This window comes from Pinus tabuliformis, chromosome 2_2, assembly GCF_031772625.1.
Source record: "Pinus tabuliformis cultivar Carrire ecotype Pingquan chromosome 2_2, CPIR1, whole genome shotgun sequence".
Lineage (NCBI taxonomy): Eukaryota > Viridiplantae > Streptophyta > Pinopsida > Pinales > Pinaceae > Pinus > Pinus tabuliformis.
Genome location: NC_142300.1, coordinates 881,607,262 through 881,751,440, shown reverse-complemented (window position 1 = coordinate 881,751,440; position 144,179 = coordinate 881,607,262). Strand labels below are relative to the sequence as shown.

Genomic DNA, 144,179 nt, shown 5'->3' with positions numbered 1-144,179 from the left:
CAAAACAACCATCATAAGCCTTTCTGCTTAAAACACCCTGCGCAAGCCAAATATTCCATTACACAGAGAATATGAGAAAAACAAACTAAAAGGTAGACTTGAGGAAATATTACAATCACACTTATTCCTGTATCGGGTCCATAGTGAAATCTCAATCGACGCTTTAGATTTTCGGAGGTCCTTTATACATTAATACCATGGCATCGCCGATGGCCGATGACCAATCCTCCACTGGATGATATATTATATTAAGCCATGTTATAATGTTTAATCGGGTCCACATGCTTTATCGCAATTGGCGCTTGTAGTCGGACAACCCTCTGTGTAGCATTGCGATGGGCGGATGCGATATGGTATTAAACCATAGTAAATATGCTCATCGGGTCCACAACCTTATCGCAATCGGCGCTTTCATGTGGCAAGGATTTACGGCTTGTGATATAGCGACGGACGCGATATTACAATTAAGCGAAGTTGTGATGTCGCATCGGGTCCGCAACGTTCATCGCAATCAGTGCTTGGATGTGGCAAGGCTTCATAACATATACAATTGTGATGGATGCGATAATATATTAACTTATATGAGGTGCCGGACTCGATATGACTCACCGCTCTCGTGTATAAAGTTACCAGTCTGCAATCCGCCTTCGATAGTGTATTTTCCATATTGCATAGTTTTTCCCGCCAATAGTGTTAAGTCTATATATATGGGCTTTCTGTCTGCCGATAGTATAAAAGCATGCATTCATGGGTTTTCTGTCTGCCGATAGCATAAATATATATAAGTTTGCGCCTCCTATAGTGTTAAAAACACATATGTATGATATATGCTCCTTCGCCAGTATCTGCATGCATATAATTCTTTTGTGGCCCAATAGCTCCCGATAATATAAATGCACCCATTGCTCCTTTGATGGCTCTGTCTGCATCCTTATAGCTCTGCTTGTTCCTCTGTTGCTCCGATGGCTATTTGCTTCCTCTGTTAGCTTTGTTTGCTTTTGTACTTTGGCATATATATATGACATATACATATGTGGCTCTGTCTGCTCCTCTTGGCTCCTCTGATAGATCTATTTGCTCCTCTTGGCTCCTCCAATAGCTATTTGCTCCCCTTGGCTCCTCCGATAGCTCTGTTTTCTCCTTGAATATTGCCATAATGACAATATGTGTCCAACAAAATGTATTAATTTAAAGAAAATGTTAAACAATGGAAATGAGATTCTTAAGGTTAGTTTTGATATATTTTGAGGTTTTAGATAAATTTAAGAATTATTAAATTTTGGGTATTAAACTTTTGAAACTTTGTCACGTGGAAGGATTAGACATTTTATCAACTTTGTTGAGAAAAACTTCAATGAAAAGAGGTTTGTTTTGAATAATCTTTATTTGTCACCACATGTGTTATCTTATAATTTTGTAAGGACAGTTGAATTGGTTTTCTCATGAGATGAGTGATATGACTTGATATAATATATGTTATGTTTTAGGTTATTTAAATAATTGTTATACATATATGAATTTGTTAGGTAAATATTATAAGTATTTTGGATAAGTTTTATCTTATGTCATATGTATGATTATGTTTTTCTTAGAAAAGTCTAATTGATTTTTCTTTGAGTGCAAAAAAAACTTAAGCAATCTCTATGGCTCGATATTTTTCAATTAAGTTTATAATGAGCATGTTACTTATTTTGAGGAATGTTAGAAATCATTGAGTCATCCCATAAGGGTTGTGAATATAGAATCAATATAGTCTTTTTAAAATGTATATGATTCTTGAGAGAATATATAATATTATTGTGTATAATTTTATATAAGACTATATGAATACCAATGATAAACATGGTTTAGTATGTGGCACCTTGTTACAATAACATTTTCATTTCTTAAAATTGAATTTCATTAATACTAATGTTATGAGACATGACACTTGTGGGGTGTTCTCACCTATCAACATTTAGCATACCATCTACACTACTAGATGTATACATATTTGGAGTCACTTTTGATCACACAATACTTAGAAATATACTCCTATTAAGATTATTACATATTGTAATAAAGTTGATTTTGTATTGTAATAAAAGTCATTTCCTAGAATAAACTTGATTAGTATATTTTCTTATTAAGGTTATAAAAAAGAGTCTTAACATCCACATTCACTTAAAATATTTCAATTTCTATCTTAATTTTACATCAACTTTATATAGAGAGAAAGTAATTGAAAGTAAAATTTTTCTAATTATGCCAAAAGACATGTCTATTTCAGAATAGGCCTTCCAAAATTGTAATATAAGTATTAGTAAATATTAGGTGGGTGATAGAGAATTAAGCTCCATGGAATATGCTGGAATATTCATAGTAATATTTGTAGATCAAGGGTTAAGATTTATTTCCATTATTTCCAAGTTAGTTATGCTCTTTTAATTAATTTATCTCAAATTAGTTAATTAAAGAAAATGCCATATCAACAATTTTTATATTGGGTATTGGTGTTGATAAGTCATGAAATTGGCCCATGACACTGTAAGAAAAGATATTTACAAGTTAAGAATTTCCATGGTAAGATGGGGTGAATCTCCATGGTTAAGAATATTGCTTAACTCACACATTAATTATGTCTATAATAATAATAATTTAAAATTTAATTAAATTCAATTATTTTTTTTTTAATTTAGGAAATGTGAGATGTGTCATGGGATAAGTGTTTTGATGCTTATCATGGATTGATGTCTATTGGCATTTACCAACCATTTAATTTATACTTGCACTAGTTTAGTTTGTAATTGCTTTAGTTCACTACTCAATATCCAATTAACACATTGAACCTAAAAATAATATTGATATTATACTCCAGTACGAAGGAATGCACACACGCACACACACACACACACACACACACACACACACACACACACACACACAAACACAAACACACACATATAGAGAGAGATAGATGTTTGCTCCTTTCCAATATGAGGAAAATGTATATTTAAAGATATATGAATAAAGATTCAACTCCCCCCTACATCATCAACATCATTCATTAACCTAGGTTTTTTGAATGACTTGTAATCTTACCTTAGGTTTTCTTGGATTATCGCAACCAAACAAACTTAATGTGGCTTTTTCTTGTAACATCACATCAAGTGGCTTCTTCTAAAAAACACACACCATCCTCTCTCACAAAAATCAGAAGTGGTTATTCAACACCACTTATTCCTTCATGACAAATGGTTATTCAACACCACTTCTTCCTTCATGATGAATGGTTATTCAACACCACTGCCTCATCAATGGGGGATATACATGCCTCATCACACATTACATTGACTTAGATACATTCAATTTCTATTCAGACCTATCTAGCCCTTTCCTTTTCAAATAAAATACAAGCATTCCTTATCAAATAAATTTAAGTACCTTTAAAATTTTAGGGATGTTTTTTTTATCATGGATTAACTTCATCTATATTTTAGTTCTGAACACATTGTATTTTATTTAGCTTGTTTCATGTCCTTGCTTGTATCTTCATCTTTCTTCCTCTTCTTATGCTTCTCTTGACTTCTTTTCTAGTTACTTCTCTTCTACTGCTTCATTCTACTACATCAATTTTATTCATTTATGTAACATCCCCATCCACCTCATAGCCCATACTAAGAGTAGAAGAAGGTATCATTAACATTGACCTGACCTCCAATGTCCTATCATGAAAATGGGGTCTTACAATTTTGACATTTTTCAAACTCCTAAAAAATTAAAATAAATATTATCATTTCATTTAGCTCTTTGAGAGATTTCCAACGATATATTTTTTTTTTCAAAAATTGACATCTGGATCACGAGATATGGTTGTTTGAAGTTGGAACATTAAACTCTTGCAATGTCAACATTGTGCTGCCATGTGGCACCCACGTAAACCCCATGTGGCAGCCCTCCACTCTTCCAGGGAGGTCAAAATCACTAGGCTGGCCCATGTGGTATTGCCACATCATCATCGTGTGGTCCCTACTAGTCCACTGCCTTAGCCTTGCAAGTTAATACTTTACATTATAACTCAACCCATTATATGTATGTATGTATGTATGCATGTATATGTTAATTTTTAGGGCTAGATTGTTCTTTGTCATAGATAATTGAAATTTTAAGATTTTTTAACATTTTCACATTACATTCACCCCATAACATCATATCATCAATAGAAATTATGTAGAGGGAACAATAACATCAACAATGCAGTGGAATAGTAAGGAACAACAAAAGAAAAGCATACATAATAGAGACACTAAGATCTAGGTCATAGAGTGGGGAAAAAACTACAAGGGGTAAACCCAACCAAATTATTTTTCTTAGATATTCATCAAATGTTCACCTGAGATACAATGTACAAATATCATGAGTTAAGTGACTATCATCATTAATCACATCAATAAACATGTATATCAAGAAAGTGAGCACATGCCCCCATATCACATTGTCATAAGATCATAATGTACATTATTGTCATTGTAATATAGGATCTATCATCACAATAATATCATCTTTAATGAGACAAGCAATATATCAGAGCCATACACCAAAGGTCACTTGACATATCAAGGTCACTGTCATATACATATAGATCATGGTCATGCATTGAGGTCATCGTCATATACATTGAGTTTACTGTCATATCAAGGTGTATGCTAATGTGATTAATGATGATAGGGGGGTACCCACATGAGGTACAGAGAGGGGTGGGGGGTCCTAAATCGGTGTTCCACCCCTCTTGAAACCATGCCACCTCCCATTTCTTTGGGGCAATACGAACATGTCCCTGTTATTTAACAAGAGGTATTTTCATCTTGTGCCCCATCAAACTTTCCCTCAGCTCATTGTGCTCTCTTCACAGATTTTTTGAGGTCCTGAGACCTTGAGACCCAAGACGATGTCATCTTGATTCTTATGCATCCATGTGGCCTCCTTTAGGAGCACTACGTGCCACTCGTTTTTCGCCCCCTTGACCTGTAACAATCATGCTTGTATTTGGCTTACACTTGCCACGTTAATATTTATTTTTGTATTGAATTTAAAAATTTAAATGAGTTGAGTAGGGACATATATTTCAAGGGAGTAAGGGACGTCAATTACTTGGGAAATTCAATTTACTTGGTGAACGAAGAAATTGGAATGTTGGGACAACCATTGAAGGCTAGTTGTTGAGATTTAATGAAATTGGTATGGAGTTTTAATGAGAGTTGGTGTTGTAAAATTTAAAATTAAAAGCAAGGGACATAGCCCATACTTTATATAAATGCACAGGAAAAAAAAACAAGGACAAAAATGTAATGGACAGTAGCTACATGTGCAAGAAGAGAGAGCGAAAGTCTTCATGGAAAATAACACAAGAGGATCACACACAAACAAGAAGTTGTGGAGGAAAATTTTGGAGAAGATAGCATACTCGGGCAAGAAAAATATGTGTGCACAAGAGTTTAGTTACACACAAGAGACCATATGCTCAACATGGTATCAGGGAGTTTTTTATCATTATTATGGGGTAGTGCAAAGGAGGCATGTAGAGGGAGTATTGTAGAGTTTGCAAGAAGACCCTTTGTCGCATGCACAAAAAAGACCCCAGTGAGACTCACTAGTGGTGAGCTACACACATATAGAAAACAAAGAAGATGCTTTGTGGTGCACAATAGAGGAAAATAATGTGTCTGAGCTTAGTAAGAAGACAATGAAATTTACAACAGTATGGAGGACATTGGCCTCCTTCATCACTCTCAGAAGACTACCATACCTTCGATTGAGAATTAGGAGTATGGGAGGAATTTTTATCGAGGTGAGGTTAAATCTTAGGACACCTCAAGGGGTTGGAGGGTGTATATGGCATTCTCTAGAGTCCCTTAATAGCCCTTGGAATTCTAGTAAAGGAAATTATGGAGTCTCCTTTGCTTATTTATCTAGTTTTTGCAGTGAGTTCTTGATTCCCTTCACTGGGTAGAACCATTGTTTTTCATGATGCCAGAGTGGAGGTGAAGCCTTTCAATTCCCTAGAGAGTGGGGATATTTGATAATTGGATGGCAGAGGAAACATGCCTCTAGATTCCTTATGCATTAGTTGATTGTTGAGATGTTGTTGGGTGGAGGTGGGAGGACCTATAGAGTTCCTTTGTTCGGTTGGAAGTTGGTGTTTATTCCCTTGAGAAAGACCATCTTAATCCATGGAATATAGCTCGGGGGTGGCAATTACAAGTAGCTCAGCTGAGACTTGTCTATGTTTCGGTGGAGAGTTGTAGTACAAAACTCAATTGCCCATCTTCAATGCAAATCCAAGATAAATTCTTCTTATGCAAAATCATGTGTGGAACTCATGTTAAAGTGTGAATTAATGATATGTTGAATGGTTGCTTAACAATCCTTGGTTTATGTGTGTACACATGCTAAATTATTAGTTATAAATCATATGATGATGTATTTGATATGAATGAATATCTTCATTGTTGAGAAATCTAGGGCATTAGCATTATATGATTTCTCTTCTATTAGTGACTGCTTGTGAATTCTTTTTACTTCTTTAAATTAGGATCTTCTTATTGTTAGATTATTAGTGTTATTATTCATCAAACATTAAGCAATGCATGAACATAAATAGACAAGAGACACATCATGTAGGTTGTAAGACAAGGCCAAAACCTCTCACTCTTTGAGAGGAAAACCCGCACAAATTCTTCTTATAAAGATTCCAATTAACGAATACCAAGACCAATACCCTTGAGCTAGTATCCTCTCTAAGACCAATACCCTTGACCTAGTATCCTCTCCAAGACCAAGACACAAGTCCTCTTCCATATTCTTGTTTACTCTTTCTCTGTTCCTTCTACTTCAAATATCACACCGTATGTGATGACACCCAATTGTGATCACTGCATTTTTCAAGGAAACCAAACTTTCTCCTTCAGCAGTAACACCAAATCTTGAACCAAATTCACTACCCATTTTTGGTACCATTAAGATCTTATTTCTTGTCACAGTTAGGAGCCCTTGGAAGTGTGATTCAAACTTGCTTCTATTCTTACTGTAATGTATCCATCTGAAACTGAGAAAGAGATTTGAACTTCTGTTGATTGAGACACTCCCTTACAATCCCTTCCTTTCCTTTCTCATTGTCCCTTCCCTTTCTATCTGAACTTGAGATCCTAACTCGAAACTTCTTCATTTTCAATATGACCTGAATCTTAGAAGGATCTGAATTCCCTTACCTCTCACTAAACTGTAGCCTTCACCGAAATCCGGCCTTCACTGAAATGGTTATGCGAATAAGAGATAACCCGAACTTGTCTTCCATCACAGTCATTTGAAAAACTCAGAGAAGGATGTCCGAATTTATGTTTTTGTGGAATGGGCCAAGGTTGCTATTTATAGTGGTTTGTTCATCATATTAAGCTGACCTATACTTATGAATAGGTGTGTCCCCATAATGGGAAGTCAACTTGAGTTTTTCATCTTATCTTGAAGCCAACGTGAAGAGAGAGCTTCGTGCTTGTTGTTGGAGGGATATATAGACGCATATACAATTGACACATGCTCAAGAAGAACTCTTCATACATGACATTGACCCTTTGACTCAATGATAAATCCTAAGGCTCTCAATGGGAGCCACTAGAAAATAAAATCTTTTTCTCATGAAACCCATGAAGCAAGGCATTACAAAAATAATTTTATTCTCTTCTTTTCATCATTTACAAAGATCATTATTACATGTCATTATGAAGACCGAACCTAGTTACATTTTACAACACTTCCTCTTAACTAGGGAGGTATTCATAATGGTACTTGGTCATACTCAATCTGAAGAATTTCTCATAAGAAGAATCACATTGGTAACCCATTTGTTTAGAATCATATCAACCATCATTGTTGCATAGCAAGGCCTTGATTAAAAACTCTATCTATCCATAATATCTAAGGTGAATGTTGGCGAGACCAATGATTTATAGACACTCTCATCATTGTCTCTCTCAGAACATACCATAGTCGGGTAAGCAGGGTGTGTTCCATGAAGACTATTCTTATATTGGACTCCTCATCCCTCAAATAATATCAGTCCTCTGTGACTACTCTTCTCTCATATGCCCTATCTCATCCTCAAAGAGTATCAGATGCCAAATTATTACCCAATCCTCTCATTCTGACTTCCCAGGTGAATACCAGAATGATGTTTCTATATCTCCCTCTCAATTAGGGAGGACATATCAATTTCATTAAAGAGATTTACACATTCATACACAAGGAATATACCTAAGCTCCCTCTTGGGTTAGGAATTTCCAAGTTTCTTCCAAGTAAGAAACTTTCCAAGCTCCCTCTCAAAATAGGGGCCTTCAGAAACTCCTCAAGTGGATATGATGGGACTACAAGCTACTTGAATAACTCCTTTCTTCAATGTCATGAATTTGTTGTTTGTTGTGGAGTCTTTATCTTTAAGGACTTCTTCATTGGTAACATACCATCCATCACTTTCATCCATCAATCATGTCATAATTCCTTTCATCGGAAAGTGATCCATTAGTATTCATCTAGAATTGCTTCATGTTATGCTACCATTATCAGGATTTCTTTTCTGGAAGGTTCTTGCATCCTACTATATGGTTCTTCATGGAAGACATTCATAGTTATTCCCTTTGGTAGCCCTGCATAAGCCCATCTAGATACTAGTTTATAAATAATGAATACTTAAATAATAATTACCTTTGTGATGGTATTTCATCATGACATGTTCTTTTAGGCATCAACATCCTGCACATATGTTGACACATCTCATAAAGATATGTCTTGTCAATGGTCTCCATATTTTTCCAAACTTTCATTAGAGTCTTCATATCTCTCCGGGAGATATCATAGTCAAATATTCTTGGTCCTTCAGATGTTGATTTCCTTTACCATAGTTACAAAAATTCATAATCTCTTCCTTTCTTTCTTCACACATTTCTTTCCTAGGAGCTTCCAATCAAAGTTCCTCAATTGTAGACAGCCACCTCATACTTCATATGAGGACATACCCTTCGTAGGAGGAGATTCCTTTCCTTTGATCATGCTTCTCAAGATAGAGCAGTAATCCGAGTTACCTGCAACCATACAACATGAATTTATAAAATTGAATATAAGCATACATACCTCATTTACCTTTAGGTCATTTAGGCTTCTTTCAAGAACTTCCTTGATTGAAAATATCTTCAACCCCTTGATCTGCCTTAACTCTCAAGTCATCATACCAGTATTCCATGAATTCCACAAGTTGGAGTTCTTGATGAAACACTTGCTTTCTCTCTAGATCGATGAATCCTCCGATGAGGATTCCATCAGAGAATATTGAGGATCTCACATATCCAACAGATGTTTCCTTTTGACTGATGTATGATGAGACTTGTCCTAGATGAATTATTTATTTGATATTTCAATGAGGTCAACAAGAACTATATCCTCCATATTTAACTATCATACATCATTCATGTTTCTTATGGTGATGTCACGAGCTCTTACTTATAATGTTTTTCCTCTTCCATGAACTTCCTTCTTTAAACTTTCTCCACTTCTTCGTTGAAATGGACTTATTCTCTATATTTCTTGTTATTTCCCTTCTTGCATTTAGGACAATATTTCCTGTAATGCTCATAGCATTGAATCTTAGGTATGTCCTTTCTTTCTTCTCGAAAAAATGTCTGAATCCTTTCATTTGATCCTTCAACACTTTTTCCCTCAACCTGTCATATTCTATCTTGCATAGAAACCGCAAGTTGTTGAATGGGATAAATTTATTATCCTCATAGACGTTTGTTACCTTTTTCATGAGTTAGTGCATTTAGAACAATGAATATTATCTCTCTCAGATCTTGTAATTGAGATGTTATGAAGATAACCCTTCATCCTTTGATACCTTCAATTTTCTGTAGATCAGATCTAAGTGATATGACATTTCTTTATCACATATTCAGAGAATCGTTCTACCAGTTTATCATATATCTCTTAGATGTCTCCAATCCTTCTATATAGGATGAGGGATCTTTGATTGATTTCATAAGAATCCCTTGAGCCCTTTGATCCCTTTCCATGTATTTAGAGGAGACATTTTCATTGATATGTTCAATGACTTCACTTTCTTTGAGGACTATGTATTTCCTCTGTTTTCCATTCAAGGAATTTCGATGACCCAACCAACTTATAGATCTCCTTGAAAAATTAAGTAATTTTACCAAATTTGATTATAGAACGAAATTACTTACTTGAAAAATGAAGATGAAATCTTCAACTTGATCACTTTGATGGTGGATGAAGAAGATGTATTAGTGCTCCTTTTGGATGATATTCTTCCAAATGAAAATCCCTTCTTCAATAAAGGAGATTGCTCCTTTTGTGATGTCAACACCTTTAGATCTAGCTTCCTTTATTGATGGTGATTGATGAGGATGTTTTGATGCTTCCTTGGATGATCTTCTTCAAGAATAAGGAGGGGATCCTTGCTGCAATGATAGGGAGCTTAGCTTATAGTTTTAAAGATGATGATAATGCCTTCTTGTATTCAAGATACTTTGACTTATTTGGCAATGCAGATCATAAATAATTCTAGGATTTCAAATTTCTCCAAGATGATGTGATCTTCGTCTTTAAAGTACTTTGAGCTACCTTGCTTTGCATATAACTTGATGAGGGTATTTGTGGTATTTTGATGATGACTATATGAGCCAACACTTTTGTTGATGTAGAATTCTAGTTGCCTTGATGTGTAGATCTATTTTCCTTGAGTAGGAATAAGAACTTGGCCTTTATTGATAATCCCAAGACTTCTTCTGAAGTATACCTTCTTCTTTGATGTAGGGTTTGATTATTCAATGTAGATATTTAAACTTTCGCTTTGATATTTTTCGACTTGCTTTATGCCATTCTTTTGATTCTATCCTTGAGTGTCCCTTGATGAGATGCCCTTCCTTGACTTTGACACCTTAGCTACGATACCTTGTTGAGAAATCTAGGGCATTAGCATTAGGTGATTTCTCTTCTATTAGTGACTGCTTGTGAATGCTTTTTACTTCTTCAGATTAAGATATTCTTCTTGTTATATTATTAATGTTCTTCTTCATTAAACAGTAACCAATGCATGAACATAAATAGACAAGCGACACATCATGTAGGCTATCATCCAGGGCCAAAACCTCTCACTCTTTGAGAGGAAAACCTACACAAGTTCTTCTTATAGAGATTCCAATTGATGAATACCAAGACCAAGACACAAGTCCTCTTCCATCCTCTCATTTACTCTTTCTCGGTTCCTTCTACTTCAGATTTCATACCATATGTGATGACACCCAACTGTGATCATTGTGTTTGTCAAGGAAACCAAACTATCTCATGTAGCAGTAACACCAAATCCTGAACCAAAGTCACTGCCCCTCTTTGGTGTCATCAAGATCTTCTTTCTTGTCACAGTAATGAGCCCTTGACATTTTGTTTTGAACTTTCTTCTCTTCTTACTATAATGTACCCATCTGAAACTCAGAAAGAGATCTGAACTTTTGTTGACTGAGATCAACCCTTACAGTCCCTTCCTTTCCTTTCTCGTTGTCCCTTCGCTTTCTATTTGAACTTGAAATCCTAACTTAACACTTCTTCACAGTCATTGTAACCTGAATGTTAGAAGGATCTGAATTCCCATACCTCTCACTAAACTGTATCCTTCACTGAAATATGGCCTTCACTAAAATGGTTATGAAAATCAAAGATAACCCAAACTTGTGTTCTATCACAGTCATCTGAAAAACTCGGAGAAGGATCTGGATTTCTATTTTTGTTGATTGAGCTGAGGTTTCTATTTATCATGGTTTTCCCATCATATTAAGCCGACCTATACTTATGAATAGGTGTGTCTCCATAATGGGAATCTTATCTTAAAGCCGATGTGAAGAGAGAGCTTTGTGCTTGTCGTTGGAGGGATATATAGATTCATATACAATTGACACATGCTCAAGAGATCTCTTCATACATGAAATTGATCCTTTGACTAAATGATAAATCCTAAGGCTCTCAATGGGAGCCGCTAACAAATAAAATATCTTGCTCATGAAACCCATGAAGCAAGGCATTACACACATAATTTTATTCTCCTATTTTCATCATTTACAAAGATCATAATTACATGTCATTATGAAGACCGAACCTAGTTACATTTTACAACATTCATGAGGTTAATGGGCATACACAAATATATTGTTGCGGGGATTTATTTAACTATGATAGTGTTGGAGTTTCCCTACTTGAAGTGATTGTACAGTAGCGAATGTACATGAATGATTTGCAATCTTGTTGGTTGCTAAACTAGTTGGCATGGTGTTAGTGTGCTTATTCATCTTGCAAGATTGAAGGGAACAAGGCATGTTGTCATTCCTTGTAATTGTTGTCATGAGAAAGCTAGCAACAAAGTTCCCGCACGGGATTTCATAATGATTTTTAGAAAATTAACTAAGCTAATATTTAGGTGTTAAAAGCCCGTTTGAATTTGATTGATTGCATGCATGATTAATATATGTATCACATCATGATTTCAAATGAAACATAGCACTGATGATTAAGAATATTTTATTGTTGATTGATGAACTAACCAATTGTGTTGGCTGATATACACATATTTAGTAATTGTGCATACAGATGGGATAATTCTTGTAACCTAATTTGGATTAATATTGATGTGCTAACATGGCCTATTTTACTGTAGCTAGATTAATATGGTAGCTTCATGAGAACAATTTCATGGTCGTGATTATTTTTATTTGATTATGATATTATGCACCTAACAATTGTGTGTGGATGACAACAAATCACAAGCAACAATGGATTGTAAAGAATTAAAGGATGAGGATAAGAATGGTTCAATATAGCTCCAATAGGTCACAATATGGATACAAAGAGGCAATAATGGATGAGGAAGAAAAATTAGTGGGAAACAGGGGAGGAGCAAACTCTCTTAGTCGATTGGATACCTTGAGAAGCTTGAAGGCAGAGATAAGAAGATTCAAGGAAAATAATGAAGGGTTGGTAAAGGATGAAGAGAGGTAAGCTAAGGTGAATGAAATCATACTGCAAAGCTTCTCAAACTTACAGATACAGAAGAAACGTGAGTTGGGGGCCAACTATAGAGAAAAGTTGAGCCTTTCGGAATCAGAAGAGAGAATAAATGGGGAAGATGGTAGCAGGTCTAGGAAGAGGCACATAAAGGAAAGTGAAGATATTGTGAATGTAAATACACCATTAAGCACCCCAAAAGGAAGAACGAACACTTATGGGCATCATTCTGGTAGGAATTATAGTTCTGCCACTTGGAGGCAGCATTCTCATTATGATCATGCTTATTTCAATTATTCTCATCATTATCATTAAAGAAAGAGGGGAAGATACTATATGCTTGAAGAATTCAAGAAAGCCAAACCACTTACATTTAATGGGGAGGTGAAAAAATTTGAAGATGCAGAAGCTTGGTTGCTTAGGATGAAGAAGTTCTTCAAAATTCATGACTATTATGAGAACATGAAGGCAAAGACAATCACCTATTGTCTGAAAGGAAGAGAAGAAATATAATGGGAGGATTTGAAAAATGTTAAAGGCATAAGAGAAGAAATACTAAATTAGAATGAGTTTGAAAATATCTTGAATGAAAAATATTTATCAGAAAAATATTATGATAGCAAGGGAAAGGATTTTTATGAGAGGAAATTGGGAGAACTATTAGATGAAGAGTATATTACCATATTTCTTAAGCCATTGAGATATGTTCCATATATCAAGGATGATAAGGCAAAACTTCAATGATTTATTGATGAGTTTCTTATGCCATTTAGCGACCGCATTGAGTTTTATGAACCATAGTCTTTGGATTATGCTATGAATAAATTTAAACAATGTTATGAGCAAGCAAAAAGGAGGCCTAGTTTCAATAGTGATTGGAAGTTAAAGGAAGTAGGAAAGACAAGTATAAATGGCCCAAAAAATATCATTGATAAGAAAGAAAGTGCAGCCTTAGCTAGTGAAGGTCATGGAAATGGAACAATCCCCATCCATCTCATAGCCCACACTAAGGATAGAAGAAAGTATAATATCATTGATAACAAAGAAAGTGCAGCCTTAGCTAGTGAAGGTCATGGAAATGGAACAATCCCCATCCATCTCATAGCCCACACTTAGGATAGAAGAAAGTATCAATGAAATTGACCCAACCTCCAAAGTCATGTCATGGAAATGGGGTCTTACAATTTCCTAATTTTTCAAACTCCTAAAAACTTGAAATAAAAATCACCATTGTGTTTGGCTCATTGAGAACTTTCTGACGATATTTTTTTTATAATTTGACATTCAAATCACAATATATGACCATTTGAAGTCGCTCCATTAAACTCTTGCCACGCCATAATTACGCTGCCGTGTGGCAGCCATCCACTCTTGTGGGGAGGTCCTCCTCGTGATGTCAAGAGGGGTAGGGGGTCCTCAGTTGTAGTTCCATTATAGTTTTCATGCTCTCTAATCAACGACAGACCTTCCACCAAGTGAAATTGACAGTGTGAGAGGGGGGGTACCCCCATGAGGTACGGAGAGAGGTGGGATCCTCAATCAATGTTTCACCCCTCCTGGAACCATGCCACCTCTCATTTCTCCAGTGTTAGATGGAAATGTCCACATTAGTTAATGGGAGGGCTTTGTGTGTTGGCCCTTATCAACCTTTCCCTCTGCTCAATATGTTCTCTCCACAAACCTTCCAAGGTCTTGAGACCCTGAGACATGAGATGACATCATCCCAACATCAATGCATCCATGTGGCATCCTCCAGGAGAACCATGTGTCACTAATTTTTAGGCCCCTTGACCCTCTAATAAGTTCAATTATGGTTTCCACATTGCATGCCACCATGGTGACATGTCAATCCAGGTCCACATCACCGCGCAACTTAGCGTGGGTCCCACTTGTCCCGACATTTCGTGCAAATTAAACTTTCCCTTTGTAAATATTTTTGCCCCTTTTGGAATTTTTTAGCCTTGATGCCTCAGGCCTAAGATGGGGATTCCTTTATGTTAACTGTTAAGGAATCTGTCCGTCTCTTGGCTTATCACACTCATGCACACATCATGGGCTCCCCAACATTCGAGACCTCGAGGTCTCAAGATAAGGGTTTTGTAACCACCTCCTCCCACATTTACCCAAGTTAATTGGTTTGCTAGGGTAAACATGTGACAAGAGGCTGCTATGATCTAATTGAACTCACCATGTACAGTTAAGGAAGTGGAACCGACAAAACACAACCAATCCGACCTTCTACACATGTTACGGAAACTTCAAGAGCCAACCAACCCTTCTAGGTGACCAACTGTTGAGGTAACTTGACATTTTACTGAACTAAAGCCTCAGTCGCTCCCATGACATGGGAATCTATGTGAGTGGGACCCTCTAGTTACTCCAACAACAAGGACATGCTAGCACTTTGGGACTTTTTCAGCTAATTCTGAGCATATGACCCCAGATTCTGTGCACAACTTTCAGGGCTAGATCTCAGGCCACTGCCCAAAACTTCATTAAAATTATAGAAATGAAACATAAAATCAAAACAATGATACTAATACAAACACTTGAACAAAGACTTGATTAGACCCCTACTAGCCATGACAAACATTTCATCAAACATGTCACAAGTATGCAATCTACAGGTCATATCAACATATTTGAACATAAGGGTATCATACTTATATGAGAATTTCTAAGAAGCATTAATGCCTTAGCAAATTAGTTTCATTATCATCTATTAGGTTATATGCTCATTGTTCATTCATTTTCAAATCAAAACACGATGGGAGCCATACATCAAGTTTTTCATAAAACATGCTCATAACCAACATATAACCAACATAAATAACAAGAATGTATTAGCCATAAAAATGACATATAGTAAAGTATATTTACCCATCAATACAAGAGGAAATAATATCTTATTAACATATTCAAAATGAAATGAAGTCTAAGACTTCCATGTACCATGTGACAATAAATTGGCTGAACCAAATCTGTTATTCAACCAGCTCACAAAATAGAAGAAGAGATAGATCGACGAATTCAAAATTAGCCTCTTTGAGGGGGATACCTCATTTACATTACACAAATGAACAATTATTAGATGATTTAAATGACAAAACCTCCATGTTATATATAGGAGTCTACGGGGTCAGAATATAATTAGAACTGACATAACAATAATAATATAAGTGCACAACAATAACAATAGTGGGCTTCTATGGGGCACAATAATAACAATATGGGGACTACATGGGAACAACATTAAAAATAATGGGGCTACACTAACAATAACAATGAGGGAATACACTAGTATTATAGGGACCTAACATGCCCCTCTCCTTCAAAAAGGTGTTGTCCTTAATGCTTGAGTAGTTCTGGATACTTTTGTATAAAATTATCATCCTCCCATGTGGAATCTTTAGCGAGTAAGTTCTTCCACTTGATGAGATATTTTGAAATTGATCGATTTCATAGTTGTCGAGTTCTTGTTTCCGTGAATTCTTCAAGTTCCAATATGATTTTTCCTTCCTCGTCAAGTTTTGGCAATATTGTTTGAATTGGGATCTTGTCACCTATAACCTTCTTTAAGCATGAAACATGGAACACTGGGTGCACTCAAGAAGATGCAGGAAGCTCCAATTTGTATGCCATAGTACCAATATTTGCAACACTTTTTAAGGACCATAATACTTGGGTGATAATTTATTATCCTTCTTAGGTTGCTTGAGGGACATTTGCTCATATGGTTGTAGTCGGAAAAATACCCAGTCACCTACATTAAAACTTCTTTCGTTGCAATGTTGATTTGCCTATTGTTTCATTATATTTTGTTCCAAAGTGAGGTTATCCTTTAAGAGTTGGAGAACTTGTTGTTGATGCTCGATGTGATCTTCCACTACTTGAGCCTTATATTTTTCTCTTAAAGATGATGTGATGGATGATGTATGATATCCATAAAGTGCCATAAATGGGGTCATTTTTGCTATAGTATGGAAGGAAGTGTTATACCACCAATCAACTAGAGGTAACCACTTGACCCATTGTGTTTGTTTATTAGATACAAAGCAACGAAGATATCCTTCCAAACATATTTTCACTACCTAAGTTTTCCCATCAGATTGAGGATGATAAGATGAGTTATGAACTAATTGAGTACCTAGACAAGAAAATAATTTCGTCCAAAAATTTCCTGTGAAAATGGGAACTTTGTCGCTTACAATAATCTATGGGTTTCCATGTAGGTTTTGAATTTTTTTCATAAATGAAATAACAATTGTACTAGATTTAAATGGATGAGATAATGCACAAAAGTGCGCATACTTGGTAATTCTATCAACTACCACCATGATGACACTTTTTCCTTCGGACTTGGGTAAACCTGTGATAAAATCCATTTAAAACTCCTCCCAACGTTGACTTGGAATGGATAAATGTTGTAATAGACTCGGGGTATTAATTGTATCGACTTTATTTTGTTGGAAAACCAAGCGTTCCGCCACAAACTTTTGAATATCAAAGTTAAGGCCATTCCAAAAAAAAATCCTTCTTAACCTCGCAGTAAGTTTTTAAAAATCTTGAGTACCCTCCTAAGGTAGAGGTGTGTAATTCCAAAAGAATATTTCGTTTAGATTGGGAATTCTTACAAAGGTATAAGAGATCTGTGTACCATAATGAATCATGTTTCTAGCTAAATGTATCAAATGTACAGGGATCTTGCTGCAACTTTTGAATGAGTGCCAACAATTCTTCATCATTCTTGCATTTGTATAGTGTAGGTATGCCTTTATCCTTAGCAAAGGGTGCATATTCTACCTTAATAAGTATAAAAATCATTACATGCATTTTCACTTGAGGTTATACATTTTTCCCTAATAGGGTGTGCATTTTCTACAATGCCTTGATTTCATGTAATTTCATAAGGATAATGTGCATAATGTTCATAATTAATCTAAAGATATGAACTTTAACTAACATTATGATTTCTAGAAGGTATCATGACCTATTTTCATGTAATTTCATAAGATTAGTATCAAGTTATCAACACGATGAATGAATTTTTCTTCACAGGAAAAACATTTTTCAATATGGCCTATTTTCATACATTTTATGTATGCATTTTTATACATTCTTTTTCATTTACAAGACAATTCATTATAAGCCATGCCATACTGTTAAAATTGGCAACCAGGGCCAAACTCCATGTGGGTCACCTCATTTATGGAAGCTGATATTTTTCCTAGATTTCTCTTGTCGAGAGGTGTGAGATTGATCTAAAGATCATTTGATTCTGACAAGTATTTATGGAGATATGAATTTATTTGTAATTACTTGAAAAATTGTCAAGGTCGGCTAGCAACTAAATGTGTGGCACAAATAATATAAATACAAGTGAGATTGATTCATTTCAAATCATCTCATCATCTCTCATTCTTCTCTCTCTCCTTGTATGATTGAGTATACACAAAGAAGAGGATCTCTCACACATGGGAAGCAAGAAGATGCAAGCTGAAAGAGGATGCAAGAAAGAGGACACAGAAATTGTTGATTGCGTTGACCAAGTTTGACTGAGGCAGCAGAAGGCATCTTTGACCTGCGTTGACTCATCAAGGGTACAGTTTTGGTGTGACTGCCTCTCCTAGGCAGGCCACATATTTTGGCACAGAAACCAAGGCAATCTAACCTCTGGTTTGACCAGCATTGACTGCCCTAGTTTTGGGCAGCAGTTTGACTGTGTTTTTGGCGCTGTTCAAGGGTTGTTTCTTCAGGCTGTTCGAGGGATAGTTGACTAGAAATTGACCAAGCATATTGGAGGTCAATTTCAACTCGTTTGGCCAAGTTTGACTTTGCTGATCTAGGGTTTGTTGCTGCTGATATAAATTTATAGAATTTTGATTTTGTACTATTTCTCTCTGGTGAACTATTGAAGATAGAAGAAGATATGATCAAAGGGTTTCCCCGCATTGGGGTTTGTCCCTGGCTAGCCGCCACATCTTGTGTTTCTTTTCTTAGCTTGTTTTCTTTTGATCGTTTAATGTTCTATCTGCACTTTACTTAAAGTATATGTGATTGCTAATCTATGGCTAATAACAAGAAAAGAAGTAAACTGCTCTAAGCATAGAACATACCATAATTTAACATGGTATTAGAGCTAAGGTGAGGACAAAGCCCAAGCAAGAGAAAGAGCAAGAGCAATCACTGAAGAGAAGGTTGGCAAGGCTATCCTAAAAACTTCATGGGGTCCTCAACACTCTTCCCCACCGAAGACGAGCTCCATGAGAAGTCTAACTATCATGGATGGAAGATGTCTCTCGATCTGACTTTAGAAGATCAGGAAGTGTTGGACCATGTGAGAGGAAATATTGTTGTGCCTCCATCAAATGCATTCACTGTTGTCAAAAGCAAGTGGTCCAAGGGAGAATCAAAGCAAGGAAGATCATTCGGGACTCTATTAACAAGCGCTTGGTGGCCTATGTTTCTGAGCTGACAACCTCCAAGGAAATCTACGATAGAATGGTGAGTTTATTTAAAGCTAATGATGCAAATCAAGTTATGTTCCTTAGAAATAAGTTGATGGAAATTAAGAAGTAAAAAGATGAGAGTATGCAAGCATATTTCTTAAGGATTGCTGAGATCAAGAATGATCTCCTATCTATTGGGGAAGTAGTTCTTGACAAGGAAATGACTATCACAACCCTTGGAGGACTTCCACCTAAATGGTATATATTCAGGACTACTCTTCTCAACAACAATGTCATCCCAGGATTTGAGGAATTGATGGCTAGATGTATTCAAGAAGAGACAAGGATGGAAGAGCAAGAAATGCCCATACTTAAAGGTCATCCCTCTTCCTTTTCGTCTCATGCTAAAAGAAGAAACAATTCTGGGGATAAATCGAAAGGAAAGGCTGGACCAAAGGGTGGAAGAAAAGGTCGATGTTACAATTGCAACAAAAAATGGGCAACTATGCGAGGGAGTGCCCTGATAAAAGGGACTCACACCATGACTATGAAAAAAATCATTCTCAAGGCAATCAAAGGAATGGCACATCCAATGGCAGAGGTAAAAGAAATGTCGAAAATCAAGGAAGAGGACAACCTTTCAAGAAGGCAAGAAACTCTAGGTATGAATCTAATAAGAAAGATGAATATTTTGTACCAGCAACCCTCTCTGCTACTGCTCCCCCGGACTCGTTGGGAAATTGGCTTATTGATAGTGGTGCCTCAAGGCACTTCACTGGTTACAAAGAAGCTCTCTCCAATATGATTGAAAAGGAGACCAACATGGAAATTGTTCTTGGGGACAACGCAAAAAATCCCATGAAAGGCGTAGGTAATGTCACTCTTCAATTGAATTAGGGTAATACAATTCATTTGCAAGAAGTCCTATATGTACCTGATCTCAAAAAGAACCTGGTGTCCGTTTCGGAAATGGAGTACAAAGGCTACAAGGTAAACTTCATCGATGGAAAGGTACATGTATGGAAAAATAATTTTAAGGAAGCTTTCACTCTTGGGTTTCAAGTCGATTCATTATATCAGGTTGGAGGAAGTCCTCTAGGTGTCATGTCTTGTGACACATCACTTCAGTCTGAACTATGGCATCGAAGGTTTGCTCACCTCCATTATAAAGCTCTACCCAATGAAAAAAAAATGGTGACAGGGATGCCCGAGTTCCAAGTAGAGAAAGAAGGTGTATGTCCTGGATGTGCCGAAGGAAAGCTCAAAAGAGGACCATTCGCCTCAAGACAAAGCAAGATCTCTGATATATTTCAGTTGGTTCACTCAGACATATCTAGTATGATGCTTGTGAACTCTTTGGGAGGATATTTATATTACCTCACTTTTATAGATGATTATTCTTGCACGACTTGGATATAATTCTTGAAAAAAAAGGATGAAGTGTTCACTTGGTTTCGTCACTTCAAAGCCCTGATTGAGAATCAAACTGTAAAGAAGATCAAGATCTTAAGGAGTGACAATGGGACTGAGTATGAATCCAATGAGTTCCATGACTTTTACAAAGAGGTTGGCATTAAGAGGGAGACTAAAACACCATATCCTCCTAAGAAAAATGGTGTGGAAGAAAGGAATAATCGTACGATTATGGAAGTTGTCCATGCTATGCTTCATGATCAAAGACTTCCGAAGTTTCTATGGGATGAAGCTGTGAATACCGTCGTATATGTGCAAAACCAATGCCCTCATCAAACATTGGGTTCCAAGAATCCCGAAGAGATGTTCAATGGTAAGAAACCTGACGTATCTCATTTTAGAATTTTTGGAAGTTCGCTATATTTCCATGTGGCGAAGGAGAAGGGGAATAAATTGGGTGAATTTAGAAAGAAATGAATATTCGTGGGCTATAGCGAAAACACTAAGGGCTATAGAATCTATGTAGCTAGTCAAATGGAAATCGAGATTAGCCATGATGTCACCTTTGACGAAGATATGGATCTTAGCAAAGTTGAAAATATTCCTACTCAAAGGGGATCTAAAGAAGCTAACACCAGGGAACCAAAGTAAAAGGAAGATGAGACGATGCCCGATGTGGAATAACCTATGGATCCTATTGATCCCCCTCCGCAAGAACCTTCCTCTTCTAGGAATAGGCCTTCATGGCTTAGGGGGACACTTGATGACGTTGAAGGGCACATTGCACCCAGGGGAACCTTCCGGGAAAGTAAGAAGCCAACCAGGTATCAGGAATACTTGACCATCATGAGAATGATCATCCAAAATGAGCCTTCGTCATTCACAGAAGCTGTCAAGCATCAAGTATGGAAGGATGTTATGACTGAGGAATATGAGTCCATCATGAAAAACGATGTCTGGGATGTGGTCCCCAGACCCCAGGACAAAGCAGTTGTCACTTCGAAATGGCTTTACAAGATAAAGCATGCAGTTGATGGAAGTGCGGAAATGTATAAGGCTCGTTTTATCACTCGTGGCTTCTCTAAAAAGGAAGATATAGACTATGACGAGATATTTCCACTGTTTCCAGATATACCACCATCCCCTCGATCATAGCCCTTGCTGCTTCACAAGGATGGAACCTACATCAGATGGATGTCAAGACTGCGTTCTTGCATGGTTCGATCAAAGAGGAGGTCTATGTGGAGCAACCCAAAGGATTTGAGATTCATGATCGAGAATCTCATGTGTGCAGGTTGAAGAAGGTTGTCTATGGGTTGAAGAAAGAACCCCGAGCGTGGTATGAGAGGATCGATAGCTACTTGATGAAGTTGGGATTCACTAGGAGTGAAGCTAACTCTAACCTTTACTTTAAGGTTGAAGATGACAATCCTCTCATACTAGTGTTGTACGTTGACGACCTCTTTCTAACAGGTGCAGACCCTCTCATTCAAAAATGTAAGAGGGAGTTGGCTTTTGAATTTGAGATGAAGGACCTAGGACTGATGCACTGTTTCCTAGGACTAGAAGTCTGGTAGAAGCCAGGGGAGATTTTCCTATCTCAAGGAAAATATGTGATGAAGATATTGGAGAGATTCGGTATGGTGGACTGCAAGCCTGTGACTACCCCGATGGAGCTTGAATTCAAGAAGTTAAGCGGTAGTGTTGTCGGACCCGTTTTACGAAATGCTACCAGAGTATCATCAACTCATTGGAGCATTGATGTTCTTGGTGAACTCTCGTTCGGATATATGTTTTGCAGTCAACATGTTGAGTCAACATATGGTTGAGCCTCACCAGTCACATTGGATTGGTGCTCAGAATCTATTGAGATATCTTCGTGGCACAATCACTCATGGGTTGAGATACATTGACGGAGATGTGAGACTACATGGATATACCAATGCTGATTGGGCAGGCAGTGTGGTGGACCAAAAGATTACTTCTAGGTGTTGTTTCTCTTTGGGATCTACATCGATATCCTGGATGAGTAGGAAGAAAAAGTCGATGGCTTTGAGCAAAAGCTCTTCAGTGAGCTGTTTAGATTTAGATTGGATACCACCGTGATCTTGTGTGACAACCAGAGCGGGATTCATTTATCTGATAATCCTGTATTTCATGATCGCTCCAAGCATATCGATATTAGGTGCCACTATATTTGGGATATGGTGCAGTGGGGAGAAATAAGGCTCCAACATATCAATACAGATGAACAGGCCTCTGACATTTTGATGAAGCCCCTGGAAAAGGTCAAATTCTTGACTTTCCGAGAACAACTTGGTGTCGTTTAGAGACCCTCTTATGAGGGTCAAGTATGATTTATTGAGCTCTGGGATCTCCAGGGGGGCACAGGGTACTTCTTGGAGCGACATGCGACCACAGGGCGACCCACCATCCCTTGGTGGTGCACTATGTACAGGGTGAAAGGTTCAACCTTCCCCTGTGACACCCCGTCGCGACTGTAGGACAGGATGATTAGTTCTCCTGTGGGCCCGGATGATTAGTTCTCCGTGGAGACTATGGAACAGGATGATTAGTTCTCCTGTGGGCCAGGATGATTAGTTCTCCTGTGGTGACTGTTGGATAGGATGATTCATTCTCTTTCGGACAGGATGATTCGTTATCTTGTGGATAGGATGATTAGTTCTCCTGTCGAGGCATCCTACCCATGCAGTCTAAGACTCATGGGAATTACTTCTCATCTGATCAATGAGTAGGGAAATGGGGTTAGGGACCATTAGTAGTACTATCGATGGACGCATCATTGTATCTATCGTAATCGCTATGCTAGGATGACCTCCATTGATCTAGGATCAGTGAGAGTGGTATGACACACTATGAGACTGACTTCGGGTCAATGGAGGATGCTATGATACATCCTCGATCATTTCTTCTTCTTCATAGTTCGAGTAGAGCAGAGTAGGTCCAAGCAGTGCAGGGCAGTGCATTTGATGGCTGGGATAGTAACGACGATCAGACGGATTGCAGATGGAGTTCTCCCTAGTTGAGAGGGAGTGTTAAAATTGGCAACTAGGGCCAAACTCCAGGTGGGTCACCTTATTTATGGCAGTTGATATTTTTCCTAGATTTCTCTTGTCAAGAGGTGTGGGATTGATCTAAAGATCATCCGATTCCAACAAGTATTTATGGAGATATGAATTTATTTGTAATTACTTGACAAATTGTCAAGGTCAGCCAATAACTAAATGTGTGGCACAAATCATATAAATACAAGTGAGATTGATTCATTTCAAATCATCTCATCATCTCTCTTTCTTCTCTCTCTCCTTGTATGATTGGGTATACACAAGGAAGAGGATCTCTCACACGTGGGAAGCAAGAAGACGCAGGCTGAAAGAGGACGCAGAAATTATTGACTGCATTGACCGAGTTTGACTGAGGCAACATAAGGCAAGTTTGACCTGCGTTGAGCAAGCATTGACTCATCAAGGGTGTGGTTTTGGTGTGGCTGCCTCTCCTAAGCAGGCTGCAGATTTTGGCATAGAAACCGAGGCAATCTGACCTTTGGTTTGACCAGCATTGATTGCCCTAGTTTTGGGCAGTAGTTTGACTGTGTTTTTGGTGTTGTTCAAGGGTTTTTTCTTAAGGCTATTCAAGGGCTAGTTGACCCGAAATTGACCAAGCATATTGGAGGTCAATTTCAATTCGTTTGACCAAGTTTGACTTTGCTGATCTAGGGTTTTCTGCTGCTGATATAAATTTACAGAATTCTGATTTTATACTATTTCTCTTTGCTGAACTATTGAAGATAAAAGAAGATTTTATCAAAGGGTTTCCCCGCATTGGGGTTTGGCCCTGGCTAGCCACTACATCTTGTGTCTCTTGTCTTGGCTTGTTTTCTGTTGATCATTTAAGGTTCTATCTACACTTTACTTAATGTATATGTGATTGCTAATTTGTGATTAATAAGAAGAAAAGAAGTAAACTGCTCTAAGCATAGAACATACCATAATTTAACACCTATCAACATCATCATCTCATAATGGATTACCGTTTATTTTCAATCTTCTTCCCATGAAGGCCATTCATATGGCTATGGAAGAATTAGTTAGGGCTTACATGATTATAGGTTAGCACATTGTGTCAAGGTCATGCATTTCTATAGTGAAGGTATGCATTTATCCTTAGCAACGTGTGCATATCCTCCCCTAACAAGTACAAAAATCATTACATGCATTCACTTGCGGGTGTACATTTTCCCTAACAGGACACACATTTTCTACAATGCCTTGTTTTTATGAAATTTCATAGGGATAACATGCTAATGTTTATAATTCATCTAAATATATGAACTTTAACTATCATTATGATTTCAAGACGTTATCATGCAAATCCTAACACAAGACTTACATTGTTCACTCTAGCGTATGTATTTTCCTTAATGGCCCGTTTTCATATAAAAAACACATAATTTCCATTTTGAGCATACATTTTCTCCTTAAGGAAAACATATCTAATCTTAAGTAATGCATTACTCAATAACTTACGTATCCATCATCTCATAATACAAAATTCAACATTAGTGCATTTCCCTTAGATTGACATGTATTTTAAGAAGGAAAATATTTTTTTTTTTTCCATATTTCTCCTACAACAATTCTTTTGATATTTTTGCATGGAAAAGGGTTTTAAATTTCCAATTGCACAAACAAATATATAGGCAAATGTACAACTTTTCTACAACCCTATATCTTGTGATATATCATGTAGATATACAAATTGATATATCAATGAACCTTGTAGATTCACAAAGAATTTGTTCTTACATCCAAACATTCAATTGTGTGCATGCTTGTACATGCAATCAATGTATATGCAACTCACCATGTTTCCCAATTACATCAAGTATGAAAATCATAATACAATGATCTTTCATAATCCAACACACACACACACATATAGAATAGTGAACAAATCTAGTAAATGCATATCTCTTTTCAAATATTGCATGAAACACACGCACACACACACACACACACACACACATACACACACACACAGATATATCATCTTTAACTCAACTATACAAGCAAACCCACATAAATAGTTTTTTATCATATTTGTGACCACTTGCAACCCATCGTATGATAACTAATTGTGAATGTTTTTTACTACTTTAGATTAGGACATTTACTTAAATTATTATAGTGTTCTTCTTCATCAAACAACTACCAATGCATAAACAATAAAGAGACAAGAGACACAAAATATAGGTGATCAAGACCCTTGACCTATTTACTTCTCCAAGACAAAGTCACAAGACTCCCTTGTTTAACTTCTTCCTTGAGATAATGATATTCAAACTTCTTCCTCCTCCCACTTCCCTTGCCTAGACTTCATATTTCGCTCCTTGGCTTAGATATGCACTTTTCGGCCCTTCTTTAGAAACCCTAGATTCATTCCTTGAGAAACTTTGACCTTCAACCTTCTTCGCTTGATGGAAACTATCCTTCTTAAGATGACTGTAGTACTTTGGCCCTTTCTGCAATAGACAATACTATAATCTCACACATGTTGAAGGGTTTAGCCCTAAAACAAATCCAAAGGAACTCGGTTATCTTCCTCCTTTGCTTGATAATAATACTTCTCCTTTGTGATCTTCACACCTTTTCTCACTCAGATTGCCTTGACCAAAATTTAATCCAAATGAAAGCCAAGCTGCCTATATATAGTGTTTTGTCCATCAAATAAGTCGACTTGTCTTCGAAGGAACATCCTTTTTCTTATTTTGAAGCCCGAAATGAGGAGAATCTTGTGACAAGTTCTTGAAGGGTTTATGACATAATCAAATTTGCTTTTACAGTGTAACATACCCAAATGGGTCTTCAATACTTATATTGACTCATTAGACTTTATGTATTGATGACCAAACCTAATAGCTCTCAATGGAAGCTTCTACTGAAAATAAAATCCCTTGATCATGAAACCCATGATTCAAGCATTACAAAAATAATTTTATTTTTCTTATTTTCATCAATTTACATAAAATCATAATTACACAAGTCATTATGAAGACTAAACCTAGTTACACTTTTCAACACTATTAGGCACAATTATGGCCCTGGGGTCAAATGCACTCATGAGACAAAGCTTTGTTAAACATACTATGTTTGATTTTAACTACACCATCAAAATTTCATTTCAAACATTGACACCATATGTAGTTGTGCTTTAGTGTCTCACAACTTGTGTGTTACAACTTCAAAGCCTTATAAGGCAAGAAGTTTTAGCATAGTTTCAAAGTGCTAAACAGTGAAATTTTATATACATTACATGGAGAATTCAACTACCTTTAAAATAAAGGTCTACAAATTAGTGTTAATTCATGTCTTTAAAAAGTAACAATACATATGAAAATTTTGTAACTATGACGCCCTAGAAAATTTAGTGACTGGAGTGAATTGTTATTCCTAAAAGGGGTGATATGAAGTTTTATAAAATGTTATTTATAAGGGTTGATATCAATCTCTACCAAGTTACTGTTTTTAGTTGATTTTTTATTCAAATGCTTGTAAAAGTAGTAAAGTTATTTAATCTTAATCAGTTTAAACTATTGCAGAGAACTTTCAACTTCACCTATTAAAAATACAAATACCTTCTAATAAATATTTTTCTCTATAGCTTATTAAAAATACAAATACTTTTAACTAAGTATTTTTCTCCATAACTAAAATACATATCCAATATAAAAAGAGAAAAAATTGAAACTCAATAACCCTATATGATATAAAAGAACAAAAAAATTCAATAACCATATACCATGAAAAAATATTTTTTGTTAATGATTAAAAATACTAAATTTATTATTTAGAAATAGCAGATTGAAAAATAAAAAACAATGACCAAACAAATCTATAATGAATTTACTGTGGCTGCTGTAACTGAAACTAATTTACTGATAGTTTGCATTTGGAGCCATATTAATGAACATATTTGGGTCTTGAGGTTGCGTGGCATAAGCATAAGCAGCATTATTTGTTTGTGTGGAATAACTATAATTAGCATTGGATCCTTGGATACCACCATAATAAATCCCACTCCATGGATTTGGATCTGTTTGTTGAGGCTGTGTGACATAACCATAACCACCATTGTATCATTGTACACCACCATAATATGCCCCGTTCCATTGATTTGAATCTAGTTGCTGTGTTTGAAAAGACCCTGCGCACTGCACTTGTTTATTTCTTCTCCAAGAAAGCCGAATTGGTCTCTGACCAAGAACTCTACCATGTAACATTTGCAATGCTAACTGTGCAGATGCCCTATTGCTGCTTTAACTGAAACTAATTTACTGTGGATGCTGCTGATAGTTTTCATTTGGAGCGAAATTAATGAACATATTTGCGTCTTGAGGTTGCGTTGCATAAGCATAACCAGCATTATATGGTTGTGTGGCATAACTATAATCAGCATTGGATCCTTGGATACCACCATAATAAATCCCACTCCATGGATTTGGATTTGTTTGTTGAGGCTGTGTGACATAACCATAACCAACATTGTATCCTTGTCCATCACCATAATATGCCCCATTCCATTGATTTGGATTTGGTTGCTGTGTTTGAAAAGGCCCTGCACGCTGCACTTGTTTGTTTCTTCCCCAAGAAAGCCTAATTGGTCTCTGACCAAGAACTGTACCATGTAACATTTGCAATGCTAACTCTGCAGATGCCCTGTTGCTAAACTGGACAAATCCACACCGCTTGCCGAAAGGTATCTTTGCATGCACAAGCTCACCACACTGGCCAAATGTCTCCATCAGCATTTCCACTGTCACATTGGGATCTAAGACACCAACAAACAGAGTAGTATTGTTTGGATCATTCTCTGGGTCTAACTCGACCACTTGAGGAGGATAGGGTTGCTGCACTTGTTTGTTTCTTCCCCAAGAAAGCCTAATTGGTCTCTGACCAAGCACTGTACCATGTAACATTTGCAATGCTAACTCTGCAGATGCCCTGTTGCTAAACTGGACAAATCCACACCGCTTGCCGAAAGGTTTTTTTGCATGCACAAGCTCACCATACTGGCCAAATGTCTCCATCAGCATTTCCACTGTCACATTGGGATCTAAGCCACCAACAAACAGACTAGTATTGTTTGGATCATTCTCTGGGTCCAACTCGACCACTTGAGGAGGATAGGGTTGCTGATAAACAATAGTTTGCTTTGTTATGGCAGGAGCTATTCGCATAGGTCTGGAGGAACAACATATTCCATTCATTTCTGTTATAGCCCTAGCCTGCTCATTCCCATCCCCAAATGTTACAAACCCATATCCTTTTGAACGGCCTGTAACCCTATCAGTAATGACCTTTGCTCCTTTTACAGATGGGTATCTGGCTCTGAAGGTCTCTCGCAGCAGCTCATCTGTGTCATCGGATGCCAAATCTCCCACGAATATAGTAAAATATTCAGAACGATTTTCTCCACCAGTATTCGTTGCCCAATTTAGCCTGTAAAATTGTTCAGCCCTGGGCATCTCTACACCATTGTAATTTTGGAGAACCATCTGGGCTGTTGCATTGCTTGCAAAATCCAAGAAGCCATAACCCTCTGAATGTCCAGTCTGCTTATTGCGTATGATCTCAAGGGAAAGAAGGTCCTGGGTAGAAGCAAAACATTCGTGCAGATAATTCTCATCCATCCAATGCTGCAAACCTCTGATCCAGAGGGTACTAATATCGTCGGCCGAGTTCACTTCTTGCCGGGATTGCTGCACCATAACCTGAGGTTGAGGTTGGGGTTGCTGGGGCATCATCAATTGTTCTTGATATTGTTGCTGCTGGGAATTGATCGTGGGCTCTGCAGTGGGATCTGGCTGCATCATTCTGAAATATTTAAAAGAATGCCAGAAAAATCTCCCTGACACAGCGCACTGCAGGAAATCTATGGCAACTCGAAAGGTACGCAAAAATTCTATGGAGACTGGGCAGGTTTTAATCCAGACTTCACTTCAGAGAGCTACAGCTTCTGTCCACTTATATGCTCGAAAGATATACTAGAAAGTAAGACTGTATGTTGGTAATAGAAATGTGTAGGTTCTATATATATTCGCCTTTACCAGTCCGGGCCTGGCTTGTACTATCAAAATGTGGATGCTTCATTTTGTTGGGGTTAGTTGAACTTAAATGTATTAATTTAAGGAAAACATTAAAGAATGGAAATCAGATTCTTATTTATGATCGTGCCTTTACAAGAATTTGATATTTTTTAGTAGGCAATCTCTATGGCTCAATATTTCTCAATTAGGTTTATAATAAGCATGTCATTTATTTTGAAGAGAATGTTAGAAATCATTGGGGTGGTGAATATGGCAATTAATATAATTTTTTTAAAAATATATATGATTTTTTGAGAGAATATATAATATTATTGTGTGTAATTTTATATAAGATTAGATCCATAATAATGATAAACATAGTATAATATGTGCTACCTTGTTACAATAATATTGTCATTTTTTAATATTGAATTTCATTAATGTTGATGTTATGATACATGACACATGTGGGGTGTTCTTACTTATCAACATATAGCATACCATTTACATTACTAGATTTTTACATTTTTGGAGTCACTTTTGATCAGGGCAATACTTGACAATATACTCCTATTAAAATTATTACATTACATATTGTAATAAAATTCAGTTTGTAGAATAAACTTGATTAATATTTTCTTATTAAAGTTATCAAAAAGAGTCTTAATATCCACACTCCATGATAAGATGGAGGTGAATCTCCATGGTTAAGAATATTGCTTAACTCACACATTAATTATGTTTATAATAATTATAATTTAAAATTAAGTTAAAATTTACTATTATTTTTTAATCAAGGAAATGTGATGTGTCATGGGATAAGTGTTTTGATGCTTATCATGGATTGATGTCTATTGACATTTACCAAACATTTAATTTATATGGTTGCACTAGTTTAGTTTTTAATTTCTTTCCTTGACTACTCAACATTGAATTAACACATTACATCTAAAAATAATATTGATATTATGCTCCAAATCAAGAAATGAGTGAGTGACTTAAAAAAACAAAAGCAAAAAACTAAAACTAAATTTTGGTTTAAATGAAATAATATATATGTTGAGTAACATCTCACATATATATATATAAAGAAAGAAAAATACTTGTCACCTTTCAATATGAGGAACATATATATTTAAAAATATATGAATAAAAAAAAAAAATTTTTTTTGGGGTAGCTCAAGTAGCAATGGCCGTGGAAATGAAGTCTCACCGAACCGGAGATCTTGGGATCGATTCTTGTGCTACCCTCCCCGGAAATGTGGTGAATAATAGACATATAAAAACTTGAAACTTAAAAAGTCCTACCAAACTAAAGAAAAAATAATAATATAAACAATATATTACGTAAATAAAATATTTTAATATATATAAACCAAAATATCAAGCTTAAGTAACACAAATAAATCTATGCTAATTACAAAGATAAATTATGCGACTTCCCATTCATTAAATTTACTTTTGGTGGTATCAAGTGTTAAAGAAACATCTTAAATTTCCTCTTGGGTTGTGTAGCCTCCCTATCTTACGTTTTCCTAAAATGCAAGCCCCACTACATAATATGCCATTTTTGGCTTAGGCTTGGAGCGCGTGGCAGTCATACGAGGTTCCCAAAAGTGTACCCACTCAATAATTATTTCCTCTTTTCTCGTAATCACCTTCCAATATCTGTGATTCTTAATTATAGTTTTAAAGTGTTAAATAATGAAATTATATATATATATATATATTAAATAGAAAATTTGATTATTTTTAAAATAAAGTTTTATAAATTAGTATTAATTCATGCTTTTAAAAAGTAATAATAAAAAAATTTGTAAGTATGATGCTCTAGAAAATTTAGTGAGTGTAGTGCATTGTTATTCCTAAAAAGGGAGTTATGAAATTTTATAAAATCTTATTTTTTTTTAATCACCTCCCAATATCTATGATTCCAACTTGAGTGATGTTGACATATCCACGTTGATTGAGTGAGGCAAGAAGTTTAAGCATGGTTTCAATGTGTTAAATAATGAAATTTTATATACATTAAATGGAGAATTTAACTACCTCTAAAATAAAGTTCTACAAATTACAGTTAATTCATGCTTTTAAAAAGTAATAATACATATGAAAATTTTGTAACTATGATTCCCTAGAAAATTTAGGGAGTGGAGTGCATTGTTATTCCTAAAAAGGGTGATATGAAGTTTTATAAAATCTTATTTATAAGGATTAATATCAATCTCTACCAAGTTATTGTTTTTAGTTGATTTATTTTAATTCAGAAATTTGCAAAAATAGTAAAATTGTTTAATCTTAATAGATTTAACCTATTGCAGAGAACTTCCAACTTTACCCATTTAAAATACAAATACCTTCCAACTTCTCTGTAACAAGAATATATATTCAAAATAAAAAAATAAAAGTAAAAAATTGAAGTACAAAAATTCAAACCATATACCATGAACAAATATTTTGTTAATAATTTAAAATATTAAATTTATTATTTAAAAATAGCAGATTGGAAAATTAAAACAATAACCAAAAAATCTATGACTAATTTACTGTGGCTGCTGTAACTGAAACTAATTTACTGTGGATGCTGCTGATAGTTTGCATTTGGAGCGATATTAATGAACATATTTGGGTCTTAAGGTTGCGTGGCATAACTATAATCAGCATTGGATCCTTGGATACCACCATAATGAATCCCACTCCATGTATTTGGATTTGTTTGTTGAGGCTGTGTGACATAACCATAACCAACATTGTATCCTTGTCCATCACCATAATATGCCCCATTCCACTCATTTGGATTTGGTTGCTGTGTTTGAAAAGGCCCTGCACGCTGCACTTGTTTGTTTCTTCCCCAAGAAAGCCTAATTGGTCTCTGACCAAGAACTATACCATGTAACATTTGCAATGCTAACTCTGCAGATGCCCTGTTGCTGAACTGGACAAATCCACACCGCTTGCCGAAAGGTATCTTTGCATGCACAAGCTCACCACACTGGCCAAATGTCTCCATCAACATTTCCACTGTCACATTGGGATCTAAGCCACCAACAAACAGAGTAGTATTGTTTGGATCATTCTCTGGGTCTAACTCGACCACGTGAGGAGGATAGGGTTGCTGCACTTGTTTGTTTCTTCCCCAAGAAAGCCTAATTGGTCTCTGACCAAGCACTGTACCATGTAACATTTGCAATGCTAACTCTGCAGATGCCCTGTTGCTAAACTGGACAAATCCGCACCGCTCGCCGAAAGGTATCTTTGCATGCACAAGCTCACCATACTCGCCAAATGTATCCATCAGCATTTCCACTGTCACATTGGGATCTAAGCCACCAACAAACAGGGTAGTATTGTTTGGATCATTCTCTGGGTCCAACTCGACCACTTGAGGAGGATAGGGTTGTTGATAAACAGTAGTCTGCTTTGTTATGGCAGGAGCTATTCGCATAGATCTAGAGGAACAAAATATTCCATTCATTTCTGTTATAGCCCTAGCCTGCTCATTCCCATCCCCAAATGTTACAAACCCATATCCTTTTGAACGGCCTGTAACCTTATCAGTAATAACTTTTTCTCCTTTTACAGATGAATAATCTTTATTCCTCACCATATGTGTTATCTTATTTTTGAGGACAGTTGAATTGTTTTCTCATGAGATGAGTGAGAATTAAGCAGTTTAAATATATGACTTGATATTTGTTATGTTTTAGGTTTGATTTAAAGAATTTTAATATTCGGGGATTACTATTATGTTTTTAAAATTTTATTATAAAAATTATATATATATATATATATATATATATATATATATATATATATATATATATATATATATATATATATATATATATATATATATATTCAAATATGTTATATAAAATTTTATAAGTATTTTGGATAATTTTTATTTTATGTTATATGTATGATCATGTTTTTCTTAGAAAAGTCTAATTGATTTTCCCTTTGCAAAAAAAGTTTAAGCAATTTTTATGGCTCAATATTTCTCAATTAGATTTATAATTAGCATGTTACTTATTTTGAGGAATGTTAGAAATCATATAGTCATTCCTTAAGGGTGGTGAATATCACATTCAATGTAGTCTTTTTAAAATGTGTATATGATTCTAGAGAGAATATATAATGTTATTGTGTATAATTTTATATAAGACTATATGAATAACAATGATAAACATGGTTTAGTATGTGGCACCTTATTACAATAATATTGTCATTTTTTAAAATTGAATTTCATGAATATTGATGTTATGAGACATGACACTTGTGGGGTGTTCTCACCTATCAACATATAGCACACCATCTACACTACTAGATGTATACATGTTTGGAGTCACTTTTGATCACGCAATACCTAGCAATATACTCCTCTTAAGACTATTACATACATTACATATTGCAATAAAGTTGATTGTGTATTGTAATAAAAGTCATTTCGTAGAATAGTTAACTAGATGGTGAGGAGAGTAGCTGAGGATAGCATGCAGCCCTAGCTGCTGCAGCAGCTCCCAGCGCGAAGCAGCATTCGTTGCGCCTTAGTGGCCCTTACTGCTGAGGTCAGAACGACAGAAAGAGGAAGGCAAGATCACGACTGTAGTTTTTGGCACGCAGATATTGCCTCAGATCATATTGGCCCTCAGCGGCCTTCTGCTGCTGGGGTTTGAGCAATATGGATCCACCAGAAGAGGAAGATCATCATCACACAGATCACTAGCAAGAATCAGAAGTAACAAAAAAAGCTTTTGCTTCCCTCATCTCTACAATGGGTCCAGCGAAGAACGGACCGTCAGTTTCAAATTTTGTTAAAAAAATGGAAGAAATACCAGAAATATCTCTCCCTCCAGCACTCCCAAGAAAAGCAGCACTCTCCCTGGCAGAATGAGGGTTAGCAGGGCAGTTTACTGGGTTGTAGCCATCACCCAAGACTGTGAAATTGGGTAGAAAGAAACTAGGCTGTAGCAACATCCGGCAAGATCTCAATAAGATTTTGTGGTAGAAGTTACTACACCTTCCAATTCGAAACCAAATAGGACTGAGATCTGATATTCAGGAACGGTCCATATTATATGGATACAAGAGGACTGTATTTGAACATATGGACATCGGACTTTGACCCAGAAATGGATGTCCCAAATGTTGTTTCAGTATGGGTAAGATTGCTGCATCTGCCTCTCCACTGCTGGGGAGATGATTCAGTCAAAGCAATAGGAAACGCAGTTGGGAAATACATAAACAGATGTGAATCTAAAGAAAACATGCATGCATGCGCCTGAATCTGCATGGAAGTGGATCTAGGAAAAGGTCTCCCTGAAGCTATCAAAATAAAAGTGGATTATTGGACGCACATACAACAGTTGGACTATGAGCAAATCCCCTTCAAATGTAAGGTATGTCATGAATATAGTCATTTTTCAAATAGATGTACAAAAAATAGAGAAAATGAAAATGAAAATATTGAGGATCCAGAAAATAAATGGGAACAGGTCAAATGAAAGAAGATAGCCAACAAACAACTAGTCTAGCTCTCCTCTCAACCCTCACAATCTGCTGAAGCCCTCTCCCTCTCACCAAAAGCAAACTTAGCTAGCCAAAACCCCTTTGATCCTCTGCTCACATCATACCCCCATCCCTGGAGCCAAAGCTAGATCTATATCTAGATTTGGAACCCCACGCTCTCCAATCACCCAGCAGTCCCCCCTCTCCCCCAGAGACTCAATTCACCTCTCTCCCCTCCCTTAGTAGATAAGATATTAACCAGAAAACAAGCTAAAGAAGCATTTCCAAATGCCGAAAACCAAAAAAAAGTTTGAAGAAAGACAAATAAATAAATAAGGGATGAAGCAGTAGCAAAAGAAATGGCCCTAGGAACACAACAGCCCATGGACACTTATCTAGGGAAAAGTACAAGAAATATGGAGAAAAACAAGCATAAGGGGAAAGGTGCCATGCACCACCCAACAAGTAAATAATGATAATAGTGTCTTGGAACTGCAGAGGAATGGGCTCACCTGTTAAGGAAAATGCACAAGAGATATTATGACAAAAGAGAACCCAGATATCCTTATGATCCAGGAGACAAAAGTAAACAACCAAGAATCGAAAAATCTTAAAAAAAAGTTCAGGCAATATGAAGGGGAAGCAATCCAGGCAACTGGAGCATTAGGAGGCATATGCACAATCTGGAAAAAAGGAAGGTGGGAATTATTGGGGAGGAAAACATGGCAACACTAGATTTAAACGGGTCTTAGGAGGACCAACACAGAAGAGAAACACAGGGTGATAAATATATATGCCCCCAACCACTATAAGGAGAAAGAACAGTGCTGGGCAACAATAAAGGAAGTATTACAAGAAACAAAAGCTGGAAAAATAATTTTAGGAGGAGATTTAAATCTGGTTAGAAGTATAGAGGAAACGTTTGGAGGAAACTTTCAAGTGGATCCATCCGGGAACACTTTAGAAGAAATAATGGAACAATATATCCTTCTAGACATTCCTCCAAACAATGGAAAATATACCTAGAATAACAAGAGAGTGGGTAAAAGTAACATAAAAGAAAGACTGGACAAAATCCTAATTTAAGACAACATAGTAGCACTGTACAGCTCTATCAAATCCAAAATCATTCACACCACAACTTCTGATCATAAGTCGGTTGTAATCGAAATGGGCAAAATGGAAAACCAAGGCCCACTCCCATCAGGTATAGCTCAATCTGGGACAACAGCACAAAAGTCAGCGAATTAGTTAAAGCAACATGGGCACCAAGAATATCAGGCTCACCACAGTACATATGGGAGACAAAATTCAAAAGGAGGAAGAGGCAAGACTGAAATCTAAAATCCTCTGGCTCAAGGTAGGGGATAAGAATACGTCCTTTTTTCATAACAGTATGAAAATCAGAAGAGCTAGAAACCAGATAGAAAAAATACAAGTGGAAAATCAAGAAATCAAAGGAGCGGAAGAAATAAAAAAAAAGCAGCCCACAAGAACTTTAAAAACTTACTGTCAGTAATGGAGGAAACAGCTGAATATGAAGAAATATTGCAGCACACAAAGAAGAAAATAAAAAAAGAACAAAACAAAGACATGTGTAAGGACCTCATAGAAGAAGAAATTGTGGAGGCCATTTGGAGCCTGCATCTGGACAAAGCACCTAGGCCAGACGGATTCACAATAGCCTTCTACAGAAATCATTGGTATACAATCAGAAAGGATTTCTTAAGAATGACAAAGAATGTTTAAAAAAAATGGAAGGCCACACAAGATCTTCCTATCTTGCTCTGGTTCCAAAGGAAGCAAATCCATCCACCTTCAATAGGTTTCGGCCCATTTCTCTGTGCAATTCATCCTACAAGATAATAACAAGAATTTTGGCAAATAGAATAAAGAAAGTGCTACACTTAATCATCTTAGAAAACCAAGGAAGGTTTGTCCCAAATAGACAAATCATTGACAATGTCATCATAGTTCAGCAAGTTGTCCACTCCAGTATCTTAAAGTAAGAAAAAGGTATGATAATCAAACAAGATATGGAAAACGCTTTCGATAGAGTCAGCCACTCATATCTACTTGTTGTACTTCAGAAACTGGACTTCTCAAAAGAAATAATAGAAGTGATACAAGAATGCATATCCACTCACTGGATAGCCCCCCCATCAATGGAAGACCCAGTGAATTTTTTCAAAGCACAAGAGGCCTCAGGCAAGGCTGCCCTCTATCACCATTTCTATATATAATAATGGCATAAACTCTTAGTGGAGCATTGGAAACACAGAGGAAAGAAATAACTATAACAGGACTAAGAATAGCAAAAGGAATAAAGACCATAAATCACTCCTTGTTTGCAGATGATATATTGTTGATGGGAGGAGCATTAACAATAATAGCGAGAAGATTCAAAAAAATAATGAATGCATTTATCCAGGTGTCAGGTGGACTTTTGAACAATACAAAATGCAGGATCTATGGGCGGAACATTCCACCACGAACTATGCAAAGAATTTCCCAAATCATGGAAATCTCAGCGTAGGAAAATTGGAATCACTTTCTCTATGTGGGATTACCAATATCAAAGGAGATCATGAAGGCAGAAATAAGGACAAAACAAATTGGGAAAATGCAAGACAAGTTAAAGAATTGGGGAATGATGTGGTTAAATATGGTTGGAAGGGTGATATTAATTAAAGCTCTCCTTGCTGCATTACCAATATACCAATATGCACTAATGATGGCACCAGCAAGTGCCCACAAGGATATGGAATTAATTTTAAGAAGTTTCCTCTGGCAGGGTGGGAAGCAGGAAAACAAAAATTTTAGTTTGGTAAGGTGGGGACAAGTAGTGCTACCATGTGAACAAGGAGGCTTGTCCATTCGACTGCCTAGGCTCGTGAATGTAGCCCTGGGAATGAAAATTGTCTGGAGACTCATAACAGGTAACGAGAGCTGGTGGAAAAAAGCCCTCATAAACAAATATCTAAATGGCTCTAAGGAGAATCTTCTGAATGGGAACATACCAATAAGACAAAGCACCCAAGTATGGAAGCTAGTCAAAAGAGTCACTCCAATAATGGGCAGCCACATCTCCAAAACTCCTGGGAATGGACAAAAAATCTTGATATGGGAAGACAGAATCCTCTATCATGCGCGTCAAACAAAGATAGTATGACCAATTTGCGACCCCGGGAAGTTAATGTACCAACTTACCCAAAAATGGGGCCCACAATTTGGCATTTCATCTTCTAGGGTTAGGTTTTGGAATGTGAAGGGCTTTCCATTGTTTCTCAACAATAAATAGGCCCTCGAGCCTCATTGTAACACAGTTTTTGGAGAACAGTTCAGAGGCATGTAGCCGAGACATCTCTTCTTAGAGATAACTACCATCGCCCTAGCTGGGTTATTTCCATTTCTATTTGTAAGAATATTTCAGTATTTTACAGTAATGAAATGAAGTATTATTTCTGCTGCATATTTGTCTTTATGGTTATCTCTGTATTTTATTGTGTTCCTGTTTAAATCTGGATCAGTGGTGTCAGAGCGGTCCGTTTTTTCTCTGTTTTTCTTTACATGTCCCCAACGAGGTCGGGATATAAGGAGTTAGGTCTGGAACTGGTCGAACCTTTGCAAGACCAGCCTCGCAAATCTCGACGACCTCCCATGGCAGATGAGAAGAAAAATGAGGGGGCAGGAGATCCTATCAAAATCTTGCTCGAAGAAGCCCTCGAGCGACAAAGGAACGTGATGATGGACAACTTTGCCCAAATCCTTCAGCGGCTACCTAGAGGCGATGCATTGGCTTCCAACAGCTACTCTGGAAATGCCACACCGTTTAAGGTACAAGTTAATTTTGAAATCCCCATCTTCAAGGGTCAAATAGACGTAGATGCCGTAGATAAATGGTTAAATCTGATCGATGGGTATTTTTCTGTTCATGAATTTTCAAGTTGGGAAAAGATTGTTTTCGCTCTTCTCAAAGCAGCCCCCCACGTCAAGGACTGGTGGGAAACCTACTGCGAAAAGAAGGATGAAAGTACAGGCTCACTGTTTTCAGCTGCACCCACTTGGAATTACTTCCGGGATGCCATCAAGGAGCAGTACTACCCTGTCAAAAGCTATGAGGAAAAATGGACGACACTGCGACAGGGACGAGACTAAGATGTGCCAGAGTTCACAAACATTTTTCATACCCTTCACACACAATTGGGTATCAAAGATTTTGAGCTGCACCTGGTACTCAAATACCGCGGCTGCCTACACAGATACATCCAGGAAGAGATGGAGTTCTTGAACATCTCCTCACTCTGCACAACATACCGATACGTTGTCAAAATCGAGCAAAAGTTCAAATAGAAGAAGCGAGACTTTGGATCTGCAAATCCAAAGCCCAAAGGACAAAGCCAAGGCAGGGTGACCCAAGACAACCCGTCGAAGCTGCAAGAAAAGAACAACACCACGAAGCCGAAGAAGGACACAGGAAAGTGGTGTGAGTTCCACAAGAGTCCCACTCATAACACAAGTGAGTGTCGGACCAAGCAGTCGCTGGTGGCCGAGTTGAAGGCTTCCGAATCAGATGCATGTTCCAACTCTAAGTCAGAACCCGACAAGGGGAATGACAAAGGGAAGCAGATCATTGATGCAGATCCCAGCGCCACTATTGCTACTGCCAAGATCCAGAAAAATGAGCCCGAAGATCCAAAGGAGGGGGAACATCTTTTCCACTCACAGATGTGGGTGAAGGGTTCGCCGCTACAATTCATTGTCGACAGTGGCAGCCAAAAGAACCTCATTTCAGCAGAGGTCGTGAAGCGGTTGGGCCTACCAACTACACCACACCCACAGCCGTATAGTATCGGTTTGCTTCATGAAGGACGAGATCTCAAAGTTCGCCAGCAGTGCCGCCTTCCCTACAACATCAAGCCCTTCACAGACGAGGTATTGTGTGATGTTATGCCTCTGGATGTTTGTGATATACTATTAGGCCAGCCATACTTGTGGAGGCGACATGCTGTGTATGAGTCAAGGCCTCGCGCTGTCATCATTTCTTTGGATAATTCATTATACAGGATACCGGAGGTAGCCCCACCTACCGCCACCTCTTTGATCACTGCTAAGAAAGGCAGCAAGCTCATCTCACAAACTAGGAAATTTATTTTCTGTCTGGTTCGCTCCCAAAGTAAGGGGAAGATCGTTGCTACATCCATGACCCCCGCAAAAGGTTCCTCCACACAGCAGCAGCAACAGAGGGATACAATCTTGACAGAACACAGGAACAACTTCTCCTTACCCAGAGGGGTACCACACAAGTTTCAAGTGGGCGATAAAGTTGGGTTACATTTGCAGAGGGAGCGCCTTACCAGAACCCATCAGAAACTCAGACCACTTCGACATGGTCCTTACACCAGTAAAAAGGCTACGGGAAACAATGCTTTGAAGCACAACATTCCTCCATTCCTTCGCTTGCACCGAGTGTTCAATGTGGACCATCGCCGACCATGCTCCCCACCATTTCTGGACACATCAGAGATTGCAGAACAGCTCACTAGAGACCCAGCTCAGCAGAAGCTTCTTCATCTCAGGGAGGAACTCAACGCAATGGGGACCATTGCTTCCTAAGGGGGGAGGAATGACCCAGGTGGATGTTGGTGGCCACCCACCTATCCCATTTGTACCCCCACAACTGTCTCTTTCAGTTTTTCTGTTTCCTTAATTATAGCACAGTTTACTATTTTTAGCAGTTTTTTTGGGTCCTAAAATTCCGGAGCCGTTTTGAGGCCCTAAACGACGTTTTTTGGGAAATCCACGGCAGCGATTTTTCTGTTTAAAAATCGTCTTTTCCGTTGTAGTCCTCGGAGAGATCTTTCCAACGGGCTATCATGCGCGTCAAACAGAGATAGTACGACCAATTCGCGACCCCGGGAAGTTGATGTACCAACTTACCCAAAAAAGGGGCCCACAATTTGGCGTTTCATCTTCTAGGGTTAGGTTTTGGAATGTGAAGGGTTTTCCATTGTTTCTCAACAACAAATAGGCCCTTGAACCTCATTGTAACATAGTTTTTGGAGAACAGTTCAGAGGCATGTAGCCAACACATCTCTTCTCAGAGATAAGCTACCATCGCCCTAGCTGGGTTATTTCCATTTCTATTTGTAAGCATATTTCAGTATTTTACAGTAATGAAATGAAGTATTATTTCCGCTGCATATTTGTCTTTATGGTTATCTCTGTATTTTATTGCATTCCTGTTTAAATCCGGATCACCTGTGGCGACTGTTGGATAGGATGATTCATTCTCTTGTGGACAGGATGATTCGTTATCTTGTGGACAGGATGATTAGTTCTCCTGTCGAGGCATCCTACCCATGCAGTGTGAGACTCATGGGAAGTACCTCTCATCTGATCAATGAGTATGGAAATGGGGTTAGGGACCATTAGTAGTACTATCGATGGACGCATCATTGTATCTACCGTACTCCCTATGCTAGGATGACCTCCATTGATCTGGGATCAGTGAGAGTGGTATGACACACTATGAGACTGACTTCGGGTCAGTGGAGGATGCTATGATACATCCTCGATCATTTCTTCTTCTTCATAGTTCAAGCAGAGCAGAGTAGGACCAAGCAGTGCAGGGCAGTGCATTTGATGGCTGGGATAGTAACGACGATCAGACGGATTGCAGATGGAGTTCTCCCTAGTTGAGAGAGAGTATTAAAATTGGAAACTAGGGCCAAAATGCAAGTGGGTCACCTTATTTATGGCAGCTGATATTTTCCCTAGATTTCTCTTGTCGAGAAGTGTGGGATTGATCTAAAGATCATCCGATTCTGACAAGTATTTATGGAGATATGAATTTATTTGTAATTACTTGACAAATTGTCAAGGTCGGCCAGTAACTAAATGTGTGGCACAAATCATATAAATACAAGTGAGATTGATTCATTTCAAATCATCTCATCATCTCTCATTCTTCTCTCTCTCCTTATATGATTGGGTATACACAAGGAAGAGGATCTCTCACATGTGGGAAGCAAGAAGACGCAGGCTGAAAGAGGACGCATAAATTGTTGACTGTGTTGACCGAGTTTGACTGAGGCAACAGAGGGCATCTTTGACCTGCGTTGACCAAGCATTGACTCATCAAGGGTGCGGTTTTGGTGTGGCTGCCTCTCCTAAGCAGGCTGCAGATTTTGGCACAGAAACCGAGACAATCTGACCTTTGGTTTGACCTGTGTTGACTGCCCTAGTTTTGGGCAGTAGTTTGACTGTGTTTTTGGCGTTGTTCAAGGGTTTTTTCTTAAGGCTATTCGAGGGCTAGTTGACCGGAAATTGACCAAGCATATTGGAGGTCAATTTCAACTCGTTTGACCAAGTTTGACTTTGCTGATCTAGGGTTTGCTGCTATTGATATAAATTTACAGAATTCTGATTTTGTACTATTTCTCTTTGCTGAACTATTGAAGATAAAAGAAGATTTGATCAAAGGGTTTCCCTGCATTGGGGTTTGTCCCTGGCTAGCCACTACATCTTGTGTCTCTTGTCTTGGCTTGTTTTCTGTTGATCGTTTAATGTTCTATCTGCACTTTACTTAATTTATATGTGATTGCTAATCTATGGCTAATAAGAAGAAAAGAAGTAAATTGCTCTAAGCATAGAACATACCATAATTTAACACATATCAACATCATCATCTCATAATGGATTACCGTTTATTTTCAATCTTCTTCCCATGAAGGCCATTCATATGGCTATGGAAGAATCAGTTAGGGCTTACATCATTATAGGTTAGCACATTGTGTCAAGGGCATGCATTTCTATAGTGAAGGTATGCATTTATCCTTAGCAACGTGTGCATATCCTCCCCTAACAAGTACAAAAATCATTACATGCATTCACTTGCGGGTGTACATTTTCCCTAACAGGACACACATTTTCCCTAACAGGACACACATTTTCTACAATGCCTTGTTTTTATGAAATTTCATAGGGATAACATGCTAATGTTTATAATTCATCTAAATATATGAACTTTAACTATCATTATCATTTCAAGAAGTTATCATGCAAATCCTAACACAAGACTTACATTGTTCACTCTAGCGTATGTATTTTCCTTAATGGCCTATTTTCATATAAAAAACACATAATTTCCATTTTGAGCATACATTTTCTCCTTAAGGAAAACATATCTAATCTTAAGTAATGCATTACTCAATAACTTACATATCCATCATCTCATAATACAAAATTCAACATTAGTGCATTTCCCTTAGATTGACATGTATTTTAAGAAGGAAAATTTAAACAATTTTCCATATTTCTCCTACAACAATTCTTTTGATATTTTTGCATGGCAAAGGGTTTTAAATTTCCAATTGCACAAACAAATATATAGGCAAATGTACAACTTTTCTACAACCCTATATCTTGTGATATATCATGTAGATATACAAATTGATATATCAATGAACCTTGTAGATTCACAAAGAATTTTGTTCTTACATCCAAACATTCAATTGTGTGCATGCTTGTAGATGCAATCAATGTATATGCAACTCACCATGTTTCCCAATTACATCAACTATGAAAATCATAATACAATATCTTTCATAATCCAACACGCACACACACATATAGAATAGTGAACAAATCTAGTAAATGCATATCTCTTTTCAAATATTGCATGAAACACACACACACACACACATATATATAACACACACACACACACACACACACACACATATATATCATCTTTAACTCAACTATACAAGCAAACCCACATAAATAGTTTTTTATCATATTTGTGACCACTTGCAACCCATCGTATGATAACTAATTGTGAATGTTTTTTACTACTTTAGACTAGGACATTTACTTAAATTATTATAGTGTTCTTCTTCATCAAACAACTACCAATGCATAAACAATAAAGAGACAAGAGGCACAAAATATAGGCGATCAAGACTCTTGACCTATTTACCTCTCCAAGACCAAGTCACAAGACTCCCTTGTTTAACTTCTTCCTTGAGATAATGATATTCAAACTTCTTCCTCCTCCCACTTCCCTTGCCTAGACTTCATATTTCGCTCCTTGGCTCAGATATGCACTTTTCAGCCCTTCTTTAGAAACCCTAGATTCATTCCTTGAGAAACTTTGACCTTCAACCTTCTTCGCTTGATGGAAACTATCATTCTTAAGATGATTGTAGTACTTTGGCCCTTTTTGCAATAGACAATACTATAATCTCACACATGTTGAAGGGTTTAGCCCTAAAACAAATCCAAATGAACTTGGTTATCTTCCTCCTTTGCTTGATAATAATACTTCTCCTTTGTGATCTTCACACTTTTTCTCACTCAGATTGCCTTGACCAAAATTTAATCCAAATGAAAGCCAAGCTGCCTATATATAGTGTTTTGTCTATCAAATAAGTCGACTTGTCTTCGAAGGAACACTGAAATGAGGATAATCTTGTGACAAGTTCTTGAAGGGTTTATGACATAATCAAATTTGCTTTTACAGTGTAACATACCCAAATGGATCTTCAATACTTATATTGACTCATTAGACTTTATGTATTGATGACCAAACCTAATAGCTCTCAATGGAAGCTTCTACTAAAAATAAAATCCCTTGATCATGAAACCCATGATTCAAGCATTACAAAAATAATTTTATTTTTCTTCTTTTCATCAATTTACATAAAATCATAATTACACAAGTCATTATGAAGACTAAACCTAGTTACACTTTTCAACACTATTAGGCACAATTATGGCCCTAGGGGTCAAATGCACTCATGAGACAAAGCTTTGTTAAACATACTATGTTTGATTTTAACTACACCATCAAAATTTCATTTCAAACATTGACACCATATGTAGTAGTGCTTTAGTGTCTCACAACTTGTGTGTTACAACTTCAAAGCCTTATAAGGCAAGAAGTTTTAGCATAGTTTCAAAGTGCTAAACAATGAAATTTTATATACATTACATGGAGAATTCAACTACCTCTAAAATAAAGCTCTAAAAATTAGTGTTAATTCATGTCTTTAAAAAGTAACAATACATATGAAAATTTTGTAACTATGATGCCCTAGAAAATTTAGTGACTGGAGTGAATTGTTATTCCTAAAAGGGGTGATATGAAGTTTTATAAAATGTTATTTATAAGGGCTTATATCAATCTCTACCAAGTTATTGTTTTTAGTTGAAATTTTTTATTCAAATGTTTGTAAAAGTAGTAAAGTTATTTAATCTTAATCAGTTTAAACTATTGCAGAGAACTTTCAACTTCACCTATTAAAAATACAAATACCTTTTATTAAATATTTTTCTCCATAACTTATTAAAAATACAAATACTTTTTATTAGGTATTTTTCTCCATAACTGAAATACATATCCAAAATAAAAAGGGAAAAAATTGAAACTCAATAACCATATATGATATAAAAGAACAAAAAATTCAATAACCATATACCACGAACAAATATTTTTTGATAATGATTAAAAATACTAAATTTATTATTTAGAAATAGCAAATTGAAAATTAAAAAACAATGACCAGAAATAAAAGAACAAAAAAATTCAATAACCATATACCACGAACAAATATTTTTTTTTGTTAATGATTAAAAATACTAAATTTATTATTTAGAAATAGCAGATTGAAAAATAAAAAACAATGACCAGAAAAATCTATAACGAATTTACTGTGGCTGCTGTAACTGAAACTAATTTAGATTTTAACGAATTTACTTTGGATGCCGCTGGTAGTTTGCATTTGGAGCCATATTAATGAACATATTTGGGTCTTGAGGTTGCGTGGCATAAACATAAGTAGCATTATTTGGTTGTGTGGAATAACTATAATCAGCATTGGATCGAGCGATATGAATGAACATATTTGGGTCTCGAGGTTGTGTGGCATAACTATAATCAACATTGGATCCTTGGATACCACCATAATGAATCCCACTCGATATATTTGGATTTGTTTGTTGAGGTTGTGTGACATAACCATAACCAACATTGTATCCTTGTCCATCACCATAATATGTCCTATTCCATTGATTTGGAATGGTTTGTTGTGGCTGTGTGACATAACCATAATCAACACTGTATTCTCGTCCATCACCATAATATGCCCCATTCCATTCATTTGGATCTGGTTGAAAAGGTCCTGCACGCTGCACTTGTTTCTTTCTTCCCCAAGTAAGGCGAATTGGTCTCTGACCAAGAACTGTACCATGTAACATTTGCAATTAGGTTTGTAATAAGCATGTCACTTATTTTGAAGAATGTTAGAAATCATTGGGGTGGTGAATATCACAATTAATATAATTTTTTAAAAATATATATGATTTTTGAGAGAATATATAATATTATTGTGTATAATTTTATAATTTAAAATTTAGTTAAAATTTACTATTAATTTTTAATCAAGGAAATGTGATGTGTCATGGGATAAGTGTTTTGGTGCTTATCATGGATTGATGTCTATTGACATTTACCAACCATTTAATTTATATGGTTGCACTAGTTTAGTTTATAATTTCTTTCCTTCACTACTCAAAATCAAATTCACACATTGCATCTAAAAATAATATTGTATTATGCTCCAAATCAAGAAATGTGTAAGTGACTTAAAAAAACAACAAAAGCAAAAGACTAAATTTTGGTTTAAATGAAATAATATATATGTTGAGTAACATCTCATATATATATAAAAAGAAAGAAAAATACTTGTTACCTTTCAATACGAGGAAAATATATATTTAAAAATATATGAATAAAAAAAATAATATTTTGTCTGCAAGGGGTAGTTCAAGTGGCAATGGCCATGGAAATAAAGTCTCACTCTCACAAAGTCTCACAAAACCAGAGATATACATGTAGAAATTCGAAAATGAGAGGGGCCTACCAAGCTTACAAAAAAAAATATTAATATAAACAATATATTACGTAAATAAAATATTTTAATGTATATATGTATATATATATATATATATATATATATATATATATATATATATATATATATATATATATGTATGTATATATAAACCCAAATATCAAGCTTTACATGCAAATTAACTCAAATAAATCTACGCTAATTACACTAGCAAATTATGCCACTTTCCCATTCATTAAATTTTCTTTTGGTGGTAAAGAAACATCTTAAATTTCCTCTTGGGTCGTGTAGCCTCCCTATCTTACTTTTTCCTAAAATGCAAACCCCACAACATAATATGCCATTTTTGGCTTAGGCTGGGAGTACGAGGTTTCCACTCTTGTAACAGTGTACCCACTCAATAATTATTCCCTCTTTTCTCGTAATCACCTTCCAATCTCTGTGCTTCCAACTTGAGTGATGTCGACATATCCATGTTGTAAGTGTGGATTGAGTGAGGCCAGAAGTTTAAGCACGGTTTTAAAGTGTTAAATAATGAGAGTGAGACAAGAAGTTTAATCATGGTTTTAAAGTGTTAAATAATGAAATTATATATATACTAGCAATTGCCCCAAAAGGTGCAAGGAGAGGCCGATAGAATTGTTAAATTGAAAAGGTTGACTTTGTTTTGAAATAATAATTATTGTATTAGATTTAAGTTGTTTAGTGTGTTTGTGTTAAGTTGGTAATATACAATCAAAATAATAATTGAAATATTGAGATGATGAAAGTCCCATAGTTTGTCTATACATATCAAACAAGCCCCTCAGTTCTCTACTTGCCCCTTAGGTTCTCTACATTTTACATATCCTTTCATACATCACAAAAAATAAATAAATAAATTTTATGGGGATTTGAATTTGATATCTAATTTTAACATGCTATTGTTGCATTTTCATTAAAGTAGAATTTCTCTCATTTATATATATGTTTACTATATGTAGTAATTCAAAAAAATTTATTATTAAATATGTTCATTGATTTTTTATATATATTATTATTTTTAATCTAGTATATAAAATTTTGATATGATAAAATGAATTATAAACTTACATACTTAGAGATTGTTAATATGAGACCATTGAAAAATGCTTATAAATTTTCTCAATTTACTAAAACATGTTTTAGATTTTCCCAATTTACTAAAACCATGCAAAAGTCTTTGCACAATTTGGTAGGACTCACCTCTTCTTCAAAGAACCTATTAGTGCTTTTCCCTTCCAGGTCTGCCATGGGTGTTTACATCTTTTCCATAAGGTAACAAAGTCTAGCTTGTTGTCTCTGTCTCTCTTGAATATATACCAATAATTATTCATGAGGAATATATGTTGACAAAAGAAACATGCACTAATAATCAAAATTAAGAATAATATTGTTAATAACAATATTTTAATGTATATATAAAATAAAATAAAGTAATTTAAATTTAAAAATTTCTTATATTTTCTTTAAATGTGTCATTTATTTCATTTTTAAGATGGAATTGATATATAAGATATAAAAATAATAATAATAAGAATAAAGAAAAGTTTAATATAGGCTATACATCAAATATTTGAAGATGCATGTTGAGTAAAAGATTTTAACATCAAACATATAGAGAGAGAAAAAGTGAGAGAATTCTTATTCCATTAATAAATTCTTTCTAATTCAAGGTATAAGGGAACTCATGATTAATTTGAATTTGGTATATAAAAGAATATTAATAATAAAAATAATTAAATATATGTAAGGAAGAAAAAATATTAATAACAAAAATATTTAATATGTGTGTAAAAAGAATGTGTGTTGCTCAAAACCAACATAGATCCGTCTAACTTCAGATCTACCAAACATAGATCCATCTAACTTCAGACCTATCAAGAGTTGAGAGGAATAAATCTATTAAGGTGCAAACCTTTATTCCTCTGCTTGGTAAATTAAATCCCCATAGAAATTATTTTTAAACATATATATAAAAAAATCCCCATTATTATTATTATTAAATATATAAATTGTTATGTCTACTACATTCTAATTATAAATAGTGATTAAGTCCACATTCTAATTATAAATTTCTATTAAATCCACATTCTAGTTATTAAGTCCACATTTTATTGAGTTGAAGATTAAGAAAATAAAAACAATACAAATTATTAAAACATATTTAGAAAGAAAAATACATTTAACACTTTCTAAATGTTACCTAATTATTCCACTTTTTAATTTTTTAAAATTTAGTGATTTTTTTTAACTTATATTTTTTTATATTATTTAAGATATGTTTTTAAATATATAAATACATTCAATGTGAAAAAAAAACTTGTAAAATTGTATAAATTCCATAAAAACTTCATCCAAAACTCATAACAATTAGACTACCATTATGCAAAAACAACTTTTATTTTTTTCAGAAATTTTATAGAATTATTTTTTTTAAAACTTTATAAAACATAATTTGACCATGGAAGAAGAAAAAAGAAATCACCCCATAATTTCCCACAATCCACACTGCCAACTTCTGCACCTGTATTGTGTTGCTGTTGCAGCATATAAAATCCTGCAAATGTATCATTGGTCGGTAAACCCAAATTTCCAAAGGAAGGAATATGTTGTTGTGGGTGGCAAAATTGCTTCAGCTCTATGCTTCTCGGGAGTCTCTGAAGTAAATTTCTCTGACTGTTCATCAATGGTTGCCCAAATTTTCCTCTATTTAAAGGATTAGAGTTTACACCATGAAATGCTGCTTGTAAAAGCAGTGTCCGATCAATGTTTGGCAGGCCCAACCCATTGTTTGGATTCACTTCTCCAAGAAGTTCAGCTAGTAATGTCACCAGTGCTTGACGTGATTTTTGACCTGATGCCGCAAGCCTTTGAAGATCCAGCCTTCCAAGTAAACCCATAGGTCCAACACCTGCTTCTGTAGTTCCCCCAAAAGAAGAGTTCATTCCACTTGGTTTTTGTGCCACTCCACTTAACCTTTTCAGATATAGCCTATATTTCTGAGCAGTGAAATAATAAGACCAATTAAAAAGTTACATTGTTCTCAGTTGTAAATTCTAATAATATGACAACAATACTGACAAAAGCAAATATATTAAATACAGAGTAAAGTCAATTGAATGATGAATCCTTTCCCCTATCTCCTCTCTTAATTTTAACTCTCCAATAAATACATACAACTCAGTTATGAACAAGAACCCAATAATAGGCACAACGTAATTGTGATGAAATAGAAAGGATCTAGCATAAACTCTAATAGCAGAGTTTGTGGAAGCTATAGTTCCGCACAATGTGACAACCCCATAAAAAAAGAAAGGATTGCTGAAAGGTTCAGCATCAGGTCAAATGAGTTCAATGAAGCCAATTACATCTAAAAAATACATGCCCACTTCCATATGAAACAGAGAGCAATAGGCATATAAGACAACCACAAAATATTTCAATCACGTTAATCTAAGATGAATTAGATAGGGAAACAAGGAGTTAAGGCATGAAGGTAGGTCATATAAGAAATATTGAAGACTACAGAAATTTTAGACAAAGCCATAATCAGCAGCAACATGACAGGAAAATATTTAAATGAAAAAAATGAAGCTGCAATTACTAGTAACATAATCAAGGAAAACAGCCGACGGGGCATAGAACAGTCATCAATAGGTTGCACTGTTAAGAAACTCCTTGTGTGAAGGTCACCACTACAAAACCCCGTGGTTCTGCTAACAGATACAATTAAATTAAAAAAAAACAATTAAAAAAGAAAAGAAAAACTGTAGCTAATAGCATCAACATAATATCAAAACAATTGCAAGAAGAAATCCAACAATTTCACAAAAGCATGAAACCAAGATGAAAGATCAGTATCAAACACTAGTGACTACAAACCTTAAATTCTTCTTCTGCTATAGTCTTTTGAAATTATTTTTCTTTCTTTTAAATAAATCTATGGAAACATAGGTTGCTTAAATTTTTACTCGCGCTGGATGTCTCTGCGTCTAAAGATTAACATATCTTCTAAATTTGAGTTAAATGCCCTCTTCCTTTTGCTTAGTTTTTTAAGCATGCCAGATATCTCTGTGTCTCAGAGGGTTAACCTATTTCTTCTAAATTTAAATTTGAAGACCTCTCATTCAATCAAGATAGTTTTAAGTTTTCTTTAAAATAAAAAATGATTTTAACCTAAATTTACAAAAATCACCATGTTCTGCCTGATCTGCCTGATCATTGCTGATATTGACTCCAGTTTACATATAAGTTCATACTAACTCCAATGGCTATTATAGCCGGTAATTAAGCTACACAAATTAAGCGGTTCAATACAAATGTTGTTATGGGAATTGAGGTTGATCTGAAACTGCTAGAATCTTTTGCAGATGCTCAATTTCATGACATTGGCTTGGATGAGCTTGAAGGTGCAACAAATACAAAAAAGTCTTTGTTAGAGGCAAGGTAGTGGGTTAGTCTTTTATTAAACAACCATCCAGAGAATTTCATGAATCCTATTATAAGGGAGAAGCATTATAGTTCTTTGGATTACAGAAAGGTGGTCATGATTTCTGAGAAATACAGAGATTCATTTGATAGACTCTTTGGAACCTTTGGTATGTGAACTTTGAAGCAAAATGCAAAGAAAAAATCACTTGAGACATTGATAAAGAGGCTGAGAGAGTTGAGTTGATGTAATGATGAAATTGCTTTATTTATGGAGTTGGAAAATTGTCATTTTGTAGGGTTAATAACCTTGTCTAATAATCATTACTGGAAAAGAGGCCATTGCCTCAATTCTTCTTCTTTCTAAGTTCCTCATCCTATTGTTTTGTAGTCACCATCAATAGTCACAGCTGATGTTCTGGTAAAATATTCCTCCTCGAGAGCAATGGAATCTTAGTTAATAGACATTTATAACAAATTCTTGTGAATTGTGGAGGATGGAGAACATTGTACATCAAGATGGGGCTCCATTCATGTATTATCACACTTACAATGTAAGCCTTCCAGGCCCATGTATTCATGATTTTTCCTTTTTATTGTAGAAAATATATCTAAAACAGCTAGGACAACATTTGAAATTCTCAAATTCTCTTCCTTTTTTGGTTGAAGCATGTCAGCATTTTTAAATACCTGTGAATGAATCTGGACCCCAAGAAATACATGTTGAGTCAGAAAGTCTTGTGGTTTTCTTTATGTTCTTCTGCGTTTACATGCTGCTCTGTTCTCTTTTTCTCTTCCAATATAAAGGACTTACATTCCCAGTCTGTTTTGTCTCCTATATCTTTTACTCTATTTCAGATTTAATAAGTTGTACAATATCAATAGCAGCTCAGAAGGTGGGCCGGCAGGCAGTGTAGACTCCAAATATCACAGAGGTTCTATCAACCTATATTGTGAGCTATCTGATGCATTATACTTGTCTACTATCAGAAAACAGTGGCTGGATTCCTATTATGTAACATGGAGCTGGCATTTTGTTCCTTTTGATTCAAAAGTTTCAAATTCAACTTGCCATTAGATCTTATCTAATTATTTATTAACCTACATGTTTGAAACCACCATACCCACTATTAAATCCCCTAATGTTGAACGCAGTTTCTGTCGCTTCTTTGTTGATTTTGCTAGGTGTTTGATTCAAGAGCACATATTTTGAACCTGAGAATTAATTATGAATGAATGAAATGTCTCTACATTGATAAGGATGATTGAATGCCAATGCAAATATATATTACCTTTCTTTGGGATATCAAGTCCTGCTTTAGCACTATTGTGAACAGATGGTAGAGAATTAAGCTCCATGGAATATGTTGGAATATTCATATTTTCTCTTTTAATTAAATTTATCTCAAAGTAATTAATTAAAAAATATGTCATAACAACAATTACTATGTTGGGTATATGGTGTTGATAAGTCATGTTATTGGCCCATGGCATTGTAACAAAATATATTTACAAGTTAAGGATTTCCATGGTAAGATGGAGGTGAATCTCCATGGTTAAGAATATTGCTTAACTCACACATTAATTATGTTTATAATAATTATAATTTAAAATTTAGTTAAAATTTACTATTATTTTTTAATCATGTATCATGGGATAAGTGTTTTGATGCTTATCATGGATTGATGTCTATTGACATTTACAAACCATTTAATTTATATGGTTGCACTAGTTTAGTTTATAATTTCTTTCCTTCACTACTCAAAATCGAATTAACACATTGCATCTAAAAATAATATTGATATTATGCTCCAAATCAAGAAATGTGTAAATGACTTAAAAAAACAACAAAAGCAAAAAACTAAATTTTGGTTTAAAGGAAATAATATATATGTTGACTAACATCTCATATATATATAAAAAGAAAGAAAAATACTTGTTACCTTTCAATACGAGGAAAATATATATTTAAAAATATATGAATAAAAAAATAATATTTTGTCTACAAGGGGTAGTCAAGTGGCAATGGCCGTGGAAATGAAGTCTCACATATATTTAAAAATATATGAATAAAAAAAATAATATTTTGTCTACAAGGGGTAGCTCAAGTGGCAATGGCCGTGGAAATGAAGTCTCACAAAATCGGAGATCTTGGGTTCGATTCTTGTGTTACCCTCCCTAGAAATGAGGTGAATAATAGACATGTAGAAACTCGAAAATGAGAGGGTCCTACCAAACTTAACAAAAAAAATAATATAAACAATATATTGCATTAAATGGAGAATTCAACTAACTCTAAAAAATAATAATACATATGAAAATTTTGCAACTATGATGCCCTAGAAAATTTAGTGAGTGGAGTGCATTGTTATTCCTAAAAAGGGTGATATGAAGTTTTATAAAATCTTATTTATAAGGGTTAATATAAATCTCTACCAAATCACTGTTTTTAGTTGATTTATTTTAATTCAAAAACTTGCAAAAATAATAAAATTGTTTGATCTTAATCAATTTAACCTATTGCAAAGAACTTCCAACTTTACCTATTTAAAATATAAATACCTTCCAACTTCACCCATTTAAAATACAAATACCCTTTATTAAATATTTTTCTCCGTAACAAGAATACATATCCAAAATTAAAAAAAAAAAAAACAAAAAAAAAATGAAATTCAATAGCCATATAGAAGTACAAAAATTCGAACCATATACCATGAACAAATATTTTGTTAATAATTTAAAATATTAAATTTATTATTTCAAAATAGCAGATTGAAAAATAAAAACAATAACCAAAAAATCTATGACTAATTTACTGTGGCTGCTGTAACGGAAACTAATTTATCTATAACTAATTTACTGTGGCTGCTGTAACTGTAACTGAAACTAATTTAGAGCGATATTAATGAACATATTTAGGTCTTGAGGTTGCGTGGCATAAGCATAACCAGCATTATAGGGTTGTGTGGCATAACCATAATCAGCATTGGATCCTTGAATACCACCATAATAAATCCCACTCCATAATAAGGTATTTTTGCATGCACAAGCTCACCATACTGGCCAAATGTCTCCATCAGCATTTCCACTGTCACATTGGGATCTAAGCCACCAACAAACAGGGTAGTATTGTTTGGATCATTCTCTGGGTCCAACTCGACCACTTGAGGAGGATAAGGTTGTTGATAAACAGTAGTCTGCTTTGTTATGGCAGGTGCTATTCGCATAGGTCTGGAGGAACAAAATATTCCATTCATTTCTGTTATAGCCCTAGCCTGCTCATTCCCATCCCCAAATGTTACAAACCCATATCCTTTTGAACAGCCTGTAACCTTATCGGTAATAACTCTTGCTCCTTTTACAGATGGGTATATGGCTCTGAAGGTCTCTCGCAGCAGCTCATTGTCACACGGAATCAGTCAATGGTGCGGGCACAACCGACCTTCCTAGAAGTCTAAGACATTCTAATGACAAACAAAACAAACTAGAGCTATCCTTCTCTAAACATGCATCATTATATGAGAAATCAAGTGTTTCGTTCTTACCTTTGTCCAAACGCTGTTGTAGAAGTCCAAGCTTTGTTGATCTGGATGAGCTCCTCCTTTTCTCCAAAACCTGCAATCACCAACAGTCAAACAATTAAATGGCACCTGATTATAACATAAAACAAAGCATATTCAACATATAGACCAAGGAGTACATGAAATAACTCATAAACAAAAAGTTATTGAGAAGAATGGACCAATTTGCATTAAAGGTAATCAAAAGGAACCATTACAACCTGAGCCTTGGTGTTGTGCAAGCTCCTTCCAGGGTCCACAAGAGTCTTCCTTTACTTTGACAAAGATCACCCACTTCCAAATAGAACAAGCAAAGATGGCAATCTCTCCTCACAAGCTTCTAAATGGGAGTCCTAATTCCTGCAGCATTTACCCTTAGAAATGTATAGCTTTCAACCTCCCTCCTTCTGGCCCAATGCCTGTATTTATAGTGTTCAAGAGGAAGTTAATCAGGTCCACCATCAATGGGATGATCCCCTCTTTGGTTGGGATAGCTCCCCTATTGATGGGATAAGTTCCTCTTTGGTAGGAGTGCATGAACCATCTGGAGGCGCTCAATACACGTCGAACAACCTTCTAGAATGCTCTAGAAATAACCACAAGTGACTTTTTAAAGATGAAACTTGCGCATTTTAACCTTTTCAGGGGGACGCACCTGCACCTTTACATACAGAGCGTCCAAAGACGCAGTTTTTGTGAACATTGGGTGTGTCCCCGCAGGTAAGGTTGAGAGAACCTGCGTCCCCAGAGATAAATACATTTTGAAAGACTTTCTCTCTTTTTTGGAGTTTGACATGGAGAGCAGAGGCATAAGACTTGCCTAAGAGGGTAGTATGACTGTTGATAGAGTCATCTTAACTGTAAATAGTCATGGTGACATTTTTTAGTGTAACAGATTGCCCCCTAAAGTGCGAAGCCTGGAATAGATTAGGGTTTTGTATTATCTAGGAAGGGTGAAGCGCTTTATCATTTCAAGGATTATCTCGTGGAGAGCCTGGTCAGAACCTGCAATTTTCAACACAAAATACATGTATAAGATTATATCATCACTGAGGTAGGCATTCCCATACTCAGATTAAAACTTTAACTAATAGACTAACTACTCTAATACAGGAATGATTTTGCAGTACATCATAATCATAGACTTTTGTAGACACAGTATGGACGCAGCCATCTGTTTATGATTAGTCTACTTAGATAATGAATACAAAACTCCTCGTAGCCTGGATGGTAAAGACTCGATCCAGGGTCTTCATTTCTACTTCTCGAATTGGTACGATTCTAGCCACGCGAATAAATGAGTCGATGTCGAACATGGTAGAAACCACTTGATTACCAGTCGATGATGTAAACTGTTAACAAGCATGAGAGAGACCACCAGTAATGTCAATGGTTCTCAAAGTACCCAGTACAATCCATGAGATGTGAATGAATGAGTTGATGTCGAACATTTCACGGAATCCTTCGATCGAAAGTCAATGATGTAAACTAACGTCAAAGGCGAGAAACCTGCCATTGATGCATGCAGACTTCAAGGTACTGACGATTTCTAAGTCATCTCTCTAGATAATGTGTTGATGTCGATAGAAAGCGACCCGTCGCAGGGAAGCCCACAACACGAAATCATTGTTCAAGTTGAAGAAATGTTGCTGTAAGGACTGACTCAGGGATGGTCAAATGGATGACAAGTATTTTGCAGATGAAAGTTTTTGCTTGCAGACCTCTTGAACACATAACAACACGACAGATGGCTTGGTGATAAACGACTCAAAGTTAATCCCCGGAACCCGGCTGAAGACTTTCAAAGTGGTTTGATCAACTGTGAGGTAAAGGATTTCCCAACCCAGGTGAATGAAAAGTGTCATGTTCAAGAGTGGTAATAAAGCTTCTTTTGAGACAAAAGGTAACAAATAGGCTCATTCTTCTCTCTTTTCCCCCACCATTTCTCGCAAGTACCTCTTTATTTTTAACAAGCTTGAGGAGGATAACATATGCTTGATTATAAGCTCATCCTTTGGATGAGTCCAACCTAGTTTTGATTCGAACCCTAGGAAGGAGTGGTTCGTTCCTGTTTGTAATTGAACAGGTCCTTTACTGTGAAATGTTTAACGAGCCCAGTATAGGAGAAACTCGGCGTTTTTCAATTTTAGAGAGTCTGAAAAACTTAAGAAGACTCCAAGTTGAACTTTTTCGTAGATTTGTGTCCCTCAAGCCCGAAAAAGTATAAAATAATACCTGGGGGAACCGCTTGATCTTGCGACCAAGGAGTACTTTCATGATTAGTGTCACTGACCTGAAAAGTAAAAAGCGATCAAAAACACATCGTTTTATTTCCGTATCGAGTTTGAAATGACAAAAACCCGGCAATCTTTTCCTGATTTTACGGTCAGAAAAGAGCTATACGGGGACCGTCTTTTAATTCCGTTTTAACGAGTGTAAAAGATACGCTCAGCAATCTTTTCATTTTTTAGGAGTCAGAAAAGGGCTTAAAAGATGACTCTGATGTTTTGGTTCGTGAAAAATGACAATTTTCCCTCTAAGTCCCTTTGTCCTGCACAGAAGCAACACATTACTCATACCTGTTTAAGATAGGCAAAAATACATCGGAAAACATCTTTCCATGGTGAAAAATGAACAAATTCATCCAAAAAACCTATAAAAAGACTTTTTACCATGTCATTTTTACCGTTTGACTGTTGAGGTTGAAAAAGGAGCTTTTGGCAAGAAACTTCCCGTGGTCGCTGCGGAAAATCCGACCGTCAGAATCGAACGCCGTCTCTTCCAGGTATTTTACAACATCCTACTCTTCAATTTCATCCGATTAAAGTTGACTTTTAGGTTTTAGTTTTGTTTTTTGGGGGGGTTTAGGTTTTAGAATGCGCCCCTCGGTGGACGCAGATGCCCTTCGGGTGACCTGCGTCCCCCGACTTTTTCCTATACAGGAAAATGGTCGAGGGACGCAGCCCACCTTCAGGCCAGCTGCGTCCGGACGCCCTGTGTTGTAAACGCAGGGTGTGTCCTCCGTGAAAGGCGGATTTTAAAACCCCAATCTCCACAAATAACCATTCAAATTTCCCCAAATCAATTCTAATCATTGTTTCTTGGTGTGTAGGGCACTCACCATGTTGGATTGGAGAGAAAGAGAGCATGAAGACGTTGATTTAGCTGCAATTGAACATCAACCTTCCATTGATGCCCTAAAAGAATGCGGGCTATATAAATACTGGGCCATACCTGGCATGAGGGCTCAGGTAAGATTCTTAGAATGGTTGGTTGAGAGATGGAACGTTCAAGAGAAATGCTTTTACATAGGAGGGCACCAGCTCGAGATAGAGCCCTCGGATGTATACTTTCTCACTGGCTTGCCAAATAGAGGCGAGCAACTCAATCTAGCCGGGACTAGGCCGGGTGGCCAATCCCTTGTTAGTCTCCGGGAAGATTGGTGCACACCTGGTGCTCACCATTCGAAAGGCGTGGAGATCAAACACATCTCTCTGCGTGAACTCAAAGTCATAGCGTTCACGGTTACCAGAATTTGCGGCGCAGCCGCTTTACACATTGCTTCCGGGTCCCAAATGCGGATGGCAATTGACTGTTACCAAGGCACCTATTTATATATATATATCACTATTACCGGCTTATCTTGTTTAACATATGTGATGAAATGTTTTTTAAATTTACTTGCATGATTATCGTAAATGTCTGTCCAACACTCGAGAAGCAATTGCATCTGCTAATGTATTTAAGGACCTTGGAATATGCTGATATTCAATGTAATCAAATTCACGTTCCAAGAGACGCACTCTCAAAAACAACCTTAATAACACAGTATTTCTAATGGCATAAACTCTATTAAGCTGTAATACAACAAGTTCAAAATCTAACCTCACTATCAAACGTCGAATTCCAAATGAAATAGATTCGGATAATAATTCAACCACTGCACTGTATTCTGCAATGTTGTTCGTTGTTTGACCGAGGCTTACCCCATGCATAGAAACTAACTCGTCAGAGGGTGAATAGATAACCCAAGCTGCGGAAGAGATATTTCGTGTACTACGACAAGCACCATCAGCAAATCCAATGTATGTTTGGAGAGGCGTCGACATCTGTAATATCAAGAGTAAAACCAAGATAAGCCAGAATAACGACGAAAAAACACACTCGCTAAGCTAAGCACACTGACTAACTAACAAACATACTAACTAGAAAGAAAACCTAACCTAACTAAAAATTCTCCATACCCACCATTTAAGCATAATACCTCTTTAGGTAAAGTCCATTTCTGGGTTTACCCAAAGAGTCCCCATCAAAATCTACCAGCTCATAAGCCCCTTTTGCTAGCTTTCGCTTTACAATATAGGGTCCATGCCACATAGGAATGAATTTTCCAGCACCTAGCTTATCGTTAGCTCGATCATATAAAAGCACTAGGTCTCCCTCTGAAAAACTTCGAGGAGTCACATTTCTATCATACTGAGCTTTCATTCGCTTTGCATGAGTCTCGATTGCCAATGCAGCGTCACGTCGAGTCTCATCTAATTTAGCTAAGTACAATAAACGTTTCTCCTCTTCGGAAGTAGCTGGGAGTAATTCGACAGCCATTTGAAGTGATGGGATTTCGCATTCAATGGGTAACACAGCTTCCAAGCCATAAACTAGCTGGAAAGGAGTGAACCCTGTTGAGGTTTTCACTGAGGTTCAGTATGCCCATAGCGCCGAAAATAACATGTTGTGCCAATTCGACCGATGAATACCAATGGTTCATCGGATCATGATAACCAGAACTTTGTTGATAGACTCAACCAAATCGTTGGCTTGCAGATAATAAGGAGTGGAGCTATCGTGGCGCAAACCAAGCTGGCTTGTAAGCTCAGTCATCATGATGTTTCGAAAATGGCTCCCATGGTCAGTAATGATTGCTTGTGGGACACCAAACCTAGTTATAATATGATTGAATACGAAAACTGCAGCTTTTTTGCCGCTTGCGTCGAATGTAGGCATCGCCTCGGCCCATTTAGTGAAATAATCAACCGCGAGGATGATATACGCATGCCCCCCGGCCGAGTGAGGGTTACAAGTAATAAAGTCGATACCCCATTTGGCGAATGGACCAACGGAAATTATAGGGTGGAGAGGAGCAGGTGGTGCGCGCATCTTTCGATCAAACACTTGGCAGTTGTGGCACTTCCGGACTGCAATGATACAATCCTTAAACATAGATGGCCAGAAGTAACCAGCGCGCAACACCTTCTGAGCTGTGGCATACCCAGACATATGACCACCACATGCTCCAGAGTGACAATCATTCAAAACTCTCTCAGCCTCTTCGTGAGTTAGACAACGTCGAAAAACTAAGTCTGCCCCCCGACGATAAAGTGTATCTCCAATAATTTTGTATTGCTGGGATTGAAACCGAATTTTTCGACGTTCCGCCTTTGAAGCTTCAGGCCGAAAGGTTTGGGTTTGGAGATAGATGATTATATCCCCGTACCACGGATCTAAAGTACTGATAAGAAACAAATATTTGTCCACAATGGACTCCTCTGCCACAGTCTCTGTGTCAGTACGCGGGAAGTCACACATCAATTCCGCAAAAACTAAGGATTTCTTAGACTTGGACTTCTCGAACTCCAAGTCGAACTCTTGCAGGATAACGATCCATTTAGAGTACTTGCCCCCTAGCAGTTGTTTTGTCAAAATGTAAATCATAGGGTTGCAATCCGAAATAACTGTAGTTTTACGAAGAAGAATGTAGTGACGAAAACATTAGACAGCTTGAACTGCTGCCAGGGCCAATTTCTCCACATGCGAATATTTTAGCTCAGTGGGATTTAAGGTCCTACTGAGATAATATATCACATGCTCCGCTCCGAATTCATCTTCTTGAACTAACACCATTTCAATGGTGGAATGTGAAGCTGCGAGGTATAAGAAGTAGTCCTGGTTGTAGTTGGGAGGATGCAACAACGGTGCATGGGTCAATGCATGTTTAAGCGCATCAAAAGATTGTTGGGCAATCTCGTCCCAAAAGAATTGAACGTTCTATTTCAACAACCGTGTAAAACCTTTAGTGACCTCGGCGTAGTTTGGGATGAATCGGCATAAAAAGTTCGCTTTCCCTTGCAAACTTTGGAGTTGGCGCAAACTCGAAGGAGGAGGCAATTTGATGATAGCCTCTACTTTCGAGGGATCGACGCGAATGCCGGCTTTTGAAACAACAAATCCCAGCAATCGACCTGTTTCTATACAGAAAACACACTTGTGGGGATTCAACCGAATTCGATAATGCCTACACCGCATAAAGATTGCTCGTAGGTGGACAAGGTGATCAGCTCGATGTAATGAATGAGCAGGAAAATCATCGAGATATGGTTGCACAATGTGCTTGATGTCATGAAATGCGTAAGACATCGCCCGTTGAAAAGTGGCACCGGCATTCTTAAGCCCAAAAGGTAATTTGCAATAAGCAAATGTCCCCCATGGACAAATGAATGCCGTTTTTGGTTGGTCGGCAGGTAGAATATTGATTTGATTATAGCCCGAAAAACCATCCATGAAGGAAAACATTTCACTTCCGGCACAATCATCAATAATTTGATCGATATAAGGCGTAGGATAGTTGTCTTTTGGACAAGCTCGATTGATATCCCTATAGTCGATACAGATTCTTATTGTTCCTTGTTTCTTATTGACCGGAACAATATTCGATACCAATCCGTTAACGGGATCGGATAAATGAAACCTGCTTTCAACAGCTTTTCGACTTCTGCTTTAATCGCAGCCGCTTTTCGAGGGTGAATCTGATGCAACCGTTGCCGGACGGGTTTAGCATCCGGGTAGGTCTTTATTTCATGAACAACAATGGCAGGATCGATTCCCGACATTTCCTCGTAAGACCAGGGAAACACATCGCGGAATTCTTGGAATAGGGCCTTGTAAGTTTGGATTTCATCTTCTGTACATGCGGCACCTATATGAATGTTCTCCTCAATTCCGGGCTTCACTGAAATATCAATGGGAATAGTACGAGAAATATTCCCTAAATTCAACTCTGAATCAGAATGTTTCGTTGGATCCTGAGCGTTTTTGACATATTCAGCGGTAAAGATAGATGAAAAATCATTTTCAAATGCATCATCCTTAGGTAAAAACGAAGATCTGTGATGGAGATCCTCCCATGGTAGATCGTCTACACTTAGGATTTCGCGAAGTTGTTCGTCAGATGACACGACTTCGGGAAACGCTGTCCGTTCTAAGGTTGAGGTGAAAAGTGATTCTTCACTGACCACAATCATTTGGTCGATCTCGGTTGAATGAAAGTTGGTAAAAGACATGAGAGCTTCATAAGCAATTTCATATGGACTCAAGGGCATAGCATCACCGAATGAGTCTATCTCAGAGTCAGATGGGACAATCCAAGGATCATCATAAATAATGTTTTCTGATGTAATCATATGAATTGTTGCAAATTAAGGTTCTACGCTGAGTGGAGGGAGAGGAAAAGTTCCCAGTAAACCGGAATCTTTAACTAAACCTACACCAACGTCCCTATAAGGGATTGTCGTCTTACCGACATGCTGGATACTCTCTGAGGCTGGGTCGGATGAAAAGTATGTCAGCTGATCAATAGTCACGATCTTACCGTTATGCGGAAACTTAATTACTCTGAAGACCGATGAAACGACCGCTGTCATAGCATATGACCAACTTCGACCCAAAAGAAGGTTGTAGTCTAGAGGAGCATCAACCACTTCCACATCCAGACTAACGGTTTTACCTTCTACCCCTATAGGCAATTCCTGTAGAATACCAAACGGATGGAACCCACGGCCATCAAAGGCCTTAAGGATGGTGGGGGATTGGTTCAACGAAGGAGAACCAAGGGATCTCCAACATTGAATCGACATAATACACGTAGATGCTCCCTCATCAATCACAGTCCTATGGATAGGTCTGTTTTTGACTATCACTGGAATTTGGAAAGCCATTTGATGGGGGAGACGCGGTGTACTATTTTCTATATCGAAGATTATTAGATTCGGGTCCTGAACATCAACACCTCCTATAGCCGACAAAAGCAATTTTCGTTGTGCTGGGCATGATTGCAGCACTTCTAACGCCGACATTGCTGAGGGTGAAACAGCTAAGTCCTCAACAATGTTGTAATTCTGGGCCGCTCTCGCATGTGGATTGAAAGCAGACCTTCGAAGTACACCCTTGGCGGGCGGTTTAATTACTAAGTCCGGGTTAGGTTTCTCGATCTGTAGTGGATCGAAACTAGGAGCTGACGTTGATTGGTTAGAGTGAGAATATTCTGCTTCCTTACCATCAACAGGATTCTTACTACCATAATCTTGCGATCGAGTCGCAATCCTCACATGAGACATCATCAAAATGGTTTCTTCACTGGCATTCGAGGAAGAACCTATCATCTTAATCTCCTGCTCCGGAAATGGATTTTTTAACACAGCAGGAGTGGGAGAACCTTTGACTATTTTCACAACCTCGGCCCGATGAGGGCAATCTCTCGTAAAATGATCCTCTTCACAAATAAGACAAGGATATTGAGGTTTGCGCTTTTCGTCATTGGTTTCCGACTTTTCTGTTTTCTCCTTCGGAGCCTTGTCTGCTTTAGCCTTCTTCTTTCCTTTCTTCTTTCCGTCGTTTTTTTATTTGGCCGTAGATGACTCTACAGCGTGAATATCGGCGGTAAGTTCAGGAGAAGACTCTCCTGTCGGGGAATCGGGCAAAGTGATAATAGGAGTAGTTGAAGCCTTGGAAGACTTCTTCTTGCTCTTTGTATTCACGATACCTATCATACCATCAGCGGCATGAGATCCCGAAGGAGCAGCAGCGATTTGATTCGACTTTGGAAGATCCGGAATCTTCTCGTGTAATGTACCCGACTGAGTGTAAACTAAGTCAAGGTATTGCGCCTGAGCAATGACTTGCTCCTCAGTAACTACTCTGGCCTTAGCTACATCTTCAGTAATCCTTGGTAATAATGATTTAACAAACCATTCAGCTAAGATTTGGTCTGGGATAAAAAATTTCACTAGCCTTCTTCGATGTCTCCACTCATGAATGTGATCGGAAATATACGTGGAGGTTGATTGTTTTAGTGAAGTTAATAACTCCGTGCCGTTATCGTATCTGACCGGCAACTGAAAGTGAGTTAAGAACGAGGTAGCTAACTGGCTAAAATCGTAAAAAGAGGCCCGTGGTAACTCAATGTACCACTTGGCCGCGAGACCAATGAGTGTACGCTGGAAAAGACGTAAGCGGATCGAATCATCCGAGATAGAATTTGAAGCACACCAGAGGTGGTAAGTCATCACGTGATTGGACGGATCCTCTCCAGACTTACCTTCGAACTTGGGTATATCGCTGGGCAACTTATTTGGCATTGACGGCCAGAACGGAAGATATTGAATTGGATCGTTCGTTAGGCGCGTCAAGTCTGGTAAATCCAAAGTTGCGATAAGCGGTAACTGCCGGTTAGGATCTCTAAAACTCTGGGTCACAATACCGGCCCCAGGAGGAGGATATCCAGGATAACTAGGAACAGGAGTCGCATTTGGGATATTATATTCTCCTGGAAAACCAGGATTAACCGGACCGTACTGGGGTTGCTGAGGTTGTTGATAAGTGTACCCAGGATACGGTTGATACTGGTAAACCGGTTGTTGGACAGCTTGCCCAGGTTGATACTGTCCCTGGTACGGAGGTTGAACAAATTGAGGTTGAGTAGTGAAAACCGTACTTATACCAGGCTGGCCTACAGGCATCTGGACCGTGGTTTGAATCGTAGATCCAGACAACGGTAAAGATGTCTGAGGAGTGGTTACAGAGACAGTAGAAACCGGAGTCGTCGATACTCCAGAAGTAAGTATGGTAGATGTGGTGGTAGTTGCAGCAGCCGTTTGAGATGGAGTACTAGGTGCAATTGGCGGCTAAGTAACTACCGAAGTTACAGAAGTTTGAACACTTGACTGGACAGGTTGCGGTTGCTGGGGTGGACCAGAAACTACGGGTTGTCCAGCTTGAGGTAGCGACTGTATACTTGGCTGCAACATCTGTTGACCCTGTGATGGATCCCACACTAACATTCCAGGGTATTGACCCATAACAGGTTGAGGATACTGAGATCCATAGCCGGATTGAGGATAGGATTGATAACTGTAAGGTGCAGTTCCCATACCTTGACCATATGATTGACCTTGAGGTGGTTGATAACCTTGAGGTTGATACCCTTGGGGTTGATACCCTTGGGGTTGCCATCCTTGAGGTTTCCATCCTTGAGGTTGATATTGATACTGAGGTTGACCTTGGGGTACATATTGAGGCTGGGGTTGACCTTGAGGTATGTATTGCCCCATAGGAGCGTACTGACCTTGAGGTTGCCCCCCAGACACGAATGAAGTACCTTGAGGTTGCCCCCCAGGCATTAACTGAGGCTGCCCCCCAGGCGGTAATTGCCCACCTTGAGGTTGGGAAACGGGAACTGAACCTAACATCATGTAAATGTCTCCTACACCCAATGGTACATTACCACTGTTTCCAACTAATAACCCATGATCAATGGGTTGAGGAGATGCCCCCGCAAAGGTACCAGAAAGAGATTGATACCCAGTGGGAACAGAAGGACCGCCATGTAAAAAAGATTCAGGACTTTGTGTAAACACGGACGACTGAATAGACATATTGACAGGAGTATGAATACCTCCAGGTGGAAAAGGAGTACGAGGTGTAGAAAAACCTAGCCCAAAGTTGACTAAATAATTGGTTAACGAAAGGTACCAAGTAGTACTTCTAGGAGGACTGTAAAAGATAGATTCACGCTCCCTTAGATCAAGGGTAAGTTGATCTTCAGGATTAGAGACGCCTATTTCTTCCTCTGGAACAAGTTCTTAAATAGCAATCAAACCAGTAGGAAGATTTTCGGTGATAATTCTTTCTATTCTCGGTGAATCAGGAACACTAGAAGTCGAAGTAACAGGTTCAGATATTTCTGGTTCTTCGCCTGTATCACTAGCAGACGAAAAACTACCAACAAGCTCAGAAACTGTAACAGCTTCGGGATTATAACCTGTCTCTAAACTTTGGTAATCTGGATGGACCACCAAGGAAGATTCTCCTTCTTCAGGTGAACCTACTCTACTGCCACTAGGAGGAGTTACAAGGACCTTTAAACCTTCTAGATTACCTGGATCGTCTCGAGGAGGTGATCCCCTAAGTCTACGGGATCTTCTCAACAATTCGGCCACAGAAACAACTTCAGGAGACTGGCCGCGAAGTCTACGGGACTATCTCGGTAATTCCGCCACAGCTAAAAACTTTTAACTACTACACACGAAAACAAAATAAAATTTCAAATCAAACCACCTACAGTCTCTAAAGAACCCAACAAATTTGAATCACACGCCTAAAGAATCTAGGGCGTCAAACCAAACACAAACAGTAGCCTTCTAGACCGAAAGCGCTAGTTGGTGATGAAGCCCAACCTCGCTGGATTCAGTACAGAAGTGGCGGGTGGAACAGTTACCCTGGCAACCTGCTTAATGAATAGACTGGACCAAGTTCCTCCACTTTAACCGTCTCAAGTGAAGTGAACCCCCCAGAAAATCCAAGTGAGTCTAGCCGACGTCTGTGCCAGGTACAGTGGGATCTTCCCTCCACCGTCACCTCGGTAGAATCCTAAAGATAATGGTCACTAAGGTTACCAACCGCAACAAATGCACATGGGGGAACAGTCTAAACTCAGACAGCACGCAAGGGCAGAGTAGCAAGCTCAATCCCCTTGCCGGCTCCTTGACAATAATCCAAGGTTTACCGACAAGTGACCCCTGGCTCCTCGACAATGGTTAATCTGAGGTTTACCGTTTGTAATACATGCGTGTCTGACGTCGTTCCCAACGAGGGGGGATTGATCCCCTCACTGGTTCGGACACGAGCTCGTGCTTCTCCTTTAAGAGGAGCTTTCCCAGAGTACAAGTGAGACAATTGGATTTATTCTATCACAAGATAAGCTACTTGTTTGGTTTTGTTGTCTTGGAGAGTTAATTACTCACCTACTCCAAGACACTAGCCTGATCTAAATTGGTGCTTCAGAGCCCTAGTAAATAAAAGTTACTACTTCGATTTTACTTTAAGCGTTACTTTTATGGTTTTTCTTTAAAGACAAAAGGTAGTGGAAGTGAAACCAATGGTGTGTAGACTCGACTCAAACCACTACAAAGATGCACCTAAGATGATTTACGCTACTTTCCTTTTTCAATGAAATTCTTAACTAAGAGAGTTGAGAGAATGCAAATTTTAGAGAAAACAACTTCCTTAGAAAAGACAATCAAAGAAACAATTCTCTTTTTCTTTTCAAGCATGCAAACATGACCACTCTTTACGTGCACGAAAAAACTCTTTTTCTTTCAAAACTTTTAAAAGCTACTTGAAACAAAACTTTTCAAAGGAGATGTTTTTGTATTTTCTCTTTTTAATAAAGCATATAAACCTATCCTAACAAAAAACAATCTCAAAAGCTATAAAATCTATGAAAACTTGACTCACAAGCAAATCAAAAAAGAAATTACTCTAAGTAAACCTAACAAGGCAAAAGCTCACAAAGATGATTCTAGGTTGTTTTACTTGATCAAAATCAAATCAAGGACCAGCTAATGCAGAATCAAAAGACTAGTCAAAACAAAACTCAAATCTTTTTGTTCTTTTTGTAAAATGGAATTCAAGACTTAAACAACAAGCACTTTGAAATTGGCCCAAGAGACAACTCAATGGTAAGTTGCTCTCACAGGTAGACTTTATGACAGGTCTGACTTCTTAGAATGCTGACAAAACCAGAGAGATCTAAGGCTTGACAACTTCTACCGCCAAAGTCACTACAAGACCTACTCAAAATCAAACCCTAGGGCTTATACTTCGATGAAATCCACTAAAACACTCAATGCTATCGAAACAAGTTCAGGTGAAGATCTTTGACAAGGGACTAATGAATCTGGGCAGTAAAAACTAAGAAAAAACAAAATCTAAGAGCAAAAAAGCAAAAAATGGAATTTTTTCAAATTTTAGCAGGGGACGCAGGCAACCTGTTAGCACAGGTGCGGGCCCGCTCTGTGCACACAGCAAAAGTGCGTCGAGGGACGCACTGTGCAGCACTCAGAGGGTGCGTCCTACTAAAAAACTCAAGAAAAACCAAAATGAATCTAATCCTAAGCTAACCCACCCACAGACAAAGTCACAGAGCCAAAACCAGAAAAATAAACCAATTTTCTCAAAGCAAAGTTCACACAAAGGAAAATACTTTTCTCATTAATGGAATCCCCAGTGGAGTCGCCAATTTGTCACACGGAATCAGTCAATGGTGCGGTCACAACCGACCTTCCTAGAAGTCTAAGACATTCTAATGACAAACAAAACAAACTAGAGCTATCCTTCTCTAAACATGCATCATTATATGAGAAATCAAGTGTTTCGTTCTTACCTTTGTCCAAACGCTATTGTAGAAGTCCAAGCTTTGTTGATCTGGATGAGCTCCTCCTTTTCTCCAAAACTTGCAATCACCAACAGTCAAACAATTAAATAGCACCTGATTATAACATAAAACAAAGCATATTCAACATATAGACCAAGGAGTACATGAAATAACTCATAAACAACAAGTTATTGAGAAGAATGGACCAATTTGCATTAAAGGTAATCAAAAGGAACCATTACAACCTGAGCCTTGGTGTTGTGCAAGCTCCTTCCAGGGTCCACAAGAGTCTTCCTTTACTTTGACAAAGCTCACCCACTTCCAAATAGAACAAGCAAAGATGGAAATCTCTCCTCACAAGCTTCTAAATGGGAGTCCTAATTCCTGCAGCATTTACCCTTAGAAATGTATAGCTTTCAACCTCCCTCCTTCTAGCCCAATGCCTGTATTTATAGTGTTCAAGAGGAAGTTAATCAGGTCCACCATCAATGGGATGATCCCCTCTTTGGTTGGGATAGCTCCCCTATTGATGGGAAGTTCCTCTTTGGTAGGAATGCATGAACCATCTGGAGGCGCTCAATACACGTCGAACAACCTTCTAGAATGCTCTAGAAATAACCACAAGTGACTGTTTAAAGATGAAACTTGCGCATTTTAACCTTTTCAGGGGGACGCACCTGCACCTTTACATACAGAGCGTCCAAAGACGCATTTTTTGTGAACATTGGGTGCGTCCCCGCAGGTAAGGTTGAGAGAACCTGCGTCCCCAGAGATAAATACATTTTGAAAGACTTTCTCTCTTTTTTGGAGTTTGACATGGAGAGCAGAGGCATAAGACTTGCCTAAGAGGGTAGTATGATTGTTGATAGAGTCATCTTAACTGTAAATAGTCATGGTGACATTTTTTAGTGTAACACTCATTTGTGTCATCCGATGCCAAATCTCCCACGAATATAGTAAAATCTTCAGAAAGATTTTCTCCAGTTTTTGTTGCCCAATTTAGCTTGTAAAATTGTTCAGCCCTGGGCATCTGTACACCATTGTAATTTTGGAGAACCATCTGGGCTGCTGCATTGCTTACAAAATCCAAGAAGCCATAACCCTCTGAAAGTCCAGTCTGCTTATTGCGAATGATCTTAAGAGAGAGAAGGTCCTGGGTAGAAGCAAAACATTCCTGCAGATAATTCTCATCCATCCAGTGCTACAAACCCCCGATCCAGAGGGTCCTAACCTCGTCTGTGGAGTTCACTTGTTGCGAGGATTGCTGCACCATAACCTGAGGTTGGTGTTGCGGTTGCTGGGGCCAAAACCTAGCTTCGGAAGGCAGGGGCATCATCAATTGTTCTTGATGTTGTTGCTGTTGGGAATCAATCACCGGTTCTGCCATGGGATCTGTCTGCATCATTCTGAAATATTTAAAAGAATGCGAGAAAAAACTCCGCGACACAGCGCAGTGCAAGAAATCTACGTCAGCTCGAAGGGTACTAAAAAATTCTATGAAAGTTGAGCAGGTTTTGATCCAGACTTTAGAGAGCTATAGATTCTCTCCACTTATATGCACTAGACAGAAATGATAGAAAGTAAAACTTTATGTTGGTAATTGAAGATGTGTAGGTTCCATATATATTCGTTTAACTGGTCCGAGCCGACTTTTACTGGTTGGTGCCAATCGGTGTTCTAAGCTTCATTTTGTTGGGGTTGGTTGAAGTTAAATGTATTAATTTAAAGAAAATGTTAAACCATACCAATGAGATTCTTATAGTTTACTTCTGATATATTTCTAGGTTTTATATAAATTTAAGAATTATTAAATTTTGGGTATTAAACTTTTCCAATTTTGCCATGTGGAAGGATTAGACATTTTATCAACTTTGTTGGGCAAAAACTTGGTTGAAAAAGGTTTTTTTTTAATAATCTTTATTCCTCACCATATGTGTTATCTTATTTTTTGAGGACAGTTGAATTGGTTTTCTCATGAGATGAGTGAGAATTAAGCCAGATTAAATATATGACTTGATATTTCTTATGTTTTAGGTTTGATTTAAAGAATTTTAATATTCGGGGATGACTATTATGTTTTTAAAATTTTGTTATAAAAATTATATATATATATATATATATATATATATATATATTCAAATTTGTTATATAAAATTTTATAAGTATTTTGGATAATTTTTATTTTATGTTATATGTATGATCATGTTTTTTTTAGAAAAGTCTAATTGATTTTCCCTTTGCAAAAAAGTTTAAGCAATTTTTATGGCTCAATATTTCTCAATTAGATTTATAATTAGCATGTTACTTATTTTGAGGAATGTTAGAAATCATAGAGTCATCCCTTAAGGGTGGTGAATATCACATTCAATGTAGTCTTTTTAAAATGTATATGATTCTTGAGAGAATATATAATGTTATTGTGTATAATTTTATATAAGACTATATGAATAACAATGATAAACATGGTTTAGTATGTGGCACCTTATTACAATAATATTATCATTTTTTAAAATTGAATTTCATTAATATTGATGTTATGAGACATGACACTTGTAGGGTGTTCTCACCTTTCAACATATAGCATACCATCTACACTACTAGATATATACATGTTTGGAGTCACTTTTGATCACGCAATACTTAGCAAATATACTCCTCTTAAGATTATTACATACATTACGTATTGTAATAAAGTTGATTTTGTATTGTAATAAAAGTCATTTCGTAGAATAGTTAACTAGACGGCGAAGAGAGCAACTGAGGGTAGCATGCAGCCCTAGCTGCTGTAGCAGCTCCCAGCGCGAAGCAACATTCGTTGCGCCTCAGTGGCCCTTGCTACTGAGGTCAGAACGACAGAAAGAGGAAGGCGAGATCACGACTGTAGTTTTTGGCAGGCAGATACTGTCCCAAATCATATTGGCCCTCAACGGCCTCCTGCTGCTAGGGTTTGAGCAATATGGATCCACGAAAGAGGAAGATCATCATCACACAAATCACCAACAAGAATCAAAAGTAACAGAAAAAACTTTTGCTTCCCTCATCTCTACAACGAGTCTAGCGAAGAATAGACCGTCAGTTTCAAATTTTGTTAAAAAATGGAAGAAATACCAAAAATATCTCTCCCTTCAGCACTCCCAAGAAAAGCAGTACTCTCCCTGGCAGAACGAGGGTTAGTAGGGCAGTTTACTGGGTTGTGGCCATCACCCAAGACTGTGCAAAATTGGGTAGAAAGAAACTGGGCTGTAGCAATATCTGGGAACGGTCCATATTATATGGATACAAGAGGACTGTATTTGAACATATGGACACTAGAATTTGACCCAGAAATGGACATCCCAAATTTTGTTTCAGTATGGGTAAGATTGCTGCATCTGCCTCTCCACTGCTGGGGAGATGATTCAGTCAAAGCAATAGGAAACATAGTTGGGAAATACATAGACAGATGTGAATCTAAAGAAAACATGCATGCATGCGCCTAAATCTGCATGGAAGTGGATCTAGGAAAAGGTCACCTTGAAGCTATCAAAATAAAAGTGGATTAGTGGACGCACATACAATAGCTGGACTATGAGAAAATCCTCTTCAAATGTAAGGTATGTCATGACTACGGTCATTTTGCAAATAGATGTACAAAAAATAGAGAAAATGAAAATGAAAAGATTGAGGATCCAGAAAATAAATGGAAACAGGTCAAATGAAAGAAGATCGCCAACAAACAACCAGTCTAGCTCTCCTCTCAGCCCTCACAATTTGCTGAAGCCCTCTCCCTCTCGCCAAAAGCAAACTTAGCTAGCCAAAACCCATTTGATCCTCTGCTCACATCAGACCCCCTCCCTGGAGCCAAAGCTAGATATAGATCTAGATCTAGAACCCCATGCTCTCCAATCACCCAACGGTCCCCCCTCTCCCCCAGAGACTCAATTCACCTCTCTCTCCCTCCCTCAGTAAACAATATATTAACCAGAAAACAAGCTAAATAATCATTCCCAAATGCAGAAAACCAAAAAAAAGTTGGAAGAAATATAAATAAAGAAATAAGGGATGAAGCAGTAGCAAAAGAAATGGCCCTAGGAACACAACAGCCCATGGACACTTATCTAGGGAAAAGTACAGGAAATATGGAGAAAAACCAGCATAAGGGGAAAGGAGCCATGCACCATCCAACAAGTAAATAATGATAATAGTCTCTTGGAACTGCAGAGGGATGGGCTCACCTGTTAAGGAAAATGCAACAAGAGATATTTTGGCAAAAGAGAACCCAGATATCCTTATGATCCAGGAGACAAAAGTAAACAACCAAGAATCGGAAAATCTTAAAAAAAAAGTTTAGGCAATATGAAGGGGAAGCAATCCAGGCAACTGGAGCATCAGGAGGCATATGCACAATCTGGAAAAAAGGACGGTGGGAATTAATGGGGAAAAAAACAGGGCAGCACTGGATTTTAATGGGTCTTAGGAGGACCAACACAGAAGAAAAATACAGGGTGATAAATATATATGCCCCCAACCACTATAAGGAGAAAGAACAGTGTTGGGCAACAATAAAGGAAGTATTACAAGAAACACAAGCTGGAAAATTAATTTTAGGAGGAGATTTAAATCCAGTTAGAGGTATAGAGGAAAAGTTTGGAGGAAACTTTCAAGTGGATCCATTTAGGAACTCTTTAGAAGAAATAATGGAACAATATAGCCTTCTGGACATTCCTCCAAACAATGGAAAATATGCCTAGAATAACAAGAGAGTGGGTAAAAGTAACATAAAAGAAAGACTGGACAGAATCCTGATTCAAGACAATATAGCAGCACTGTACAGCTCTATCAAATCCAAAATCATTCACACCACAGCTTCTGATCATAAGCCGGTTGTAATAGCAATGGGAAAAATGGAAAACCAAGGCCCACTCCCGTTCAGGTACAACTCAATCTGGGACAGCAACATAGAAATCAGCGAATTAGTTAAAGTAGCATGGGCACCAAGAACATCAGGCTCACCACAGTACATTTTGGAGACAAAATTAAAAAGTGTAAGAACCAAGCTAAAGGAATGGGCAAGGTTAAATAAAATAAAAAAAGGAAAAGAAAAAAGAGCTACAATAGAAAATGGACATCATGCAGGCTGAAAAAGAATGTAAAGAAGAAAGCAAGCAAGACTACCTTAAAGAGAAAGAAATTTTCTGGGAGATATATAGGGAAAACAGGAAAGAGAAGGAAGAGGCAAGAATGGAATCTAAAATCCTCTGGCTCAAGGCAGGGGATAAGAATACACCCTTTTTTCATAATAGTATGAAAATCAGAAGAGCTAGAAACCAGATAGAAAAAATACAAGTGGAAAATCAAGATATCAAGGGAGCGGAAGAAATAAAAAAAAGCAGCCCACAAGCATTTCAAAAACTTACTGTCAGCAATGGAGGAAACGGCTGAATATGAAGAAATTTTGCAGCACACAAAGAAGAAAATAAAAAAAGAACAAAACAAAGACATGTGTAAGGACCTCATACAAGAAGAAATTGTGGAGGCCATTTGGAGCTTGCATACGGACAAAGCGCCCGGGCCAGATAGATTCACAATAGCCTTCTATAGAAATCATTGGTATACAATCAGAAAGGATTTCTTAAGAATGGCAAAGAATGGTAAAAAAAAAATGGGAGGCCACACAAGATCTTCCTATCTTGCTCTGGTTCCAAAGGAAGCAAATCCATCCACCTTCAATAGGTTCCGACCCATTTCTCTGTGCAATTCCTCCTACAAGATAATAACAAAAATTGTGGCAAATAGAATTATAAAGAAATTGCTACACTTAATCATCTTTGAAAACCAAGGAAGGTTTGTCCTAAATAGAAAAATCATTGACAATGTCATCATAGTTCAGGAAGCTGTCCACTCCAGTATCTTAAAGTAAGAAAAAGGTATGATAATCAAACTAGATATGGAAAACGCTTTCGATAGAGTTAGCCACTCATATCTACTAGTTGTACTTCAAAAACTGGACTTCTCAAAAGAAATAATAGAAGTGATACAAGAATGCATATCCACTCACTGGATAGCCCCCCCATCAATGGAAGACCCAGTGAAGTTTTTCAAAGCACAAGAGGCCTCAGGCAAGGCTGCCTTCTATCACCATTTCTATATATAATAATGGCAGAAACTCTTAGTAGAGCATTGGAAACACAGAGGAAAGAAAGAACTATAACAGGACTGAGAATAGCAAAAAGAATAAAGACCATAAATCACTCCTTGTTTGCAGATGATACATTGTTGATGGGAGGAGCATCAACAATAATAGCGAGAAGATTCAAAAAAATAATGGATGCATTTATGCAGCTGTTAGGTGGACTTTTGAACAATACAAAATGCAGGATCTGTGGGTGGAACATTCCACCATGAACTATGCAAAGAATTTCCCAAATCATGGAAATCCCAACACAGGAAAATTGGAATCACTTTCTCTATCTGAGATTACCAATATCAAAAGAGATCATGAAGGCAGAAATATGGACAAAACAAATTGGGAAAATGCAAGACAGGATAAATAACTGGGGAATGATGTGGTTAAATATGGTTGGAAGGGTGATATTAATTAAAGCTCTCCTTGTTGCATTACCAATATACCAATATGCACTAATCATGGCACCAGCAAGTGCCCACAAGCAGATGGAATTAATTTTAAGAAGTTTTCTCTGGCAGGGTGGGAAGTAGGAAAACAAAAAGTTTAGTTTGGTAAGGTGGGAACAAGTAGTGCTACCATATGAACAAGGAGGCTTGTCCATTCGGCTGCCTAGGCTCATGAATGCAGCCCTAGAATGAAAATTGTCTGGAGACTGTTGGGTCCCTATAATACTAGTGATTACCCCATTATTATTGTAGTTATACCCCTTATTTATATTTTTGTGCCCCTATTACCCCCATATTGTTATTTCTGTACCCCATAGAATCTCTCTATTGTTATTTTTGTGGCTTTATATTATTATTGTTAGGTCGGCTGGATTATATTGTGACTCCTTAGACTCCTATATATAGAAATGAGGTTTTGTCATTTGTATCATCCAAGAATTGTTCATTTATGTAATGTAAAGGAGGTTTCCCCCTCGAAGAGGCTGAATTATAAGGCGTGGATCTCTCTTTTCTATCTTTTTGTGAGCTGGTTTCATAACATTTGGTATCAGAGCTTTGGATTCTATGGTTTCGCTGCTCCAAACAGGTCATTGTGACATTTTCGCTATAACTTCTTTTCTGTGATGTTTCAGAAGTCGCAAAAAAAACCCATTTGAGAAGAATTGGCTCTGAACCTCGGGTCCAAATTTCAGAGCTTTTTGCGCAATATTTTTGGAGATATGATCTGAGGAAGTTGGCCTTTTTGCAGACTCCTGAATTACATTCAAAACAGGTGACCTTGGGAAAATCGTCATAACTCTCTCTCTGAGGATCGGATTGAAATTTCGTAAAAATTTACAGAAAGAGAACGGACTGTAGTTTCTTGTGTGTGTGTGTTTCAGATTCAAAGGCTGAAACAGTGACTTGTGGCACATCGTACAAGTTCGCTCTACTGAACCAGTCTAAAAGCGAGTCACTATGGTAGATTTCACATAACTCTTCCTTGGAGAATCCAATTTGGCTCAGACTTGTGGCATTGGAAAGAGGACGCAGAATGCTACTACAAGTAGCAATTTCAGAACTGGGTGATCCGAAATTATAGAGATACATCAGATTCAATATCAAGCTTCTATAAAGTGAAAAAAGGTGTGTAGTTTCTTTTTAAATTTTTGTGTAAGCTTGGTTTAATGGAATTCAAAGGGCATAGTAAAGCATTATTATCGGTAAATGATGCCCCGAGGAAAGAAAATGCAAACACCTAGTAAGGAACCTGAAAGCTCTAGCATGACTCATGAAGAAGAAGAAGAAATGCTACATGATATATCAAAATTACAAGAACAAGTGCAACAAATTTCACGCTCACAAAAGCTAATAGAAGCTAAGATAAGTGGCGTGGAATCTAAGATAAAGGGCATGGAAGCTAATATGGATGATTCAAAGATAGATTTGAAGAGAGACATGGCAGATTTGAAGACAGATTTGAAGACAGACATGGCAGATTTGAAGATAGATTTGACAAATTTTCTACAAGAAATACTTACTAATGGTGAAAAGGTTGTAAAGGAAACTCATGATGTGAACAAAAGTAATGTTAATCATGATTCCATAGACGCTAATGTTGGATCGAAGACCCACCATATTCCAAAAATCGATATGAGGAAGTTTGATGGCAAGGATCCCGCCACATGGATATTACAGATGGAGCAGTTCTTCGATCTCAATAATGTGCAAAACACACAAAAGGTACGTATGGCAACTGTATATTTGGAACCAAATCAGTTTGTATGGTATCAATGGCTTTTCTCTCGTAAAAAATTTATCACTTGGGAAATTTTTACGGAAGAATTGATAGCACATTATGAAGATACAAAAAGCAACACTTTTTTTAGCTAATTGATAAGTCTCAAACAAAAGGGTTCAGTAATGGAGCACATTGAGGAGTTCCAAAAATTGAACATAAGGGTAAAAGATATTCCAGAGGAGCATAGGATTGATGTGTTCATAGGGTCTTTAAAGGATAATATCCAACATGATGTTCGCCTTTGGGAACCTGATTCATTAGAGAAGGCATTCAGGTTAGCAAGAAAAATGGAAAGCAAAATTATGGCAACTAGGAAGCATACCATTCACAACTATAAAGACGGAAGTGTTGTTTCCCATAGTCTTCCACAACCTACAAGGTTGACACCACAACAATTGGAAGAAAAAAGAGCAAAAGGGATTTGTTACAATTGTGATAGCAAATACACAAAAGGTCATAAGTGTGTTGACAAGAAATTATTCTACATAGATTGTGAAGAGGAAGAAGAAAAGGAGCAAGAAAGGTCAAAAGAAGAGGATATACTCCAGGAACAAATCCTAGATGAAGAACAAATAAATCTGACCATATCTTGTAATGCATTGGCGGGAATTACCACTCCTCAAACCATCAAGATAGAAGGACAAATCAAGAAGAAAAAGGTAATAGTGTTGATTGATTCAGGAAGCACCCACAATTTTATTCATTGTAGGGTAGCAAAAGAATTGAATTGCTTCCTATATCCAGCACCAGAGTGTCAAGTGATGGTTGCAAATGGAGGAACAATAAATTGCTCTGGAAAGTGCCATAATATCAAGCTATCCATGGGAAAATATGTATTGACTAGCCCAATGCTTTCCATTCCAATGGGAGGTGCTGATGTTGTACTAGGAGTCCAATGGCTACAATCCTTGGGTACAATAGCTTTTAATTTTCAAGAACTTTTCATGAAATTTTCTGTGGAAGGAAAGGAAGTTGAATTAAGGGGTATTGCAGGGAAACCAGGAAAGATAATCAGCTCTAATGGCATGACAAAGCTTCTAAAAAAGGAGCAAAGAGGTATAATTGCACAATTATGTTCACTAGATGTTTCCACATTGGAATCATCTATTTCTCCAGATCTCCAAAAAGTCCTGGACAATCATTCCAAGGTATTTGAGACTCCCAAAGGTCTCCCACCTATGCATGATCATGATCATGCTATTCATCTAATTCCAGGAAGTATTCCTCCAAACACCAGGCCATACAGATATCCCTATGTCCAAAAAAGTGAAATTGAACGTATGGTTGTAGAAATGCTAGAGGCTGGTATAATTCAACCGAGTCAAAGTTCTTTCTCAGCTCCAGTAGTATTGGTGCACAAGAAGGATGGTTCATGGCGCATGTGTCCAGATTATAGGGAGCTCAACAAGCTCACTATTAAAGATAAGTTCCCCATTTGTGTCATTGATGAATTACTGGATGAATTGCATGGATCAATTTACTTCACCAAGTTGGATCTTCGTTCGGGATATCATCAAATCAGAATGAAGGTTGAAGACATTCCGAAAATGGAATTTAGAACTCATGAGGGTCATTATGAATTTTTGGTCATGCCTTTTGCTTCAGGAAATGGAATTGGTGTTGTTCTAATGCAAGATGAAAGACCCATTGCTTTTGAAAGTCGTCCAATCAAGGGAAAGTTTTTAAGCAAAGCTATTTATGAGAAGGAAATGCTGGCAATACTCCATGCACTTAAGAAATGGCGACCCTACCTAATGGGAAGACACTTCAAGGTAAAAACAGATCATGATAGCCTTAAATACTTTTTAGAACAAAGATTATCCTCTGAAGAGCAACAAAAGTGGGTCACAAAGATGTTGGGTTATGACTTTGAAATCGTCTACAAAAAAGGTAAGCAAAATGTGGTGGCAAATGCACTCTCAAGAAAGGATGAGGATGTCGAAGCATTGTTGTGTGCCATTTCTATTATCCAACCAGATTGGATAAACGAAGCAAGGGAGGAATGGAAGAATGACAAAGAAGTGTGGGCACTTATTCGAAAGCTACAACAAGAGTCCAGTACTTCTGATACATTTAGCTGGAAAAATGATTCGTTATGGTACAAAGATCGCTTATACCTCTGTAAGAATTCCCAGTTAAAACAAAAGATTCTTATGGAATTGCACACTTCTCCCTTAGGAGGGCACTCAGGATTTTTAAAAACTTACCACAGGGTTAAGAAGGAATTTTTTTGGGATGGCCTTAAATCAAATATTCAAAAGTTTGTGGCAGAATGTTTGGTTTTCCAACAAAATAAAGTTGAAACAATTAAGACACCAGGTCTATTACAACCTTTATCCATTCCAAGCCAACGTTGGGAGGAGGTTTCAATGGATTTTATCACAGGTTTACCCAAGTCTGAGGGAAAGAGTGTGATCATGGTGGTAGTTGACAGACTTACCAAGTATGCACACTTTTGTGCATTATCACATCCATTTAAAGCTAGTACAGTTTCTACTGCATTTATGGAAACAGTTCAAAAGCTACATGGAAAACCAAAGATTATTGTAAGTGATAGAGATCCCATTTTCACGGGAAATTTTTGGACAGAATTATTTTCTTGTCATGGTACTCAGTTAGCTCACAGCTCATCTTATCATCCTCAATCTGATGGGAAAACTGAGATAGTAAACAAATGTTTGGAAGGATATCTTCGTTGCTTTGTATCTGATAAACAGACACAATGGGTCAAATTGTTGCCTCTGGCTGAATGGTGGTATAACACTTCCTTCCATACAGCAACAAAAATGACCCCATTTATGGCACTTTATGGGTATCAACCACCATCCATCACATCATATTTAAGAGAAAAATCTAAGGTTTAGGCAGTGGAACATCACATCGAACATCAACAACAAGTCCTCCAACTCTTAAAGGATAACCTCGTGTTGGCACAAAATAGAATGAAACAACAGGCATATCAACATCTCAGTGAAAGACGTTTTGATGTAGGTGATTGGGTATTCCTATGGCTGCAACCATATAAGCAAATGTCCCTAAAGCAAGCTAAGAAGGATAATAAATTATCACCAAAGTATTATGGTCCGTACAAGGTGTTGCAAAAGATTGGTACTATGGCATACAAATTGGAGCTTCCTACAGCTTCTCGATTGCACCCAGTTTTCCATGTTTCATGTTTAAAGAAGGTTATAGGTGACAAGCTCCCAGTTCAAACAATATTGCCAGAACTTGACGAGGAAGGAAAAATTATATTGGAACTGGAAGCAGTCACAGAAACAAGAACTCGAAAGCTACGAAATCGATCAATTTCAGAGTATCTTATCAAGTGGAAGAACTTATCCGCTGAATATTCCACATGGGAGGATGAGAATTTTATGCAGAAGTATCTAGAACTACTCAAGCATTGAGGACAACACTTTTTTGAAGGAGAGGGGCATGTTGGGTCCCTATAATACTAGTGATTACCCCATTACTATTGTAGTTATACCCCTTATTTATATTGTTGTGCCCCTATTACCCCCATATTGTTATTTTTGTGCCCCATAGAATCCCTCTATTATTATTTTTGTGGCTTTATATTATTATTGTTAGGTCGGCTGGATTATATTGTGACTCCTTAGACTCCTATATATAGAAAGGAGGTTTTGTCATTTGTATCATCCAAGAATTGTTCATTTATGTAATGTAAAGGAGGTTTCCCCCTCGAAGAGGCTGAATTCTAAGGCGTGGATCTCTCTTTTCTATCTTTTTGTGAGCTGGTTTCATAACAGAGACTCATAACAGGTAACGTGAGCTGGTGGAAAAAAACCCTCATAAACAAATATCTAAATGGCTCCAAGGAGAATCTGTTGAATGGGAACATCCCAATAAAACAAAGCACCCAAGTATGGAAGCTAGTTAAAAGAGTCACTCCAATAATGGGCAGCCACATCTCCAAAACTCCTGGGAATGGACAAAAGATATCGATATGGGAAGACAGAATCATGGGAAAAGACCCATTACAGGATCACCTAGAAATGGATGGCATTCAAGAGTGGATGAGAGGGAAAGGCTTTAATACCTTACATTCAATCTCCCTATGGAATCAGAAGGAATGGAAAAGGCCAGCAATCCCAGCAAACATGGAAGGACAATGGAATAAACTCAAGCAACATCTAAAGGGGGCAACACCAATTCATTGTGACGAGGAAGACAATTACCTATGGGACCCAAGTAATGGGCAATATACAGTCAAAACTAGAGATAAAATTCTTCAAGATCAAACCAATCAGCAAGAATGGGAACCATGGAAAATAACATGGAAATCGGAAAGTTTGCCTAAAATAAAAAAATTCATTTGGACCCTATTAAAAGGAAAGATCCTGACTGGCGAAAACCTTAAAAAAAGAGGATTCCATGGGCCATCAAGATGCCCGTTATGCTAGCAGGCAGAAGAAACCATTCAACACTTATTTCAGGACTGTAAATTCTCAAGAGAATGCTAGGAGCATCTCTTGAGCCCGCTGTAAACATAGACTATGGTAAGCCATTGCCGGAATTCCTCAAAATTCTGGAGAAAGCCTACCCATATGCAACAAAGAAGAAAGTCACAATTATAAGAATCTGGAAATGCATTCCAACAGTCCTATGCTAGCAAATTTGGTTGACTCAGAACAGGTGTATCTTTAAAAACCACAATCCTAGAATTAGAAAAACAATATCAAAAGTATGGGGATTAACTTCAGAAATATTCAATGAAAAAGGAACTGCCCCACCGGATTATAGTATTCTTCAACAAGAAGAAAGAGAATGGCTTACCAAAGCCATAATAGACAACAATGGTAAAAAGGGACAGAGAAAAGAAAGCTCAGGGAAAAACTGGAAATTGAGAATGACTGAAGAATAAAATTGAAAGTTAGAAAAGACAGTAAAATAGATATTGTTTGCAATTTGATGGAGCCTCCAAGAATAATCCTGGAAAGGTAGGAGCAGGTGAGATAATTTTTTATCCAAGTGGGAAAAAAATTGTCAAATATGAATGGGGATTGGGACAAATTTCAAATAATAAGGCCGAAGTGTATAGCTTGTTCATGGGGACAAAAATAATTAAAAAAAGAGGAATCCAAAATCCAATAATTTTGGGAGATTTAGCTATCATAATTGGGGCAATGAACCGAACCAAAATTCCAAGCAATGAGTTTATAAGTAGAATTATCAAAAGAATAAGAAGGAATCTAGAAGACTTTGGTAGTGTAACTTTCAAACATATACTGAGACTTCACAATCAGTAGGTGGATTTTCACGCAAATCAAGCAGTGGAGATGAATGAAGGAAGAGTACGGGAGAATCATGAGGAATACCAATACTCTGTGCCATAAGATCAAAATGAATTTGAAAAGATTAATGTACCGGGGAAAAAAGGGACAAAGAAACACAAATTATGGAAAAAATAAAAAAAAAGTGACAACCCAAAAAGATCCCTGAAAATCATGGAAAGACAGAGGAAAAAGCAAGGAAAAATGGAAATAAAAAGGATCATCTTCAGAAACTTCAATCAAAGTCAAAATGATCATGAGCAAGCAAAGCTCAGCTCAGAAGGAAACTGAGCCAGAAAAGGAAAAAGTGTGCAAGAGACAACTCTCATCTCCAACGCATGGGGGACCGCTACAACCACATGCTTGGAGGCAAGCATGCAATGCAGAAGCTTTAGAAAAAGAGTGCACAGTGCAAATTATCATTAGCCTGAGGATTCATCTCCCTTCAACGCTTCCAGGTCTGCTTCAAAGCACCACTCCCTCACTCACCCACGCAGTCCCCTCCCTCCCACTTCCACGTGGTCCCCTGCTCTCTGCGTAATCCCCTCTCCAGCTCCCATTCCTTGCTATCTTGCTCAGCTGCCTCCCTCCACGCAACCCCTGCCCAACTTCCCTCCCTCACACAGTTTGTTGTGGCATCCACGCACTCCCCTCCCTCGCTCACGTAGTTTGTTGTGCTCCCTCACACACCCACGCAGTCCCGTCCCTCTCACTTCCACATGGTCCCCTGCTCTCTATGCAGTCCTCTTTGCGCAATCCCCTCCCCAACTCCCATTCCTCGCTATCTTTCTCAGCTGCCTCCCTCCACACAACCACTGCCCAGCTTCCCTCCCTCACGCAGTTTGTTGTGCGCTCTGTGCATCCCCCTCCCCAGCTCCCATTCCTCCATGTTGTCTTGCTCAAATGCTTTCTCCACGCAACCCCTTCTCAGCCTCCCTCCCTCACATAATTCCCTTGCTCACCAGCTTTTCTACTCAACTACGTTGCTGCTCCTTGTCCCCTTGCAAACACTATTCAACAGGTAGCCTTTGTATTTAATCAAGCTATTACCTACCCTCATCTAGCTCTTATTGCAGAGTTATAATTTTCGCTGCAATTTTCATCCCCCTCTTCATAAATACAGGCCCTCTCTCATATTATCTAGCTCAGCAGCAATATCCACAACTACTCAAGAATTTCATAGTAGAGGCCATCAAATTAGAACAATGATGGATCAAGGGAGCATAGGAAGCTACAACAAAGCAGGGGGAAACAACAATCAGATGGAGTTTAACCCCACTTAGAAGGCAACTAAGAACGACTCATGCCCAACATGCAAAAGAAATAAGGTCATGATACATTGGCTGCAGCAGTCTCTCAAATATCTAAGAAGTGAAATGAGAATGGAGTACAACTTTTAGAAGCAAAATATGGCAGCGCAACAAAATGAGATAAAGGATCTGAAAACCAAGTGCAAACATCTGCAAGAAGCAGTATAATACTACAAGAGAACCAATATGAGCAGTGAAGGAAAAAACTCAGCCAACAACAACAACAACATGAATGAAGCAGCCCAAGAATACTCAGTCAACAAGCCATAAACCCAATGAGAAATTATGTTATGTAAATTTGTTTTCTTAGTAGGTCAATACGTCCGACGGTATCCTAAAATAGTTAAAAAAAATCTATGAAGTTTGGAAATTAAGCAGAGGAGAAGGGGTTGTGATCTCGTCTCGCTGCTTAGTCTACTATCACAATATAGCTGAATGTAATTGGAGCTTGCTCTACACCCTTTTTTGGTAATATATCATCTAACCAATCTTGTTAAAAAAAAAGTCATTTTGTAGAATAAACTTGATTAATATATTTTCTTATTAAGGTTATCAAAGAGAGTCTTAATATCCACATTCCAAGGTACCAAATCAAAGCATAGCACGTGAGTAATAAATTTCTATACTCCATAAATTGATATTCCAAATTATTAATACTGCAAAAATTGAAAAATTTACATTAATATAATTATTAGTAAATATATAATCACCCACATGTAGGGTGGTTAATATGTGCCACATTGAATGCATATTTATGTAGGAAATCTTGTCCCTTAACATTGTATTTAAAAATATTTACATTAAAAAAAACAAAACAAAAAACAAAAACTTTCAATGAGAATCATACTTAAAATATTTCAATTTCTATCTTAATTTTACATCAACTTTATATAGAGAGAAAGTAATTCAAAGTACAAATTTTCTAATTATACCAAAAGACATGTCTATTTCAGAATAGGTCTTCCAAAATTGTAATATAATTGTTAGTAAATATTAGGTGGATGGTAGAGAATTAAGCTTCATGGAATATGCTGGAATACTCATAGTAATATTTGTAGATCAAGGGTTAAGATTTATTTCCATTATTTCCATGTTAGTTATGTTATTTTAATTAATTTATCTCGAATTAATTAATTAAAGAAAATTCCATATCAACAATTGTTATATTGGGTATTAGTGTTGATAAGTCATGGTATTGGCCCATGACATTGTAAGAAAAACTATTTACAAGTTAAGAATTTCCATGGTAAGATGGGGTGAATCTCCATGGTTAAGAATATTGCTTAACTCACACATTAATTATGTTTATAATAATAATAATAATTTACAATTTAATTAAATTTAATTATTTTTTTAATCTAGGAAATGTGAGATGTGTCATGGGATAAGTGTTTTGATGCTTATCATGGATTGATGTCTATTGAAATTTACCAACCATTTAATTTATATGGTTGCGCTACTTTAGTTTGTAATTGCTTTGGTTCACTACTCAATATCCAATTAACACATTGAACCTAAAAATAATATTGATATTATACTCCAGTATGAAGGAATGTGATTGACATAAAAAAACAACAAAAACAAAAAAACTCAATTTGGATTTAAATGAAATAATATGTATGTTGAGTGACATATATATATATATATATATATATATATATATAGAGAGAGAGAGAGAGAGAGAGAGAGAGAGAGAGAGAGAGAGAGAGAGAGAGAGAGAGAGATGATTGCTCCTTTCCAATATGAGGAAAATGTATATTTAAAGATATATGAATAAAGATTCAACTCCCCCCTACATCATCAACATCATTCATGAACCTAGATTTCTGAATGACTTGTAATCTTACCTTAGGTTTTCTTGGATTACTTGCAACCAAACAAACTTAATGTGGCTTTTTATTGCAACATCACATTCTTCTCACAAACACACACCATCCTCTCTGACAAAAATCACAAGTGGTTATTCAACACCACTTATTCCTTCATGACAAATGGTTATTCAACACCACTTCTTCCTTCATGGCGAATGGTTATTCAACACCACTGCCTCATCAATGGGGGTTATACATGCCTCATCAGGCATTACATTGACTTAGGTACATTCAATTTCTATTCAGACCTATCTTGCCCTTTCCTTTTCAAATAAAATACAGGCATTTCCTTATCAAATAAACTTAAGTACCTTTAAAATTTTCGGGATTTTTTTATCATGGATTAACTTCATCTATATTTTAGTTCTGAACACATGGTACTTTATTTACGTCGTTTCATGTCCTTTCTTGTATCTTCATCTTTCTTCCTCTTCTTATGCTTCTCTTGACTTCTTTTCTAGTTACTTCTCTCCTGCTGCTTCATTCTACTACACCAATTTTATTCATTTATGTAACATCCACATCCACCTCATAGCCCATATTAAGAGTAGAAGAAGGTATCATTAACACAGACTTGACCTCCAATGTCTTGTGATGAAAATGGAGTCTTACGATTTTGGCATTTTTCAAACTCCTAAAAAATTAAAATAAATATTATCATTTCATCTAGCTCGTTGAGAGATTTCCAACGATATATTTTTTTTCAAAAATTGACATCCAAATCGCGAGATATGGTTGTTTGAAGTTAGAACATTAAACTCTTGCAATGTCAACATTGTGTTGCCACGTGGCATCCACGTAAACCCCATGTGGCAGCCCTCCACTCTTCCAGGGAGGTCGACATGACTAGGCTGGGAGGACCTATAGAGATCCTTTGTTCAGCTAGAAGTTGGTGTTTATTCCCTTGAGAAAGACCATCTTAATCTACGGAATATGGCTCGGGGGTGACAACTACATGTAGCTTGGCTGAAACTTGTCTATGTTTGGGTGGAGAGTTGTTGTACCAAACTCAATTGATCATCTTCAATACAAATCCAAGATAAGTTCTTCTTATGCACAATCATGTATGGAATTCATGTTAAAGTGTGAATTAATGATATGTTGAATGGTTGCTTAACAAGTCTTGGTTTATGTGTGTGCATATGCTAAATTATTGGCTATAAATCATATGAGGATGTATTTGATATGAATGAATATCTTCATTGTTGAGAAATCTAGGGCATCAACATTATCTAATTTCTCTTCTATTAGTGACTGCTTGTGAATGCATTTTACTTCTTTAAATTAAGATCTTCTTCTTGTTATATCATTAGTGTTCTTCTTCATCAAACATTAACCAATGCATGAACATAAATAGACAAGAGACATATCATGTAGGCTGTCATCCAGGGCCAAAACCTCTCACTCTTTGAGAGCAAATCCCACACAAATTATTCTTATAGAGATTCCAATTGACGAATACCAAGACCAATACCATTGACCTAGTATCCTCTCCAAGACCAAGTCATAAGTCCTCTTCCATATTCTCATTTACACTTTCTTGGTTCCTTCTACTTCAAATATCACACCATATGTGATGACACCCAACTGCGATCATTGTGTTTGTCAAGGAAACCAAATTTTCTCCTTCAGCAGTAACACCAAATCCTGAACCAAATTCATTGCCCCTTTTTGGTGCCATTAAGACCTTATTTCTTGTCATAGGAATGAGCCCTTGAAACTATGATTCAAACTTGATTCTCTTCTTACTGTAATGTATCCATCTGAAGCTAAGAAAGATATCTAAACTTCTGTTGACTGAGATAAGCCCTTACAATCCCTTCCTTTCCTTTCTCACTCTCCCTTCCCTTTCTATCTGAACTTGAGATCCTAACTCGACACTTATTCATTGTCACTATGACCCGAATCTTAGAAGGATCTGAATTCGCTTACCTCTCCCTAAACTGTAGCATTCAACGAAATCTGGCTTTACTGAAATGGTTATGCAAATAAGAGATAACCTGAACTTGTCTTCCATCAGAGTCATTCGAAAAACTCAAAGAAGGATGTCCGAATTTCTATTTCTATAGACTAGGCCAAGGTTGCTATTCATAGTGGTTTGTTCATCATATTAAGCTCACCTATACTTATGAATAGGCGTGTCTCCATAATGGGAAGTCAATCTAAGTTTTTCATCTTATCTTGAAGCTGACGTGAAGAGAGAGCTTTGTGCTTTTTGTTGGAGGCATATATAGACTCATATACAATTTACACATGCTCAAGAAGAGCTCTTCATACATGACATTGACCCTTTGACTCAATGATAAATCATAAGGCTCTCAATGGGAGCCACTAACAAATAAAATTTCTTGCTCATGAAACCCATGAAGCAAGGCACTACAAAAATTATTTTATTCTCTTCTTTTCATCATTTACAAAGATCATAATTACATGTCATTATGAAGACCAAACCTAGTTACATTTTACAACACTCCCTCTTAACTAGGGAGGTATTCATAATGCTACTTTGTCATACTCAATCTGAAGAATTTCTCATAAGAAGAATCAGATTGGTAACCCATTTGTTTAACATCATATCAACCAGCATTGTTACATAGCAAGGCCTTGATTAACAAATCTATCTTTCCATAATATCTGAGCTCAATGTTGGCAAGACCAATGATTTATAGACACTCTCATCATTGTACCTCTCAGAACATACCCTACCCAGGTAATCAGGGTGTGTTCCATGAGGAATATTCTTATCTTGGACTCCCTAGCGCTCAAAGAATATCGGTCCTCCATGACTACTCTTCTCTCAGATGCCCTATATCATCCTCAAAGAGTATCAAATGCCAAATGATTACCCAATCCTCTCATTCTGTCTTCCCAGGTGAAGACTAGAATGATGTGTCTATCTCTCCCTCTCAATTAGGGAGGAGATATCAATTTCATTAAAGGAATTTTCTCATTCATACACAAGGAATATACCTAAGCTCCCTCTTGGCTTAAGAATTTCCAATTTTCTTCAAATTAAGAAACTTTCCAGGCTCCCTCTCAAAATAGGGACCTTCAGAAACTCCTCAAGTGGAGATGATGGGACTACAAGTTGCTTGAAGAAATCCTTTCTTTGATGTCATGAATTTATTCTTTGTTGTGGAGTCTTGATATTTTGGGACTTCTTCATAGGGAACAGACCATCCATCACTTTCATCCATTAGTCACATCATCATTCTTTTCATCGGAAAGTGATCCATTAGTCTTCATCTAAAATTACTTCATGTTATGCTACCTTTATCAGGCTTTCTTTTCTGGAAGGTTCTCTCATCCTACTACATGGTTCTTCATGGAAGACATTCATAGTTATTCCCTTTGGTATCCCTGCATAAACCCATCTAGATACTAGTTTATAAATAATTAATAATTAAATCATAATTACCTTTGTGGTGGTCTTTCATCATGACATCTTCATGTAGGCATCAACATCCTGCATATATGTTGACACATCTCCTAAAGATATGTCTTGTCAAGGTTCTCCATATTTTTCCAAACTTTAATTAGAGTCTTCATATCTATCTAGGAGATATCATAGTCAAATATTCTTGGTCCTTCAGATGTTGACTTCCTTTACCATAGTTACATAAATTCGTGATCTCTTCCTTCCCTTCTTCACACATTTCTTTCCTAGGAGCTTCCAATCAAAGTTGCTTGATTGTATACAACCACCTCATACTTCATATGAGGACATACCCTTCATAAGAGGAGATTCCTTTCCTTTGATCATGCTTCTCAAGATAGAGCAATGATCCAAGTTACCTGCAACCATACAACATGACTTTATAAAATCGAATATAAGCATACATACCTCATTTACCTTTAGGTCTTCTAGGCTTCTTTCAACAACTTCCTTTATTGAAAATATCTTCAACCCCATGATCTGCCTTAACTCTTATGTCATCATACCATTATCCCATGAATTCCACAAGTAGGAGTTCTTAATGAAACATTTTCTTCCTCTCTAGATTGGTGAATCCTCCGATGAGGATTCCATTAGAGAATATTGAGGATCTCACATATCCAGTAGATGTTTCCTTTTGATTGATGTATGATGAGACTTGTCTTGGATGACTTCTTTATTTGATCTTTCAATGAGGTCACCAAGAGCTATATCCTTCATAGTTGACTATCAAACATCCTTCATGTTTCTTATGGTGATGTCGTGAGCTCTTACTTATAATGCTTTTCCTCTTCCTTCGACTTCCTTGTTTAAACTTTCTCCACTTCTTCGTTGAAATGGACTTCTTCTCTATATTTCTTATTATTTCCCTTCTTGCGTTTAGGACAATATTTCTTGTAATTCTTACAGGATTGAATCTTTGCTATGTTCTTTCTTTCCTCTCGAAAAAATGTTTGAGCCCTTTCATTTGATCCTTCAACACTTTTTCCCTCAACCTATCATCTTCTATCTTGCATAGAAACCGTAAGTTGTTGAATGGGATAAATTTATTATCCTCATAGACATTTATTACCTTTTTCATCAGTTAGTGCATTTAGAACAATGAAGATTATCTCTCCGAGATCTTGTAATTGAGATGTTATGAAGATAACCCTGAATCCTTTGATACCTTCAATTTTTTGTAGATAAGATCCAAGTGATATGACCTTTCTTTATCGCATCTTCAAAGAATCATTCTACTAGTTTATCATATATCTCTTAGATGTCTCCAATCCTTCTATATAGGGATGAGGGATCTTTGATTGATTTTATAAGAATCCCTTGAGCCATTTGATCCCTTTCCATGTATTCAAAGGAGACATTTTCATTGATATGTTCAATGACTTCACTTTCGTTGAGGACTATGTCTCTCCTTTTGTTTCCATGTAAGGAATTTCAATGACCCAACCAACTTATAGATCTCCTTGCAAAATGAAGTCATTTTACCAAATTTGATTATAGAATTAAATTACTTACTTGAAAAGTGAATATGAAATCTTCAACTTGATCACTTTGATGGTGGCTGAAGAAGATGTATTAGTGATCCTTTTGGATGATATTCTTCTAAATGAAAACCTTCTTCAATATAGGAGATTGATCCTTTTATGACGTCAACGTCTATAGATCTAGCTTCCTTTATTGATCGTGATTGATGAGGATGTTTTGATGCCTCCTTGGATGATCTTCTTCAAGGATAAGGAGGGGATCCTTGCTGCAATGATAGGGAGCTTAGCTTATAGTTTTAAAGATGATGATAATGCCTTCTTGTCTCTAAGATATTTTGACTTATTTGGTAGTGCAGATCATAAATGATTATAGGATTTCAAATTTCTCCAAGGTGATGTGATCTTCGTCTTTAAAGTACTTCAAGCTACCTTGCTTTGAAGATAACTTGATGAGGATCTTTGTGGTATTTTGATGAAAACAATAGGATCCAACACTTTTGCAGATGTAGAATTCTAGCTGCTTTGATGAGTAGATCTATTTGCCTTGAGTAGGAATAAGGCTTTGACCTTGATTGATAATCCTAAGACTTCTTCTGAAGTATACCTTATTCTTTGATCTAGGGTTTGATTATTCAATATAGATCTTTGAACTTTCACTTTGATATTCGTCGACTTGATTTGATGCCATTCTTCTGATTCGATCCTTGAGTGTCCCTTGATGAGATGCCCTTCCTTGACTTTGACACCTTAGCTTTGATACCTTGTTGAGAAATATAGGGCATTAGCATTAGGTGATTTCTTTTCTATTAGTGACTTCTTGTGATTTATTTTACTTCTTTAGATTAAGATCTTCTTCTTGTTATATTATTAATGTTCTTCTTCATCAAACAGTAACTGGTGCATGAACATAAATACACAAGAGAAACATCATGTAGGCTATCATCCACGGCCAAAATGTCTCACTCTTTAAGAGGAAAACCCACACAAATTCTTCTTATAGAGATTCCAATTGACGAATACCAAGACCACGGCCCTTGACCTAGTAGCCTCTCCAAGACCAAGACACAAGTCCTCTTCCATCTTCTTGTTTACTCTTTCTCAGTTCCTTCTACTTTAGATTTCACACCATATGTGATGACACCCAACTATGATAACTATGTTTGTCAAGGAAACCAAACTATCTCCTGTAGCAGTAACACCAAATCCTGAACCAAAGTCATTGCCTCTTTTTGGTGCCATCAAGATCTTATTCCTTGTCACAGTAATGAGCCCTTGACATTGTGTTTTGAAATTTCTTCTCTTCTTATTGTAATGTATCCATCTGAAACTCAGAAAGATATCTAAACTTTTGTTGACTGAAATCAACCCTTAAGGTCGCTTCCTTTCCTTTCTCGTTGTCCCTTCCCTTTCTATTTGAACTTGAAATCCTAACTTGACACTTCTTTACTGTCTTTGTGACCTAAATGTTAGAGGGATCTAAATTCCCCTACCTCTCACTAAATTATATCCTTCACCGAAATATGGCCTTCATAGAAATGGTTATGCAAATCAGAGATAACCCAAACTTGTATTCCATCATAGTCATCCGAAAAACTCAGAGAAGGATGTCTAAATTTCTATTTTTATTGACTGGGTTGAGGTTTCTATTTATAGTGGGTTGTCTATCATATTAAGCCAAACTATACTTATGAATAGTTGTGTCTCCGTAATGGGAAGTTGCCCTGAGTTTGTCATCTTATCTTAAAGCCGACATGAAGAGAGAGCTTTGTACTTGTCTTTGGAGGGATATATAGACTCATAGACACTTGTCACATGTTTAAGAAGAGCTCTTCATACATGACATTGATCCTTTGACTCAATGATAAATCCTAAGGCTCTCAATGGGAGCCACTAACAAATAAAATCTCTTGCTCATGAAACCCATGAAGCAAGGCATTACACAAATAAATTTATTCTCTTCTTTTCATCATTAACAAAGATCATAATTACATGTCATTATGAAGACCGAACCTAGATACATTTTACAACATTCATTAGGTTAACGGCCATACACTAATATTTTGTTGCGGGGATTTATTTAACTATGATAATGTTGGAGTTTCCCTACTTGAAGTGATTGTACAGTAGCAAATGTACAAGAATGATTTACAATCTTGTTGGTTGTATGTCACATCGCTGAACTAGTTGGCATGGTGTTAGTGTGCTTATTCATCTTGCAGGACTGAAGTGAACAAGGCATGTTTTCATCCCTTGTAATTGTATGTATTATGTGAATGGGCTTTATCATGAGAAATCTAGCAACAAAGTTCCCACACGGGATTTCATAATGATTTTTAGAAAATTAACTAAACAAATATTTAGGTGTTAAAAGCCAGTTTTAATTTGATTGATTGCATGCATGATTAATATATGTTTACATCATGATTTCACATGCAACATAATGCTGATGATTAAGAATATTTTATTGTTGACTGATGAACAAACCAATTGTGTTGGCTGAAATATAGATATTTGGTAATTGTGCATACAGATGGGATAATGCTTGTAGCCTGATTTGGATTAATATTGATGTGTTAACATGGCCTATTTTATTATAGCTAGATTAATATGGTAGCTTCATGAGAACAATTTGATGGTCGTGATTATTTTTATTTGATTACGATATTATGCACCTAACAATTTTGTGTGGATGACAACAAATCACAAGTAGCAAAGAATCGTAAAGAATTAAAGGATGAGGATAAGAATGGTTCAGTATAGCTCCAATAGTTCACAATATGGATAAGAAGAGGTAGGAATGGATGAGGAATAAAAATTAGTGGGAAATAGGGGAGGAGCAAACTCTCTTAACCGATTGGATACCTTGAGAAGCTTGAAGGCTGAGATAAGAAACTTCAAAGAAAATAATGATAGGTTGGTAAAGGCTCAAGTGAGGCAAGCTAAGGTGAATGAAATCATACTTTAAATCTCCTCAGACTTACAGATACAGAAGAAACGTGAGTTGGGGGCCAGCTATAGAGAAAATTTGAACCTTTCAGAATCAGAAGAGAGAATAAATGGGGAAGATGGTAGAAGGTCCAGGAAGAGGCACATAAGGGAAAGTGAAGATATTGTGAATGTAAATACACCATTAAGCACCCCAAAAGGAAGAACCAACACTTATGGGCATCATTCTGGTAGGAATTATAGTTCTTCCACTTGGGGGCATCATTATCACTATCATCATACTTATTTCCATTATTCTCATCATTATCATCAGAGAAAGAGGGGAAGATACTATATGCTTGAAGAATTCAAGAAAGGCAAAACACTTACATTTAATGGGGAGGTGAAAACATCTGAAGATGCAGAAGCTTGGTTGCTTGGGATGAAGAAGTTCTTCAAAATTCATGACTATTCTGAGAACATGAAGGCAAAGATAGTCGCCTATAGTCTGAAAGGAAGAGAAGATATATGGTGGGAGGATTTGAAAAATGTTAAAGGCATTAGAGAAGAAAGACTGAATTGGAATGAGTTTGTAAATCTCTTCAAAGAAAAATATTTATCAGACAAATATTATGATAGCAAGGCAAAGGATTTTTATGAGTTGAAATTGGTACAACTATTAGATGAAGAGTATATTACCATACTTCTTAAGCCATTGAGATATGTTCCATATATCGAGGATGATAAGGCAAAACTTCAATTATTTATTGATGAGTTTCCTATGTCATTTAGCGACTGCATTGAGTTTTATGAACCACAATCTTTGGATTATGCTATGAAGAAATTTAAGAAATGTTATGAGCAAGCAAAAAGGAGGCCTAATTTTAAAAGTGATTAGAAGTTAAAGGAAGTAGGAAAGACAAGTATAAATGGCCCAAAAAAGATCATTGATAAGAAAGAAAGTGCAGCCTTAGCTAGTGAAGGTCATGGAAATGGAACAACCCCCATCCACCTCATAGCCCACACTAAGGATAGAAGAAAGTATCAATGACATTGACCTAACCTCTAAAGTCATATCATGGAAATGGGGTCTTACAATTTCCTATTTTTTCAAACTCCTCAAAACTTAAAAAAAAAAAATCACCATTGTGTTTGGCTCATCGATAACTTTCTAACGATATTTTTTTCTTTAAATTTGACATTCAAATCACAAGATATGACCATTTGAAGTCAGTCTATTAAACGCTTGCCATGCCATCATTATGCTGCCATGTGGCAGCCATCCACCCTTGTGGGGAGGTCCTCCTCATGACGTCAAGGGGGTCAAGGGTCCTCAATTGTAGTTCCATTTTAGTTTTCATGCTCTCTAATCAACAAAATACCTTCCACCAAGTGAAATTGATAGTGTGAGAGGGGGGGGTACCCCCATGAGGTACGAAGAGAGGTGGGATCCCCAATCAGTGTTTCACCCCTCCTGGAACCATGACACCTCTCATTTCTCTAGTGTGAGATGGAAATTTCCACATAAGTTAATGGGAGGGCTTTGTATCTTGCCTTTCATCAACCTTTCCCTCTACTCAATATGCTCTCTCCACAAACCTTCCAAGGTCCTGAGACCCTGAGACTCGAGATGACATCATCCCAACATCAATGCATCCATGTGGCTTCCTCCAAGAGAACCGTGTGTCACTAATTGTTGGGCCCCTTGATCCTCTAATAAGTTTATTTATGCTTTCCATATTGAATACCACCATGGTGCCATGTCAACCTAGGTCCACATCATTGTGCAACTTAGTGTGGGTCCCAATTGTCCTGACATTTAGTGCAAAATTAAACTTTCCCTTTGTAAATATTTTCGCCCCTTTTGGAAATTTTTGGCCTTGATGCCTTGGGCCTAAGATGGGGATTCCTTTATGTTAACTATTAAGGAATCTATCCGTCTCCTGGCTTATCACACTCATGCACACCTCATGGGCTCCCCAACATTCGAGACCCCGAGGTCTCAAGATAAGGGTCTTGTGACCACCTCCTCCCACATTTACCCAATTTAATTGGTATGTTGGGGTAAACATGTGACGAGAGGCTACTATGATTTGATTCAACTCACCATGTATAATTAAGGAAGTGGAATGGATAAAACACAACCAATATGACCTTCTACACATGTTCAGAAGCCAACCAACCCTTCTAGGTGACCAACCCTTGAGGTGACTTGAAATTTTACTAACCTAGAGCCTCAGTTGCTCCCATGACATGGGAATCTATGCGAGTGGGACCCTCTAGTTGCTCCAACAACAAGGGCATGCTAGAACTTGGGAACTTTTTCAGCTAATTATGAGCATATGACCCCAGATTCTGTGCAACTTTTTCAGGGCTAGATCTCAGGCCACTGCCCAAAACTTCATTAAACTTCTAGAAATGAAACATAAAATCAAAACAATGATACTAATACAAACACTTGAACAAATACTTGAATAGACCCCTACTAGCCATGACAAACATTTTGTCAAACATGTCACGAGTATGCAATCTACAGGTCATATCAAGATATTTGAACATAGGGGTATCATACTTATATGAGAATTGCTAAGAAGCACTAATGCCTTATCACATTAGTTTCATTATCATCTATTAGGTTATATTCTTATTGTTCATTCATTTTCAAATCAAAACATGATGGGAGCCATACATCGAGTTTGTCATAAAACATGCTCATAACCAACATATAACCAACATAAATAACAAGAATGTATTATCCATAAAAACAACATATAGTAAAGTATATTTACCCATCAATACAAGAGCAAATAATATCTTATTAACATATTCAAAATGAAATGAGGTCTGAGACTTCCATGTACCACGTGACAATAAATTTGTTGAACCAAATCTGTTATTCAACTAGCTCACAAAATAGAAGAAGAGATAGATCGGCGAATTCAAAATTAGCCTCTTCGAGGGGGAAACCTCATTTACATTACACAAATGAAAAATTATTCGATGATTCAAATGACAAAACCTCCATTTTATATATAGGAGTCTACGAGGTCAGAATATAATTAGAACTGACATAACAATAATAATGTAAGCGCACAACAATAACAATAGTGGGCTTCTATGGGGCACAATAATAACAATATGGGGACTACATGGGAACAAAATTAAAAATAAGGGGGCTACACTAACAATAACAATGAGGGAATACACTAATATTATAGGGACCTAACATGCCCCTCTCCTTCAAAAAAGTGTTGTCCTTAACGCTTGAGTACTTTTGGATGCTTTTGTATAAAATTATCATCCTCCCATGTGGAATCTTTAGCGAGCAAGTTCTTCCACTTTATGAGATATTTTGAAATTGATCGATTTCATAGTTGTCGAGTTCTTGTTTCCATGAATTCTTCAAGTTCCAATATGAATTTTCCTTCCTCGTCAAGTTGTGGCAATATTGTTTGAAGTTGGATCTTGTCACCTATAACCTTCTTTAAGCATGAAACATGGAAAACTGGGTGCACTCGGGAAGATGCGGGAAGCTCCAATTTGTATGCCATAGTACCAATATTTTGCAACACTTTTTAAGGACCATATTACTTGGGTGATAATTTATTATCCTTCTTAGGTTGCTTGAGGAACATTTTCTCATATGGCTGTAGTCGTAAAAATACCCAGTCACCTACATCAAAACTTCTTTCGTTGCAATGTTGAATTGTCTGTTGTTTCATTCTATTTTGTTCCAAAGTGAGGTTATCCTTTAAGAGTTGGAGAACTTGTTGTTGATGCTCGATGTGATCTTCCACTACTTGAGCCTTATCTTTTTCTCTTAAAGATGATGTGATGGATGATGTATGATATCCATAAAGTACCATAGATGAGGTCATTTTTGATGTAGTATGGAAGGAAGTGTTATACCACCAATCAACTAGAGGTAACCACTTCACCCATTGTGTTTGTTTATCAGATACAAAGCAATGAAGATATCCTTCCAAACATTTAATCACTACCTCAGTTTTCCCATCAGATTGAGGATGATAAGAGGAGTTATGAACTAATTGAGTACCTAGACAAGAAAATAATTTCATCCAAAAATTCCATGTGAAAATGGGATCTTTGTCGCTTACAATAATCTCTGGGTTTCCATGTAGCTTTTGAATTTTTTTCATAAATGCAATAACAACTGTATTAGATTTAAATGGATGAGATAATGCACAAAAGTGTGCATACTTGGTAATTCTATCAACTACCACCATGATGACACTCTTTCCTTTGGGCTTGGGTAAACCTGTGATAAAATCCATTAAAAACTCCTCCCAACGTTGACTTGGAATGGATAAATGTTGTAACAGACTCGGGGTATTAATTGTATCAACTTTATTTTGTTGGAAAACCAAATGTTCCGCCACAAACTATTGAATATCATAGTTAAGGCCATCCCAAAAAAAATCCTTCTTAACCCCACAGTAAGTTTTTAAAAATCCTAAGTACCCTCTGTTAGTATCAGTATTTTCAACCTTCCTCCAGTGATCAAATACGCTCTTACAAAGTGGTCTCAGAGTGTCAAGGTCAAATTTTGTCATTTCAAAGAGTTTTCAAGCAAAATTTGGTCACTACGCATTAGGTCTAGGGTTTTCTTTAACTCCTTCTAAACTTGTCAAAATGTTGGTCCATGTCACCATTCAGCTGAGTCTATCATCATTCATAGGGTTGTAATTATCATGTCAGTGTTTAATGAGTCATTTTACATCTTGTTCATGCTTCAGTTGCGCCCAGGCAAGGTCATTTCCCTCTCCTAGGGTTTTGAAGGCAATTTCTCTTGGACGGTCAAATCATTGGTAAAACTTGTGTCCAGATGTTGATACAAATTCCCCTATCCTTCATATACCTTATCAAATGCTTCCCATCACTGAGATCCCCCAAAATCCTCATTTTTGCACAAAGCCTAGTTTCTAGCTACAACCTGGCAATTTTCTAGGTTTGGCCTGTGTTTTGCCCTTTTGGAACCCTTCCCCTCGCTCAATCTTTGAGATTACACTTTCCCCTGCTTCCTAACATCCCTCCCTAATTCCAAAAATTTCCCCAAGAATTTAGAAGCCCCCTATCGCCTTCATTTCGCTCCATTTCGACAAAATTCCTTGTTTCACACATCGGGACAAGTCGCACTCAAATGATGTTCCAAAGCAATAAAAGATGAATTTTAGAAAACTGAGAGATATTTTTGTCCATAACATGCCAAAGAAGAAAAACCTCCTTCACTTTTTTCACAGGTGTCATGGTTTTAGAGAAATGTCAAAATTACAATCGTCGGATCCAAGGAGGTTGGCCAAAGCACAAAAAAGGAGAAAAAGGCCCGATCCCCTCCACATCTTGGCTGAGGCTTCCTTGAAGGAGAAAGGAACTAAATAGCTCAGTCACAGCACAAATCCCAAGAAATTTTGAGCGTTTTGGGTCAATTTTGGTTTTTTCAGGCAATTTACAGGTTTTGCCCTTTTAACGGGTCTCACCCCCCGCGCGACCCTTTCACTTGACAACTCCATTTTGCAAAAACTCAGCATTTCCAGATTCTTCATGAAAAGTTACACATGCTCATCCATTGCCAAGAGATTTTATGAAGTTTTGGGCCTCCTGAAAGTCAAAAAACAAGCAAAAAATGACTTTCTGCCACATTTTTGACACACAGAAAGAAGTATTGGGAGATTGCAATTTTGGAGGGGCAAATGACAACCAAATTCATAAATTCCAGTTGGGTTGGAAATTAGACTCATAGACCTTTCCAACAAGCCTACTCTTGCCTCATTTGGACACCTTAAAGTGCCCCAAGAGGGCTCTCAAAGGCGCGCGACCCGTCAGGCAAATTGCTCAGGATTTCAGCCTACAGCTCAGCAAAACGCAGTTTTGAGTATGTTTGACTTTTTGGAGTTGATTTTTATCCTCCTTGTTGTAAATGATCTAATTTTATGAAACTTTTACACTTATGTATCTCTTCTAGAAGATTCATTCATGAGATAGGTGAAAATTTAATGAATGAATTGGTTTCCTAGCTTATAGAGGCAAGTTGTTTTGACTGCCTAGATTTTAGTGCTCAGTTTAGAATTGGTTGAAACAGCTCCTAGAAGGATGAGCTCGACCCCTAGAGGCAAGGAAAGGTGTTAGCTTGCCTATATTATGTATTTTCTTAGTCATTTTCAGAGGTTGGAAGGTTTTACTCTTGAGGGAGAAGCTCTTATTGTATTACTCACTGTATCTCTGCAATTTTTGGCAAAGGAAGACCAGGGTTTTGCAGTCCTTTTTGGGATTCTTGTGGTCACATGTATTGATGGTGTGTTTCTCTTTGTACTTGTAAGTGTGTTATGTGAATCATTTCCTTACTTTTCCTTCTGCACATTAGGCAAATGAAGTGTTAAAGTAGAACTCATGACTGTCATGCTCTGCTTTTAAGTTTGCTTAATATCAATGTTTTCGACTGTTTAAAGGGAATTCAAGGTATTTCTTGCTCTCTTTAACTCCTCACTGGTCATTCTCATCCATCCATCTCTATTAAAGGCATCAATACTGTTTCCTACCTCGCCCCAAAGAACCCCCTGCAAAAACTGTGTCCAATCCCCGCACCTAAAATTGCCATTTCCCCAATTTTCCACCAAAACTTTAAAAATCCCAAATTTAAACCTCTTGATTAGTTTACTAGCCTAAAATCAATGTTTTCCTATTGGTCATCTCGCCCATTGAAGATCTTTACTGAGATAGACCAGAGAGAGCCCTCTCCTGCCCCGTAGGGCTAGCTACGAGGCTAAGGGGTTTGATGTTGCCTTGAAGTTTACCTTTCTCAGCCTGAGGTGAAATTTCAAGCGCTAACATATTGGCGACCATACTAGGGAGAACAAATTTTTTGTTGATTGATGTGTTGGTTTCATAAGTCTTAGACGGAGCCTGAATTTATGCCAGGTAGCCTTCGAAACGCTTTTGCTTTGCATTAGCGGAAGTAGATAAACGCTGCTTCAGTCAATCTTCGTGAGCTTGTGAATACAGCACTGCATTTGCATTTTACCCCAGTACATGTATCAAGTTCAGATCTGATTGTTGATGGTGGACAACGATCAGACACTTGAAAGGCTGAAATCATTCACTTGGCGACTCTAAATCATTTTCGAGATCAGATCCAAAGACTCCACTGGAGGATGATCCCGACCAGCAAAAACATGAAAGGACAACATGAACAGATCAGGTATTCAAGTTGGAATTTCATCCAAGACATTTTGTTCTTTGTCATAAATTATTTCTTCTCTTTTCGCAAGAATGTAAAGAAGGCTTTGCAAAGTATATTGTATTTGAGAAGAGATCCTCGGCCTGCAGTTGATTCTTTCCCTTTGAAGATCGTGAATACTAAAGATTTGCATACCTTTGAGCTTGATCAAGACCTTTTTTCTAAATTTTGTGATGACCATCTTCAAATTGAAGAGTCTCAAGAGACCAAGACCGATTATATACCTGCTGTACATACCCATACACCTTGTAAAATTCCAGATCGGTATAAACCTCTTGTTTTACTTCCTGTTCTTCATGTTTTCCCCAAAAACTATGATCTATAGTTGCCGAGGTTTGATGGTGAAAATAAGAATGTCAACGCCGAGCAACATGTGCAGAATGTTGAGAATTTTCTAGATCTTTTTGAAGTTGATGAAGAGGATGTCAGTATAAGGCTTTTTGCTCTTTCTTTGCAAGCCAAAGTGAAGAGTTGGTTCAAAACCCTGCCTGATGCGAGCATCTCAGATTTCCAGCAGTTTGTCAAAGTTTTTCTCGACAGGTGGATGATCGGACAGAACCTTTTCTTGATTGTAGAAGAGTATAACCAGCTGAAAAGATTACCATGGGAGACAGTACAACAGTTTTCGGCCAGATTTAACCAAGTTTATTATTCGATGCCAGTTAATATAAGGCCTACTCCTAGATCTGCTCTCTTGTACTATCCGGGTGCCTTTGATTCGGAGATGGAGTTTCAGCTGAGAGAAAGGGATATTACAACGCTTCACGAGATGCAAAACAGTGCAGTAAATGTAGAGGCGCATCTGCTGATCTGAAGGGCAAGGTTGAAGGAAGAAGAGATGAAAAACATAGATCCGACCGAATCGACATCTCTAGAGGTGAAGCTTGACATTTTGGTAAGTGCAATGGAAGAGATGATGGACAAGATCAACACAAGGAATGATTATGATGTTCAAGCTCATGGCTCGCTGATTGAAGAAGAACAAGTTGCTGATCCAAAACATTTTGTTTCTGATCCCAGTTGTCATAGTGATTGTTTTATAGATCATTGTGAAGAAGAAAGAACTGTTGATATTACATGTACGCTTGATGATGTCTTTTATACCGATGATTTGCCTCGGTTTGATCAGTATGATGATGATTATGTTCTCCAAACAGAAGCTACTATTGCAGATGAATCAGCAGCTAGTTTGTGGGAGGAGGAAGTTCATTTTCAGCAGCTTGAATACAATGTTCAGCCATCACATATCAGCTATGACAGTGATGAGGAAAGTGCAACAAAGTTTGAAGTAAGTGAAGGATCTTTGCCTTTTTGTTTTGATTCGTTTCAGTTCATCAGAGATAACTACCATGCAATCAGAAATCAAATGTCAACAAGTCTTGATCTGAATCATCTTGAGAGCAATGAAAATTTTGTTCAAGACTTTACATATTCAGATTTGCAACCCCCGGAAGCCATTGATTGTCAAATTGCAGCTGAAGACTTGGAAGTGGACACACATGATTTAGTGATTCAAGGTGAATCCGTACCATTCTGTTTTGAATCATTTCAGTTTTTGAAGGGTAGATTGCATAGTAAATCTTCAAATGAACAACCTATAACAAATTAGCAATCTCTCAGTGTTAATGTTGAGGATGAGACAGATAACAAAATTCTTTAGCAGCCTGTAGCGTCAGATTTGCAGCCACCAAATGAAATTGAAGGGCAGATTACAGATGAACCTTTGGAAGACGAAATGCATGATTTCATGATGCAGGAAGATTCTATACCCTTTTGTTTCGAAGCATTTCAGTTTATAAGGCAGAATCTTCGTAAAATCTCTCAAGAAAAAGATGAACAATTAGAAGGATGTCATACATTTTCAATGGATACATTACAACAGTCTTTTCAAGTTTTTCACGATCCAATAGCTGATGTTTTGGATGAGGTTTGCAGTCAAAGTCTTTTTCCATTGACTACATGTGAGCTTGAAACATGTGCTGACATGAACTTGATCCAGCAGCTGGTTTCTTTATCATTTTCAGCAGAGGTCTCGTCACAAGGCTCAGACAAAAGTTTGCATTCATGGTATGAGGAGAAGAGAAGTAATCCATTGGATGAGCTAAGTTCCAGTGTGCATGAACTTCAAGATCCTTATGCAGTGTTTTTGGAGGCAGATAGAGAATTCATATCATTCAATGGATTTGTTTCTAAGTTATCATGGGAGTTACCGTTCAGTAGTTCTCTCTTGTTGTTCATAAGTGAACACTTGCGGAGACTTCGAGCAGCTAACATGATACTTACTTGGTTGCATTGGTTGTTTCGTTTCACTTGATCAGGTGATGAATGAAACTGTTAGAGTAGGTTATGATGAATAAGCTCCCCTTTGAGCATCATTTCTAGTTTGTCGGTTGTGTTTAAGTATTGAGTCAGTTTTAGTTGAGTGAGAGTCAATTTGTCTCATCCGAGTCATCAGTTTTCAGTCATGCATTTTAGTTTGAGTTTTTGACTCCATCGCCCAATGGTTGAAAACACTGGTCTCCTCTCCCAGAGGTCTGAGGTTCTTGGCACCTCCAAAGAGATACCATCCCCATTGGAGCCAATGTTAGTGTCAGTCTTTTCATCCTTCCTCCAGTGATCAAATACGCTCTTACAAAGTGGTCTCAGAGTGTCAAGGTCAAATTTTGTCATTTCAAAGAGTTTTCAAGCAAAATTTGGTCACTAGGCATTAGGTCTAGGGTTTGCTTTAACTCCTTCTAAACTTGTCAAAATGTTGGTCCATGTCACCATTCAGCTGAGTCTATCATCATTCATAGGGTTGTAATTATCATGTCAGTGTTTAATGAGTCATTTTACATCTTGTTCATGCTTCAGTTGCGCCCAGGCAAGGTCATTTCCCTCTCTTAGGGTTTTGAAGGCAATTTCTCCTGGACGGTCAAATCATCGGTAAAACTTGTATCCAGATGTTCATACACCTTCCCCTATCCTTCATATACCTTATCAAATGCTTCCCATCACTGAGATCCCCCAAAGTCCTCATTTTTGCACAAACCCTAGTTTCTAGCTACAACCTGGCAATTTTCTAGGTTTGGCCTGTGTTTTGCCCTTGTGGACCCCTTCCCCTCGCTCAATCTCTAAGATTCCACTTTCCCCTGCTTCCTAACATCCCTCCCTACTTCCAAAAATTTCCCCAAGAATTTAGAAGCCCCCTATCCCCTTCATTTCACTCCATTTCGACAAAATTCCTTGTTTCACACATCGGGACAAGTCGCACTCAAATGATGTTCCAGAGAAATAAAAGATTAATTTTAGAAAACTGAGAGAGGTTTTTGTCCATAACATGCCAAAGAAGAAAAACCTCCTTCACTTTTTGTACAGGTGTCATGGTTTTATAGAAATGTCAAAATTACAATCGCTGGATCCAAGGAGGTTGGCCAAAGCACAAAAAAGGAGAAAAAGGCCCGATCCCCTCCACATCTTGGCCGAGGCTTCCTTGAAGGAGAAAGGCACTAAATAGCTCAGTCACAGCACAAATCCCAAGAAATTTTTAGTGTTTTGGGTCAATTTTGGTTTTTTCAGGCAATTTACAGGTTTTGCCCTTTTAACGGGTCTCACCCCCCGCGCGACCCTTTCACTTGACAACTCCATTTTGCAAAAACTCAACATTTACAGATTTTTCATGAAACTTTACACATGCTCATCCATTTCCAAGATATTTTATGAAGTTTTGGGCCTCCTGAAAGTCAAAAAACAAGCAAAAAATGACTTTCTGCCACATTTTTGACACACAGAAAGCAGTCTTGGGAGATTGCAATTTTGGAGGGGTAAATGACAACCAAATACAGACATTCTAGTTGGGTTGGAAAGTAGACTCATAGAAATTTCCAACAAGCCTACTCTTGCCTCATTTGGACACCTGATGGTGCCTCAAAAGTTCTCTCAAAGGCGCACGACCCGTCAGGATTTGGCGCGCGACCCGTCAGGCAAATTGCTCAGGATTTCAGCCTACAGCTCAGCAAAACGTAGTTTTGACTATGTTTGACTTTTTGGAGTTGATTTTTATCCTCCTTGTTGTAAATGATATAATTTTATGACACTTTTACACTTATGTATCTCTTCTAGAATATTCATTCATGAGATAGGTGAAAATTTAATGAATGAATTGGTTTCCTAGCTTATAGAGGCAAGTTGTTTTGACTGCCTAGATTTTAGTGCTCAGTTTAGAATTGGTTAAAACAACTCCTAGAAGGATGAGCTCGACCCCTAGAGGCAAGGAAAGGTGTTAGCTTTCCCATATTATGTATTTTCTTAGTCATTTACAGAGGTTGGAAGGTTGGACTCTTGAGGGAGAAGCTCTTATTGTATTACTCACTGTATCTCTGCAATTTTTGGCAAAGGAAGACCAGTGTTTTGCAGTCCTTTTTGGGATTCTTGTGGTCACATGTATTGATGGTGTGTTTCTCTTTGTACTTGTAAGTGTGTTATGTGAATCATTTCCTTACTCTTCCTTCTGCACATTAGGCAAATGAAGTGTTAAAGTAGAACTCATGACTGTCATGCTCTGCTTTTAAGTTTGCTTAATATCAATGTTTTCGACTGTTTAAAGGGAATTCAAGGTTATTGCTTATTCTCTTTAACTCCTCACTGGTCATTCTCATCCATCCATCTCTATTAAAGGCATCAATACTATTTCCTACCTCGCCCCAAAGAACCCCCTGTGAAAAATGTGTCCAATCCCCGCACCTAAAATTCCCATTTCCCCAATTTTCCACCAAAACTTTAAAAATAAAAAATTTAAACCTCTTGATCATTTTACTAGCCTAAAATGAGTGTTTTCCTATTGGTCATCTCGCCCATTGAAGATCTTTACTGAGATAGACCGGAGAGAGCCCTCTCCTGCCCCGTAGGGCTAGCTACGAGGCTAAGTGGTTTGATGTTGCCTTGAAGTTTACCTTTCTCAGCCTAAGGTGAAATTTCAAGTGCTAACAGGATCCTCATTTCTTAACCCATGAAATTTTGGGAGGACAGATGGTGATATGTTCTTCATTGTGGCTCGAGAGTCCTCATCAACTATAGGAAATCCGAATGAGTTATCTCCATCCTTATTTCCCCCAATGTTACCTCTACCTCCTCCTCCTCCTCTACCTCTACCTCTACCAAATCCATTTGCTCCTTCTTCTGTCATGGTAGTTTCCCTGGAGAATTCAGAGTCCTCTCGTTCCTCTACTAAGGGTGAACGAGGAGGAATTTCTCCCTCTTCTTCCTCAGATGATTCTACTTCTTCAATTACAATTTGTCTCCCTGTAGAAGGAAGGAAAGGATCTCTTCCTAATTCAGATTCGATGGATGGTGTGGGAGAGTCAACTACTGCCTCTTGAATTCCAGGAATCCTAGGGCTAGGAGTGTTGGTTGGAGATGATGGAGGTGTCTCTTGTCTATTCCTTGAAGTAGATGGAGTTGTAAAAATCGAACTCTTGGCTCTAGCTAAAAACCTTCCCCTAGAATCTTGCTCTATGCATGTCATTTTTTTTATTTTTCTTCAAGTCGGGCTAATAATTCTCTTTCTGATCTTCCAGGTCACTCTAGGTGCAAGAAGAGAGCATACTCAAGAAACTACTAAACCAATAACTTTCTCTTTTCTGATCCTCCAGATCACACTAAGTGCAAGAGGAGAGCATACTTTGAGAGGTTATCAATTTTCCTTCCTTGAAATTTTCTGCATTTTTTTTTTAAGAAATTGGCTACCTAGTTTCACTTCCCCGGCAACGGCGCCAAAATGTTTGGTCAATTTAGTGTGTTCTAGATTGCTATTTAAAATGTCAATCCGGGATTCATAAGCTGACGAAGTGAAGTGTACTATATGTACTAGATAACCATTTCCTTAATCTTTTGTCGTTTTTGAGTTTTTAGTTTGTTTTTGGATTTATCTTTCCCTAATGTGTGATGATGAAAATGAAAATGAAGTATGGATGATAATGGTGATGGTGATTTCTACAATGATTTTTCTCAAACTTAAAAGTGCTCAAAAAGAAAGCTTTAAAACAACTGTAATGAAATCAATTCTTAAGAAAAACAGTGAACTAATGACAATGGCCCAGTATCCTTGCTGCTGAATGAAAAGAAAGTAAAAATTGAACTTAAAGCAACTCAAAGAAAAGCAACTAATTCACACTACTTTAACTCTTCTGATCCTTTACCCTTCAGCTCAATCTACCTTGTGGGAAGCAATCATGAACAAGTCAAGCAATATGATATCTAAATGGCAAGAAATTAAATTGCATAAAAGAAACTAGTCACACTACTTCAACTCTTCTGATCCTTTACCCTTCAGCTCAATCTACCTTGTAGGAAGCAATCATGAACAAGTCAAGCAATATGATATCTAAATGGCAAGAAATTAAATTGCATAAAAGAAACTAGTCACACTACTTCAACTCTTCTGATCCTTTACCCTTCAGCTCAATCTACCTTGTGGGAAGAAATCATGAACAAGTCAAGAAATATGATATCTAAATGGCAAGAAATTAAATTGCATAAAAGAAACTAGTCACACTACTTCAACTCTCCTGATCCTTTACCCTTCAGCTCAATCTACCTTGTGGGAAGCAATCATGAATAAGTTTAAGGAATATGATAACTAAATCACACTACAATAAGTAATATTTTGATTTCTTACTAATAGAGTCACTTGACTATAGAAAGAAACCATAAATTGATGAGCAGTATGATATCTAAATAACAGAAAAAACAAATAAGCAAATCACAACTTGAAAAAGACAGTGCTGGAATTAAACTTCAGAAAATGAAAGTTAGCAGGAAGGACAAGATGATCTCATATGTCAATAGTTATCAAAAAGATGAAAATTTTCCCGGGCTGCCTAAGAAAACATGCAGAAAAACATTGATCAGCTGACAGCTACAAGAAAGCAGAAGTGAAAGTATAAATAGCAGTGAATTAAGAAGCATCAAAACAACGTGTTATGTACAAGCTAAAGATTATGAAAGCAGAACATAATAAAACCAAATGAAAACTTTACAAGGCTTCAGCGCATAGGGGCCCTCTGCCACTTCAGCCAGTCAACGAGTAGTCACACGAATGAACTCAGAAAAGTATTCTCATGTATTAAAGCAGTAACATATATAAAACAGTGGGGTGATAACAACAACAGTTTGGAAAATTACATATCCAAAAGCTTTCTCACAGCGTTCATCAACGCGTTATTTATAATGAAGAAGTGCTGAACTAACTAACTGAATCCTACGCTATTAACTGTGTTGCCAAAGACACGTCGATCCCTTCAGCCGAGATCTAGCGTAACTATCATCATGTCTATTAAATCTTCGGAGTGGTAGCTGTTGGATTCAGGTTACGGTGATGATCTCCAGGTGTGCCGGTGTCTTCGTGGGCTGAGGACTGTGCCATGTAAACGTTCACGTGCCCAAAACAGAGACGTGCCACCTCTGAACTCCTTGGTTGGCTTTGCCTTTGACCCTCGTTGACCGTGACCTTACATGGATGATTTGGCTGATTTGAGGGACACGTTCCATGTATCCGTCACCTGTAGCTTGCCCATGTAGCTCGTTTCTTCATAGGACACCTGTAGCACAACTTTTAACAAAATAGCTGTGGAATCCTGTGTTGGCTGCAGAAACCTGTGCTGGCTGCGGAAACTGAGAAGTTTCCGCAGCTGTATGAACAAAAACTAAACCAAACAACAGTCATAAGCATAGTCAGAAAACCATGTAAAAAGATCTTTTTAAACTACAATGCAATGATTTAACAGTTGGGTGGATGAAATAAGTGGAAAAAGAAGGCTGAGAGGGTGTATAGGAAGGTGCAGGTTTGAGGCTCAACATACCCCCACTGTGAAGGTGTTGCATGTCCTCATGCAACCAAAATTGAGTTATTTCCCTCTAATCCACATGTTCTGAGGCTTCTGCAAGGACATCTAGCCCTCTTTTCTTCTTCTTTGATGCTAACATCATCATCCTTGGTTTCCTGACTAGACATTTGAACTTGAGGTTAATCAATGCTCTGCTTAACTTTTTGCACTTCTTCTTCAGTTTTCTGTTTTTCTTTTTCCACAGTCCTAAATGAAGCATAGTGTTATCATGGACAATCTTGTCTACCTTACTCTGCTCTTTGACTGCTTCATTTTCCTGTTTGATATGCCTATTTAGGACTTCTAACTCAAATACTTCCTGTTTCAAAGACTGAACTTGTGCATCAAGTGGCAGAGAGGTACTTGGTCCTGCAGCTGATTGTTCTAAGGATTCCAGGTAATTGTATGCCTCTTGCTGATTAGGATCTACCTCAGGTGTCTTTCTCGGACTAGGCTCAAAATCTGGTGGAGGAAGACTGCTCTCTCTTTCCGGCCGAAAAGGGCTTTCCTCACGTGGAGGATTTGATTCAGTGCTTGGCTGAGCTGGAGATTTCTCAAGTGTCTCTTCACCTAAATCAATAAAGTGAGACTGTTTTTCTTTGGTTTTATTCCCCTTCCCTTTTAGCCTAGTTCTCCTTCTTAAGTATGAACTAGTACTCTTCTCTTGTGCACTCTGTTTTCCTTTTTTCTTTTTCTTGGCTATGGCAGTAGCTTGAAGATCTAGTAATCTTTCTGACAGAGGTTGATAATCCTCTTCTATGGATTGCTCAAGGGATGGATAAAATTCTTGGATGGTTCTTTTGCCTTTTTCTTTTCTCTGTTTCTTACTTTTAGCTCTATCTTCTTCTTCTTTTTGGACTGTTTCTTGAATTTCTATTGTAGGGGAGCCTTGGACTGTAATGTTCTTTTGTTTCCTCCTACTTTTCTTTGGAATCTTTGGTGGACTGCTTCCAGAGGCCTCAGACGGCTCTTGGAAGTAGTTTCTTGTCAAAAATTGCTCCCAAGTATCCTTATTTTTCTTTAACTGGTCCTCAATAAGAATTTTTATGAGCCCATGATGATAGAGATGAGGTTCAATATTGCCTACATGTTTTTGAACTGTAAAACTCATCTTTTTCAAACTTAATAGCAGAAAATGAGGCAAATTAAGAGTGTGACCGTCTATGAAATTCATCATCAATCTAACATGATACATATACATAGAGCCAAAACGACCTTCACACGTGATAAATTTCTGGATGACTAACAGTAGACTAGACCATTCCTCTTTTAGTACATGAACAGGGATGCCTCTTGTAAATACGGTGGTATCCATACCTTGGTTTTGTAGCATGGTTCTCCATATTTGATCGTCCACACTTCTATTTTTAAACCACCTTTCACCTTCTTGAGGTAGGCCCGTGGCAGCTGCTACTGTGGCCTCGGTCACTGTAAATTTCAAGTCTCCAACCTCCACTGTTTGTCCATTAAAAGACCTCGCAAAAGCTTTGGTCACCTCCTTGTTATGGCCTTTAAACTTCTGGATGAATCGTAGCCATCTGACTTTCTTCAGAAATTCCTTAGTTTGAGGATAACCCTCCAAGTATTTCGGTCCTTCCGGCTCAGCGCTCAGTAATTTTCCCATCCTCCGTTTTAGATTCCAACTGAGAGTTCTTCTGCGTGTGAGGGTTAAGGGAAAAAAAAATAGCTTTGTTATAGGGTTTAGGATAGACTGTAGTGATTGCAGTCAGGGTTTAGGATGACTGTAGTGACTGCAATCGGGGTTTAGAGCAAACTGTAGTGACTGCAGTCGGAAATGGAGAACAGTGAATGGAAATACCCACATTACCGGAGGAATAGTGGGTGAGCAGCAGTAAACGAGTTCATGAAATGAAATGCGGATGCATGCGAGGAGTATGGTATAAGTGGAGTGTAAGTGGAGTAATAAGCGAGTGGAGTAATGGCGGGACTCTTTCGAATCAGATGACTGCGTATGAAATTTTACACGTCTCAACAGACGGCTGCAGAAATTACGGCTAAGAAGAGCCGTAACACAATAGGTCACGTCTCAAGAGTATGGGTAATAAATGAAAGTGCAGTCAATCTTGAGTTTAAACTCTGGATAATCATGAGACCGTTAGGGCAATGAATGCGAGGTGTGTGGAGTGATATCGTGGAATAGGAGTGGTAGTGGAGCTATTGTATCAAATCATCGCTCATAGTAGAACTTGTTATGGTTTAATGACTATGCGTAATTATGACTTGAATTGTTATTTGATAAAGATTTTTGATCATACCTTTGTAACTTTTTCATTTCTTGCTCAAGGCTTCTAACCAATTGCTCTTCTTTGTTATCTTGGAGATGCCCCATGTCTTTAGCTCAATTACACCTGCATTTCATGATTATGGCACTAACAGTTGACTGTAAATTTTGAAAACAGAGTGATGCTGGCTGCGGAAACTGTTTCTGGCTGCGGAAACTGTTTCTGGCTGCGGAAACGGTCTCCAGCTGCGGAAACTGAGACAGCACCCCCTTAACTGCACAAAGATAGTTAGAGGAAAACCAACTGAATGAAAATAGTCCTGAAGGGGACTTTTATTGATGGAGTGAAATGGAATGAGTGGAGTGAAATGAAAGTGAGGTGGAGTGAAGTGAAATGGAAATGGGAATGAGATGGAGGTGAAGTGAAATGGTAAGTGAGATGAAGTGAAGATGGAAAGAGAAGGGGAGGAGATTTTTTTTTTTTGGAAAATATAGAGTGTCAGGTGTCCCTGATTTTCACTCTACATTTTCTGTATAAGACTGCCAATCTATGATTGGTTTTCAGGCTTATACACAATTTTATTTTATTTTATTTGTTTTTTTAATTTTTTTTTCAAAAACTGAAAGAAACAAAGATTAGGCTGGTGGGGAAGGAGAAGGATTCTTCTCCACCAGCCTGATTGCAGAATTCTCTTGGAACATTTTGACAAACTCCTCTTTTGAAAGTGGCTTATGATAAATTTTCAATCGGTGGCCATTCACAATAAGAGGAGTCTGAAATTCATCAATGGTCTTGATTCTTACCGCTCCATTGTTAAAGACTTTATCAATCTCATATGGCCCAAGCCAATGAGTCTGAAACTTCCCTTTGAAGTCTTTAAACTTGGAATCAAACAGTAAAGCCCAATCTCCCTCTTGAAACTTTCTCTCTTTGATGTATCTGTCATGCCACTTAGCTCTTTGATGTTGAACTAGATCAGTCCTTAAAATTGCATCTTGTCTGATCTCATCTAGCTCATTCAGCTGCTCTATTCTGTGCTTTTGGGCTTCTGATAGATTCATCCCCAATTGAACTGCCATCTTGAAAGTCTTGACTTGAAACTCAATGGGGAGCAGGACTTCTTTCCCATAAACAAGTTCATAGGGAGAATGTCCTGTTGTGTTCCTCCATGTAGTTCTGTAGGCCCATAAGGCTTCAGGAAGCCTTTCTGCCCAATCTCTTCTGTGTAGATGAACAGTTTTGGTGATGATACTCTCAAGAACTTTATTTGTAGATTCCACTTGGCCATTTGCTTGCGGATGGTAAGGAGTAGATTTTCTGTGCTTGATTTTGTATTCTTCCATCAGCTTCTCCATCAAATTAGATGTAAATTGACTTCCCTGATCTGTCACAATTTCTCTTGGGACACCAAAACGAGTAAAAATATCCTCAAAAAGAAATTGAACAACTGAATTTTCAGTGGCAGAAGGCAATGCCTTGGCTTCTACCCATTTAGTGACATAATCAGTGCAAACCAATATATACTTCTTTTGTTTAGATGGTGGATTAATTGGTCCAATGAAATCTAAAGCCCATTTTTCAAAGGGTTCGATGAGTACTTGTGGCTGTAATGGCATTTCATTTGAAAGAGTCGGTCTCCCAACTCTCTGGCAGCTGTCACACCTTTTGACATATTATTTTGCATCTTTGAAGAGAGAAGGCCAATAATATCCTAAAGAAAGGATTTTATAGGCCGTCCTCTTGTCAGCAAAGTGTCCACCTCATGGTTCATCATGACATGCCTTGAGGATGTCAGGCATTTCATCTTCCCGAACACATCTTCTGATCACACAATCTAGCCATGTTTTAAACAATTCATTAGAAATCCATGAATAACTTGAACTCTCCTGAATGATTCTTCTTTTCTCATTAGGAAATAAATGTGGAGGTAGATTCCCTGTAACCAAATAGTTAGCAATATCTGCATACCAAGGAGTCTTAGTAGTTACTGCAAACAAATATTCATCTGGAAACTTATCCTCTACAAGAGAATCTTCGTTAGTATTTTGGATTCTAGACAAGAAATCAGCTACTGTATTTTGTTTCCCTGGTCTATCCAACACAGTAATATTGAATTCTTGTAAAAGTAAAAGCCATCTTGTAACTCTGCCATTAGTAACAGGTTTGTTCATGAGATATCTAATTGCAGAATGATCAGTATGGACAAAAGTTTCATAGCCGGTTATATAATGTCTAAACTTGTTGATTGCATGAACAACAGCTAAGAACTCTTTCTCAGTCACAGTATAGTTTAACTCAGTGGGAGTCAAATTTTTACTGGTGTAGTAAATGGCATAAGGAACTAAATCCTTTTGACCCAACACAGCTCCTAGAGCTGTATCTGAAGCATCTGTAGAAATATGGAAAGGAAGTTTCCAATTTGGCCCTCTCAAAATGGGTGCTTCAGATATTCTTGTTTTCAAAGTTTCAAATGCAGATTGACAATCAGGATCCCATTTGAATTCACAGTCTTTTGTAAGTAATTTGAAGAGTGGAGATGCTATTTTGGTGAAGTTTTCAATAAATCTTCTATAATATCCAGTAAATCCAAGAAAACTTCTAACATCTTTTTGACAATTTGGAATAGGCAACTTGGAGATGACCTCAACTTTTGATCTATCAACTTTAATCCCATCTCCTGAAATATGATGTCCTAAAACAATCCCTTCAGTAAACATCATAAAGCATTTTTCATGACTTAATGATAGGTTTGTTTCTTTACATCTTATAAGGACTTTTTCCAAATTTTCTAATGCCTCTTCAAATGTATTACCATAAACTGTAAAATCATCCATATAAACCTCTACACAATCATGGATTAGATCAGAAAAGATTCCTAGTACTGCCCTTTGAAATGTTGCGGGTGCATTACATAATCCAAAAGGAAGTACTCGGTAAGCAAAAGTTCCCCATGGACAGGTAAATGTGGTCTTGTCCTGATCTTCAGGTGCTACCTAAATCTGATTGTAACCACTAAAACCATCCAAAAATGAGAAATACTTTTTGCCTGCTAAAGTATCTAATACCTGATCAATAAAGGGTAAAGGAAAGTGATCCTTCAAGGTTGCTTTGTTCAATTCCCTGTAATCAATGCAAACCCTCCATTTACCATTCTTTTTAGGTACTATAACCAAAGGAGAAACCCATCGGCTATCTGAAATTGGATAAACGAAGTTCACATTAAGTAACTTTTGGAGCTCTTCTTTCACTATCTCCCTAAGGTTTGGATTCATCCTTCTCTGAGGTTGTCTAATTGGTCTACTGTTTTCCTCTATGTAGATGTGGTGAATGCAAGTTTTATGGTCAATACCTTTCATATCGGTATACTCCCATGCAAATGCAGTAGAATGTTTTTGCAAGATTTTGGTTAGCTCTTCCTGTTGTGATCTTTCCAAGTTTTTGTTGATATTCAATGTTTTACCTGGAAAGATCTCAATGGCAGAACTACCAAACTCTTCCATAGAGAAAAGAGACATTTGTCTAGATGATAGATACTCAATGTCAGAATCTAACTGAAATTGTGTGTGGTCATATTCTGAAGATGTTTCAAAGTTTTCTAATGTGTTCAAGATTTGTCTATCTTCACTAACTTCGGAAATGGTAAAGACAGGTTGTATAGTATCTTCATCATCAATCCACTCATTATCTCCTATTTCTGTAATTGCTTTTGTTGGAGGATACAGATTGAATTTCTTTGTCGAATTACCATCAGAAATATACATATCCCCAGACCTACAACTGATAAAAGCATCAGCTGTGGCTAGCCAAGGTCTTCCTAAGATGAGAGGATGTCCTCCTAAATTACTCTTGGGAGTTAAAATCATGAAATCTACTTGATATTCCCAAGAGTCTAAGGAGACTGAAATGTCTTCTAATACACCATTTGGTTTAATAATTGATCGATCTGCAAGTTGCAGTAAAGTAGGTGTAAAGAGAAGGTTAGGAAGTTTCAGCTATTCCATAGTCTGTCTACTCATAATGTTGATAGCAGCCCCCAAATCAATCAAGGTATTTGGAATTTCTACCCCATTGATATGTGTTTTGACAATTGGACTACCGGGATCTACATACTTCTGCATAGTAATTTTTCCCATCATGATATCTGCAATTTTTCCTACCAGGTGGATTTTTCTTGTATCTCTTGGTTTCCTTCCTGGTCTTTTAAGACTCAACTCCTTTATTGTTTTTGCTAGAATAGGAATCTTCTTAATGGATTGTAACAAGGGAATCTTGATACAGACATTCTTCAATTCATCTAGAAAATCATAGTCAGGCAACAAGATTTTTTTTTCCACCCCTTTGTCAATTTGTAATCTTTCAGGAAAAGGAGGTGTGGATGAAGATGCAAGTTGCTCAACTATAGGAGTTGTGGGGGTTAGTTCTTTTTCTTTTTCTTTCTGAGTGTTTGGGTTTTGAAGAGATGCTTCAGAACCCTTATTGGCTTCAAGAGATTCTTCCTCAGAAATGCTTTGATTTTGAGCATCTATAGAAGGCTTATCTAAGACTCTACCTGATCTGAGTTGTACATCATTGAGAGGGACAATCATATAGGTAGGAAATTGTTGACCTTCCATCATGTAAGCATTTTGAGGGTTTTTATTATTGGGGTTTGGCAATGGCTGAGAAGGAAGTTGATTTGACTTCTGTTGGAATGGGAGCAAGAGTTGAGAATTTGGATTCTGTTGAGAAGGTTGTTGTTGTTGTGGAAATGGCAATGATAGTTGTGGGTTTTGATTTGGAAGTTGTGGAGCTTGTTGATTTTGAAAAGATGGAGGATATTGATAAAATTGAGCAAATCTCCCATAAGGATTTTGCATACCTTGTACCCATGATTGAAAAGGATTTTGAGGTTGGGACCAAGGTTGTTGCCAAGGATTCCAATTTGGTGGGGGTTGAAAGTTCATAGAGTTGTTAAACCCTTGGTTTTGCTGCCCCTGCCAAGGTCTCCTTGCAACAAAACAGAGAGAATCAATTGTATTTGGATCTTCTTGAAAGACAGCTTTGAGCCCAGAATTGAAGGACAATCCTTGGTCTCATGATTCTCTGAACAAATTACACATGTTTCTACAACTTTTGCATCCAAGGGACATTCCCTTAGAGCATGTTTCTTTCTACATTTTGGGCAAAAGATGGTCAAAGCTTCAGCTTCTGCTTTCTGCTTGTTGTGTATCTTAAGAGTGTCTAGTTGCTCACTAAGACTCCCTAAGATATCAATTTTGAACTCATCAAGCATGTTGCCAATCTCAACCCTACTTACTGATCCAGTTGTAGATTTGTTTGCTCTGATGAGAGAAGGATCTCTAGGCCCTTTTTGAGTTTTAGATTTCCCCCTTGAGAGATGGACACATAGCTCTGCTATATCATGAAGTGGAAGTTGAGATATGTCTCCTTTCCCCATCATGTTCAAAATATCTATCCATTCATCTCTAATGGCTTTTAATAGAAGGGCTTTCAAGGTCTCCTCATCTAAGTTACTCATTTTTGCTCTTTTCAGATTATATTGGAATCTTTCAAGTAAATCTTCCAAGTTTTCATCTTCTTTTTGTACCATTTTGAATACCTCATCCTTGTGATTGGTGGGCATACAATAGTCCAGGTACCTATCCAAAAATGTTTGTTTCATATCATTCCAAGTCCTAATGGATTGAGTGAGTAATCCCATGAACCATTTCAAAGCTGCTCCTTTCAATGTTGAAGGAAACAGTTTGAGTTTTTGAGAGTCTTCTAGATAATCATAAGTTCGACACACGACCTCAAACTCAAATAGAAATGTTTCAGGATCCTCATTTCTTAACCCATGAAAGTTTGAGAGGACAGATGGTGAGATGTTCTTCATTGTGGCTCGAGAGTCCTCATCAACTATAGGAAATCTGAATGAGTTATCTCCATCCCTATTTCCCCCAATGTTACCTCTACCTCCTCCTCCTCCTCTACCTCTACCTCTACCAAATCCATTTGCTCCTTCTTCTGTCATGGTAGTTTCCCTATAGAATTCAGAGTCCTCTGGTTCCTCTACTAAGGGTGAACGAGGAGGAATTTCTCCGTCTTCTTCCTCAGATGATTCTACTTCTTCAATTACAATTTGTCTCCCTGTAGAAGGAAGGAAAGGATCTCTTCCTAATTCAGTTTCGATGGATGGTGTGGGAGAGTCAACTACTGCCTCTTGAATTCCAGGAATCCTAGGGCTAGGAGTGTAGGTTGGAGATGATGGAGGTGTCTCTTGTCTATTCCTTGAAGTAGATGGAGTTGTAAAAATCGAACTCTTGGCTCTAGCTAAAAACCTTCCCCTAGAATCTCTTGCTCTATGCATGTCATTTTTTTTATTTTTCTTCAAGTCGGGCTAATAATTCTCTTTCTGATCTTCCAGGTCACTCTAGGTGCAAGAAGAGAGCATACTCAAGAAACTATTAAACCAATAACTTTCTCTTTTCTGATCCTCCAGATCACACTAAGTGCAAGAGGAGAGCATACTTTGAGAGGTTATCAATTTTCCTTCCTTGAAATTTTCTGCTTTTTTTTTAAGAAATTGGCTACCTAGTTTCACTTCCCCGGCAACGGCGCCAAAATGTTTGGTCAATTTAGTGTGTTCTAGATTGCTATTTAAAATGTCAATCCGGGATTCGTAAGCTGACGAAGTGAAGTGTACTATATGTACTAGATAACCATTTCCTTAATCTTTTGTCGTTTTTGAGTTTTTAGTTTGTTTTTGGATTTATCTTTCCCTAATGTGTGATGGTGAAAATGAAAATGAAGTATGGATGATAATGGTGATGGTGATTTCTACAGTGATTTTTCTCAAACTTAAAAGTGCTCAAAAAGAAAGCTTTAAAACAACTGTAATGAAATCAATTCTTAAGAAAAACAGTGAACTAATGACAATGGCCCAGTATCCTTGCTGGTGAATGAAAAGAAAGTAAAAATTGAACTTAAAGCAACTCAAAGAAAAGCAACTAATTCACACTACTTTAACTCTTCTGGTCCTTTACCCTTCAGCTCAATCTACCTTGTGGGAAGCAATCATGAACAAGTCAAGCAATATGATATCTAAATGGCAAGAAATTAAATTGCATAAAAGAAACTAGTCACACTACTTCAACTCTTCTGATCCTTTACCCTTCAGCTCAATCTACCTTGTAGGAAGCAATCATGAACAAGTCAAGCAATATGATATCTAAATGGCAAGAAATTAAATTGCATAAAAGAAACTAGTCACACTACTTCAACTCTTCTGATCCTTTACCCTTCAGCTCAATCTACCTTGTGGGAAGAAATCATGAACAAGTCAAGCAATATGATATCTAAATGACAAGAAATTAAATTGCATAAAAGAAACTAGTCACACTACTTCAACTCTCCTGATCCTTTACCCTTCAGCTCAATCTACCTTGTGGGAAGCAATCATGAATAAGTTTAAGGAATATGATAACTAAATCACACTACAATAAGTAATATTTTGATTTCTTACTAATAGAGTCACTTGACTATAGAAAGAAACCATAAATTGATGAGCAGTATGATATCTAAATAAAAGAAAAAACAAATAAGCAAATCACAACTTGAAAAAGACAGTGCTGGAATTAAACTTCAGAAAATGAAAGTTAGCAGGAAGGACAAGATGATCTCATATGTCAATAGTTATCAAAAAGATTAAAATTTGCCCGGGCTGCCTAAGAAAACCTGCAGAAAAACATTGATCAGCTGACAGCTACAAGAATGCAGAAGTGAAAGTATAAATAGCAGTGAATTAAGAAGCATCAAAACAGCGTGTTATGTACAAGCTAAAGATTATGAAAGCAGAACATAATAAAACCAAATGAAAACTTTACAAGGCTTCAGCGCGCAGGGGCCCTCTGCCACTTCAGCCAGTCAACGAGTAGTCACACGAATGAACTCAGAAAAGTCTTCTCATGTATTAAAGCAACAACATATATAAAACAGTGGGGTGATAACAACAACAGTTCGGAAAATTACATATCCAAAAGCTTTCTCACAATGTTCATCAACGCGTTATTTATAATGAAGAAGTGCTGAACTAACTAACTGAATCCTACGCTATTAACTATGTTGCCAAAGACACTTCGATCCCTTCACCCGAGATCTAGCGTAACTGTCATCATGTCTATTAAATCTTCGGAGTGGTAGCTGTTGGATTCAGGTTACGGTGATGATCTCCAGGTGTGTCGGTGTCTTCGTGGGCTAAGGAATGCACCATGTAAACGTTCACGTGCCCAAAACAGAGATGTGCCACCGCTGAACTCCTTGGTTGGCTTTGCCTTTGACCCTCGTTGACCGTGACCTTCCATGGATGATTTGGCTGATTTGAAGGGACACGTTCCATGTATCCGTCACCTGTAGCTTGCCCATGTAGCTCGTTTCTTCATAGGACACCTGTAGCACAACTTTTAACAAAATAGCTGCGGAATCCTGTGCTGGCTGTGGAAACCTGTGCTGGCTGCGGAAACTGAGAAGTTTCCGCAATTGTATGAACAAAAACTAAACCAAACAACAATCATAAGCATAGTCAGAAAACCATGTAAAAAGCTCTTTTTAAACTACAATGCAATGATTTAACAACTGGGTGGATGAAATAAGTGGAAAAAGAAGGCTGAGAGGGTGTATAGGAAGGTGCAGGTTTGAGTCTCAACAATATGTATGAATGAACATGGATGAGAGGAGATCTATAGTAGAAATCTCTTCATTATCCTAGAAATCATTCATCGAGCAACTAATGAATAGCACCGGCAAACCCCTTCACAAATTGTCGAATGTAATCTTCTTACAGGGTGAATGAATTCTCAATCAGTACGATCGGATCACCGGGCATTATCTTTTTACCAGTAGCTATCAGTCCAGAGACTCGACCGGAAGAAAACTCTCCACAGACATAGCCAAAGTTTTGTGAATTTCACGTTTAGGTGTAAGAAAGAATATGATTATGCAGTTTGTCCTTTCATTTCTCGATCTTATTGATCCAATTATTTGACCCTCTAGACGAATGAGGTTTTTTCAATATTAATTATTAGAGAGAGTAGAGCCTGATATTACAGAAATTCCACCTATTGCAAAGAGTAACTTGTAGATTCACATACCTAAAATTGACTAGGTTCTATTGCACTATCCACTTGGTTTTATCTAATAAGTAACACCTACTCGTTAATACAAGGTACTATATAATAAGTCTGTGGCATAACTCTATCTGTGCCGGATACTATTGGAAAAGCAACATACATCTGCGTAGCACCAATGATCCCCATGCAATTTGAATTATTGGGTTCATCTACACGGGCATAATGTCATGTCAGAATGAAAAGGGAAGAATATAAAAGAATAATATTCTGGATGAGTTTTATTGATAGTGATTGATATCCTTTGCATGCGGCACTCATCCTCTTTTTCGGTTCTAAAGCCACCCGTATGCAGAAGCTAATTCCAATAGAAAATTTCCTCTATGCTATTGTTACAACATCGATTGAGGGAGTTGGGGTTCCTTACGCCCGGACGGACCTCAGAACATGTAATATTCTCTTCTTTCTGTTGGGATTTAGTCGACTAAATAGAGATAGAATAACTGCTGGCAGGAACAGAATCATTATATCCCGTTCCTTCTCGATACTCATCAAAATTGTATTGTTGTGTCAGAAGAAAGCTAGCTATACTGGTCCAGTAGACTTTAAAGATACCCTTGGTATAACATTGACAATCGAACAAGGATTGGAGAAGATATCAGTAGTTTTCCATTTCCTAATCTCTATCTTTCATGGGATCAATTCCCCCTTGACTGACTTTACAATAATATATGGAGCTGAGCATGTCTGGGAATACGGGAGAATGCTCCTTTGCTGACATTATTACTAGTATTAGATACTGGGTTATCCATCGCATTACCATACCTTCTCTATTCATTGCAGGTTGGTTATTTGTAAGCACGGTTTTGGCTTATGATGTGTTCGGGAGCCCCTGGCCAAATGAGTATTTCACATAAAGTTGACAAGAGGTTTCATTAGTAACTAGTTGTTTCGATCCGTTAGAGCAACTCGATGAATGTACTAGATCCTTTTAGGAGGCACTATTGACTATAGATAAAACTTATCCAATTTTTACAGTTAGATGGTTGGCCATTCACGGGCTAGCTATCCCTACAATTTTTTTCTTGGGATCAATATCGGCAATGCAGTTCATCCAACGATAAACTCTATACTAAAGGAAGAGGAAGTATGTAGATATAACACAACCTAACCCGAACGACCAAAATGTTGAATTGAATCGTACCCTTTAGAATAAGTATCCATGAAGCAACCAACAAGGAAGTTAGATACCAACATAGATCTGGACAACCAAACCAGTAAGCAACCAACAAGGAAGTCAGATACCAACATAGAGCTAGACAAAGACACCAACAAGGCATGGTGTTCTTGGGTTTGACGCCATCTCAGGAATGAAATTGACCATACTCGTATGCGGCTCACTCCGTGCAGGCAATATTGAGCTTGAGGCAACACTGAGCCATAAGCCATTGGGTGCAAATAATAGTACATCACACCTTTAAAAAGGGCTTCAACACCCCTATGCCTTGTCATGGAATCACTAAGGCACTGAGTCGATGTGGGGCTATCATTAATTAGGGTACTCTACCCTAGCTCATCGTGAAGACAGTGGGCTAGGTGCCCGGGTTAGCCAAATAGGGCTTTGTGCCTTAGCCAAATCTAGAAAATTAAGGCAAGACAACCAACATAAAGTCAAACACCAAAATAAAACTAGACAAACAACAAGTGAGATACCAACATAGAGCTAGACAAGTCTGTGGCACAGGATGGATAAATAGATGATCGGCAAAGGGACAACCACTACCAACACTAGGAGGTTGGGAGATCATGCTTGGTATCCCTGTAGGCCCACTACAACCAGTGGTAACCTTATACCTCCAGTAAGTTGCCTTGCTCCCTAACCAAATGATGGACAACCTCTAATGCAGCAGTGAGGTTGAGAGTCATGTCTGCCCCTTCAGGTCCACACGGTAGTAACCCCCGTGTGGTAAAACTCCCATTTAGGCAAGCAGAGCATTAACCTTGGCCCCCTAACGTCAAACCCAAGAACAACATGCCTTGTTGGTGTCTTTGTCTAGCTCTATGTTGGTATCCGACTTCCTTGTTGGTTGCTTACTGGTTTGGTTGTCCAGATCTATGTTGGTATCTGACTTCCTTGTTGGTTGCTTCATGGAAAATTATTCTAAAGGGTGGCTTTTAAGGACCTTGAGGTTTGCAAGGGTAACTTGGTATATCTACCATATGGTCATTGACCCGGCTATGTCCATGATTCACTAATTGTCTAGATCCGGGAATGGTGGGAGCCATACCCAATCAAAAAAGAATATTATCCAAACGCATTTCAAGTAATTACAATAGGACCTGACCCGTTAAGCCTTTGGCTCTTCTAGCAATACTGTTAAAATTGGAAACCAGGGAAAAACTTCATGTGGGTCATCTTATTCATGGCTAATAATATTTTTATTAGATTCCTCTCGTCGAGAGGTGTAGGATTGATATAAAGATCATCCAATTCTGATAAGTTTTTATGGAGATATGAATTTATTTTGATTATGGAATTATTATCAAGCCGACCTACAACTCATGTAGGCTCAGAAGCCCAACAGTCGCATCTATTCACCCACCAACGTTGTGTATAAATGTAAGAGGAATTTTCCTCATTTGGACTCACTCATATCATCACATCTCTCTCTCTCTACTACGCAGATATGAGTCTCTTCTCTACTGCGTTGAAATGGGTCTCTCTCTCTCTCACATGTGAAGCCGGAAGCTGTTGAATTTGAAGCTGCAACTGCAGAAGTAAAGATTGACTTGCGTGGCCTAGAAGATCTCCTCTTTGGAACTGCGCTATAGGTTCATCTGAACCTCCTTTGAAAGCCGCAACTTTTGGTGGTGGAATGAAGTCAATCCGACGAACGGTTTGCAAGATATCAACTGCCCTAGTTTGAAGCCGGAAACTGTTGAAACTGAAGCTGCAACTGCAGAAGTAAAGATTGACTTGCGTGGCCTAGAAGATCTCCTCATCTGAGCTGCACTGTAGGTTAATCTGAACCTCCTCTGGAAGCCAAAACTTTTGGTGGTGGAATGAAGTCAATCCGACGAACGGTTTGCAAGATATCGACTGCCCTAGTTTGAAGCCAGAAACTGCTGAAACTGAAGCTGCAACTGAAGAAGTAAAGATTGACTTGCGTGGCCTAGAAGATCTCCTCATCTGAACTGTGTTGTAGGTTCATCTGAACCTCCTCTGGAAGCCGAAACTTTTGGTGGTGGAATGAAGTCAATCCGATTGTCGGTTTGTGAGATATGGTCTGCCCTAGTTTGATAATGAAGCCGCTAATACTGATGCTACTGATCTAGGGTTTGCTACTGCTTATATGAATCAGATTTATTGTACTATTTCTCTCTGCTGAATTATTGAAGATAAAAGAAGATTTGATCAAAGGGTTTCCCCACACATTGTGGGGTTTGTCCCTGGCTAGCCGCCACATCTTGTGTCTCTTGTCTTGGCTTGTTTTCTGTCGATCGTTTAATGTTCTATCTGCACTTTACTTTATGTACATGTGATTGCTAATCGGTGGAATATAATAAGAAAAAGAAGTAAACTGTTATAAGCATAGAACATACCATAAATTAACATGGTATTAGAGCTGAGGTGAAGACAAAGCCCGAGCAAGAGCAAGAGCAATCATCGAAGAGAAGATTGGCAAGGCTATCCTAAAAGAACTATGGGGTCCTCAACACTCTTTCCTGCCGAAGACAAGCTCCGTGAGAAAGCTGACTATCACGGATGGAAGATGTCTATCGATCTAACCCTTGAAGATCAAGGAGTGCTGGACCATGTAAGAGGCAATATTGTTGAGCCTCCATCAAATGCATCTGTTGCTGCCTGGAACAAATGGAAAAATGGAAAGTCAAAACAAAGAAGATCATCAGGGACTCTATCGACAAGCGCTTGGTGGCCTACATCTCTGATCTAGACACCTCCAAGGAAATCTACGACAGACTGGTGAGTTTATTTAAAGTTAATGATGCAAATCAAGTTTTGTTTCTTAGAAATAAGTTGAGGGAAATCAAGAAGGGTAAAGATGAAAGTATGCAAGCATACTTCTTAAGAATCACCAAGATCAAGAACGATCTCCTATCTATTAGGGAAACCATTACTGACAGAGAAATGGCACTCACAACTCTCGGAGGATTACCATCTGAATGGTATGTGTTCAGGACTACTCTTCTGAACAATAATGTAATTCCTAGTTTTGAGGAATTAATGGCTAGATGCATTCAAGAAGAAACAAGGGTAGAAGAGTAGGAAATGCCCTTGCCTAAAGGTCCTCCTGCTGTTTTTTCTTCTCATGCTAAGAAAAGAAATAATTCTGGGTCTAAATCAAAAGGAAAGGCTGGACCTAAGGCTAGAAGAAAATGACGATGTTACATTTGCGATAAAACAAGTCACTATGTATGAGATTATGAGCATCATGATGAATGAGATCATGGACATAAAGGGCAACATGAGATCACGGACATATAGGATAGAATGATGATGATGCACACTAGTTTGAGCAACATTATGATGGATAAAATCATGGACATGGGCAGCATGATGATAATCATGATTAGAGAAGCATGGTACAGTATGCTGTGGTGCAACTTGAAATCCCTCTGATGGCAATCAAAGGAATTACAAGTTCAACAGCAAAGGTAAGAGGAGAGCTGGGAATCAAGGAAGAGGACAAGAATTCAAAAAGGCTAGAAATTCCAGGACGTATTAAATGCACCTGACCTCAAAAGGAACCTAGTGTCCATCTTGGCAATGGAAGACAGAGGCTACAAGGTAACCTTCAGCAATGGCAAGGTATGTATATGGAAAAATAATGTTAAAGATGCCTTTACTCTTGGGTTTAGTGTTGATTCATTATATCAGGTCGATGGAAGTCTGCTAGGTGTCATGTCTTGTGACACAACTCTTTAGTCCGAACTTTGGCATCAGAGGTTTGCCCACCTTCATTACAAAGCTCTACCCGATGTAAGACAGATGGTAACAGGGATGCCCAAATTCCAAGTAGAGAAAGAAGGTGTATGTCCAGGATGTACCAAAGGAAAGCTCAAAAGGGGACCATTCCCCTCAAGCCAAAGCAAGACCTCCGATATATTACAATTGGTTTACTCAGGCATACCTGAGGTTGGCATTAAGAGGGAGACTACTACACCGCATACTCCTGAGCAGAATGGTGTGGTGGGAAGGAAGAACCACACGATGATGGAAGCTGTCCGGGCCATGCTACATGATCAAAGACTTCCAAAGTTTCTATGGGCTGAAACTACAATCACCGCCGTATATGTAAAAAATCGATGCTCTCATCAAGCATTGGGTTCCTCAACTCCTGAAGAAATTTTCACCACCAGTCAAAGGGAAGTTGTGATTAGTCATGATGTCACCTTTGACAAAGATATGGCTCTCAGCAAGGTGGACAATCTGCTGACTTTGAGTAGCTCTCAAGAAGTCGACACCAGGGAACCGAAAGAAAAGGATGATGAATCAATGCCTGATGTAGAAGAACCCATGGATCCGATTGATCCTCATCCACATGAGCCTTCCTCTTCTAGGAAGAGGCCTTCATGGCTTAGGGGGATACTTGATGATGCTGAAAGACATGCTGCACCCTGAGGAACCTTCCATCAAAGTAAGAAACTTAACAGGTATGAGGGATACCTGACCATCATGAGCACGATCATACAAAATGAACCTTCATCATTCTCAGATGTCATCAAGCATTAACTATGGAAGGATGCTATGACCATAGAATATGAGTCTATTATGGAGAATGATGTCTGGGAAGTAGTTCCCAGACCCTGGACAAGACAATTGTTACTTCAAAGTATAAGGTTCATTTTGTTGCTCGTGGTTTATCCCAGAAGGGAGGTACAGACTATGATATTTGCACCTGTTTCCAGATATACGACCATCCGCTTGATCATAGCCCTTGTGGCTTCACAAGGATGGAACCTACATCAGATGGATGTTAAGACTGCGTTCTTGCATGGTTCTATCAAAGAAGAGGTCTATGTGGAGCAACCTAAAGGATTTGGGATTTATGATTGAAAATCTCATGTATGCAGGTTGAAGAAGGCTCTCTATGGGCTGAAGCAAGCACCCCGAGCATGGTATGAGAGGATCGATAGCTACTTGTTGAAGCTGGGATTCACTAGGAGTGAAGCTGATCCTAACCTTTACTTTAAGGTTGAAGATGACAAGCCTCTCATACTGGTGTTGTATGTGGATGACCTATTTCTAACAGGTGCAAACCCTCTCATTCACAAATGTTAGAGGGAGATGGCCTTTGAATTTGAAATGAAGGACCAAGGACTTGAAGTGTGGCAGAAGCCAAGGGAATTTTTCCTATCTCAAGGAAAATATGTGGTAAATATATTGGAAAGATTCGGTATGATGGACTGCAAGCCTGTGACTACCTCGAGGATCTTAACTTTTAGAAGTTATATGGTAGTGATGTCGAACCAGACTTGGGAAATTCCTCTAAGTTTCAAAAAAAAAAAAAACTCATTCGCATTGATGTTCTTGGTGAACCTCCGTCCGAACATATGTTTTGCAGTTAGCATTGTGAGCTCACATTTGGTTGAGCCTCACTGGATTGATGCCAGGAATCTTCTGAGATGTCTTCAGGACACAATCTCTCATGGATTAAGATACACTACCAGAGATGTGAGACTACTTGGATATACTGATGTTGATTGGGCAGGCAGTGTGGTGGACCGTAAGAGCACTCTTGAGTACTGTTTCACCTTGGGATCTGCTTCGATATCCTGGATGAGCAGGAAGCAGAAGTCGGTGGCTTTGAGCACCGCCGAAGCAAGATATATTGTTACTAGCATAACCTCGTGTGAGGCAGTCTCGTTGCGAAAGCTCTTCAGTGAGCTGTTTGGATTTACATTGGATACCACTGTGATTCTCTGTAACAACCAGAGGTGGGATTCGATTATTGAGGAATCCCATATTCGTTAATTGCTCCAGCAGATAGACATCATCTGGGATATGGTAAGTCGATGAGCAAGGAAGCTCCATCACATTAAGATGATGTACAGGTTGATACACCTTGTCAAAGCCCCGAGGAAAGATCTAATCTGTGATTTTCCCAAACAACTTGGAGTCGGCAAGAAACCCTTGTACAAGGGTCCTACATGTTGCATACATTGAGCTCTGGGAGCTCTGAGGGGTTGCGGTTCCTACTGGAGCAACATATGACCATAGGGTGACTCACCCTCCCCTGGTGGTGCACACTGGAACAAGATGATTCTCTCTCTTGTGGGACAAGATGATTTGCTCTCTTGTGGAACAGGATGATTCGCTCTCCTGTGTAGCAGGATGATTAGTTCTCCTCTGAGGCCTGGATTGATGTGTTCTCCATGGCAGCCTGGATTGATGTGTTCTCCATGGCAATTGTAGTAGGATTGATGTGTTCTCCTGTGAAGCCTGGATTTATGTGTTCTCCATGGCAATTGTAGCAAGATTGATGTGTTCTCATGTGAAGCCTGGATTGATGTGTTCTCCATGGAAATTGTAGCAGGATTGATGTGTTCTCCCGTGAGGACAGGATTGATTAGTTCTCCTGTCGAGGCATCCTACTCATGCAGTCTGGGACTCATGGGAAGTACCTCTCATCTGATCAATGAGCAGGGAAATGAAGTTAGGGACCATAGTAGTACCGGTGGACACATCGTTGTAACTACCGTACTCCCTACGCTAGGATGACCTCCATTGATCTGGGATCAATGATACTAGTCTGGGACCAGTGGTAGGAGTTGTACCATACTATGACGCTGACTTCGGGTCAGTTGAGACTGGTCTGGGATCAGTGGTACATACTCTGAGACTGACTTTGTGTCAGTGGAGGATGATATTGGTCTGGGACCATTGGAGTTGTACTCACTATGACGCTGACTTTGGGTTGGTTGAGACTGGTCTGGGACCAGTGGTACATACTCTGAGACTGACTTTGAGTCAGTATGATACATCCTCGATCATTTCTTCTTCTTCATATTTCGGACAAAAGCAGAGTAGAACAGAACAATGCAAGAGCAGAGCAGAATAGAACAAAATAGTACAGATCAGTGCAGGGCAGAACAAGACAAACCAGAACAGGAAAAATAGAGCAGAGCAGGGCAAGGGTCAGGCTGTACAAGGCAGTGCATTTGATGGATGAATAGTAACGACCGATAGACAGATTGCAGATGAAGTTCTCCATGGTTGAGAGGGAGTGTTAAAATTGGCAACCAGGGCAAAACTTCATGTGGGTCATCCTATTCATGGCTAATAATATTTTTATTAGATTCCTCTCGTCGAGAGGTGTAGGATTGATATAAAGATCATCCAATTCCGATAAGTATTCATGGAGATATGAATTTATTTTGATTATGGAATTATTATCAAGCCGACCTACAACTCATGTAGGCTCAGAAGCCCAACAGTCGCATCTATTCACCGACCAACGTTGTGTATAAATATAAGAGGACTTTTCGTCATTTGGACTCACTCATCTCATCACATCTCTCTCTCTCTACTGCGCAGATATGAGTCTCTTCTCTACTGCGCTGAAATGGGTCTCTCTCTCTCACACATGTGAAGACGGAAGCTGTTGAATTTGAAGCTGCAACTGCAGAAGTAAAGATTGACTTGCGTGGCCTAGAAGATCTCCTCTTTGGAACTGCACTGTAGGTTCATCTGAACCTCCTTTGAAAGCCACAACTTTTGGTGGTGGAATGAAGTCAATCCGACGAACGGTTTGCAAGATATCGACTGCCCTAGTTTGAAGCCGGAAACTGCTGAAACTGAAGCTGCAAATACAGAAGTAAAGATTGACTTGCATGGCCTAGAAGATCCCCTCATCTGAACTGCACTGTAGGTTCATCTGAACCTCCTCTGGAAGCCGAAACTTTTGGTGGTGGAATGAAGTCAATCCAACGAACGGTTTGTAAGATATCGACTGCCTTAGTTTGAAGCCATAAACTGTTGAAACTGAAGCTGCAACTGAAGAAGTAAAGATTGACTTGCATGGCCTAGAAGATCTCCTCATCTGAAATGCATTGTAGGTTCATCCGAACCTCCTCTGGAAGCCGAAACTTTTGGTGGTGGAATGAAGTCAATCCGACTGTCGGTTTGTGAGATATGGTCTGCCCTAGTTTGATAATGAAGCCGCTAATGCTGATGCTACTGATCTAGGGTTTGCTACTGCTGATATGAATCAGATTTATTGTACTATTTCTCTCTCCTGAATTATTGAAGATAAAAGAAGATTTGATCAAAGGGTTTCCCCACACATTGTGGGGTTTGTCCCTGGCTAGCCGCCACATCTTGTGTCTCTTGTCTTGGCTTGTTTTCTGTCGATCGTTTAATGTTCTATCTGCACTTTACTTTATGTACATGTGATTGCTAATCGGTGGAATATAATAAGAAAAAGAAGTAAACTGTTATAAGCATAGAACATACCATAACTTAACAAATACGAACATATTTCAGCAAATGCTCTTAGGCATAACTTGTCTCCATCCACTTCGTATCAGCTCAGCCTGGAGTTTCCAGTATAGCGATCCTTACCCTACGAGCTACTATAATATATGTTCTCAACTTGATATCTATAAAGATAGAGGGATCATCCATATCCAATTTGTTGTCCATCTACCATAGTAGACTCACTCATTCATATATGATGAGGGGGCCCTTTTAACTTAGCGGTAGAGTAACGCCATGGTAAGGCGTAAGTCATCGGTTCAAGTCCGATTAAGGGCTCATGTTTACCACAAAGAAATAAGGCTCGGGTGTCCATTTCTATTACATAGATAGAAATATTTTCACCGAAATATGAAAATGACAACAAATCGGATTTGGATCCAGTCCGTTTTTTATCTTCTTTTATGAGGCGAATGATGGGAATTGAACTCGCATGTGGTGGATTCACAATCCACTGCCTTGGTCCACTTGGCTACGTCCGCCTCGGAAAAACCAATTTATCTATCTATAGTCATTTCTTCCAAGAATAAAAAATGAGCTAACGTTTGTTCTTATGTGGGTCGGTGACCTCTGATAGGGGATCAAAGCAAGATCGATGACTAACTCTCAACTCTCGCACAAGTTGTATGGCTTATTATCAAATATGTGATAGATCGTTCTACAAGGGGTCACAGGTTATTTCCTGCCAATTGGGGTTCTTCCTTCCCCACCTCCATGAGGATGGTCTACAGGGTTCATACCTACTCCTCTTACCTCAGAACGCTTACCCAACCAACGTTTAGCTCCGGCTTTACTGAAACTTCTATTGTTTGCAGTGATATTACCCACTTGTCCAATTGTGGCTGAGCAGTTCTCAGATATTAAAAGAACTTCTCCAGATGGTAATCTTAATGTGGCCGATCGATCTTCTTTTGTGATCAGTTCTGCTACAACACCTACTGCTCTAGCCAATTGTCCACCCTTTCCAAGTGTTATTTCTATGTTGTGTATAGCCATGCCTAAGGGCATATTGGTTGAAGTAGACTCTTATTCCGATGAATAAAAATCCCTTCCCAAACTATACAAGCCTCTCTTAGGGCATATAGCTTTCTGGATGTATATTATATTCACATATATTGAATAAATATAATCGAGATGAGAAGGAGCATCTATTGTATTCTCTATGTCTCGATTCTCTACATCCTAGGTCTCTCTGTTCCATCATCTGGCTTATATTCTTTATGTAGCTTTCAGAATGAATGACTTTATCAAATTACGCTAATACTTTCGTATGTTATGGATAACGTAGGAGGCATATTAAACATCTTTTTCTCTTCTCTCTCTTTTTACTTTTTTCCTCTCCCCATCTTTTTATTTTGGGAATTGCTACCATTGTCCAGCTAATCCTCTCAATAGTACGGTAGTAGCATCTGAATGTGCAAATATCGTAGCAGGAGCATGGTCGGTCAAGTCGTCAGCAGGTACATAAACTGCTTGAATCGAGGTTATGGATCCCTTTCTTGTGGAAGTAATTCTCTCTTGCAAAGAACCCATTTCCGTGCTAAGTGTTGGCTAATAACCCACGGCGGAAGGCATTCTGCCTAATAGGGCGGATACCTCTGATCCCGCTTGGACAAAATGGAAGATGTTATCAATAAATAATAGTACGTCTTGCTCATTGACATCTCAGAAATATTCGGCCATGATTAGAGCAGTTAAACCGACTCTCATGCGAGCTCCCGGTGGTTCATTCATCTGACCATAGACCAGAGCCACTTTTGATTCTGACATTTTTTGTTCATCAATTACTCTCGATTCTTTCATCTCCATGTAAAGATCATTCCCTTCACGGGTACGTTATCCTACTCCTCAAAATACAAATACCCCTCCATGAGCCTTAGCAATGTTGTTGATAAACTCCATAATGAGTACTATTTTACCCACTCTAGCTCCTCCAAATAAACCAATTTTTCCCCACGGCAGTAAGGAGCCAAAAGATCTACTACTTTAATGCCTGTTTCAAAGATGGATAATTTTTTATCCAACTCTGTAAAGGCGGGAGTAGGTCTATGAATAGGAGATGTTATGTAAGCATCTACAAGACCCAAATTATCGACAGGTTCTCTAAGAACATTGAAAATTCGTCCGAGAGTAGCTCCACCAATTGGAACACTTAGAGGAGCTCCCGTGTCAATCACTCTCATTCCTCTTGTCAAATCATCTGTAGCACTCATAGCTACAGGCATATAACCTTATGACTTCCTAATAATTGTTGTACCTCATAAGTAACCCGAATTTCTTGACCAGTTGTACCTTGACCCTTAACTACCAATGAATTGTAAATGTTAGGCATATTACCTAGAGGAAAAGAGAAATTTAGTACTAGGCCAATGATTTGAGCAATACGTCCCACATTTTTTTCTACACGTGCGGAAACCCCAAGAACAAGAGGATTTTTTCTCATACAAAAATGGAAATAATTTCCATGAAGAATATATAAATATGATTTTGCCAATATCATCAATAAAAAAAATGTTCCATATTGGGTCGATCAGACCAGTAAATAATAAATGGAAGTTACCACCTTGGTAAAATCCAACTTTATTGAAAAGTTTAAATTCATCCATATTTGGAATATGAAGTAGGTAGATGGATATGAATAAGGATCATGAGGAAGTCTTCGATTTATCTATAACTAGAACCAATTTATCCATAACTAAAACCGAAAATACTTCAAAATTATGTCCAGATCATCTGTGAAATATGAAAATTGATATTCATGACCTTTATTTCATTGATCATTATCTCTTCTCTTCATACGCACATTTGTATATGTATTTTCGGACAATTCGCACCGTTATGGTCAAAGGTCCATTCGGTTCCTTGATTTCATTCATGAACTAGTTTAACTACTGAAAGGTTCTCGGGTCAATCCATGGAGGAAGAACTTCAAGACCAAAGATTGGGTTGCATCATACATAAAGAACATTATACAATGAGAGTGTATCTAGCACCCCAATAATGGATGACTTTTTGTAGGATATTTCTGTAAAAATTGATTGTTTACGTTCGGTCCATGTCGAGCAGACCTCGTCCTTGCGAGAAATAATTATTAATAAAGGAGGGACTTATGTCACCAAAAACAGAGACTAAAGCTAGTGTCGGATTCAAAGCTGGTGTTAAAGATTACAGATTAACTTATTATACTCCTGAATATCAGACCAAAGATACAGATATCTTGGCAGCATTCCGAGTAACTCCTCAACCCGGGGTGCCACCTGAAGAAGTGAGAGCAGCAGTAGCTGCTGAATCTTCCACCGGTACATGGACCACTGTTTGGACCGATGGACTTACTAGTCTCGATCGTTACAAGGGGCGATGCTATGAAATCGAGCCCGTTCCTAGAGAGGAGACTCAATTTATTGCCTATGTAGCTTACCCCTTAGACCTTTTCGAAGAAGGTTCTGTTACTAACTTGTTCACTTCCATTGTAGGTAATGTATTTAAATATGTGATAGTTATAGAACGATCTATTTACACCTCAAAAATGGAGAGAGATGTTATATAACATCAGACAAAACTGATGATCAGAACTTGAATCGTTCCAAGCATTTTATTCATAAGATAGATGCCAGATTCGAGTTGAAGTACTGATTTGACATTAAGTAATCCAATTATGAACTTATCTACTCTAGATGGAGAATTGAATTCTTTTTTGGAATAAATGGTTGGACAAGGATAAAGATAGAGTCCAATTCTACATGTCAATGTAAACAACAATGCAAATTGCAGTAGGAGGAAAATCTGTTGGCTTTATAGACCGTGAGGGTTCAAGTCCCTCTATCCCCACCCAGGTTCGTTCCCGAATGGACTGATCTATCTTCTCCAATTCCATTGGTTCGAATCCATTCTAATTTCTCGATTCTTTTACCTCGCTATTTTTTTTCATGAAGAGAAGAACTTAGAACATGAATCTTTTCATCCATCTTATGACCAGTTGAGTTGATCTGTTAATAAGCTGATCATATGATCAATTGATTTTGTGATATATGATCTACATAGATTAGATCATTTTGAAATTATTCAATTGCAGTCCATTTTTATCATATTAGTGACTTCCAGATCGAAAATAATAAAGATCATTCTAAAAAATAGTAAAAATACCTTGTTACTTCTTTTTAGTTGACACAAGTTAAAACCCTGTACGAGGATGATCCACAAGGAAGAGCCGAGATAGCTCAGTTGGTAGAGCAGAGGACTGAAAATCCTCGTGTGACTGGTTCAAATCCGGTTCCTGGCAAGATGTCAATATCCATGTCTCCATATCCATCTATCTAAATCTATTCTATCTAGATGTATATCTACATACGGAGACACCCCGATCAAAATAGATAGATGGATAAATCTGTTCTCTCCCTCTTTTTGCTCATATTGTCCCTCTCTATCCTTTCCAATTGAATCACGATACTCTGTACATATAAAAAAGTAGGATCGAGAACTCAAAAGTCAAGATTTGACGGTGGGACTGATAATTTGGCACTAGTCGGAATATATTCATCCTATTCCATCCGAATCGAAATGGGATAGATTATCCCAATGATAGATCTATAATTGTATAGTTGAAGTAGATCCAAACGTTGCAGAGGGTATCTCGAAAGTAGATTCGAATTGAGGTTCATAAGATTGATGTAATAACTTTTGACCATAGTTTCTAGTATGAATATTGGATCGAATATGATGATCCCTATGATTTATAGTGAAATATTTTATTCTTTCCTTGTTGGAGTTCGGGCCTCATATATCCATCGAACTATCTTTTCTTTTCTTTCACGAAGTTTCATTATAGCATCTATAATAGCCTCTGGTTCAGGTGGGCAATCTAGCGAATAGACATCCACAGGAATTAACTTATCTACTTTGTGAACGGTACTATAATAATCTGTACCAAACATTTCTCTGTGATAGTACATGCTCCAGGGCAACTACATATTTTGGTTCCAGCATTTGAAATCTCACTACAGAAGGAGCCTTTTTCATGGTCACAATCCCTGCTGTTATAATGAGGTAAGCTCGTCTAGGTCTAGATCTTAGTACTGGACCATAACGATCAGAGTCGAATTGCGAATCTATTAATGAAGTGAATTTGATGAAACCACAATTAATACTATAAAGGAGCGTTCATAAACTGGAGAGTCTAGCCCAATTCGTTCGACAGATCGTTTGGGGTAGTTTAAATATCTGGATTCAAAATTGTTTGATCGAGTAAAGGTAACTTCATAGGATTCATCATTGGCTTTATGTCATTTTTTACTTCCCTCCCCCACTTGGAAATTAAGGACCATTCCAATGTTCCTCTTCGCCACGCATGGACTGAACCAATGATGAAAATAAGCACGAGAATTGAAGCTCCTATAAATGCAGATATACCCTGTATACTAGAACTCATAGCCCATAGAGAAAGGGAGACTGTTCCAACATCAAGAACAACAAGAACTGGAGCGAACATATAATGATCTTAGATCGGATCCAAGTATCCTCCCATTGGTTCGATACTTGATTCGTAACTAGTAGTCTGGTTCTTGACCAATGGGAGCCAAAGCTCTAGTAATAAAGGATGCAAGAATAGGTAGGAATGAGACTATATATTAATGAAAATATCCAGCCAGAAAGTATTATATTAGGGAAATAGGAACATGAATATACTCCTTTGAAATAGATCAAATTCTTATATTTTTACGTCAACTTCTTCATTATTATCCCACCCACCATGAGTGGAAGACCAAAGGACCGAACAATAAATACAATCAATTCTAATTGATTCACATATTTTGTTTTGTCCATGGCTTATTATCAAATTAATTCAATGAAATGTTATTGGAATGTCTATTGAGAACATTTGACATGAATCAAGTATGAGAGAAAGAATGTAAATGGGTCTCAATCCCAAACTACCCAATTTTAGATCTGAGTCTATACTCATATTATAGAATGAATATGTTGATGATCTTTATCTAGCATCCATGGCTGAATGGTTAAAGCGCCCAACTCATCTAGGCAATTCCTGGATGGAACTGAATGGTTAAAGCGCCCAACTCATGAAAGGCTGGCGAATCTCGTAGGCTTCAGCATTACCTGCTGGTTCAATGATAGGGGAACTGCACATATCCATTATTGATGGAATGGGAAGAAGTATGAAGAATAACACCAAACAATTGAAGCATACCAAGCCTTTCAATAAAATGAATGAAAGGCTTGGTATGCTTCAATTAAGCAATACACGATAATAATCCATCAGAGTATTATCCACCTATTGAAATAGATTCAACAACGGCTAGATCCAGAGGAAAGTTGTGAGCATTACGTTCGTGCATAACTTCCATACCTAAAATATGATATATCTGTATAATTAAATTGGTATATGATCCGATATAATAATAGTTACAGGCTTTACGGGAAAAAAAAGGAGAAAAGGAGGGAAAATTTTTATGGATGAAGTGAAATATCCAGTACTTACGGAGAAAAGTATTCGTCTATTGGAAAGGAACCAATATACTTTTAACGTCGATTCGCAATCGAACAAAACAAAGATTAAAAATTGGATTGAAAATTTCTTTGATGTTAAAGTAATAGCTATGAACAGCTATCGCCTCCCTAAAAAAGGAGGAAAGAGAGTGTCAATGATAGGACATCCAATACGTTGTAAACATGTGATTATTACACTTAGAACCTGTGATTCTATTCCACTTTTCAAAACAATAAGATTTCAAATTTGAAACTAAATGGCCATTCGTTCATATAGAATTTTGTAGAAATTTCTCATTTCCCACCCCGGTTTTCAGTTTCTCCTTATTTCTCCCATATAGTTAAATGCCCTTTCCCATAACCATACATTTAACAAGCTGAAAAAAATAAATTTGTTGAAAACACAAATTCTGAAAATTTTACAGAATGCTGGAAATTGCAGAAATAAAAATCAGCAGTAATAAACAGCCATTAAAACACATTTAAACACTGAGATTTTTTGTCAATGTGACCCTGGAAAAACCCCCTACAACTCTTGGGGAAAACCAGTTTGAGAGCTTTTCTTTATTTCTGGAAAATGCCTTTTTACAGTAAGAGAAATGTTCAACAAAAATCAGCAAACAGACTTTTACAACTTATCTCAGCCTTACTGATACACCGCTGCTGATACTCCGCAGCTGTTACACCGTTGCTGATACATCGCTGCTGTTGCTGATACACAGCTGCTGATACACCACTGTTGTTGCTGATACACCGCTGCTGTTGCTGATACATAACTGCTGATACACCGCTGTTGTTGCTGATACACAACTACTGATACACCACTGCTGTTGCTGATACACAGCTACTGATACACCGCTTTTGTTGTTGATACACCGCTGCTGATACACTGCAGCTGTTGCTGATACACCGCAGTTGTTGCTGATACACCGCTGCTGATACACCGCCCATAAATCTCCCTTGCACTCTTGCTCTCCTTCTCTCAATCAGCTCATGGAAGAATTGAATCGAATGTGATCTTTTCCTCCTTTTCCTCCCTTAATATAACTCCAAGTGACTTTTGGGTGATCTCTAAATCCAATGGCTGAAATAGATTTAGATCAATGGCTGAGATTAAATGCTCATTTAAATCTCACTTTTTATTTTTTAATTCACCCCACTTTAATAAAGACCCACTTAGTCATTTATTTCCAAAGTCACTTTTCCTTTCTAATTTTTCATTGACTTTATAAAAGTCACTTTAAAATTAGACTTAGTAACTTTATCACTTAAAGTCACTTTTAAATTAGATTTAACTTTATAAAATTATAAAGACACTTTAGGAGAAAAATTAAATTCTTTTGGACACTTTTCCCTAGGCCAAAGATCAAAACCTAAGGGAACCACCTGTCCTCCGGTACAAAATTTCAACACTCCCTCTTACTGAGGAAGGTGTTCCTCACCACACCCATCTTGTCTCTAAAGTAGACATGCTTGCCCCGTGGTAAGGCTTTGGTAAGAATATCTGCAACTTGCTCATCAGTGGAAATATACTCAAGCTTCACAGCTCCCTTTTGAACATAGTCTCTGATGAAATGATATCTGATCCCGATATGCTTTGACCTGTCATGAAATACTGGATTCTCCGTGAGTTTAATGCAACTCTGATTATCACAGTAAATCACTGAAGGTCTCAATGACTGACCAAATAAGACAAAAAACATCTTGCAAATCAAGATAGCCTCACAACTAGCTAGATTGGCTGCCATATACTCTGCTTCCGCTGAACTCAGTGCTACTGACTGCTGCTTCCGGCTGAACCATGACACTACTGCTGAACCCAACCCAAAACAGCACCCTGAAGTGCTCTTCCTATCAGAAGCACAACCTGCCCAATCAGAATCAGTGTATCCTGCCAATCTCACTCCATCTCCCTGCCTGTAGTCCAGACCATAATCCACTGTCCCCTGCAAGTACCGCAAAATGTGTTTTGCAGCCACCCAGTGAACCTTCCTAGGCTCACATATAACTCATCGTGTTGACTGCAAAACAAATATCTGGTCTAGTGTTGACCAAATACATCAAGGAACCAATCAGCTGCCTGTACAATGTGGGATCCACCAACTCGGAATCTGAAGCATGAAGCTTCTTCCAGTTGGTGATCATCGGTGTTTACATGGGTCTACAATCCTCCATGTGGAATCTGCTAAGGATGTCCACAATATACTTCCCCTGCCCCAGGAAGAAATGCCCCTCCTCCTGCCACACCTCCAAACCCAAAAAGTAATGCATCAAGCCGATGTCCTTCATCTCAAACTCCGTCGCAAGATCTCTCTTGCAGTGCTCTATGAGTCTCTCCGCACCTGTAATGATCAAGTCATCCACATACAGCACCAGAATGAGAGGCTCCTCACCAATCACAATAAAGTAAAGGTTCGGATCTGCCTCACTCTTTGTGAAACCCGTCCCCTGCAAATATGTATCTATCCTGGAGTACCAAGCTCTGGGAGCTTGCTTCAGGCCATAAAGGGTCTTCTTCAGCCTGCACACATGGGACTCCTTCCCATGCACCTCAAAGCCTTGTGGCTGCTCAATGTACACCTCCTCCTGTATGAAGCCATTGAGAAATGTGATCTTCACATCCATCTGGTGGATCTTCCAATCCATCTCTGCTACTATCGATATAATGGAGCGGATCGAAGTATATCGAGCCACGGGAGCGAAGATCTCCTCATAATCAACTCCCTCTACCTGGGAGAACCCTCTAGCCACAAACCTCGTTTTGAATTTCTCAATGCTGCCATCTGCAGCATGCTTTACCTTGTAAAGCCATCTGGAAGTAACCACGGATTTTCCCTCAGGCCTCAGCACCACCTCCCAAACATCATTCTTCATGATAGAAGAATACTCCTCCTGCATGGCCTCTCTCCAGACCTGCTGGCTAGCTGCCTCCTCATAGCTAGAAGGCTCAGAGTCAAGGATGCCGGTAACCATCGCCATATAGCTACAAAACCTCTCAGGTGGTCTACTCTCTCTGACCAGCCTCTTCGGCTCAACAACAGATGTGGCATCTCTCAAGGTGTCCTGAAGCCACTTGGGCTTTCTCTTCCCTGAGCATGCTTCTCCCATAGGAGAATGAAACTCCTCCTCCTCATCACCATCACTAGCCTGAACTCCTGACTGTCTGTCTGCTGTCCTCCTGCCTGCACCTGAACCTGTAGAAGCTGAGGCACCGTGTGAACTCTCCATCAATGGACTACCTAGTGAACTGCTCTGCATGTTGCCCGGAGCACCACCCCTCTAGCTCGGCGAGCCACTGCTCACTGACGGACCTGACATCCTCATAGATGTACCTCCGGATCCTCTTGATCCCTGCCCACTGGATCCCTGCGATTGACTCAACTACTGCTGAGGGTCTGGCTGATCCAGATACTCTAACTCCCGTGACCTCCAGGCTCCATGATACATATGTCCCATCCTGCGGTGCCAAATCTCACACAGCTCAGAACTGCTAGCTCTGCTGTCGGTACTACTGCTCAATGCCAAAAGGGGCTGGAATGCAAACTTGTACACCTTTGCATGGCGTACACCTATCACTCTAGCTGAATCAGCTGGAGTGCCCCTGGGATACATCAACACCTATCCTCCCCTAAATAGTACCTCATATCCTCTGTCCTCCAAAGCTGAGACAGATATGAGGTTCTTCCTCATCCCTGGCACATAAAGAACCTCTGACACCTTCAAGGGAGGTTTGGACTCCCTCTGAAATGTCACTGTCCCCACCCCGACTGCTCTAACAACTCTGTCATTGTCGAGTACTACCTCAATATCAGTGCCACTCTCTGAAAGCTCTGAGAAGTACTCATGGACTCCTATCATATGACATGAAGCCCCACTGTCCACATACCAGATACCTGAAGATGCTCCGCTAATCGAGGGAAAAGCATGCTCCCTCTGAACCTGTGTGGCAGGTGATCATGCACTAGAGGACTCACACTTAGTGAACGCAAACTCTCGGTCAAAACGACTAGCAAAGTCCTCAATCTCTGCTAAAGCTGCCACGTCCTAGTTCTTCCCCTTCTTCTTCTTCTTCTCCGGACACACGACTGCATAGTGTCCCATCTTTTGACAATTCCAACACTTCACCTTGGAATAGTCCTTCTATGTGTTCCCCTGTTTACCTTTACCTTTGCCTTTGCCCCCACCACTGCTTGTGGAAGCCTCCTTCTTCCCTTTGCCTTTCTTGCCTCCTGCCACCAGTGTTACATCCTCATCCTGCTCAACTGGCTTGGCTGCCCCAAGCTGACCTTTCCTGATCTCTGTCTGAATGCAATCATCCCAAAACTTCTCCCATGTGGGAAGGGTCTCACATGCACAAACCCCATCAGCAAAGTTCAACCATGAACGGGGGAGGCCATTCACTACAATCCGCACCAACTCAGTGGGTGGAATGGCCTCTCCAATCGCTGCCAACTCATCTCTCACATTAGTAATCTTTGTGACATTTCCAGCTACACTATCATTACCCATCTTAATGTTCTTCAGCTTCTCCTTCAGGACCATCTTCTGGTTCTCATTGGTACTCTGGTAGAGATTGGACAATGCTGTCCACATCTCATGGGCATTGCTCTTTCCTCTCACATGAGGAATGCAATGGTCTTTGATTCCGTCTAGAATCAACCTCTTACCCTTGTTGTTCTTTTTATTATAAGCTGTCAACTGAGTAGCATCAGTAGGCACAACAATAGGGTTCTGTGTGGTATGCACCATGATATCCCAGACTTTTGCCTCCTCAAAGATACTCTGCATTCTCTCCTTCCAAACGCTGTAATTTATATGCCCATCCAACCTATCCTCCCCCCTCAATCCTAATGACATCATGCTGTCCTAAAACTGAAAAATAGCACTGCTGTAGTAAAGATAAAACTGTTGTTTATGAAAAAATCAGCTTGCTGGAATTTTCTGAGTGAAAAATCAGCAACTGTAATTTTTCCTTTTGTTGTCCCAAACTGCCCTTCAGCACTCAAGCTCTGATACCATGTAGAAATTTCTCATTTCCCACCCCGGTTTTCAGTTTCTCCTTATTTCTCCCATATAGTTAAATGCCCTTTCCCATAACCATACATTTAACAAGCTGGAAAAAATAAATTTGCTGTAAACACAAATTCTGGAAATTTTACAAAATGCTGGGAATTGCAGAAATAAAAATTAGCAGTAATAAACAGCCATTAAAATACATTTAAACACTGAGATTTTTGGTCAATGTGACCATGGAAAAACCCCCTACAACTCTTGGGGAAAACCAGTTTGAGAGCTTTTCTTTATTTCTGGAAAATGCCTTTTTACAGTAAGAGAAATGTTCAGCAAAAATCAGCAAACAAACTTTTACAACTTATCTCAGCCTTGCTGATACACCGCTGCTAATACTCCGCAGCTGTTACACCATTACTGATACACCACTGCTGTTGTTGATACACAGCTGCTGATACAATGCTGTTGTTGCTGATACACTGCTGTTGTTGCTGATACACAGCTGCTGATACACCGCTGCTGTTGCTGATACACAGCTGCTGATACACCGTTGTTGTTGCTGATACACAGCTGCTGATACACCGCTGTTGTTGCTGATACACCGCTGCTGATACACTGCAGCTGTTGCTGATACACCGCTGCTGATACACCGCAGCTGTTGCTGATACACCGCCCAGAAATCTCCCTTGCTCTCTTGCTCTCCTTCTCTCAATCAGCTCATGAAAGAATTGAATCGAATGTGATCTTTTCCTCCTTTTCCTCCCTTAATATAACTCCAAGTGACTTTTGGGTGATCCAAGTGACTTTTGGGTGATCTCTAAATCCAATGGCTGAAATAGATTTAGATCAATGGCTGAGATTAAATGCTCATTTAAATCTCACTTTTTATTTTTTAATTCACCCCACTTTAATAAAGACCCACTTAGTCATTTATTTCCAAAGTCACTTTTCCTTTCTAATTTTTCATTGACTTTATAAAAGTCACTTTAAAATTAGACTTAGTAACTTTATCACTTAAATTCACTTTTAAATTAGATTTAACTTTATAAAATTATAAAGTCACTTTAGGAGAAAAATTAAATTCTTTTGGACACTTTTCCCTAGGACAAAGATCAAAGCCTAAGGGAACCACCTGTCCTCCGATACCAAATTTCAACAAATTTTAACTCCGGATACATGCAATAGATCTGTATGAGGTTTCGATGGAAGAGTGCAGTTGGACCGCAGAAGAAATTGACCTCTAGACAACATCATTGTGGGAAAGGTCGTAATGGAAGAGGAATTATTACCGCAAGGCACAGGGGAGGGGGTCACAAGCGTCTGTATCGTCAAATTGATTTTCGACGAAATAAGGAACACATATCAGGAGAAATTGTAACCATAGAATACGACCCTAATAGAAGTGCATACATTCACAAGGTGCATTACAAGAATGGAGATAAGATGTATATTCTGCATCCCAGAGGGGTCATGATTGGAGATACTATTCTTTCTGGTCCAAAAGCTCCTATATCAATAGGAAATGCCCTACCTCTGAGTGTGTTTTGAATTATTAATTTACGTGATCAGAAGCAACCGATTGGGTTTACAGCGAAACCTATAAATCTATCACTGATCCAACTAGGACACTTTTACGGGACGAACCCCAAAGGGAAACTGAGGATAAATGACAGCAGGTGATTGGATTCAAAAATTGTTCATATCGGGTCATTGGTTCCGAAGATATAATAATATGGAGAGGACCTGATTGTTTGTCCGAAGCATGAACAAAATGGGATAGAGGCACCCTCTAAAAAGACAAGTTACTCACGTTTGATTTGATGGTCAGAGGCAGATTCGGAGCTGGATAGTGGTAGTAATTCCCAAAATAAAAAGATGGGGAGAGGAAAAAAGTAAAAAGAGAGAGAATAAAAAAAGATGTTTAATATGCCTCCTAAGTTATCCATAACATACGAAAGTATTAGCGTAATTTGATAAAGTCATTCATTCTTAATGCTACATAAAGAATATAAGCTAGATGATGGAATAGAGAGACCTAGGATGTAGAGAATCAGGACATAGAGAATACAATAGATGCTCCTTCTCATATCGATTATATTTATTCAATATATGTGAATATAATATACATCCAGAAAGCTGTATGCCCTGAGAGAGGCTTGTACAGTTTGGGAAGGGATTTTTATTCATCGGAATAAGAGTCTACTTCAACCAATATGCGCTTAGGCACGACTATACACAACATAGAAATAACACTTGGAAAGGGTGGATAATTGGCTAGAGTGGCAGGTACTATAGCAGAACTGATCACAAAAGAAGATCGAGCGGCCACATTAAGATTACCATCTGGAGAAGTTCGTTTAATATATGAGAACTGCTCAGCCACAATTGGACAAGTGGGTAATATCACTGCAAACAATAGAAGTTTTGGTAAAGCCAGATCTAAACATTGGTTGGGTAAGCATTCTGAGGTAAGAGGAGTAGCTATGAACCTTGTAGAATGGTTGGATATCCATAAAAAAAAAAGGAAAGAAAGGTAATTGATCATGGCACGTTCACTGAAAAAAAATCCTTTTGTGGCTAATCATTCATTGAGGAAAATTAAAAATCTAAACATAAAAGAAGAAAAGAAGATAATAGTTACTTGGTCCCGGGCATCCGTCATTGTACCCGCAATGATCGGTCATACAATTGTTGTTCATAATGGGAGGGAACATTTACCCATTTATGTAACAGATCATATGGTAGACCACAAATTGGGGGAATTTGCACCTACCATACTTTTTCAGGGACATGCAAGAAACGATAAGAAATCTCTTCGTTAATTGAGAAAGACTTGTCATTCATTAGGGAGGATGGAGTCAATGGGAAATAATAGTCCAGGTCCAGAGATATGAGATTTGGCGAGAAATATACGTATGTCTGCTCATAAAGCGCGTAGAGTAATTAATCAAATTCGTGGTCGTTCATATGGACAAGCACTTATGATATTGGAACTGATGCCTTATGGG

The 144,179-nt window shown here is 37.9% G+C and overlaps 1 protein-coding gene and 2 pseudogenes across 1 annotated transcript; all 3 read right to left on the bottom strand.

Annotated features, from left to right (window-relative positions):
- Positions 1 to 28,309: 28,309 nt before the first annotated feature.
- Positions 28,310 to 29,848, bottom strand: LOC149195833 (polyadenylate-binding protein RBP45A pseudogene; annotated as a pseudogene).
- Positions 29,849 to 32,696: 2,848 nt separating this feature from the next.
- LOC149195832 (polyadenylate-binding protein RBP45A-like) lies at positions 32,697 to 33,671 on the bottom strand. The gene has a single exon (XM_089408038.1). The coding sequence runs from the start codon at positions 33,669 to 33,671 to the stop codon at positions 32,697 to 32,699; it is 975 nt and encodes a 324-aa protein (XP_089264164.1).
- Positions 33,672 to 54,854: 21,183 nt separating this feature from the next.
- LOC149195831 (polyadenylate-binding protein RBP45-like) lies at positions 54,855 to 130,656 on the bottom strand (annotated as a pseudogene).
- Between the last annotated feature and the right edge of the window lie 13,523 nt (positions 130,657 to 144,179).

Bases quoted from the DNA above. Each gene is read 5' to 3' on its own strand.
- LOC149195832 (XM_089408038.1), bottom strand. From the start codon at position 33,671: ATGGTGAGGAATAAAGATTATTCATCTGTAAAAGGAGAAAAAGTTATT.